The following is a 124,891-nucleotide window of genomic DNA, read 5'->3' on the forward strand; positions in this document are numbered from 1 at the left end:
CAACTCTGTCACTGTTGACTTTAGCACAAAGCAAAGATTTCGCTTCCCCGCTAGTTTAAAAAAATGATTATTTTACAGAGATATCGATCAGTGCTCTATAAAAAATCAGCCTAGCATTATGTCTAAAATGAGGGGGACCGAAATTTAATGTCTGTGTAAATTTACCTAGAAGTGACGTGCTCACATACAGAGTTTACATTCTCGATATTTGGTCGTCCATGTACACATCCCATATATGTATTAATACCATATTTTCATTGTTTACCAGCTTTTGTTTATTCGCAGATTGGGGGGATTTGAAACAGGGCTGCAGGGCTCTAAAATAAAGGGAGCAGGAACGGCCTCTGTCCACACTTCAACCTGGACAGAGTGGGATTCCTCCCTGATCTACAGTTTGTGTGCTAGGTTCTGTGCATGATCTACTTTAGAGGAAGGGTCATTAGATTATACTACAATGTTCACATGTGGAGGGTCTGCCAGCTAACCTGTGCTTTAGGCACTTTTAAAAGCCCAAAAACATTTACTTGACCAAAAATATAATATGTTGTAAAATTGCCAGATTAGATGCATGCTGAGATAGTTATTTACCCCGCCAGAAATTCACTTTTTATACAGTATCATCCTGTATATTTACTAAAGTTGAATGCCTTTGCAAAGGTTCACACAAGAAATGACACAGATGTGAGAGGGGATTTAAGAGGTACAGAATCGATGTTGACCCTGTTTAAATGGTTACTATATAGAGTGCACAATAATAACAGAGTCTACAATAATAATAATAATAATAATAATAATAATAAAAAATAATAATAACAATAATAATAATAATTATTATTATTATTGTTATTATTATTATTATTATTATTATTATTATTATTATTATTATTATCCTCATCATCTTAGTTTTTGAATCTTGTTTTTGTTGGTTTTGGTGTCTTAAATTGTAAATGACTAAATGATAGTGTATGTCTTAATGATAAATAATAATTAATAATAATAATAATAATAGTGGACATCTAGAATAACATATACGGTGCGTGTATAATAAGAAATTTGTATGTGTCTATAAAAATATATTTTCAATACTTATAGGAAGGGGTATTGAAAAATAGATATGGTGTGCAGCTGGATTCAGGGTTTATTTTTTTTATTTAGTTTTTTTTTTACCTTTTTTTTTACAAAACAGGAAGGCTTGGTCGTGAGATTTTATTAAAATCCATTTGCCTGCTTGAAAGATTCACCTCTTTAAACACCCGTTTTGAATCTTAATTTTGAGTGCAGCTTTTGAATACTAATTTTATGCTAGATCCCACTGAAAGCTCTTGAGATACGCGGCTCTGTTTACTGAGGAAGAGGTTCTGGAAAGGAAGAAATCCCAGCAGAGAGGTTTTGCACGCTTATGATCATCTGCGTGTTTGGGTAAAAACAACAGAAACCCATCTTGGTTCTTATATTTCTGTTATACATATTATTATAGTTTTCTAAATTCTCTGAACGATTAAAAAAAACTTTTTTTTTTATTTATTTATTTTTTTTTATTAGTGTTGGAATTAAATACCCATTAAATCCGAGTGAAATATTTTGATAAAAAGACAAATTCACCGTCATCAGTAAAAATTCAAATAACACTTTAATATAGATTCTGTTCTTGTCAACTACAAGAATACACATTTACAAGCCATAAATAAGGTTTGGGATTATTTTTGTTGTTGTTTTTTTATTCACAACATGGACTGTTCTTTGTCCCTTTTGTTGGTGCAAGACTTTCAGTTGTCAGGCGCGATTTTTTGGTCCATTTTGCCTTGAGTTCATGACATTCGTTTCTTCACAATGTTTGTTTTTATTATTTGTTTTTATTATTGTTCCCTTTTTTTTTTTTTACAAAATATTTACTAATAAACTCGACCACTAAATTAACGAGAATAAACGGTAGCAAGAAAAATGTCCAGAGAATACATAATGCACAAAATGCATTTTCTTTACAAATGTACAAAGTTCCTTTTAAGGGTCCGTAAGGCTGTGCGAGAACAGCCTTTAGGATGAGTTCATGATGGGCCTGGAGTACATGCCTTGGTAATAGGACGTGTCTGCAGCCAGCGGCGACGAGTCGAAGCTGGCTTTACTGGCCACAGATCCCATGGAAAGGGCTGCGCCGGCCATGGGAGAGCCGTAGCCGTAGTGCATGACCTGCTCGTAGGCTTTCAAGTCCATTTTATGGTGCGGGTGGTGCTGCTGCTCGGAGGACATGAGGTTGTTTATGGAGAACGGGTGGTTGAACGAGTAGTGGTGCTCAGGTTTAAGGTGGGCGTCGTGCGCAAGGACCGCGTGATGCTGGACTAGGAGTTGCTGCTGCTGTTGCTGTTGCTGCTGCTGGTGTTGGGTGGTCGGCGAATCCGCTGGGTCTGGACTCACACCACGGGCGGACTTCATATCTCCCAGCGCGCGCTTGTGGTCATGGACAGGGGAGTGTGAAGGTGGCGTCTCGTTGCCGTTGCAGCTCTCTGGGCTTCCGTGTGAGCCTCCGTCCCCAGCTTTCCGCCCACCGCCCTCTTTGCCCATCATCTTTTCGCACTTGAAGCGCTTCTGTCTGCGCAGGTAGCAGCCGTTCTCAAACATGTTTCCAGAGTCCGGGTGCAGCGTCCAGAAGGAGCCCTTTCCCGGCTTATCCGGTGATCGCGGTACTTTGACGAAGCAGTCATTGAAGGAGAGTGAGTGGCGAATAGAGTTCTGCCAGCGCTGCTGGTTCTGCCGGTAGAAAGGGAAGAGGTCCATGATCCACTGGTAGATCTCACTCAGCGTCAGCATTTTGCTGGGTGACTGCTGGATGGCCATGGTAATGAGTGAGATATACGAGTAGGGCGGTTTGGCGTGCGTATAGCTCCGGCGGTACGTTTTGGGGTCGCGTGCCCTGTTCATGTTTGACTGGCCATACATAGGGCTCATGGGGTTGACGTTGGGGTAGGCACCGAGCGCGTTCATGGCGGGCGCCTGCGCCGTCATGGGGCTCATGCTGGGGCTCAGGGCCGCGCTCATCCCCGTCATGCTCGCACCCATCCCGGCCATCGCCCCGGCGCCCGGAGACATGCCCGTCATGGACGGACTCATGCCCGTGTTCACGTACGACATGTTCATGGTGTTAGCGGTCATGTTAGCCGTCGTGCTCATTCCTGACATCGTCATGTAAGTGTTCATGGAGTTCATTCCAAGGCCAGTGTTCATGTTGCCAACAGAGGTGTAACACTGAAAAGCATAAAAACAGAGAGAAATGTCATTAATGCTGTTAGAAGGAAAAACAACGTTTCTTTACATCTCTATTTCTTTAAATATTTTAACTTATTCTAAAAGCGCGTCAGCATTTCAGTTTTTTGTCAGATGTCCTACTTCTTCCAAACGCATAAAAATACCAAAAAGAGACAAGCAGGTCTTGTAGACGAATGATGAAATCGCATTTAAGTTTAAAAATTAGCCATTAAACGAAGCAAACGAATCGAAACCAATGTTCCTTAAGTAAAAAAAAAGGTGAAAATTAAATATAAGCTTATAAACGAGTGCACAGTGCTATTGGCATATACCCTTCTTTATACATAAGGGCCTGGAATTGCAAGGGAAGTTTGCATTACATGTCAGACACCAACTTTTGTTAGGATAGTGCAGGGCTTCGAGACAGGGGAGGATTTGGAGGCGCCTCAAGTCAATATTTGATCTCAAAGTTAATATTATCTCAGGGCTAATATTGAGTTATATAAAACGGAATAGGCTTTTTTGACTAGAAGAGAAAAGAAAATATTTATATATATATGTACACAGGCTATATTTAGGCAATACCAACCTCAGGTTCTCCGTAGTAGGTGCTCCAGTCTGCGTGTTCGTGTCCTTCCATTTTGACAGCACCAAGCATCCTGGAAGTTTCGTCCACTTTCTCAAAAAACGCTTTCCCACACACGAGCGTCCTCTGGCAGGCTGTGGCTGTTTGGAACCACGGGCTACTCGTGTCGCCGTGCTCTGCTGCCGTCAGGGGCTGGCGCATGTGTGTGTGTTTGTGTGTGTGTGTATCTGTGTGTGTGGGAGGTAGCCGTGGCCGCTGATGACTGGAGCTCAGTGACGCCCGCTTGCGCCTCTTAACGCTGTGATATAAACTGTGAGCGCCGGGCGAGCCTCCAATCCCTTCAGCACTCGGCCCTATTTGAATAATCTGCTCACACCTAGGCGCGAGACTTTCTCCGTTTGCCCCCCTGTCGAGCACCTGCGCCGCTCCAAAAAAAGAGCAGCCTTCATGTGAAAAGATTCATTATGACCTAATCTTATTGTATTCCAACAGGAGAGAGCGGGAAGGGAGGGGTGTTGAGGGATTTGGGGAATGGAAGGGGGGGCTTTATCATGCACAGTCTGGATGATGGAGAATTTTTGTAATGTATAGAAGGAAGTCTGCATCTGTTTATTGCGTTTTTTACGTTAACTTTCGTTCGTTTTAACTAGCTCAACAAACTAAGCATTATAGCACGATCCCCCTCATATCACTTTATAATTGTAACACTTTCAGCAATAAAGTCAGCAACACTGGGTTCTCTTGAACGATACCACAACAGAATCACTTTTAAATACCCCTCAAATACATACACTTTAGCTTTATTCCTTAAAGAAACATATGCAAGCAGATTTGTACATGTGTGGATCGTTTAAAAGGTTTAGAAAACCTTTAGATCGTTAGATGTCCGTTTTTTTACATTTACTTTTTTTACTTTTTAAGAGTGTGCATTATGAAAAAAAATATTACCCAAAATTTATTTATTTTATAAACTTTAAAAAAAACAAAAACAATGCAGCCTATAAGAGGTTGGCATCACCGTGAAGAACCAATTAATGATACCAAGAAATTTTACTGTTCCGTTTGTTAGACTGTCATTGTTCCTCACAGAGCCATTTGATTTGTTTAATAACCTTTATAGAGGCTTGTTTTAATGGTGCATATAACATACAATCCTATTCTAAATATGAATTATATATTTCAATTTTTACATCGTAAAACGAAAAATCCGACGCAGGATTATATTAACCTTAACACGTGATGTATTGATTTATTGATAATGGACTACAAAAGCTACAGCGCAAGTGAAGAGTCAGAAACAGAGCTATGTGCTAAGGTGTGTTTGAGGTGGCTGCTTTGGCTTGTCTTCCGAGTTTGTTTACGTGTGTGTTAATATATGTAACTAATAGCAGGACGTAGTTTGCTAATATAACAGCTTCACTCTTCGCCGGCAGGTCATCCGTGTTGATTTTGCAGAGCTCAGTGGCCAGATTTGATTGCCTTCACTAAACAAAGTGGCCTAACATTTATCCAATGTGTTTGACTATCCACGAAATAGGGGGACCACGCGGGCGAATGCTGATGGGTTTACGCAGGAGAACGTGTGAAGACCCTTGACTTTAACTAATTTGATGTCACTTTACTTATTCGTAGGTCAGTCAAATCTGTTAAGGTCAGTTTTGCACAATGTGCACTATATATAATTGTACAAAAAATGATGGTATTTTACTTTTTTTGTTCTTGAATATCATTATTAATTATCACGAAGGCATGTCATACAAGCCACTGTTACTTTGCTGTTGTAAGCGCTGTTGAGAGCACCCCCTCTTGGTGGGAGAGCTAAGCCACACAGTGGGATACATTTATGTTTTGACAAATATAGGCTAATAGTTTTATTCATGTTGTCGCTCCATATTATCCACAGCCGTTTCTGCATAAGTTTGTGTATTTTGAGGTCTTCTAGACCAGAGTTTACGCACGTCTTACATTTGATTTATTCATTAATGCGCGCTCCGAAAAGCGCGCATTAATACCTAGGTGTTTGGCACGTGCCTGTCCAGCGGTGTTATCGTGTGCTATCTGTTTGATTACGTATTTGCGCAGCACAGGCACACAAATGTCAATATAATCTCGGAGTTTATTTGGACCTGTGTGTAATGTGTAAACGGGGCTGAGGGCGCGCGCTGCGCTGGACACTCGCGCATGCGGAGCTGCCTGACATCGCGTGATGCGCTCAGGGCACCGGTCTGATTCAACACTTCTGCACCGCTAATTCGCGCTCATGTGCATGCCGTTGGATTTAGTGTAGTAAATCTCGCCAGCTGCACGTGCAGCGTAATAGCACGTATATTTACCCAGCCGGCATTTCACAGTTTATTCACGGTTGAATCAACGTCATATTGAGGTTAAATCAACGTTGAATTAGTTTTTTATTTTGAAAAGACTGATAAGTTTTCTTTTTATTCAACATTGCACACTCGAAGAAGTATGTTTTTAGTAAATATATATAAGTACAAAAATATGAAATAAAACCCCTAAATCATTTACATGCTTAAAAATGTCTTTAGTTTGAGGCAGAACTAAGACAACTTTGTCTGTTAACTTTGTCTCTTACTTTCTAATTTGCTGATTTCTTTTTTTAATGCATGCATTTAGATATTTTAAATTCCCTTTTGATGAAAATATAAGTAACTAACTGTAACCTGTATAAGGAGTGAGTTTTTATTTTGTGAGGGATGTTGAACACTGGCCAGCATAGTCATGCCAAGGCGAGCTACATTTTTGGAGTTTGAGCAAAGCATTTTATTGTGCGCCAGACCGATGTGAAATTTGTGAGGGCATTTAACATTTTTTAATCTGCAGTGTCTCGTGTGTACTGCGAATACATAACAGAAGGCATTAACACCCACAGGGGACAGTGCAGTGGGTGGTAATGATTGTGGTTGACTACATTTGGCTAGCATTGTCCATGTCAGCAGACAAAAGACTTTGTCAGAAATCAAATAAACGTTCAAAGGAGGCCCCACACACATGTGCTGTAGGTCAATGCAGCAACCTAGGTTTTGTGGGAAATGGCAAAAGTCATGGCACTTTTTTTTTCTTGTTTTTTTTTCAACTGGTTCCTGTCCCATGACGTGGTATGTCAGTGTATAGGAGTATTTGTACACTGCTGTCTTTGCACTATGTATGTTTGCAGTTATGTTGTTCTTGTTGGCTTGGATTGATGAAGTTCAAAGGATCAATCCGGCTGAGATATAAATGAAACAGTGGGAAGATTCTCAAATTTTACCTACTAAAAGCAAGTTTACATATGTAGATTTTAGGTCTAGCCTGTAAAATGGCCAGATGTTTTGGTCCAAAGGAAGATGCTTTGTCAGTCATAAAGGAGATAAGTGATGGAGATTGATGGAGTGTGGTGTATAGCTGATATTGAGAAGCACTAACATAAGATCTCTAAGAACAAAGGAAGCAGAGTCAGTTTATTCTTTGGATTGTAGTTTTGGCACCTTAAATAGTTATATATTGACCTTATATATTGAGTTATATATTTATATGTTTTTTTTTTATATGTTATGTTTTTTTTGACCAGACACACCATTTTCACATCCTTAAAATGTCAGTGATACATAGTGATACACCCAGCTGTCAACATGGATACCATAGCAACTATTTGACAGCATCTGGGTAACCACCTGATACAATAGCAGCTGACAAGCGACCACATGGGTACCACAGCAACCACTAAGCAATGTCATAAATCACCTGAATTACCATAGTTATCACCCTTCAGAAAAATACCGTAATACTCATCTAGCAAGCACCTAGTAACTTAGTAACACCATAGCAGCCACCCATTAACCAGTTAACAACACATATAGTGGCAACTGATAACACCATAAGAACCAATAGCAACCTTACCACCACCGCACCACGGCAGCAACTTAGCAACCAACTAGCAGCCACTTTGCAATCACCTGCAACACCAGAGCAACGCCCTACATCTATTGAGCTGCAGCATATCAGCCACCTGGGATAGAACAAAGACTCTTAACAACCACCTCAGCAATCAGGTTGCAACACTATGACAACAACCTGGAATACCATGGCAACCACATCAGCAGCCTAGCAACTGTTTGGAAGGGAAGTCCACTTAAGCTGCTAACTATTGTGTTACCTTCTAACTATTAATATCAAATCAAATCAAATTTATTTGTATAGTGCTTTTTACAACTTGTCACCAAGCAGCTTTACAGAAACATGATATATAATAGAAGGTCTATTATAGTTGTGTATCTTAATTGTGTGGGTGCCCTTTTTATTTTGCTGCTATTACTTTTTGCAGTTGTTTTTTTCTTTCTGGGTAGTAAAAGGTTCTCTCCGTTTCTTTCTCTCTTTTTCTTTCTTTTTTTTCTTTTTGCCATTGTGTCAGTTTTATTTGAGGTAAACTTTTTTTCTTATGGGTTGCTTATATAATACATGAATGTAAGGGAAAATTAACTTTCTTGTAATGTCTGAAATGATGCTTACATTTTAATAAAAAATATATTATAAAATATGTTGACATTTTAGAAGAAAAGTTAAATACCATAAAGTATTTGTGAAGGCCTGAGAGGAACTGTAGGATTCCAAAACTTACACTTTGCTTTAAGTGCCTGTACAGGTTGTCATTATTCTGAATGGAGACTTTTAAATGATTATCATGTATGTTGATTAATTTAATGAGTGCTCATGATTAATCCACTAGAACTCAGGTAATTCACTTAAGTACAAAGACTACTCGTACACTTGACTGTTTTCAAGTGGGCAGGTGTGTAGCACGGCGTTCTTTTGGAATATTTTGTTTAAAGTTAATCATTTATGACTGTGATACAGACTGTGAGCGTGCTCAGTAGCGAAGGTCACTTTTTTTGTATTTGGTAAAAACGCGAAGGACCCTGTCTTTAAACAAACAGAACAGGGAGTATTGGCCTATACTTTGTGCCTGATTTACTCTGAACCTGAGGTAGCATATGGCAGGTGCTTTGTGCATAAATGAGAGCCCACAGTTAGTAGAGGTTTTATTAAACACTTAAGGCATAGGATAATTGGCCAAGTATTTATACAATACATGATATTTAACATTTAGTTTTGCTTAGTTTAAAGAGACAAAAAAGCTCCAGCAGTGCCAAGAAGTGCAGCTGATTTGTTTTCAAAGTTTCATATTGTTGAATATATTATATAAATTCTCCTATTTGTTGGTCACGTCCGTCACTGATGATCCATCATGCACCTTTGAAGGCTTTTTGTGTGTTGCAATGCATCATCACTGTGGGTGGCGCCTAGGTGATCCTACTCAAACTCATACATTAGGGCCTGTATTCTAAGCAAATATTGTCTTGGGATCTCTAAACACTGACCTGCATTCTCTCTTTTGTAGACAGGAATTCACCTTTGAGATCGCTAAGAGGTCAGGCTATTTTTAAGCTTCTAAAATTTTTCGGCATCTTCTCATGGGAGGTCTAAAAAGAGGTTCCCTTTGTTGCAACTGTAGGACACTTACATTTTGTGAACATAGCTGCAATGTAATGTGCAACAAACTGGTTCCAACTCCTTGGCATGTCCTGCTAAATCGCATTTTATTTTTTGTTTATATTTTCTATTATGCATGGGTCCATCCAGTCATGGCCAGCTGGACAAAGGTGAACAAGTTTTGTCAAAATTGGTATTTAATGAAAAACAAACGCAACTCTAGGTGTTTGACCTAGAGTTGCAAACGTGTAAATTGTTCATGGGGACCTAGTTCTGTTGCAAAAATAATATTTTTTTAATCACCTTGATATTCACCACAATAGTAAACAGTTTAGCTTTACTTTACCTAAGTATGGAGACAACATGATAAATATTAGTTGAAATACTACTAACTGCTAAACATGACGTTTCAGTCCTTTGAACAGAAAACAGTAAAAGGTATGGGTGTCTGAATGTCAAATTATTAAAATATTGAAAACATCTGCATTTTTTAATTTTTATTTAACCACTTATAAATAAATATGAATATTGATATTAGATCCTTATTTCGGTTTGGTAGTTCAGACTGCAAATCACAGTGGCTTTAGATCTCTTGACAGATGTCTTAAAATGTTACTACCAAATTACTTAAGCAATTGATGAAGCTAAGGAATGTATCTTGTTTCTCAGTGTTATAAGGTGCATATTTAGACACTGAAGGACAGCTTTTGAAGTAAAGGTTCCAAAAATGGTTAAAATGTTAAATTTACTTGAGGAACATTTTGAGGTTCTTCAAGTTAAAACTATGGAAGAAATCAATAAAGTTACTCAAATAACTATTAACAGTGTATATGTCTTAAATAACTCAATCATCTGTCAAGTTACAAAATATCTGCACAGCTTTAGCAGATTTCTCTCCTTGCCATTGTTCAGATCCATTCTGATTTTATTCTGCCTAAACATCCCTTTACATAGATGCATATCTCACTGTTCATACAAGCTGGGTGGGAGGCACAATTTGAATTCCCTGCTGTTATTTGCAGGAATGTTTTACTCACTTTCAAAGCAGGCTTTTTTAACTGCAAAGAAAAACTTAAGCAAGCTTTTCATTCCCTCTGTAAGGATGATTTTCTCTGTATCTGTGCTTGCTTCTCTGTCTTCCTAAGGCCAATAGGTTAAGCTTGTAATTCGTCAAAATAAAATTAATAACTGGCCGTTCTTTCTTGTGGGCAGTAATGGAGAAGTGTTTGCTGTGCAGGCCTTGTGGTCACTGTAAACATTCCGGAGCAGGGCAAGAGTTTGGCCTAGCTATTATCCACCACAGCTGTGACAACGGCTGTTGGCTGCAGGTTTGCGGCCAGCCAAAGCGTGTTTACCTGAAAATGAATCTCAAAAGTAGTGTGACAGGGAATGCACACATCCCTGGCTGGACAGAAGGAAGGAGAGTGGGGGAAAAAACCTAGGGCAGCCATTGAGGTGTCATTCACAGCCAGAGGGGTGGTACAGAAGATATTGCACAGGGCCCCATTGGGTCCGGGTGCAAACAGTGGCGTAAATGGGCTAAGGATTTCCTCAAATACGCACCTTTTTGATATTGAGAAGTTTTCGCTGGGGAATGCCCTGTATTAGGGTTCTATGTGGTCTGTATCCAGGGGCGGCTGCAATACACTCCCCTTGTCATGCTAAAAAGACCCAAAGCATAGTCATGCATACCTCAAACAAGGTGCCAATCCACATCCAGTCAACATTGCATGAAGGAAGGGGGGGCAAAGGTACAAAATCAAACGGCCTCTAATTTGAGCCTGAATGACCCAAATGGACGGAGGTAATAAACATCCTTAGAAAGCCAAAGAAGAGAACAGGACTAAGCCTCTCAGTAAAGACTTGAGATGCTTGATCTTTTAATTGAAAAGATTAATGCATTATAATGCCCCTCCATGCTTGACAAACTGTTATTGGTTGGGCACAAAACGGTTCGGATTATATCCGCTATTTTAATCTGTCTATTTTAATGTACACCGCAGCAAAAGTGTAATATCATATAACCCTCCATTGTTATGCATCACTGAGAGAAACGCAAAGTCAACACGCGTTTTAATTACAAACCAAAAGCAATTAAACGTGAGGGCAAGCGTCAGTATGCTAATTAAACTGTGTGCTCCCGTGGGAAGAGGACTTCTTAAATATTCCACCATCAATCCAGATCCAGAGGCAGGGACTGCCATCGTTCACACTCTGCCGACACATTTTCACTTCTCTGCTGTCGCCTCTAAAGTAAACTCGGCTCTAACTAAAATTAATTTATTAGGGAAAGTCATTTAACTGGTGGTGACAGGAGTTAAACCTGAAGTTAAAATGCGATTAGTGTTATTCCTTTTTAATGTTACAGAACAGTGGAATGGGGTTTGTATATTATCAGTGTCTAAAATCACAGATAAAAGCAGTATGTGTTTTACATACTTAATTACTGTTATTATATTTCAGTTTTGGTTTATATTTTACAATTCAGCATTCAAACATGTTGATGGCTTATGTTGTCTCCATATTTACCTCGGGTAATGTTTAAGCTCTCCAACCTGCTGTCATAAATCAAGCTAATTTAAATTGTATTAGAAAATTAAAATGTATCATGAATAATTAAAAAAAAATTGTCAACCACATTTTTAACAAATGTTAATTTTCACTAAAGTTCTCCACTCAGTCAATATCCACCCCGTCTTGTAGCTTGCCATGACTGGGTGAATGCATGCATGACAGAAAATATCAATAAAAAGTGATTATGCAGGAAAATATTATTATGTCTGAATTATAAATATAATGAACCTTCAATTAAATTAAAGGGCTAAAATGATGGTTAAAGGGCACATAAGGTTCATTATTCAATAGTTTCCTTTTATCCCTTTAATATTAGTGTTGCCTTGACCTACAGTAATATACACAGACATGCATGTCCCCTTGAATATATGTATATGTTACTTATGTGTATACTGTGACTTTATACTGTATACTGTGTGTTTTCACACATGCTTTATACATTATTCTATACATACAACTATATATGTCTCCAGTGTAGCTAAATTATGAATGAAAATGCACTTTGTTTGTCAGAGTGATGAATAGTTCAATTTGAGACAATCCTAAAAGCATACAAAATTAAACTGTAAATAAAAGACACATAAATTAAGACTGTATTTTAAGTCAGGTATTCATGATATGTAAATACTATATATTTTACTTAAAATTAGCTTAAGAACAATTCAGATAGATAATTGTGATGCATATATCTAAACAAAAGCAATGATATTTGTTTTATGTACCAGTAAAACAGAACTTTACAGGGATACTACACTTGCCTGATGCAGTGCAGGAGCCTGTTTATTTCCTATATCCTGCATCTTAGATGCATGAGGGTGTAGAACCCTTTAAACTGTAAAACTAGATTTTCATCAAGTGAATGTCCTTTATGCCTTTATGTTTTAAAGGTTAAAGAAAGTCAAACATATTTTACAACTTACAATTTCCTAAACAGTTCTTTACAGGAACAAAGGCATTTGCCAAATAAATATTTTTGCATCATTATTTTTAAGAATTTGGGCTTTGCTAAAATGTCACATTTATATATTTGTAATGCTGTAGAATTAAACCAATTATATTAAATGGCATCTCTCCTCATCAAGCTGTATGTCCCCCTCAGGTACATCCCTATTTTCAATAGGTCTTGTGTAAAAATGTTCTTCTGTGCTTCTTTACTGTTCATGTCATTCAGAAGCTGTTAAAAAACTGCTCACGTCTTCAGTTCTGCATTAGTCTGGAGCCATTTGACTGTTTCCATTTTCCATTGTTCCTGTATCTGTTCTTCAGTGCCCTTATCTGTATTCCAGGCTGATAGGGTGATGGCGAGTTTAGGATTACCGCAGCCACGACTGCTGACCCGAGTCTGCTTCAGACAAACATTACCACGAGCTGTCTGCCATCTGCCATTCACTTCCACAAAGACAAAAAATGTCATTTTTGGGAAGGTTTGGTTTTATGTTGTTTAGTCAGTCTGTCTGTTGTATTATTATTGTACCATTGGGGGTTGCTGATATTTACTGGGCTATTGAAGCACTTTTCCCTATTAGAAAATGAACTTGGTGAAAGTACTCAGTAACGTTTCGTAGCGTACAGTTGTCTTATTGCCCGGAATCATCATCAGTGTCTGAGACTAAGTTACATCTCTGTCTGGAATTTCCTTCCTGCCTCACCTGATGACCCATGCATATGTAGATGTCCAGTTTGTTAAGTTTACTGAAAAGCAGCAGGGGAGCACAAGACAGCCCTGGTCTTCGTGTTATCCCGGGTCTGGAATTCCAAAAGATCTCCCAGCCAGTCAGCACATCGGTGCCCAATCTGTGTTTGCTTACCCGTGAAAACCTTTGGCAGGGAAGCCTATGAATTCAGGCTCAGTTTTACAAGCCCTGACAGCTAACAAGCTAGCCCGCTAACAAGGAGGCTCCAGTGACGCGGCCACTCGACAGATTAGCACCTCATCAGCCTCCTGTGGCTAAGGACAAATATAGCCTTCCCACCCATAAAATACAATAGGGACAGTCAGCGATAAACAGCCCCCCGGTATGGGGTCTAACTCCCTCTTGCTAAACTTCCTGGCCCTGCCTCTTCTCTTAGCCACACAACTGCCAAAGCCACCCAGCCCTGCTCCGGCCCAGGCCTTCAATTGCCAAGTCGTGTGTATTTCAGGTGAGCAAATATTGCCACTTGTTTGAGAGTTCAGTGCCTGCCCCCTTCAGAGGTTGCGTATTGCAGTCGCTCACAGGAAGTAGCTGTAAGAACCATGGGAACTCCTCTCAACACAGCTGGAGCTGTTCAATCAGTCCAGTCGTGCACCATGTCCTAAACATCAGTTCCTTTGTCCTGCACATCAGGTCTCTCTTTCTCGAGGTCTTGTCCTCCAGATGGTATGTGCACCCATTCATCTTTAATGATGGTAAAGAAATAACCTCTTATCATAGTAGCCCCTTAACATTCACAACATCTTACCAGATCCTCATTCCTGTTTCATATAAACTAATCATTACGTACATTAGTTTCATGTAGTTGCTGAATGCAACATACAGTAGATACATGCACAGTTACAATAAATGCGTACTTGTTCTGTTTGAGGCAAGTCTATTCTGTTGTGAAGAGAATTCTTTATTTTATGTACGGGTGCACAGTTAGAATCCACAATAGTAGAATCTGATGATTTCCCCCATGCATTTAGGGAACATTGGTTCTGTGTGGACCCATGACAACAAAAATAAATATGAATGATTAAATGGTATGCATATACATATTTATCTGCTCCAAAGAATCCTACTCTGTTAGCAGCATGTCTTTACTGGGACTAGACAAGATACATCTACATCTGTGTTAGCAGTAGGTGCGAATTAATGTTGCTGAATGCATTCCTTTGATGGGGTGTTCATAAACATTTGGCCACATAGAAATACTGCAACTGTGCTAATTAAAGCCTAAGTAAAATCACAAAGAAAATCTGAAATCAGAATTGGAATCAGTTGTACAGACTGATTTTTACTAAAGTTTAATACCGTATGTGACAGTACGTTCATTCATCACTGAAAATTCTATCTCAAAATTTATAGCTGACAGGTGACAGTCATATCAGTGAATAAAGTGTTGCATTTTGAACATGTGACTTTGCCACAGAATCAATGATAGAAATAATGTTTATTTTAATGTGGAAATATGTGGATTGATCTATTTATAGAGCATCACAAGTCTGAGTGTAATTTACCACTAGTTTTAATCAGTTGAGCAATTGACCTTGTCAGACACTTGCCATTTTTGGAGCACTATTGTCTGCAATATACATTTACAGCGGTGTCAACAGCCCATCATGGCTTCAATCTCTCACCTAGGCCTTAATGTGGAGAAAACAATTGAAGGACAAATTGACCGTATGTTCCACATGAGTGCACTTTGATGGATAAATGATGGATCTTAACACCTTAACACTTAACCTTTTTACGGCAGTGAGTGGAAATTTCTAACAAAATCGGGGGCTTTTGGGCAATTCTTTCTGAGATCAGATGTGGACTGAAATATGTCTGCACAATATTGAAAAACACATCTCAATATTCTTAAAATATTAGCAATTCTTAATTTTTAGTTCTTATGTAAAAGCTGAAAAAAGTTTTAATTCTTTTTTTATTTGTAGATGAGCTAAAATAGGAACAAACAGCACCATTTATAGCTGTCAACGATACAAACTATAAGCGCAATAGTGTTTTTTCACCAGCACCTCATTTTAAAATTTTTATTCAGCTTGTATTTTATCCAATGTTTAAAATATAACTTCTAATAGTTTAATTAAAGTACATAGTGTAAAAATCATGGCCTCATAAAATTGTTCTTTTTAGGTTTATTGAAAAACACAAGCCTATTTTCTACTTAGATTCTGTCTAGCAGGTCCTACATGTAACGATTTTAACCATACCATGGCATTAAAACAGTAATTTAATTAATACAATTCATTTATTTAATCTCATCATTAAATGACAGATAAACAAGTTAGTTGATTGTACACCTCCTTTAAACATCATTGGTTCCATCAAAGTGTTTTATTCTGTTCTAGTCTATCTGGGAGAAGATTTTTGGTTGTTTTTTTAAACCCATGTTTGTATTGTAGAATTGAAATGTTTAAACATCCAAGTAATATTTTAAAAGGTAAAAGAAGTAGAATAAATGCATTAATATATATTGTATCTGCTTTAGGGTAATGATGCATTAGAGTAACATCATGCTCAGCATGCCTTTATACAATAGGCTTGTCTCAGGGCTGTCTGTGCTACACATTTCTACCAGACGTTCTGTCAAAGGCCCCCAGCTGCAGCGTGGAAGAACCACGAGAGTCAATCAAAGGAGCCCTTAGGCTCCTCTACTGGGGTTTCTCCATGAAATGGATCCTGCACTTCTGCAAATAGCTCTCACCCATCCCGCATCAATCCGCTCCCTGAGCTCGTTTGCTTTTTGTGTGTTTGCTTGTTTGTTGGCTTGTTTGTTTGCCGTAATTCCTGTCGGTAGAGACCGGCTAGAGGATACGTCACACAGACCACCCCAGTGCTGACTGGGGCTTGCAACCTGATCTGCTGTTCAGGGCTACCCTGGAATCAAACAATACCCCATTATGCACAGACACATACATACCCACTGCTATACTGCAAAAAGGAAATTGTGTATTAGGTAGTGTGAATAGGGAACTCCAGTAGATTAGATATGCAGAATGAAAATTGTAACATTAACAGCTTAATCAGTTCAGTACGACAGAAAAGCATAATAACACCATGTTACTGAAACTATTTAAAACCTGTGTTTGAGGATGAAGTGGTTTTATTTAACTGATGTTGCCCGGGCAATATATGATTCATTTCTAGTCCAATATAAAACTTGTGAGCAGAATGACACCTAGTGGTGCAAAAGAGAAACTCATTAAACTGTGCACCATCACTGGCTTTCAAACAGTAGTAGATCACATTTGACTGAGATACTGAGTATAAATCTAAATTAAATAAATATTTTAACTGAACTATATATAGAAATTTAGGATTTTTTTTTAATGACTGACCATTGACAGTCTGTAAAATGTGCTAGTACACAAAACCAATGATTTAAATAATATATGGCATAACTCAAACAATGTTTAAATCATGTGAAAATCAAAGAAAACACCAGTTAAATCAAATTAGCTAGAATGGGCTTACCATCACATACTTTAAGATGCTTATTTTTTGATGAACCACAACCCAAGGTATCAGTTTAACTAAGCTAAAAATACTATGAAAAACACTGCAGTGACAAAAAAAAGAAATTCATATAGTATGAATGTGGTTCGATATTATTCAAATAGTAAACTTTAATCTGTATTGTACAATTAATAAGTCAAACAAAAGAATATTCTTTTTTTTATATTTAACATATGTAACTAAATGTTCAAAACTGAAAACATGATGAGCTATTTTGTATATGTGAAACATATCTGAAAAAAATCAACTTTGACTCCAAATGTGCAGTAATGTACATAAATTACTTTTTTGTTATTGTTTTCTATCTTTTCACTCATTTCTTCATGTGTGATGATGTTAATTATCTGTTTCTACTGTAGTCCCTGAAGGCTGATGAGCTTCACACTAAACATAATAAAACCAGTTTACTTTTAGAAAAACTACAGTTAAAACCAGCGTTCATCACACTATAAACAAAGTGAATTCAACTGGGCCTGTGCAAAAAGCATCTGCCCATCAGGACTGACCACAGCTGTAGGTAAAGTGATACAGCTTATGAAGAAACAGGGCTGCAGGTTTTTCGGCTGCGGAGCTGTGTTCCCCACAATGGGGCGAACATCTGGACTTCATCATGCATATTTACACAATATGTGCATTATGAAGGTTTTTGATCTCTGCGTTTCGCCTCAATCTCTCCAACTTTTAAAGAACTGCCAAGACTTACATCACAGCTGAGGCTCAGTCCACAGTAGTAAATCTTGGCTCATGACCGCAAGCCGTGGACCGTGCCTCCTCCATTCTTCTGTGTGATCTGCTTAGCCATTCTCCAAGCATTTACACAGCTCACTTTCACTCTTCAGCAGGAATGCTCTTTTACTAATCAGGAAAGGCCTTCAGCTGTGAAGCTGGCAGCTAGCAGCCTTACTGCACTCTGGCGTGTGTAGGCGTGTGGCTTGGATCTTCAGTTTTTTACTTTTATAAAAAAAAGTGTTCGTCCACTCGTAACGATTGTGGAACCTTTTTGCCTCCTTATTAAAGACATTTTAAAGTGTTCTACCATTCCCAAGATACTTTTTTTGTTGTTCTTTAAGTCATTATAATTCTATATAACAGTTTCCCAATCTTGGTCCTAGAGACACACCAGCCTATGCATTTTAGTGTTCCCCCTACTCCCACCTATAGGATAGGTATCACAGGGCATCTTATGATACAATATTATTACGGTACGTTGCCCCTGATAACAATATCTCATTACTGTGATTCTATGATACTCAATATATCGCAAATCAATTTTTACAATATTTCACAGTACTGTTGTTACTGAATATGATAAAATACTCTTAAATAAGCAAATACCAGGAATTATGGATTTATTGGTGATTTTTTTAGACAGATTTTGGCAACCAGTATTCTTAATCGCAGGTTTAACCTATTCCACCCTGCGCAGTAGTGAAGCAGTAACTTTAGTTAAGTGTATTGATAAGGTATTGCAAAGGGAAACAATACAGTATAACACATTGTTAATATTTTGTCCCACTCTTCCCCCCAACATACCTAATCCAACTAATAAAGCCATTAACAATCTCTTTCAGAGTTGTAGTGTGTGAGTTAAATCAGGCACAGTACTTATTATACTATGTTTAGACTGCCAGACCAAATCTGACATTTGATATATTCAGATTGTATCCAGATTGAATGCACACATCTGGTCTGTTCACTTGCAAATCACAGTGTGGACAGTCTCCTCAACAGAAACCTGCAGTCTGAACATAGCCTAACATGCGTATAGCATTAAGCCTCCAGGACCAGGGTTGAAAAACACTGCAAATTAAAGAATCATTTAAGAAGCCTTTAAAGTCTGTAAATGTTCTGTATATTAAGGATATTTAAAACAATTTCTTTTGTTTCCATTTTTTAAGAACTATGCTCTTACTTGACATGGCTCCAAAGAACTATTTTATTCACCTTGGAAAGGATTTGTTGAGCCTGATGGCACAATGTAGATCATCCAGAGAGCCTTCATACTGCTGATCTAGGACCAGTTCAGTCTTAGCCCACTCCTTATCTAAATGGTCCATGATATAAACCAAAGCTCTCCTCACTTCATGAGCTCTGGTAATGGAATGGGGCAGGAGCCAATTTGTCTGCTTTCTTTTTCCTCTCTCCTGAAGATGAACACTTATCAGCAGGCCATGCTGCATGGCTCACATCTTTAAGCCATTTAAAGAAAGAGCAGATAAAGCAGCTCCTTCTGAGCCTCTAGTGGCCCAGGGGATGTGGCTGAGACCCCTCCTCAACCACTTCAGATTCAGTTACACGTCCTTTTATTTTATCCCAATCTGATGGGTGGGTGGACCCCCGTTTCTTGCCACTGTTTTGATGAGACCGGAGTGAAGCTCTACTCAATTGAAAGCAACAGTCATGTTTAGTATGTTGAGAGACTTTGAAATAAATGCTGTTCTTTCTGTGTATTATACTGAACATGATGGAGTCATGCACAGTTTTTGTAGTTCTGCCAAAAAGACCCACTTCCTAAATAAACATACAGTTTACTCTGAGGTTCATACCATTCAGTAACAAAATTCTTCTCTGTTTTCTGTCACAATTTTAGAGCATTTCTGTTGGTTTGTTATTTTATGATTTGTACTACAGTGTAAAGGACAGCAAAAATGGAGATTGAAGGGATTGAAAGAATTTCAGCACAGACTGCTTTTAAAATAAAGAACAATTTATTTCAGCTGATCTCAGTAAATAATATTCATTCACCAATATCTTCCTAAACATTAAAAAATATATATTAAATCCCTGATGTGTAATTTGGACACCCTATGCACCAATAGCTGGAATTTCCTCATTTGGCAGAAAGAACCTCTTATAACTTTCTTATAACTGTCTACTAGGCTTTTTGTCTCACTCCTCCAAGCAGGAATCTTTCATATGTGTGATATTTCAGCTTTAGGCTTTGTACAAATAGTCTTATATTTTCCGTAATGAAGATAATTGTCTCTGTGCTCTTGGTAGTAATTACTAGTGGTTAAAAGCTGTTGCACAAAACATTCACAAAATCAAACATGGCATAAACTTTGAATTCAGATGTTGTCTTTGCCCTGGTGCCAGTCCTTGTAGGTCCTGTAAGGTCATTTTTTGGACTGTTGTGAGATTTCTTTACACATCTTACAGTATGCTCCGTGTGGTGAGCTTGCTTTGTTGGCAGTAGTTTTAAATGTTCTCAACTTGCACAGGCTCAGTAACCAACACAGTCTAATACAGTGCTTTTAATACACAAAACCGCACAAACATGACAAGTGGACCCCAGAAGCTACGACGTAAATTAGAGGAAACATAGAAAATGGGCCTTTTGAGAGTGTGAAAAGGTAGACCTACATTTTTCTCTAGTGGTGTTGCAAGCTTATGTAGCATATCCTTTAACTGCATGTCTGCAGTATGATTTATGAAGTGGTTCTATTCTGTCAATTATTTGAGTTATTACAGTATTGATTGCAGTGTTTTTAATGAAGTAGTCTCTTAGGAAGCTTTTTTTTCTTATGTAAAAAAAAAAACAAAAAAACCTTGACATATATTCATGGCCAGTGGTGAACACTGCGGCAGGCATTCTCCTCTCTCTCATTACTTTTCAGTATTGTGGGGTGAGCCGTGCTGTCTGATGGCCAGTGGTTACACAATTGCCTCCAGCTGCTGCAGACTGCATCTAACGTGTGGTGCCACTATTATGGAGCAGTTAACTTAACCTAGCAGACACAGTGACACGCATGCAGCATACGCTAGCATCATGTACTATACATCAGAAACCCACTCCAGGGGCGGTGTGCTTGTGACCTGATCAGACCTGATGGAAAGCGCTTAATGTCATCACCTTTAGTTTAAAACTGTAATTACACATCCCCAACCAGTAGACTGTTATAATAAATCACTTATAAAGGTAGGACCACTGGTTGCAGGACCTTATTAATGTAACTCTAGGCTGTTAAAATGCCTGTATTAAAGATTAAAGGTGATCTGGCGTTGTACAAATTTGCACCTAACATCAGAACACCAGGCTTTGTGGATGGATCTTTGAGCTGATCACAGTGCCTTCACACACAAATTCACTGTTCTATTAAAAACACTATAAGAAGTAGAAGGAATATCTATCAATAGGATACTGTCATAGATGTCCTGAACTGTGTATTGTTGGATTCCTCCACACTTTGGTTAATGTTTATCATCACCTTCATCTTTGTGTAAATAAGATTAGTGTTCCATGTGTTTATAAGTAAATAAGAAGGTATCATCTTATTATATTAGTATTATAGAGTATTGTCTTTTGCTATATTGAATATTACAGTATTGTGATATCATCGTTTTCATGGCCAATGTCTTGTGATAATATCAGCATGAGATGCCCTGTGATTCCCACCCCTAATAAATACACATTTTCATAATTAAGAGGTTTCTAAATCCTCAAATCCCCCAAATATACAGACCATCACTTTAAGATGAAGCTTGCTGTAGAATCCAGCTTTGTCAAAAACATAACACAAAATCTAATCGAAAAATGATGCCATTATATACAATCAAATTCTGTGAATATTACAGCCCTGTGCATAACAAAAGATTATTTCTCAGACCACGGTCATTAAAATTTAGCACAGTGCTAATATGCTGTTTGTTATTTTAGTGTTCGAATGAGTGTTCTTTTGTAGATTCTGCGTTTATACATATCCATCCGCTGTAGATGTGTAATTAAACATCATAAGACACACATGAAGTAGACCATTTATTTGTTTATGTACTAAAATATACAAAACACTCACACCTGCCAATCCAGCGGCAACATAAAGTAACTGTTATAAGGATACAGAGGTGCAACCATGCCCTCTTCTCCCAGATTACAAAGAACAAAAGTGACAGAAAAAAGCTTCCATCTCATGCAAACTTTTAAAACAGGCTGACTAGCCTGCTTTATATGGCTCCATATTGTGTACTATGGTAAACCTTCATAAGAAAGTGTGACTGTTAAGCTGAATGAACTGGATAAAGACAGAATTCATAAATAGGAAATCTTAACTGTGCCTCACTGCATGCATTTTGTCTCACAGCGCAGAACAAAGGACGATGAGTCTGTATATTTATACTGCCACATCTTATAGTCACATCACGAGGGTGGGTTGCCCGAACAGGGATTGAGCTTTGTCATTACAATTTACACAAGCTCAAGTCACATCACAGTACATGAAATGTTTTGTGCAATGTTATATAACACTTTTTTAAGCTTTTTTGGTTCTTAGTAAAAAAATAAATCCTGTATTTTGTAATATCTGCTAATATTTATTCAATGTACACAAGTACATGTTAATGTCTAGGAAAAAGGCCAATCGAGCATAACAACTGCAGACTGTTTAAACGGCTGAATTCTATTTTGCACTGTAAGCTGTAAAATAAAATAAAAAATTCAGCTCTTGTAGTGAACTATGCTGTTCACTAAAAATTAAAAGTGCTTTTGGGGAAAGTGTACAAGGGCACATAAATCATGCTCTTATTCCACTTTACAGTTCAGACACTCTGGAAAAAATGTCTTAATTAACTTAATAGTGATCTAAAAAATAGGGGGGATATTTCAGTCACAAAATAGATTAAATATTTATCTTAAAAATTTCATCCATGTTTAAAAATAAGTTATGAAACAAAACTTGATTAAAATGAAACCTGTATTTAGGAATCATTGCTAAGCTCTAAACTCTGATTACTTTAACCTGTAACCCTTGTTGGTGCAACCCACCATAAATGGTACTTGTTTGAGTGAAAACAGACCTCTACTGAAGTTAGTTCAGTATTTATGACTGAAATGAAGGCTTCATTCATATTCCAGTTCTGGCATACAGCCCACAGGAAGAGGAAAAGATAGTAGTATAATACTGTTAAACCAGGTTGCATAGCAGTTATTAGCTGTTACACAGATGTGCTTAATTGACATGGTGAAAAATTGGGCTCACAAGTTGTAGTGCTTTTTAAAGGACTGTCCACAGCATGGCTGACACAGATTAGTGCACAACAGAAATCCCCTTTACAGACAGAGACAGTGAGATGGTCTGTTAGCATTTAGTAACAACTTAAACTACTTAAATGACCAATTCAAATTTCTGGGGAATAATGATGATAATGAAATCAGGATGTGGTTTTAAATGACTGAGATTAGTATCATATCTTATTAGTTTTTATCTTGTCGTATTATATCTGAAAGATTGAAAAGACTTTGATCTAACAGTCCACTATAAATGCTTTGTTGGTTTCCACCTTGGCTTTCCCTAAAATTCAAATATAAGATCTATTACATATAACTGAATTTAACAAATTGTATTTGATTTACCTTAAATAAAAGCTTTGCCTTGATGAGAATCAATTGTATTTTTAAGACAAATACTGCATCTGTAGAGGCCGATCAAACAAAAAAATTACATTAACAATTTTTGAATCTTGGTGTAGTATAAAATATTTTTTCAGTGCATTGTAAAATGTAGCCCGCTTAAAATGAAAAAGTATTTGCCCCCTACATATATCTTTTGTTTTTGCTTTTTTTAATCATACTAGATTTTATATATATATATATATATATATATATCCACAGCAAGTTCTGAAGCAGCCTCAGACTATCACACCACCACCATGTTTGACAGTATAATATACTTTTTCTGAATTGTGTGTTAGTTTTATGTCAGATGTAATGGGGGACACACTTTTTTCTTGTCAGTCCACAGAATATATTCATAAAGACCTGGGGATAATCAAGATTTTTGTTGGTAAATGGACCCTTTGTGTTCTTTTTGGTCAGCAGTCTCTTATTATTGAATCATTATTATTGACCTTAACTGATACAAGTTAGGCCTGCAGTTCTTGTAGATGTTGTACTGGGGCCTCCTGGATGAGTTGCCTTTGCCTTTTGAAGTAATTTCAGTAGGCTGGTCACTCCAGGGAAGGTTCAACAATGTTTGAAATTTTCTCCATTTGTGAAAAACTGCTCACACTGGAGTTTGCGTGAGGTCCAAAGCTTTTGCAATTACTTTGTAACCTTTTCCAGACTGATAGATGTCAATTAATTTTCTCAATTTCTTCAAATTGGGCCTTCAGGTTATATTTGTCTGATGTTTTAGGTTAGTTCGATAATCTGAAAAATGTATGACCAAAAAGCAAAAGAAATCTGTAGGAGGCCAATTTTTTTTTTCACAGCACTGCACATTCCAATCAAAATCTATATTATATCTGTATTTTTTAATTTATATATATATATATATATATATATATATATCATGACTAATTTAATTGCAGTTGTGAGAGTAAGGTTTTGAAACATGGAGCCCTTAGAGTTTCAAATATCTGTCCAAATATATTGTGTTGATTTTACTTTCAGAGCATGTGAGTTTACAAGATGAGAACACAAACTGATTGGAAATGTCATTCATTATTTTTAGCTACAATCAAGGGTATCGTTCAGGAGTCTGTGCCACCTCACCAAGATGTCTAGCATGTTGTATTGCCAAACCTGGTGTCTTGACCCTATACTGAGATACATTACTTCTATAAGTTTATCTCTATAAATATTGTCCAAATCAGTCTAAAGTTTTATTTTGTATTGTTCCTCTGAAACTTTTTTCTTTCCTCCGTATAGCATTGTAATCTGCCACTTCCTTCTGGATGCAGCCTTTTTTTAGGACAATGAATGTATTTTCCACAAAATGTTTAAATCAGGGGGCTGATTTTCATTTCAAGGCACTGCATACAAAAGGTTTCTCTTCTGCTTCTCTTAAGCTTAGGTTCTTTTCTCAAATGGACTGTTATATTATTTATGCACTTGCATTCACTGAATTTCACAATCTTTTTAGTGTAAAGCTTACCGTTTGCAGGCAGCTTAGAAAAAAATGCAGCTTCCAGTTGATTACAAAACATTAGGCTATGCCAACATAACCCTTAGATAAGTAAAACTCATTAAAACACCCTTCCTCTTCTCTCCCAGGTCTGTAACGTCACCTGACACCTATCCCCTATTGCATTTCTTCAAATTAAAAACATTACTATGAAAATAACAGAAAGAACAATCTATCTGTAAATATGTAAAGCAGACCTGCACCTTAGGGTATGTAGGGTAGTCAGTGCTAGAGAGCAGAATGCATTCTCATGAAACACTGCCATTTAGAGTCCTTTCTACACCAACCAGGACTGACCTGATGAAAATCCTCAATCATCAACTGAATGCATCCATGATTCAGAATTCCAGTTCTCCAGATTAGTGTGCAGTGCATCATCCTGCCTGGATTTAAATCACTTGCCCCTTCCAGTGGCCCACTTCCATCCTGTCTCTGAAGAGTTCAGATCTCTTTAGCTACAGTTCTTTAAGGGGCGAGCGCCTCCTAGTGAGAGACTGGCAGTGTCCTCAGCACGCGGTCAGGTATGAGAACATAAGGTGACTATGGGTCTTCATCCATGTCGTCTAAGTTTGGAGCCATGATGAAGTGCTTTGGGTAAAGAAGACTGTGCTCATCAGCATATTCCTCCCAGCGTGCATCATCGCTCTCATGTGTGATGTAGCGCTCCCCTCTCCGCGTCTCGAATTCGCGCAGGTCCAGCCACGTCTGATAATCCTGACCAATGCACACACACACACACACACACACAAAGATGCAAGACTTAATAAAGGATTAATGATAATGCATATAATAATGTAGATCTAAATATAATAATGAATATAAGATTGGCTAAATTACATTTTGGTGTTAATTTCTTACAAAATCTTGATTAACTCACAATAATCCTTAATTTTATATTATTAAAATAATCAAATTTATTATCATTATTATAATATTTTATTGCTTTTTAAATTCGAATCTTGCAGCTGTAGAAGAAAAGGAGAAGCAGCTTTGTGTGTAAGTGTGTGAGAGAGTGTTGTGTTTACATTGCTAAATAAAACAGCTAACTCATTACCAGGTTTTAAAAGTTCGGTAAAGTGATTAATTTACATGAAAAAGTGTGAAATAATGATTATGACCAATGACATCAGGATACAATTAACCATGTGAACAGACAAGCTACTCTGGCAGAAATCACATCCATAGTGAATGTTACATATTAGTCGTGTGTGTGTGTGTGTGTTCAGTATATGAAGCATGTACACAGAATGCTGTGCTAACCTGCAGCCATGGGTGACTGAGAGACTTGTCCACACTGTACCGCTTTCTCATCTTCACTTGTAGAAGATTGTTTATGAGATCTGTTGCTGTGGGGTTAAAAAAGGGCACTGGTTATCTTCAGTTGAGATCAAAATGACTAAATGCTAAACCACGAAGAACACTGAAAAATAGCTGTCAGCAGCTCTGACTAAGTGTAGAAATATTAAGATGATGAAGAAATGTCACCTGGTAAATCTGTTCTAAATGTATCAATTAGTCACTCATCAAAACCAAACTGTGTTGAGTGTAAATTTCCATGTTCTCTTTTAATGTCATATTGTAACCCTTCATGACATTAGGAAGGAGAGAAAGTAAAAACGTGTGCATTTTTCTTTGGTGGGGTCCTATGAGGGTGGGCAGAGGGGTGAATTAGTGAGTGACTCATTACAGCTTAAAGGTCTAAGGCTGTGGTGTGCACAGACACGCGGGTGTGCAGCCTAGTTCTTGTCTGACATGCACTTAGCATCTACTGTAGGATTGCCTGTTTCAGAATACACTCAGCACACTGCAATTACCCACTAACCTTAATATTCAAACCAGACATTCTAGACCTTTTGTAGACGTTTACACTGCATTTCTGAGTGTGATATATGAATCACACCAATCTCATCTCTAGCTTATACCCATAGTGGTCAGAATCTCTACTTCATCTGTCCAACATCTTATCCACCTTAATGGTGTGTGTCTCACACCATAATAATAAGTGGCCATATTAAAACAAATGTGTTCTTTACTCAGCAGCTAAAATTTGTGGTAAGCCACATTTTGTATTACAAGGAAAAAGTTAATCCCTTGTCTAGACAAGCACTGGTCTAGACTACTAATAAATTTCAGCTAAACTCACTACAGTGGGAAAACAAAAGACAGTCTCTATTAATGCTATAGAAAGTATATATAAAATACATATATTAGATGAATTACTATAAATCTTACATAATATGTAAAACTGTTTGTACTGTATTGGTTGTATTAGGCCCTGTTTGGACAGTAGTTTGTAGTTTTACAATTAGATATGGTAGTAATGTCACTTTACTACAGGGCATTTGTAAAAATTATGACGAATTGCAATGAATAAGAAATTTCAACACAACATAAATGAGATGGAAGTGGCTTCTCAATTTACACATTGCTGTTATCTTGACAAAATTTCAAGATGCATGACTTATACTATTTATCACTATAAGTAATGATATAAGTAAAATAGTAAAAAAAACTAAAAAAAAAAAAAAACTTAATGACTTAATTTGAAAATTAGTATCTACGTGTTAACACGTATGTGGGCTATAGGCTAATGCTATATACACGGTGATGATTTGCCTAAATCTCCCAGAATCTCTTTTCCCCCCAGGATTTGAAGAATATATGATTAGATGTCAAATCACACAGTATTCATATAACCATATAACCATTCAATAAAATCACTGAGAATGTCCTATAATAATTACATGATTCCACCTCCCCATGTAAAATGGATCTAGTCCAAATAGGGCTTTTATCAGTATAATAGCAAGAAATGTAGTATAAATGTTTTCTGACCTTCTGTAGATATCTCCTTCCAAGGCAATGGTGGGTACATGAAAGCAGCATTCTGGATCTGGTCATTAATATCCTCATCCTCGTTAAAGGGGAATGTTCCACTCAAGCTGACATAGATAATGACTCCCACTGACCACATGTCCAAGGATCGGTTGTAGCCTTTACTGCGTAGAACCTCTGGGGCCAGGTACGCTGGGGTTCCCACCACAGAGCGTCTAAAGGACTTCTCTCCAATGATGCGAGCAAAACCAAAGTCGCACAGTTTCACCTGAACAGGTATGAATGTCCAGATTAGTCTCATGAAAAGGAATGCTCGTCTAATAGTGATTAATAAATACTTCTAAAAATTGTATTTAAAAATTCTTAAAAATCAACAGATGGTCAAAATGATACATATCAATTTCAACTAATATTTTGTTAAAATTTACTTAGCGTACAGGCTGCACCTTAACCACCAATTTTGTAGCTATCAGCAAGCTAGTAGCAGAATATTTACTTATTTCTTTAATCAAGAGTTAAATAAATTTTTCCCCTTACAAGAGAACCTCTCAACACATACAGGTGTTTTCACATGTGGTTCTGATTTACTTGCTGCTACCTTAGACACTTTGGCATGTAAGTATGATGACAAGTATTTGTGAATGATAATGAAGACATGCCTGAGGAAAGGGTTCTGCAGAGGCCAGAAGCACATTCTCTGGTTTAAGATCACAGTGAACAATATTCTTGAAATGCAGATGTCTCAAAGCCACCAGTATCTGTGGGGGGGAAAAAAAGCAACATAAGCCTAAGTGCAACCTAGACAAATGATTATGGCGGTAATCACACTATCAATTTATTGTACAGTTTAAAAAAAAAAAAAGATCTTTTTTGCCTCAGTATTGGCCGTTATGTTTACCTAAATGTATTCTAGTAGAGGCAGTCAGAGACGAAGACTGTGTCTGTGAGCAGAGCGCAACAGCGCAATACAATGAACAAAGCAGCAGTAATGGGGCTAATTTTGTAGCTTGCACACAGAGAAAGCTACTCGGAACTAGCATACTGCTCAAAAGGTGATTGGTCTATATTTGTTTTTTGTGATCCAAATTTTTGACAGTATCCATTTTTTTTAATTTGCAAGCTGAGGAGAATATTGTTAAAAATAAAAATATTTGTTGCTCTGAAACATGGTTATTCGTTGAAAGAGCTTAAGTATTTAGGTAATAAACTTCAATTTATGTTGAATTTAAATGCTGACTCTCTTACAAGATAAAATCAGGTCAACAAAACATTCTGAGGAAATTAAATTCACCATTTGCTGTCATTGAAATATACACCCATCAGTACACAGTCAGGGGGCTCCTACCCACATCAGAGCTGCTCTGTGGCTGCTAATTGGAGGCTGCAGATCCATAGCTAATGGATGAGCTCCTGTTGCTCTATCCCCTGAAGGGCCCCTGAGTTCTAATCAGCCTGCAGTGCTGTAGCAGGGCTGAGCTGAGCTTTAGCTTCCTGATGAGATCCAGACTACTCTAAACACAGCCTCCATCAGAATACTGCCGCAGAATAAACATGCTTCAGGAATTACAATGAGAGTTGAACATCCAAAACAACAAATAATGGAGTAAGAGCTGGATGAGTAAATGGTGAACCTGTGTGACTAGGAACTTGGTGATGCGCTCAGGCAGCCGACTCTTCTCACTGGACAGAATCATCTCCAGCATGTCTCCATGCAGCTTTTCCATCACAACAAACACTCGCTCAGGGGTCTCAAACATGCACTCCAGGTTGACAATGCCAGGATGATGCAGGTTCTATAGAGACGAACATTTTGATCATTGATGTCATTACAACACTAAACAACTGCAAATAAGATAAGAAGCCTTTCAGGAACTATTCTTACATTTGTCATTTACTTAGTACCCATATTCCTTATTCGGTTCTGATCATGCTCACTGTATATATACGTTTTCACCTGATCTTTGCAAAGTATTACCAACTACATACCAATTATATTTTCTGTGTATTGCAAGTTACTAATCATCAGAAGTTCTGATTTTATCTCTAGTTACCCCTTTGTGTTTGTTTGGTTCTACTGGCATTCTGACTCTGATTCGACTCATCTGTTTTAGTTGCCATTGTGTTGTTATCCTGTTTTCTGGTAATCATATTAAATATGATTGTAACTTTTATCTCCTGCAATCATCTGAACAATATTTTGATAATTACAGATTGTTGCCAAATAGCATTGGATATTTCCTTATAATCTTATTGAAATACAATCTTACCTGTAATATAGCTACTTCATTCCTCAGTTGACTCTCCTGTTTGGTAGGGAACCTCATTTTGTCGATCACTTTTATTGCCACATCTCTGCCTGTCTTTCTGTGCTTTCCTTTAAACACAAATCAAATAATCTGTTTTAATCATTCAAATCAAGAACATCTAAATACAATGAAAGTTCCAATTAAAAAGGCCTGTAATCTTACCTCCATATACAATGCCAAACTGGCCTGATCCCAGCACCTCATCAGCAAAAATCTGATAAACAGAGCTGATGTCCTAAAACCAAAGCAAAGACAGTTAAACACCAAAAAAAATTCCATTATCAGTAAATCTGTAGTGAGGTGTCTTGCATAATTCCATCTTCCTCTTTTCAATGATGAGGAAAACCTGTTAATGTTCAATGTGAGGTCTTTCACAGAAAATGTAGAAGTGTGAGGTTGACAGTGAGATAATAATAACTGTACACTGACTGTGGTAAACTGAGCAATAGTAACCGTGAAACACAAACTCACCACGTTCTCCTGGATTTGACTGTTGGATACAGAAATGCTGATGGACAGTTCATCTGTTGAAGTACACAAAAAAGAAGAGAAAAATTCTTTAAAATGATTTTTTCCTGATTTTCCAGAACAAGTATGCAGAATCTCTGCAGTAAACCATCTGACATACTAAAGCAAATAGAAACCCCATTTAAACTAAATCGGCTACTACCTGCAAATAATTAGTGAGATTAGCATCTGTTAAAATTGGTTAAGATTTTGTAACATTTGAAATTAGTACAGTTTTAGTATCAAAAATAAGTTTGCTTCCACGGGTTAATCTCAACATAGACGGTCCTGGCAGCATATGGTCATTTAGAAGTACAATATATTTTATAAAGGATAATAATAGTGCCTTTTTTGACACTAATTGATATGGTAGGTGCCACATCACAGCACCAAAACTTTTTCTTTCCATGGTTTTAAATGAAAACTTTCACCCAGAGTAAGCTGGCCCAAGAAACTCTTGTGGTGATGAATGAGGAGAAGCTACTTCAAACTACAAACTGAACATATTAGATAATTATGTTGTCAGTTTTCTTCACCCTACCATCTTCAGTTTAAAAAAAAAAAAATCAACTGTTCTGCACTCTTACTTAAGCGCTTCATTGTTTGGTGCTGTGCTGTGCAGCATGGCCAGTGCGTGGCTGCTCAGTCTGAAAGTTTTTCTAGACAGGGGGGGCAGTATGTCCATCTGCCAGTGATTATTTTCCCCCCGCTGTTTTAATTTCAGTTCATGCTCTATAAATTTGAGCCTCTTGTCTTAAGTGAAATAAATTGCAAGTGCAGTTTTTCCCCAAAAAGTGTTTCTTATTTAGCACTAACTAACCTATTTAATCGAACACATGTCAGACTGTCAATGCAATTAAAAGGAGGTGCATCAGAGTATTAAAGGCAGTAACAAATCAACCATAAATTTCATTAGAAAATAGAGTAATCCTGTTAATATGGCTTGGAAAAGAGTGCGTAGGGTAGAGCCCAGTCTCCAAATCTGCAATGTCCAGGGTTCATACACTTTTTACTAATACATTTCCATTACTATTCTTTAAAATATAGTTCATAATTTATCAAATGGTCAAAACATTAAAGGGGACTAAACTCCTGAAAGATTTGAGTTCTGTCATCACAAAAAGGAACTACATTATACCATGGATATATGGTTATATAAGGTCATTACTCCTATAGGTACTAGTAGTTAAGGTTATTAGAAGTTTTCTGTGGTGTAATTTAAAACACATTTTAAGCCTAATAAGAGACATAACATTTAAGCATGTTAACATAACTGTACTCACTGTGGTCCTTGCCCTGACCAGCAGCATTGCCTACACTGGGCTGAGGTGTGACTGGGACAGGCATGAGGGCTTGGCGAATGGCCTTCTCCCAGCCTTGGGCCACTTCCAGGCCCACCCCAGAAGCAGCCAGTGTGGGATTGTGTATGTGAAGGTGAGGGCCACCCATGTTCTCCCCCACATAGTAAACCATAGTAGCAGTGATGATCTCAAAGCAGTGTGGATTGCTCCCCAGTGCAAGGCTGCCGAAGTCCTGCGCCACCTCCACCTGCAAGATCTCTGACAAAGGAATCTCCTGCGAATCAACGAGAAAAATAAGGTCCAAAAACATTAGTCAAAATGATGACTTGAAATCATTTCACAAAATCATACACATACCTTATATATCCCTATAGTACTGACTAGTATTAACTTTTTTTTTTAACAAAGTAAATAAAAGGACAAAAAGTAAATATCAATTAAATAAACAGGGATGATTGGCCTAGCTAAATTGAGAGAAAATGGGAATAATTGGGGATTTTTTTTTTATAAAACATTTCAAGTAATCATGTTATGTGCTAAATTATCTGTATATAAAATGGTAATAACTAAAAAAATGTATTAGGATAAATGATGTGATGCCTGTATGACTATTTTCATTTAAAAATGGTTAAAATGCATAAAATGAAGACCTATGTATTCACTAACTTTTCAACTGTAATTTTTCTGTTATTGTTAAAATATTTTTAAAGGTCAAAATATAATGTTATTCACACCATAACAGCAGCAAACTTAATAAAAAAAATCCAAAAATAGTTATCTAATCTCTGTGCATGAAATACTAATTGCTGATAGAGACAGAAATTTAAGTATGGGTAAGAAGGCAACTGTAACATTTTATAATAAAAAAAAAGGATTATAAAACTCTATGTACCGTAATGCAAACAATTTGTTTATAAATATGCTGAAAACTTGCAGAAAAAAGTTAATATTTAGGAAATTAATAAATTAATACATTAATACTCCCTTATTTTTTACAATTTTTCAAACTGGCCTGTTGGAAAAACCTAATGTTTTTGACCCATTAATGTGAAAGTCAGCAATAATTCTTTTTAATTCAATCAGAACCACAGCCTTGTGTTAGTCTAAGACACAAAATTATTTTTAGTTTTGTAGTCAATGTTCACTATATCTGTTATACTACACCAGGAAAGTTACTGGATACGTTTAACTAACCTCCTGAAAAATAAATTAAAGAACATTCTTCAAAGTCCAAATCATACCTTTAGATCCTTAGAGTATAGCACAGACTTTGGGAGCACAGAGTCCAGAATCTTCATTCTATTCAAGCTTGTGCTTCAGCATAGGCTCATGTGCCTTATATGCCTTCTGACATTTCAAAGTCAAATGAGGCTAGATCTGCTTCTGACAGGCTTTTAAACACCGTCCCCCTTTTTCAGCCCACAGCTCTGTCTCAAACGAAAGAGAGAAACGGTAGCTGCAACCAATAGTGGTCTCCTCTGAGCTTCAGATCAAGTGCTTGTGGTTAGAATGTGTACCACATGACCTAGCCCACTGAAGTACTCCATGATTACATGGAGGCAGCACACCAAAAAGCCTGAGTGAGTGTGCACGAGTGTGCGCCTATGCATAAGAGCGTGTGCATGAACCAGGGCAGACTGGAACCAGCAACACACACACACACACCCAGCGACCGCTGTGCTGGGGGTGGTCACTACACACCAGATGGGAGTGGTACAAGCGAGGAGCATTTATCTGGAGACAAGACTGAAGCCCCCATACCCCATAAAAGCGGCAGAGAAACCAAAAATATAGGGCTTACGTCTTCAAAAGAGCATGCTATGACTTCCAAATGTATGAAACAGAGGCAGCCATTCAGCTCGTGACTGACATATGACCACCAGAAAGAATAAAATAAGCACATGAATAAGAATAATAATAATAAAAGAATAGCTGAAATTGTGTCTGAGCCAAAAAATATCCTCAAACATCCTTTTAGTACAATCTACAGTACCACCCTATCCTCGTCTTTCCACATTAAATATTTTCATCCATCTACCATATAACTAATTTTATATTTGACTAAACATTATTAGTAAAAAAATATATATATTTTTCAACTTATATAAAATGTGTTATATATATTTTCAACAGAGCTTTTCACTCACTGGTCTTAACAGTAAATCTGTATCATATTTTATAAAAAGCTAAGTTGGATCATGGTTCATCAAAGTCTATACTAGATCTTTTTATATAATACATTTATTTTTAATTTCACTTATCAGGTAGCACATAACTTTTAGGTGTCACTGATATGTGATTTAATTGCTGGATAATTAAAACTGTCAGAAATTATGACATTTATATCACTGATTTCTAAAGTTGCACAAGGTTTGCAGAGTTCTCAGTTTTTAGCAGAAGGTGAAAAGAATGGGAAGTAACACCAATGACCTGTCATGAATAATCAGAACACAATAAAAACTATATGAAAGTTTGATCAATGTTTCAATAAAAAACACTGGTCAATATTTAACATTCTGGAATGAAAATAAAGAAAATGACTAAGAACATCCACTTAAATCGCCCCTTTAAATGGAGAAACAGGCAGCAAAACAGCAGTACCTCCAGACCTCTACGGGTTAAAGAAGTGGTCTGCATACTCACGCCTGTCTAAAGTGTGGGCTTTCATAATCTTGGTTTTACATGTGAGAAACGCTGTTGGGTGTCTTGAAGAAAGGTTAGGGACTCGCTGGAGTTCCCTCGTAAACACACAGGGGCTGCCCACAACACGGCGTGTGTGCTGCACTCTGAAGCTGTGATGGTTTTAGATATTTCTGTGGGTGTTTACAACTGTCATGTGAAAGGACATATCGCATATAACAGAGCTCTCAATATCATTAATCGAGCATAATCATAAGATAAAATGAGTCCCGTTTTACCCACCACATTCAAACACACACCAAGCTGCCCTGCTTCTAGTAGACTTGCTGTTATGAGGACCAGCCTCATAGACCAGTCTGTCATTTGCTTTTAACAAGGCTCTACAGGGAGATTAAAAATCAGGCAGAAACATGTGTTTAAATGCAACAGTTTACATTTATGAGATTTAAAAGTGTAATTACATATACCCAGCTATATATTAAAAGGTTTAGGACTAATTTGACACAATAGTGCCAGTTTGTTCATTCCTGCCTCTTATATGCTTCCACACACAAGCTTATACTGAGAGCATGATGGTACTTCAGCTGCAAAATCAAAAATATATCTTATTTCATGCTCAACTCTTAGTAACAATCACAAATAAATTGCACTATTATCATAGAAAGCATAGTGAATTGTGGCCTTACTTGTGTTAATATTTAAATGATAAATAATTAATTACGAACATTTACACTAACTAGTCAATGTAAGCCAAAGAATTGGAAATTCTGAAATAATTCTAGACATTTTTTTTTCATTCCTTTAGTCCTGCATCTAAAACTTTAGTCTTTATGGTGGTTTTCAAGGCATTTCAAGTGTTGTGCTAACTGGTTGGGGGGATATCAATCCTAAATATCTAATTTGTAGCAAATTGAAGTCAGTATTACTAGCTGGTAAATATTAATCTTGTTCTGCACTGTGCTTTAGCTAACTAATTTTAGGTCACAAGTGCAGTCGGGTAAGAATATTTTCCGGTCAAGACAACCCTCAAGTTCTTATTAATATTAATTTTAATACAAATATGTTAATAAAAATAGGCAAGGAGAACATAAGCGCGTTTTATTATTGGATTCGTGTTTCCTTGTGGGATGAAAGTAAAGATCACGTTTCTTAGCGATTTTAGTCCTGACCGAATGCTCCATGTCAGACATTTTTACAGACTGCACAATAGTGTTTTTTAACAGAGTGCAAAAACTTTTATAAAAAACTATTTTATCCTGATTTCTAAATATTTTGTGTGTGTGTGTGTTTTGTTTCTAAGAAGATTACTGTGATTGAGCTGGTATGTCAACTTAATTTAAAGTCACATGGGTACAAAGCTGACTGAGGACAGAGTGCGCATGTCTGGAACTGTCCTGCGAAGCCACATGAAACAGAAGTTACAGATGTTCGTGTATCACTTGATTAAATGATTTGAAAGGCTATACTGCTGCTGGCAGCTTTAGGTAAGTCACTGTAGATTTTTCAAATGATTTCTAATTTGTTAAATGTTCAGATTTCTTTTTCTGTATAAAATAGACAAAGTTCTGTAGTAAAATTATATTTCACCACCTCCGCATGTAAACTACTCCATCCAATCAGGAACTGGAATTTGATGAGCATTTTAAGCATATTAGGTTACATTCACTAATTGCTACACAAAACTTTCATACTGCACACTATCCCACAGACCCATAGTAAGAGGAAAACTCCTGAGTAGACAGTTTCTTTTTGACCACAATTTAACTGTAAACTAAGAGTGTATTACTTACAGTACTTGTAAAAAAAAAAAAAAAAAAAAAAAAAAAAAAAAGAAGAAATCTTTAGGTCTATAGCAGATGGACAAAAGACCCTGTGAGTTCCCCACTGTTTACTCAAATAAAAAAACACATTTGTAGCTAAAACACCTTGACAGTTTTTAAGTTAACTGAATGACATTCACTGGTAATAAACTAGGCCTCCAGTGACCTGACATGCACTATGACTAAGACAGTGTTGATGGGTCTTCCACTTTGACTACAGTAAATTTTTCATCACATAATGTGAAACCAGAGCAGTGTAGGAGGGGGCATTCTGTGCCAATTACTCCACTGACCCCACATCTGAACACAAAGCAAGTTAAGATGTATTCTGTCCTTTGAACAGTCTGTTGAACAGTGCATGTCTGACCTATACCAGCAAATTATAATAACGGGTAAATGTCTCTTACCTTGTAGAACTTGGCTCCTGAGTCATTCTGAAACAGGGTCAAGCTTTTGCTGTCCAGCCTCCAGTAATGTCTCTTTCTCTAAAGAAACCAATGACATATGAATGAATATGAATGACTATTTGTAATAATTAATATTAATACAATGTTTCATGTTCACATGGTACATGTTAAAAATTAGAAGTTCCAGGATTTAAATAACACATTTCTGCTTTCATTCTGTGTAAAATTTTGTATTAATTTTAACCCTTTAATGTTCTGTTTAACTTTTTGGAAGAGTATATTTTAAGACATTACATCCTACTGAAAAAGGTGTTAAACTGAACCTGACTTTAATCTCAACCAATCCTGAGAGGTATATTAGGCTAAAAAAGATATATATTAAAGGCCATTGTTATTTTCCATTGTAAATTAAGGGATTTTGGTGAATTTTGTTAAAGGTAAGAACATTAATTTCAAAATATTATAATTTTGAGATTTTCATAATATGTAGCTTTATACAATATACATTTTTCTTTTATGTATTTGTGTTTTATGTTCTGAGTGTACTACAAATTGCCATATCAAACATTTAATAGAGGTGTTAATGTTTAAAATGAAAAACAAATGTTGTTTATATTCCTCTGCTTTTTTTCCTCAGTAAGCATGATAAAGGAATAAGATGTAATTTCTGAAGATAATTTCCCATCTTCTATATACCATTAATGTAGGTGAGAATAAAAGCAATTATTCAGGGGATCTTACCAGGTTGTCTCGACTGGTGTAGTGAACCATCCAGCCCTCTCTCACCACAGTGGAGCTTCTTCTCTTGGTGTGTTTAATAGACTGTACCACACGCATCAGTGGAATATTAGTACTTGTAGATGGGCTAAAGAAAATCAAGACAATAGAGAAAAAGAACATGCGGACTGACTGCAGGTAAGACACAGCAGAAGAATTTAGTGTAATCATTTTTTACCTGTCATTCATTACAACTTTCAGATTAAGTTAATTTAGTCAGAATACATAATTAAGTAAATGCTGTCTAGGATCACATTTTTCACATCAGGAATCAGAATGTCACTGTTTTTTTGTCATTCATGTAACAGCAATGACATATTGTGACTTGTGAATGAGCAGAACACAAAAATGCTAAAATATTCTGATTGAAACTGCACATCTAAAAAGAATAATACAACCAGGAGTGAATGGATGAATAGGTATAAACACCCAAGGTTTCAGAACTGAACATCTGTTTTTAACTGATGTCTCCTAAAAATATTTGTCTATAAAGTTAATCATCTATCAGCATATACGCACCTGATCTGAGGAGTTTTCACAGCTTCCTCGTCTTTCTCCTGGTCTGTGAAGGGGTAGCCTTGAAAGATCTTGTCATCAGGAGTAGTGGGTTCCTCAGAATCATCCAGGAGTCGGCTGTTCTCACTGTTCACATCACTGCTGTCCACTTCCATAGTTGTGTCTGAATCTGGACCTGGACTCGCTGGCTCTGAAAGAACAGATACAGCACACACAGCATTAACAAAGAAAATAAACTCCAAAGCTGAAACCAAAAAAGTGCTGAAAGTCTTAAACAACAATACTGTACCTCCATTGAAGACCACCTCGCCAAGACAGTCTTTTGGTACCTTAGATGCACATCGCTTGTGGCAGTTAAATTTACAGTCTGCAGGGGGAAAAGAAAAAAACTATGTAAGCAAATGATTCCTCATTTATTTATATGTTCTAGGCATACACTATTGGTCCACGTGATATAAATTACATACTTATCCCAGTCCTCATTTGCTCAGAACAGGTATGATATTATTGGTAATTATTTGTCAATTAAAAACTACTTTATTTACTGTTTGTAGTAGCTTCCAATTATTTGTCCAGGGATTCTATGCATAACCACTGAATACATTGTTTTCTTCACTACACGGCTATTTAACAACCATCATTGTTGACAATGTAAATTGGAAATTCACATTTTCCTTTAATGCCATGATTTATTTCTCAATGAACCAGGAGACAAAGGAGGGTCCTAGAAGAGACTTAAACCAATGCTTGTTCCCAGTGATGGAGTTTGGATATATTTTAATAATAGAAGTATGTCTCAGGGCATTTGATTGTTTCTATATATTATCAATTATATTTCGGGACAGATCACTTACAGACATAGTACTAATAATCACAGTAACACCAGTTTTATCATTTTTTTCTTATATTTTAGATTGTCCCTAACTGTGTGTGTACTGAACCTTCATCATTGTCAAATAAAGGGCAAAATAAAAAAAGTTATAAAATAAATACATTTAAACAAATAAATAAAAAAAGTTTCAGTTCAAAATAAATTCTCTCTATTCAGGCTGCAACATCAGCAACTAGTTATTGCTCACATGCTCAACACACACGCACTAGCGTTCATTTCCACCATTAAAACTCAGCACGTTACAATATTCTAGTTTAAAAAGCATCAAAATTTCGATATTATAATACAGCAGAAAAATAGGCTCTAGTTTGCCAGGACTAAACCACACTACAGCATTGTTACTGTCCTACTTCCAAAAAATTAATCAATTTTAAAAATGATTAAAATCAATGATTCACACAATTAATTTAAGCAATTGACACCACCAAAAAAATAACAGAATTATTCTGATTATTTTATTTAAATTTAAATACCCACTATTCAAAGCTTAGTCTAAAGGAGAAAGTGTGATTACCCCCTTCCAAAAATACAGTAAGATACCAGCATTAAAATAAACGAAGGCTCACCCTTGCACTGCATGCCCTGGCGGAACAGGCCTTTGAGCAGGCGTTTGCAGTATTGGCATATAGTGGGGCGAGTGTAGGTGTGGATAACGAAGGTATGGGGCACTTTAACCCTCCCTAGCACCATCTTCTCCATCCAGATGGGCCGGCCACTCCAGGACGGGATCCGTTTCCCCGCCTCCTGGTGAGAGCGCTGCTGCTGAGAGTTCAACAGGGGTAAAGAAGGATTGGAAAAGACATATAATCTTTACAACCTGGAGACAAATTATTATTGCAGGGCCTTAACCATACTGCTCCACAGATGTTCTGAATGGTGTAGTTAAAATGTTTGTCACATACATAAGAAGTTGTGTTAAGTGCTAAAATATCACCAAATACAAACATTCTGTGCTGCTTTATTAATACCTGACTCAGCCTTTTCGAAGTAACGAAAAAAAAATAAAACAGAACAGCAAAGAAAGGAATCCACAAAAGCTTAATTTGATTAAGTTAATTCCATTTCCAATGACCTTTCATAAGGGTGAACACAAAAGCACATACTCTGCACTGGGTTCATTCCAGACAAATAGTTGCACAAGGTTTGACTAATGGACAATTATGAAAGGCTCACTTCTCTTCATTTGTTGCATGTTTTCTTTCTGACATAACTGTGTAACTGAGAAAGGAGGCAGCTGATATGCAATGTCTCAGTGACCTTGTAATTACAAAATAATTCGCTCTAGGAATCCCACATACAGCACTGTGCATATGTAAGTGAAAATCAGTATAAACTCATACAGCACTACAGTATGTGTCCACTAACACTGTAGCGCTCAGCAAAGCTCAACTTTATGCAAATGTATACGGCCACTGCCAATCGGGGAAGAATGCGCTGCAGCGCCACACACATACGAGCACCACACACACAGAACAGGCAAATACAACTGCAGCCGAAAATGGCGGAATATGGATTTCCAGAAATATGGATTACAATGAGGTTGATTAAAAATTAAATATATTAAACCTACTTCTGTGGATTCATTTCAATTCAAAAACATCACAGACTCACCCACATGATTAGCCAAGAGACCCGGCACAGAAAAGTGCTAGTGGACACGTATCGTTTTTATGGCAGATTTTCATGCCCAATTAATTTAATAAAAACAAGCTTTTGTAAAAGAAATAACACATTATCGAAGAATGTTTGAAGCAAATTAAAAAAAGGCCATTTAATAATCTAATACACATATATCTTTTCTTTTTTTAGAATATGTATTTTTTTAAGGATGTGTGTATATCTAAACTAGACATACAAATAGAGGTGTGCAACACAGACAATGGTTTTTCAGCTCTAGGCTGCACTCATTTTTTCCAGAATAATTTATTTGGTGTGTCCATTTACAAATTAAATGACTACCAATATTATCACATAACTTTTACATGTTCATTAATTGAACAACAATGCAGACTTAACTGATTTTAAATGTTTTTTTTTCTCTGAAATATCACTTGGAAAAACCTGGGGCATGATTTCCTCACCTCATCCAGGTTCACCACTGCATGCTCTGCTGGCATGGGGCGAGGGACGGACAGCGAGGGACCCGGCAGAGACACATTAGACAGTCGCCGCTTCCTCACTCCACTACAGTTGTTAGGAATCTTAAAGGCGCATCGTTTGTGATAGTTCAACCCGCAACCTGAGAATACATCAACATGTTAGACACGTACTTTACATAATGAGCTACTCACACGCATGTAGGTGTGGCATCAGGATAAGTCCACAACAGAGTTATTTTCTTGTGATTATGTTTACAGCTGTAAAACAATAAAATACAAAACTGCATGATGTAAATATGTAGCATAATGACTTCAAACTGTTACTCTGGTGCTGATACAACAGAGCGATGCAAAGTCTTTTAGAAGAACACCACTAACCCAAACACCAACTAGTGCTATTTTATGCTTCTAAATATGTTCAGTGTGGAGGTAGAGACTGTAATGTCTGCAACCATTTTAAGGTCCTTTTTAATGTGTATATATATATTTTTTCTTTCTGATAGTTTGGTTCTAACCAAGAGAGCAGGTGTGAAACATCCCATAAACTACAATACACACCAAATGATCCACTGAGTCATGATCCGGTTCAACTGCAGTTCAAAAGCCTCAGACTTTTGGACTATTTGTTGAAAGCTGTTAAATATACAGAGTTAAATAGTAAGTAAATACAGGGTAAACAAAATAGACACAATAGGAATTTGTGAGAAATTGTAGTCAATACACCCAAGTTAAGGCTTCTCCGGGTGTTACTTCATCACAGAACATTAATGTTAACCAGCAGGCTTTTTTTTTACAAGACAATGGGTTCAAAAAGTATAAGTGTGCCTGAAAAAGACATGAAGAAAAAACTAAAAACACTTTATAAGTCATAAAAGGGCAGTGAGTGGACTTGTATATGTCCTTTGTATGTTCAATCTTGTTATCCTAAATGTCCAATAGAGGGCTCCATATCTGCTATCTCAATAAAGACTAAAACATCTGCACTCCAATATCACTCTGTAGAACATAACATTCAAAACCATTTAGATATGGCTTTAGTGAGACTTAAGACTGTATATTAAATATATAGATCAGAAGCTGCTTTGCTGGCATATTCAGGAGAGTGTGCAGGAAGAGAGAAAGTGTGTGATGCAGCAGCCTGTATCTATCAGCCTAACTCATTACAGCGGCAGCAGCAGCAAACGCTCGATTTGCGGCCTTTGGAGGCCACATCCAACACTTGGCATAGACACACTGGGCTCCATTCAAAAAAGCCCCTGATTTCAGCTTCAAAAGCTGGCTGGATGGAGTGGACGCGGGGCCAGTGCAGCACGACAGCGCGTGCCTGAGTATGTGCCGTCTGCCAGAAACACTGAATCAGGGTGTTTAGCATGCAAGCTTTAGGAAACACTTAAGGGTTGCTGCTCTGGTGTGGAAGCAGCCTGTGATCTGATGCATTAATTTAACACTTTGAGAATGGATTGTTTTTATATGTATGTGATATATACACTCATTTATTGTTCCTGGTAACCATTATAATAAAGATTAAGGCTGATGTGGGTATATAACTCTCAGTCATATTTGTTGAGCTACACATACAGACGCCATGTATAATGCATGTGCAACAAAACATGACAGCTCTTGGGAAGGCAGCAGCATGAGGATAAGCATTGATTTGCTGTAGCACACTGATTTGGAATAGCACACTGCAGTATGTGTAATCAGAAAAGTAGTGTAAACGTAATGTAAAAACAGATAGTTGCTTGTGCCGCTGATTACGGTGCCTCCATACACAGATTTGTTTATCTCCAACAAAACATAATTGGGATTTGTCACAGAAGAGGACAGTCTAAAGTGCCAAATATGGGAATAATAAGATGGTGCGGTCTACATGACAACATCAGTGGTTTATTAATTTATAGCTGCTTAAAAAAATAAAAGAACAAATCTAGAACAACACAAATCCAATATATTTGATATTGGGGCTTTGTTTTTTTTTTATACTGGTCGAGAAGGTATATTGCATTTAGCAGTGGTTGTCTATATGTTGGTATCCCAATATATTTGTTAAGTCACAAATATTTACAAAAACAAAGCTTTAGATCAGAAAGTTACCGTGGAAGTTATGGCCAAAATTTATATAACAATACAGTTCTTGACTGTAGTCAGTACAAAATTATTTCCATATCAATATGACGAGAAAAATGTCGCAGAAAAACTATAAAATGTAATGAATATCAGTCAGTGACAGATGCAGTAAATTTTAATTTTATTAAAAACTAGAACATCACTGTTTTTAAAAAACAATATTACTGAATTATTGTCAATTATTGTCAAGTATAATGTTCATAATCAGAGTACCATTTAGTAAGCAACATGCATTACACCCTGCAGTTGCGCAGTCAACTGTACACTGCTGCTGTCTACTGGACACATTTTGAACTGCACTCAAATACTACCATGACTGTTCAATATTAAACATAAATATGCAAAGTTTAAAAATACAGCTTAAAAAAATATGTATCCATTACCTTCACATTTGAGGCCCTGACGGACGAGTCCCCACAGCATCTCCCCGCAGTAGTCACAGAACGTAGGGGCCTTGTACGAGTGCACATAGAGAGCATGAGGCCGGATCTGGAAATCTTCCACTGTAGCTTGAGCTGCAATTAAAATGGAACTTAAAACAGAACGCAACCAAAAGAATGGACTGAAAACTCCAAAAAGATGGAACTAAACAAAACAGCACATGAACGAAAGGAAAAATGACAGACAGAACACAGAAAAAAATGTTTATTGTTTGAGACTACAAATTACAACAGCTATGCTTTTGTTTCTCTTAATGCAGTTTGACTTTATTAACAGTGATTTCAGAGGAAAAAGGTGCAGACACATAAATTCTAACAGTAAAGTAGGCCAGCTCAATGATTCACACAAATCCAGGAAATAACCAACTGAAATGATGGTGTGTGTTTTGGTTTAACAAGCTCAGCCTCAAGTTGTGATCCACCACTTCCGTTTCATGACTTCAATTTCACGCATGTACTGTCTCACACACTATTCTCAACCTAGCAGAGATACTGAAGTGTGCCAAAGATAACCCACACACTGCCACTGTCACTGCTGTCCTGATTATTGTTCATTACCCAAATTATATCTGGTTTGCAGTTATCCTATGGTGGTCTGTTATAGGATTGACCTACATTCAGTAAGTGTGAAAATACATACCCAGCCCAGTCAGAATATTATGATCTAGTATGACTTTCTTCTACATTTTCTACTCTCTCTGCCCAATTGGCAGCACAACTGTAGTTCTATAGAGTAATTAATGGTCAGGACCCCACAGCACCACCACAGAGCAGCTATTAAGTAGAAGTTGTTGGTGTATTTGTCTGTTAGTATATGTTGTGCTGGTATGCATGGACTGCACTTTGAGAACTGAAAAAAGACTAGAGGATTGCCAACACAAACTATTGCGCAGCAACAAATGAGCTTCTGTATCTAATAGCAGAAGTGTCCAATAGTGTGGACACTGAATGGACAAAGTTTTTAAAAACACCAGGAGCACTGCTGTGTCTGATCCACTCAAAACAGGACAACAGGCAAAACATACCACCCACTTGTCAGTGACATAATATTCTGACTGGACTGTATAGTTCCCCAAGTAGGATAGTTGTAGCTTAAAGCCTAATCAACTGGTATAAACATTACAGAATATACTTTTTATAACATTTCTTGACATAACATATTTTTTACACTATAAGGCGGACTTAAAATGTAGTTTATAATTCAGTGTGTCTTATGTATGAAAATACACCAAAAAACACGTTTATTGATGGTGCGCTTTATATTGTGAAAAATATGGTACTTTAAATTGAGGAGTTTCACAGTACTGCAATAAAAAAGGTTCACATGATGCAACAGAACATTTAGAATACATGTTCCTCACCCACCCACTGCTACCTGGAGGCCTTGGCAGGTCTTGACTATGATGATGCATGTGTAACACAGCTGAAGGCTAAACCACTAACAGTACAGTACACCAGTTTCAAAACCTCACTTTATTGAAAGTCAGAGAAAGTGATTCACAGATGTGATTCAGATGTGAGTCAGAAAAAAGGGTCAGTGAACTTTACAGCACTGCAATGATTTCAAAGATATTTCTCAGATACAGATAAAAGTGATCGTATCTGGATGATTCATCTGCTGGACTATAAATCACTGGATGATTAGAGGAAATTCAAAAATCGAGTGTGGCTTCCTGGATGTAGATTTAATCCTTTTTTCCCCCTGCCAGTTTTCTTTGTAGGTTAGGGCCAAGTTTAATCTGAGTCTAATAAATCATCTCAAGCATCTATAATATTTATAAAGTATAAAAAGGACAGGAAAGAATAAAGGTACTTTATGTGAAAAATGTCTAGAAATGATAAATGCTGTTTTTAATGACACAAATACAAGAATACAAATGTGCCACTGACTGATATGAACCCTGACAACAGTCACCTATCTAATGTTCATTGCTATGTCGGTGCACTGGATATTTTTAATGCCAATTTAAGCAATTATCTGCCAACACCAGTATGAGTTTGCTAATAATATTAAGAATAAAAATTAGATTGTTTGTGACTTTTTTTTTTCTAATTCTTCCCATTTTTTATCACATGCTTCCTCCGATACATGTGAAGCCAGCCACCGCTTCTTTTCGAGCTGCTGCTGCTGCTGCTGCAGCACTGCCGAGCAGCCAGTGCTACTTCTACTTCTTTCTTCAGAAGAAAGGAGAAGTGATCTAGACATTCACTCACTACAGCGCAGACCAGCTATAAAGAGGCAGACAGACGGGATTCTATTTGACCTGTAAAGTTTAATGGCAGTGGCCTCTTAGCTCTAATAACTCTGCTTCAGACATGCCACTGTCTCTGATTCTTCCCCTGTCTCCACAAAAAGAGTAGAGGAAGACTGAACAGAGCAGCAGTGTGGGACTGATGGACACCTGTACCTCCCATATCAAAGAGAGAGCTGTATGAGAGTAAGAGATTTTGTAGTGGAAAATGATGATGTCTAATGAAATGTCTTCAGATAAAACTGATCTCATCAGGATGAGTCATTTAGAGAGAAATCATTGACTGATTGGGAGAAATGTAAAAGCTTTCTAAAAATTAGCTGGAAACATCTAATCTTTCATCTGTCTCAAGAGACTCCTCTTCAAAACCAAAGTTTTCTCTGTTTAATGTTTGACTTTCATGGGCAAAGATTGACCAATTTTTTTTATTTAGGGTCACATTAGGCATTTATACTTTTATATAAAATAAGCACCCTGTTCCTTTTTTTGTTGGGTGTGCCACAGTATAATAGCCCTTTGCTAGTGGGCATTATAAGCAACAATTAGGGATGTCTCCAATCCGATCATGTGATCAGAAATCAGGGTCAATCACTTGATTGTCAAAGAAAGGGAATCGGATAAAAAAGATCAAATTTCTGGGAGTGGGTGTTAGGGTTGGGCTGTATGGCGGTATTTCGGTTTACCACGGTATTTAAATATGGTGATCGTATTGTAAAATATATTACCCATGTGACGTGACAAATCTGTACTTTAAAAACCGGGAAATTTAAGACATTCTGCGCATCCACAATAAAAGAGCAGTGAGAGGGGTAAGCAGTTGGAGCTAATTGATTGGTTATGGGGTGGGGATTCTCAATGAGGAGATCATACAGCAAAAACTTTTCACCAAAATGATCAGATTTATCAGTTTATCCTGCCGTGTGGGTGTTGAGTTACTTACAGGTAAAGTTACAGCTGCTTCTCAAATGGACTTATAGCTGAGAGGAGTTTATTCCTCATCTCCTGTTTCTCTACAAAACACGTGCTTTATCTCCCTCACACTCATATTCTAATCCCATACAGAATTCTGCATTACTTCATTATTTCGCGGCTAGCTCGAGCACTATAAAAATAAGTAATTCCGCGGACCACGAGGCGCTGCCCACTGCAGCACGTTGCCGAAATATGACCCCCCGCAGAATCCAGCTCCCCTTCGTGAGCAGAAACGGCACAACACCACCTGCTGTTAAACTGCTTTAGAGGAAACAGCGCTTATAAATAAATTAACAAACACGTAAACGAGGGTATTCAATCTGTAAGCCTGACTGACCCGATGCCCAAATTTGGGCGGCCGAGAATTCTGGCGCTGCCGGATTCGGCAAAAAAAAAAAAAGGTCTGTGACGTGACGTAGAACTAAGTTCAATGTAACAAATCACACTGTTGTCAGCATATAAATCGCATGCGTTTTCCTACAGGACAAACCATTTAAACATGCTGATGAGCTCGCCGCACCTGATTTAAAAAATCACACACAGTGTCTGTCTGGCTTAAAATAGTTATACAGCTATTAAATTAATAAATCAACATTAATTTAAAAGACGTTCTGTATGCTAAATAACAAAGAAGGCAGCAACAAGCTATAAGCTAATAAGCTAATAACATTTAATAAAAACAGAAAATAGATATGAAATAGGAAAATAACTAACTTAACTAAGCTCAAAATGCTAAAAGAAATATAATCCAAACGAATTCTAAAAGATCAAAAAGAAATAAATATAAAAATAAAGTAATATTAAAAAAAAAAAACACGCAAACATCCCAAAGTAAATAAACTGCGTCTGGGCAACGAAACCAAACAAAGAAATAACAACAAAAAAAAATGAACAAAAACAACAATTTAGGAGCCACTAAAGTTGTACTAATCTCAAAGCAGTAGCTTAACAGACAGAATCTAAAGCTTTACCAGCGCTATGAGACGCAACACCTATAGAACAGAAGGAGCAGCGGCAGCATGACGGTTCTTGTGAAATAATTAAAACGTAAAAATACGTCCGACACCGTGGTGGAGCCCTACAACGCCACACTGCTGTCCACCAGCTGGAGAACACAGACCAAACCTACTGTATCGACAACGAAGCTCTGTACGATATCTGCAATTTGATGTTTTTCAAACTGTTTCAATAATAATTACAATTATTTTTAAAAACCTTAACAACACAGAATTTTTTACAGCATTGCTAAAGTATCGAGTCGGGTATTGGCAGATACTCAAAATCAAATGATTGTGACCCCCTCCCCAGTGGTTTTACTCATTTTTTTCACTAACGCTGCTAATAAGCAAACATCTATTGTATTGTAACCATGCATCATCATACCCTGGTAAACCGTGAAACTGGTTACAATAACTAAAGTAAAGCAGAAATCGATGGTGTTTGACAGAAAACAAAACTTATTAGATCACATTCTGTACCCATCGGAATAGATGCAAAAACAGCCCTGAGACACGTTACGGAACAGCAGAAAAGACAGTTTTTTTTTTTACATAGTTATTAAAAGAGTTCATGTTTTATCTAACTTTCTTCTTGGAAAAGAAGGACAAAAAAAATCTTTCAGCAGCCAAAATATGCAGAGAAAGCTTTAGCTCGCTTACACACATGGGACCAGACTCCAAAAGAGAGACAAAGATTCTTTAGCTTGATCAAATCAGAACGGCGCGAGAGAGCGCTCCTCTTCAGAGATCAAAGCCGTAAAGTGGAGCGCTGGAGCTGCCAGCTAGTCACATGCCAGGCAGCAGTACAGAGCGCTGGCACAAACTCATAATGAGGCATTCATGAAAACACCACATAGACTACATTATGTAAAAACCATGTCCCTAATGTCCCATAACTCATCAAATGCTCATGAAGTGCCTAAACACTGCCAGCGCATGTTAATGACGGGTAATGTGGATAACAAGGCAGGCCATATCAAAAGGATGGCCCAGACGCTACAAAACAAACAACAAGATTATGCAACACATGATCGTTCGTTTCTGATGCATTTCTGTGGCCCTTTCTTCAAAAGATGTGTCAAAAAAAGCTTCTCTGATGAAATTTAAGCCTTATGAAAACACAGCGCGTGAACATTTGAAAGCACTTTAAAGGACAGAGACGAGACGGATTCAGCTGCAGAAGCCACTGTAGAAGCGCTACGTGGGATGACCCTGCAGAGGCGCTCTCACATCCCCACGTTTCTCCACAGTAGAACCACTACCGTAGTCACTTACTGCAACAAAAACAAGCTCTCAGCCTTTGAGCCCAGCGCCAAGTCAAAGCTGCCTCCCCTCTCACTCACTGTGTGGCCTGTTTTCTTTCAGACATGTTTTATTACCACAGCCAGCGCGTTCGGGAGACTGTCCGAGCACACTCTGAAAAAACGAGGGTTATGAAGAGAGCACTTCTGCATGTTCAAATCACGTATAACTTGCTATAATCTGCCTGTGCCACAGGTAAATATGTTAAGTATTTAACTTGAACTATGTACAGTGTTGAAGTGGTGTCTGAGTGTGTGAAAATGCTGAAAACATAACATGTTTTTTTTAAACCATATTTAACCCTTTTTGCTCTCACAGATGGCTAATGTGTTGTTTCATGTGCGTTTCTGTCTTTGCTTAAAATATTATCGCAAAGGTAAGCAATGTGAAGACAGAAGTGTTATGAGTTATGGGTTTGTCAATTTCAGCTCTTTTTATACAAAATAAAGAATTAAGCCATTCCAACTTTGTGCTAGCTTGTAGCTTATAAGCTGCATGTGCATCAATACAAACATGGTTAGCATCGCTACTTTGCAATCACATGTAAAAAAGGCCTGCCTGGTTTTCTTGTTTGGTAATATTTAGAATTAAAATTTAGGACAGCTAGAAATGTAAAAGGCAGTCATAGATCAAAATAATAAGTGTGTGTATGTGATTATGTGCAGCATATGTGGGAAAGGTAAGAAAGGATGAGCAGTGGCTCATCATATACAGGAACAGGCCCTCAAACCAGCCGTTGTGAACAGAGCAGTTTAAACAGGATGAGACGCACACTGATGGTGCTAGATCACTGTGGCACTCTGACCACAGCATGTCACAGAGACATCATTAGAACCCCAGGAAAGTGTGTTACTGGGTATAGTGTATAACTTGTATAACTATAGTGTAGAACTATAGTATAACTTGGTAATTGTCAAAATTGGTGCCAAACGTTTTGTGTCAAGAACCACTCAAATGCCTAAACACACTCCCTACGTAACACACATACTCATGCCCACGCTGATACTTCATATAGCTCTTAATTTAAAGAAGTGATAAACCCAACTACCACCTTTTAAAACAGAAATTATGTTGTTCCAACCCAGCCAAAAAAAAAAAAAAAAAATCACTTTTGGTGTTTTGCTAAAGAATCGCAAAGAAATTTATATTGAATAATTTTGTGCTTTGTTGGTATGTTTAGTGTTCAATAAATAAAATGTATTTTTATATTTGCTTTTCCTTTGATACAGTTAAGCTATTTAATTTATTCAATAATAATTATTTAACAAATAAGATGTGAACAAAATATGTGCCGTATTCTTTTATGATTATTTTTCAATTTGTTTATATTGGTTCATCCCTAAATGAAATGGTGAGAATGTTCCTGTACAATGTAGCAGTGGATGACAAACATCCTGATGCGCGCAGTGTTTGCCACTCCCACTAGTTGCTGTAGTGATATACAAAGCAGCTGATTGGCCCTGCTTTTCTTTTACATGCTTTACACCTGTTAGCGTTGGGCTAACATGAATAAAATTTTTTTTTAACTCATTCTGTTCATGTATCTTGCCATCAGTTAATGGAGCCCCGAAGAGCACAACTGATCTTGTTCTCTTTGGGTGGCTAGATGGCATTCTTTCCCCTCATCACTCCACAGGGCGTCTTTGAGCTGATGTATCGGAACCAAGTCGCTGCGCTTTTCTCTGAGCACGCTGTGATGCTACTTGGCAATGCTGCATCAGCAGCAGTTCGGAAAGAGGCGGTGGCCAACTTGTGGCTGACTGACGTGTATTGTAGGAGGCATGCGCTAGTCTTCACCCTCCTGGTGTGTTGGGGCATCACTAGCGATAAAGGGAGTCCTAATGAGTGGGTTGGGTAAATGGTCATGTAATTTAGGGAGAAAATGGGAACAAATTTATTAATACAATTATAAAAAATAAAAAATAAAAAAAAACAATCTCTCAAACCCCTGTGATTACTGGTGGGTATAATATTTAAAATACAAGATGCTGAACACCTTGCAAGTCTCTGGGAGGTTTTATTAAAATATATAAAAATCACAGCAATAATTTAGTGTTACAGGTACAATTATTTTTCAATAACAGTGAGTAAATTCCATTCTTTTGGTTCCATCTCAGATCTCATGTTTTACCACAGGTACAAAACAATCACACTGAAGCCAGTTAGCACCTCTAATGTTAAATGATGATTCTTTCTCTAATGAGAACATATTTGCTGAGCTTTAGGTGGTACTGCACTGGTCTTGGAACAGCACTATGGTGGGCTCTGACTGTGTGAGAAGAATGTGTGCAGCAGGTGTGCTGGATTACTCCCTGTGGAGAAAACTCAGACAGGAAAATCAGCGCTCATGGAGCAGCACACTGTGCAGGATGCAAAAGCCATTCAGGACAGGAACTATGAGGTCCATAACCGCCCTTAACACCAGAAGCCTACTGTAAAGGTAAATGCTGATTTTTACCTACTTTTTTCATTTCCTCCCCCCAAATGCTTCATGACAGTCTAACAGGAGGCTGGAATGTTTTAAAAGTTAACATGTGTAAATTATATTCCCCCTCCTCGTCACATAAACAGGTTAATAACCCCCTGGGTCGACATGTCCGCACCTAAATCTCTCAACACGCGCAGTGCTTTCCATTAACTTGAGGCCTGGTCGAAATTGATTGTGAACGGAGGGCCTTAAGGGATCTAACCTGTCAGTGTTCACAGTTCATCAGAGAGGATAACCCAAGCGTCTACTGACGTTTTACTGACATTGAACATCTGGTGAAAGTGCTGTGTACCATGCTCTTTTAAGTCTAACCATTTAGCATATTTGGTCTGGTAGTCAAATCTAATAATTTTAAATAGAACAGATTTTTTATACCTGGTATAAATTTAAATCCATGAGTACGTTTCACAGACAGGATTTGGGCATTTTACTTTTCTTTCAGTATAAAAAAAATCTTCATTCAGATTGCCAAGTAGTCCAAGACTAGGCTTAATCCCTGTCTGGGAAACTGCCCCTACATGTTTTAATGCGGCTAACAAGTAATGACAGCCTACAAGGCAAACATTTAGCAAGGCATACAGTTAGATATTTGCAAAATAATGCAAATATTTCCTCTTAAAGAGGCTTTTAAAAATAATTAATGATTAATAATATGCAGGCATTGGCATTGTAATACAATTTTAAAATCTTCTAAATAAATAAAACAAAGTAAAGAATAACCACCATTAATGGTAATTCAACCCCTTAACCCCAACAAATCATTAACTGTCATTGTCACAGGCCTACATATTATTAGTAGTCTCATTCCTAGATGCAAATTGAAATTTCAGAATATTTCGCTTACTCCATTGGTAAAAAGTATTGCCCCATTTGACTGACCAGAGGTCCCAGTAGCAAAAGCCATTTCATATTTTCTTAGCTATCTGGGATATAAAATTAATATCACATAGAATAAAAAAAAAATAAGCTGCTTGAAACCATTTCAAACTTCTGTATACTGACATGCCAAAAGTAATGGGATAGCATTACGTAAATTAAATCAGGAAATATTGCCTCAGGGGACCACTTTGAAATGCCCACACCTATACAAGCTGTGAGGTGTTTTCTTGTGGGTCTTCACTGTACAAAAAAAACAAGTGACTGTCAGAACTCCAATCCACATTTAAAGCAGTAGAACCAACACACACATATCCCAAACATCAGTGCTGCATTTGTGAGCGTTTACTGGACATGGCAAAAGTCATGGGACACAATCCTTTTGGTATGTCAGTGTACAGTCAACTACAACAGAGCTAAGAGAGAAATTGTAAAAACTATAGTTCATTCCACATTTCACAGCCATCTCAGGACTCACCCGAGAGGACCACCTCTATCAGATCTCCTTCGTGGATCTCCTCGGCTGATGTAAGCCGCTGTAAGATGTTGTCGGACTGCAAATCATGGCGGAAAAGCAGAATCTTGTCGTACATGCCGAAGAATCCACATTCTGGGAACTGAAGACAGAGAAGAGGAGTTAATAATGTTCTGACAAATTTACATAATGTTCTTTTTTTTTAACTGAACTATTTCATATTGGATGATATACTGACCCAAAAATTACTGCGATAAATCAATAGAATTGTCAATTTAATGCAACTGAAATAATGACAACGCAGTAGCATAACCCATTACCTTTAAAGCACAACTTTTAATTATTAAGAATCATTATACGTTATAATTGGACTTCTGGAATTAAATAAATAAATAAAAGTTAAACCTGCCGATGCAATGTGTATCATAATACAGGGGTTATAATTAGATATATTGCAATACTCTGAACTGCAACTGTTTAAATTGTAAAGAGTTCATATTTCCAATGTCATATGTATAAAAGCTTATTAAAAGAATTCTTTATTTTTATGAAGTCACCACAGTAAGACCTAGAGTGAATCAATACTGTGTTTTTTAAAACAAAAATATTGTGATAATTTGATGATATATGTTTTGCACACCCCTTATAAGCAATATCAGTGTTAATCATTTTTTTTCTAAGATTTTGTCCATATTGTATGATAAGTCAATAAAGTAAATATTATTATAAGACCTGGCTGTTAGTGCTATCAGTAATGTTAAATAGCTGAATTGGTCCAAAATAATAGTCTTCAAAATCACAATTAAGTGGACAGTAGCCCCCACTAGAATGCCCCCCCCCTTTTTTTACCCAAGGAAAGTAAAGAGATCAGAAAAAAGAGAAATAGGACAAAATCAATGAAAGAAATGCATAAACCAGCCACAAGCAAGACAGAAGAAGTGTGACAGGGGAGAAAAGGAACATATTGCAATCTTAGGTCCTAGACCTCACTTTTTCTTCCTTCCCTCTTTTTTCCTTTTCCCATCGCCCCTAGTTGCACCCACCTAATAACCCCAACCCACCCCCAAATATGTTTTTAAATGAGTGGCTTAAATAATAAGTAAATAATTAGAGGAAACAGAAAAAAAGAAAAAATAATAAATTATTAAATTAAGTTATTCAACAATCAGGTCAGTCAGTTGGCATAGTCTGAAGAAAAATGGAGATTCCACTTTAAAAAAAAAGAGCCACAGAATTGCTTCTTAAAGTAAACATTATCTTATCAAGTCTAAGAAAGTGCACAACATTGTAAAGCCACATTTAGTATGAGGGATGTTTTGGGGATTTCCATAACAACGCTTATTAGCTCATCGCTAATAAAAAGGTGAATGCCAAAATATCTGATTCTCCCCTGCTGAGCAAGGGTAAATCCGTAGAAAAAGAAATATTTATAAAGAACAGTTCATTTTAAAGTTCACACCCAGAACTTGACAGTTTTGAAAGTGTGGTATGACATTTACCACATTGCTCATTAGTGGTACTCATGATAAAATTTAGATAGCTGAGATTTGGACCAATGAACTGCAAAATGTTAAACTGTAATGGTGCACAAGGTGCACTTACCTGCACTTTGGAAATAGCTTTAGCTTAGTATTATATAACTAAGTCTGTAAGGGTCATGCCCAGCTACTCTTCCCAAGCCAGTACAATGTTCTAGAATATTTAAACAAACTCCAGGAATTTACACGAAAGAATCAAAAAAGTACCTAAAATGCATCTGCCCTATATCAGCTTTTCCTGGAAATTCTGCAGCATTCTTGATTTAGAACCTACTTAATTTTACTTCCCCAATTTCATGCCACAGTATGAAATCCACATGTACAGCTATCTATTACAATTATAAGTGTCAACATGACAGAAATGGATGTTTGGAGGATGATGGAAGTGACACACACACTCTGCAATGCACGTTTTTGTGGAACAGCTCCCCTCGGAAGGAGATTACCCTAGCTGGGAAGCACGCAGTGCAGAGAGACTGCCGTTAAATACCCAGAATATTCGCCTGGCGAGGACAAGGCCTGAAAACCATCTGTTGAATACGAGCCCACAGCGATGAGTCACTTCACTGTTCACCACTTCCTCACACTACAATTCTCCCTTTTCTTAGCCCACAGTGCACAACTGATAGTCAGCACGTCTGCACCTATACGATCAGACACGGCTCCATATACTGCTTGCATTTACACTCAGAAAGAGTTTATTGGAACTTTTTTAATGGCAAGCTTGGTTAAAATGTTTACAGAAGCAAAGCTGCTTTTGGTAAGCAGTAGCACTGCTTAAATTTAAATACATTACAAAACTTAAATTTAATTTTGTATACGATATGATATTGCACACCTCTAACTGAGATATTAAAAAAATACAAGAATTTTAGCAGATTTGTTACAGAACTCCAAATATCTCCATATATCCAGGATCAAAGTACAATTAATTATACTGGAAAGTCATAATCTGTCTCTAGTAGATATTTAATAGGAAATGAGAAATGTGTGATTTTTTCTTTTGCTTAAAACAGCAAGAAAGTAGAACCCTGATGTGATATTTAGGAGTGAGTGTTATGGCACGATATTTCAAGGTTTAATATCGCTCACGATATTCAAAAATGTTGCCGATATTATCGCGTACGATCCGATATAGCACACCCCTATTAAGCAGTACAAAAAAACTTTTGTACTGCTTGAGTTCTTAGAAAATTAACAGATTGTAATCGCTTTAAATCACATCGAACCAAAACATATTGTGACAATTTAGAGGTATCGAACATTATCATATTGTTGACTAAAATAATCGATATATCGTATCGGAATCAATCCTGTGATTTACACCCCTACTGTACACCATGACACCAGGGCTTTTGGACATGTGACGGCAAACCATTTATCTTTGTGTTCACTACAGTGCCTCCCTACATGGATTCGTTGGACGTGCTTGCCTAGATGGAGATAAAGAATCATGACAACCTCCCATGATCTTTCTTCTGGGTGCAACATTTTTTTTAGTGTGTGTTTATACACATATATTCATATTTGTGTGTGTGAACACCTCTCCAAATGAATACATTCAGCTTCTTCTTAAGTAACATAGATCTACAAATACACATTCAGTGCTTGTCTGGTCTCTGAAGAGAAGTATCGCCAATAAATATTTTTTTGAAACATATAAACATGAACATATTGCCTCCATGCCTAATCCATGTCTAATGCCAGGTTTTGGTTAGACAGCACTAAGCTGGGGCTCAGTGTGTTCTCTAAAATGATGGTGGTGTTCCATCCAATACTTCTAGGAATAGTTGGGGATGAGGTGGGGTGGTGAACATCAAACATCCTGACCTCATTAATGCACCTATAACAAAATACATTACAATCCTTATACTTTAAAGGCCTCACTGGACAGTAAAGACATTTGCTGAAATTATTTTAACACACTTCATTTTGTTAGAGTACAATAAAACTGTATTTGTATCAATGAGGTGCAAAAGACTGTGCACCCACACTTGGATACTTTAAATAGCTAAGCATCTGATTTCCTAACCACATATACTTAATATAATGAGACATTTAAAGCAGGATTAGATTGATCTGCAACATGCCACATGGTCCCCTTCGGCAAGTATCACAGCTTGTACATGCTTTTTATAGATGGCTACGAGCCTTTCAGTTCTTGTTTGGGGGATCGTCACCCTTTTTTCTATGCCAAAGGCTTCTGGTTTCACTAGTTTTAGAGGTTTATTCACAGTCAATATTAAACTGTGAAACTTTGGTTTTGGGCCCAAAAATATTTTTGGTGCATTTCTAGTCTTGTTTCTGAAATGTATAAGGCTTTTTTAGATGATCCCTGGAGTTTCTTCTGAGCCTGATTTTTGTGGTGAGGGCTTACAAATACATTTCTTCTTCCCTAAAAAAAATACACTAAAAATGCTGAATGAAATGTTTGATATTTAACTTTTTAAACTTAACTGGAATTCTTGCCAAGACGTGACCATAACCACCGATACTGAGTCACTTCCTCTTCACAAGAGTCACCAGAGATCCCACCTGTCAGAAGCTACAGACAGGCTTACACAACACACAGAAACTGAAATACCCGCTGAACTATTTTTTTTTCAAGCTCTGCAGTAAGGGACATTTACAAAACATATATAATTAGCTACTGTTCCTTTTCTCTTTTTTAATTTTTCTCTTGCATCTGTACTTCACTAAAGTGTTTATATTTCAGATTCAAACATCTGTGTCCATAAAATAATGTCCAAACAAAAGCTGCAAAAAGCAAGCACCACCAATCAGGGAACAGCGTGCACTCGGTTTTGCACTTGTATTGACTTGTTTGACTTGACTACCCAGAGCAAGCATACACAGTCGAATTGCCAGTGTTAAATTAACAATGTGATTACTCAATTTTATTTAAAAAAATAAGAAAATAGTGGTAAATTCTGGCAAATTTGCGGTTTACGGATCAATGTCCGTTTAATTTTATGCAACAGCATAAACGTTTAAAGGTGCCAATGTTTAAATACATTATTCAATATATGGAATATATAGCTGCAACATTGTAAAGGAAAATATTTTATAATCATGTGTTTAAAACATGTTTTATTAAACTTAAACCAGTAACTAAGTTGCAAATAAATCTTGGACCAAAATTTAGATATTAGATATTAAATGTTTTGTAAATTGTTTGCCCTCAGTGTTTAGGATGATTTTTATAGACATCAGTGTCTAAATAATTAATGACATTCTATTAAAAGATTGGTGAACCAACACGAGGTGAGCCTAGTTACAAAAATGAGGACTATAATTAATCGTAGTGATTTTAATACTTTTTACATTACATTTGAAGGCAAATGTAGTGAAGTGAAGGTCTAAAGGGGGACCTTTACTTTTACTGGAGTATTATCTTTCCTTGAATGTCTCTACTTTAATTACACACATTAAAATGATAAAAATGATATGCTCCGTAGTTTATAGGAGTTTATAGAATAAAACAACAATGTTCATTTTACTTAAGCATATACCTATAAATAACAAAATCAGAGAAACTGATTCAGAAACTGAAGTGGTCTTAAAAAAATTTTCAGAGCTGTATGTGATTGGTCTACGTTGGCCACCACTGGTGAAGGTTAAGACTTTGTACCAACAGCTTGGTCTGACTGGATCTTACCTGCTTTTGCTGGCAAACTACAATAATTTTTAGAGGTTAATAAAGCTGAGAATACCTTACTTGTTTTGTTGATTTGAGGGCGTGCTGTTTGCCGCTAAATCACATCTACAAATCGCATACTCCTGTAGAAAAGAGATGTTTGCTGCTGGTGAGAACACAGGGTAACTGAACTGAACTGTCTGTCAAACAAGCAGTGCTGTGCTAGTATGAGTGTGATATAGCCATTAAGTTTTATATATATATATATATATATATATATATATATATATATATATATATATATATATATATATATATATATATATATATATATATAAATGCACAAGGATGACTTTATTTATGAAATATAAATAATGGGAAATACGTTCATTAATTATAGTGGAGCCAACTGACATGCTTGCTAAAAAGAAACATGTGACAAAAAGTGCTGGTGTTTTACTGTTAAGCAGAAAGCTGAAGCAGATCTTACATTAGTATAGAAAAAAAAATCTTAGAAAACAGTCTTGGAAAAAAACTTCAGAAGGAGAATCACAAAATTGAACACAGCAAAACAACTTAAAACGGATGAGGCCAGCACAATCTTTTAAATAATTAAATTGCTTTCCGCAATCCTAAGCCGCATCTCATTCGCTGATTTTTAAATGCTCAGAAATGTGCTCTTGACTTTCCTAATGTGGTGGAAATCAGCACTGGAACTCCAGCACTGGAATGTTCTGATTGCTAGATCATTGAAACATGAATGAACAGTCAAATAGTCACATTAAACTGACTAATCTGATAACATGACAAGGTTTTAGGTCTAATACAACCCTAGTAGCATGTCATCTTCATGTGTTTCATAGGAAACCTTTGCTTGCCTTCAAGCTTCCAGTGCTTCTAACTATCAGATGAAAAATGGCAGTGACAAAATTGTCAGAGACACCCCCTCCCCCCGAAACCTTGTGTTTAGAGTGTTGAGTTTTACGAAAGTTGGAGATGACTAATTTCCTCCACTGAGAGCTGCTTTTCATGTGCAGTGCTGTATACTGCAGTATAGTGCTCAGGCCCGTGAGCCTGAGCGTTTACAGGGAGGAAGAGAGGCAGAGAGAGGGATGTATGGACGAATGTGTTGATCAAAGCTGGCCACTGATGAAGGCTCCTGACAGGGCACACCACACTGCCAACAAACAGGTCTGGAAAATCCGTCAGCCACAGCTGTTTCCCCGCTGAGTCCCCACACACAATGCACTGTGAACAATACTGCCCACAATGCCAGGGCCAATGAGACTCACGGGCACTAGCGCTGACACCCCCCCAATGTCATCAGCATTGACTGACCACGGCACAGCTGGCCGCTGACATAAGAGCCGGACAAGCCACTAAAGGAACTGCGTGACAATCCACTATTCACCAAACCATGCTGCTAAAATTCAGTAATATGGGAGAGACTAGCATCACAATATTACATTTTGTAGTACTGTACTAATTCTCAAAAAACACGGTATCAAATTGTATTATTAATTTACATGTAAAGATTAAAGTCAGGAAGTGGTTTGTTTTGTCTTGATGTTGTACTCAATGTTGTAATGACACATGCTCATTAACATTTGTTATTTATTTGTATTATTTACTACATTGCAGGTTAATATTAAACACTTAAAATCTATAAAGGAGCACATGTGCAATTAGGTAGCAGACAAAATAACCTAATCCAGGTGGTTTGGGACGAATTAAAGCTGAGAATGAAGGAGAAAAAGTTAAAAAGTTATCAGCACCCTAAACTCCTTTGAGACAGTTGGAGAACCATTCCAGGTTCTACCTCATGAAGCATTGATATTATACCACAGTTAGTTCCGACCCTGCAATGTGATTGGCTGAGAGGCGTTTTATGAATGACATTATTAGCCAGTAATGCAATGTAACCGAAGCTCTCCATGTATTACTCGCCACATTCAAGTAACCTAGCAACGATGCAGCTCTTTATTAGTCAAAAAGCATCTTGTCCTCTTTAACTCAAAATTGTTTAATAAAAACAGCGATAATGGAACTGTGGTATAATTGCAATAATACATACGAGGTTAGCGTTATAATGTGTAGCACTGGCACTGTTGTTCTGCTCTACGACGGTTCTGCAACACAGCTGTACCTATATTTTACGTTAAAGCACGAACTTCGAGTGTATTAGTGCTAAATCTAAAATAAGTCTAAATATTATTTTAGCTTGTTTAACACTTTTATGTTAAGCTCATAACTGCATATGTGTTTCTTTATACCTTTGATGCCCTAAACATTAATCTAATGTAGAAAATCCAGAAAATAATTAAAAAAGAAAAACATTTTATGAGAAGAGGTGTTTCCAAACAGATAACTGGTACTGTAGCTGCAGTCAGGATCCCCTTTATTACTTTCACTAATGAACAAAACGTCAACACATGCATGTGTGTGCCGGCTTACATAACTCTGTCTGTGACAGAACGGCTCTGGGCCTAATCTGCATGACTTGAATCCCATGATCTATAGCACATGAATGTACACCCCCTCCCCCCAGTCTGGCTGAGGCTGCTGCGGCTGCGGAGTAGCTGAGGACGGTGGAGGAGCTGGAGGAGCGGGAGGAACATGCTCACAGCAACAATGGCTCTTCTGTTGGCACCCTGCTCCTGGCTTTCATGTACACATGGAGTTTAGCAGAACAAAGAGATTGAATTCCAGACAGGGAACCCCCAGGGCTGCAATGCTTCTAAAGAGGAGACCCACTTCATGATGCTGAAGCTCCTCTGAACTCGGTGTTCTGGAGTCAGGATTTAGAGATTCATTGCTCTGAACTTGAATAAACACCAGCAGGAGAGAAGAAAATCATATGTGGGCCACAAAATCCAGCGCTCTGTGAATCACTGGAGAAAGCAGCAGGGTTTTTTGTTTCCTACATTGTTTCCTTTTGAGTCTGAGAAAGTGATTTGATTCAAATCAATTCTTGTTTTAATTCTTTGCACATATTCATTAAATAGTAAGGATGTCCCTGATCCAATCACGTGACTGGAAATCAGAGCCAATCACATTTTTCAAAAGGATTGGAATCGGGTGAAAAAGATCCGGATCACTGATTTATCAAAAATGTAACCTTATGCTGTAACTCCACTATAGACTCTGCTATATTATGATGAAAGTGTGAATGTGCTGTGTGTTGTGTAAAGGCTGAATTGGAGAGTGCAGGAACACAGTCTGTTCGAATACTGGATTACTACAGACAAAGGCTTTGTAATTTTTTTTGTAACATTTCCAAAAAAGCATTCTATCAAACAGATTTTTTACAACATGCAATTTTTTTAAAAGCAAAAATAAACAGAAAAAAAGGGGGTGTTCTAAAACTTTTGACTGGTAGTGTATATATTAGGAATGTAAATGGTATTTTTTTTTTGTTGTTTTTTTTATCAAACCACCACAATATGGACACCGCAGTTCAATGAATATGGAGAATTACGGTAAAAATTTGCCAAGCATTGACTCCCACTTCCTCTACCTTCTTTCTCCATTTACTTCTGCACAATGCACAAGCAACTTTTCTTTCATTATTCTTTACTGAATGACAGTAATCACGTTTTGCAGATATTCTGCCCTTCTTTTCTTCCTATTTCAGCTTGTGGATTAAAAGAGGATGGTGCGTCTGTGTTGTTGCACAGCTGAAGACTGTGTGTGGTAACACATCAAACATGCTAACATTTACATTTTACTGCCTAATTCACTACAGGCTGTAGCAGCGACTTCATGAGGAACTACATTTCAATCTGAAACTTGCTTGACTGTCTGTTCAGCACAAATAAAGAGACTGGATTTGTTAAATGTTTTTTTTTTTCTTGGCTTGTTTCCCGTTGAACCAAACTTATATGAACTGAGGTCCAACACTCACAGAGTGAAACGAAAAATGACTTCTGTATAATCCTATCATGAACTGTATAATCCTCTTAAAATATGACATAACATATGGTTTTTAGAAATATATATATTTTTATAAATAGTGATTCCAATTTTCCCCTTAAATTACCTTCATGTTTTTCACTTCAACCCTAGAACACCAATGTTAAAATTGGTAACACCATCACTAATGTTGGGTATACAATGTATGACAAGTTTTGGAACTCTTCTTTAATTTTACAACATACATCCAGTGTTAATTTTGATCTAGTTTCGGTCAAAGTCTTGTGACTAAAATGGCATTTAGTTGTAGTCATAATGTTGTCATCTGAAATGTTTTTAGTTTTAGTCGACTAAGTATCACAAGAATTTAGTCGACTAAAACTACAGTCAATTTACATGGCTCTTGAAAAAACACAGATGAGAGGAGGGAATCAACCATAACATTAATGACATCAATGAGCATCCTGAAGCTCCCCAAAGTCCCATGCAACTCAGACAGCAGCAAGACAAAGAAAATCACATGAAAATTTGTGAGGGTGAAAATCACCCGTCGTTAGCATTTTAGGGTTTAATAGTTCTGAAACTAATACTTTTACACTTTTACTAGAGTACAAAGCCTGAGTTGATACTTTAAATTTTACAGAGTTATTTTAAACCCTAGGTCTATACATTTACCACAGTATCGAATGTCAATACTTTTTTACATCATTGATCGTTACTGTTATTTGTCACCATATTTTTGATAACTGAACACTTCCAACTAATTATATATCAACGATTTTCCCTCTTGGGAGAAATCAGTTACTCTTTCTTTAACTTTGTAACTTTTTTTTTTTTACTTAAATTAAATGAACCCCAGATATCAGATGTGAGGTTTTGTACAGTAAAGCAGAAGGAAGCTGATTCGGCAGCGCTCCACTGACTGATGAAGGTTTCGTGAAGGAAGCAGAGCGAAACCAAAACACAACCCACGAGACCTCAGAATGGCCCAAGCACAGCTGGTTTCAAAGAAGCTAACCTGCTTCCACGCGTTAACCCCGGTCACACTGCAGCAGAGATTTACAGCTGGGGCCTGACACTGCTGGCGTTTGGAAGGCATCCTTCCTGTGTGAGATGTCAGTACAAGGCTTTCCTCTGGCTCTCCTGCCTTTGCCTGGCCCAGACCCTACACTTCCCCAGCGAGCAGGAGGCACCTCCTGTTGGCACTGATCCCACTCTTTCCACTGCACGTTTCCCATACCAGTACAGCGCAGCAGCAGCTGGTGCGCAGAACCGAGGATGAGAGCAGGCCAGAGCCGTGCCATCAGCCATGCCACGACCAGAAAGCATCAGGAAAGCTGTAAATTCTGCCCACATTGAGTCAACAAGGTTTATAGACACCTGAGGATGTGGATGAGCAGCAGGCACTAGTGTAAGTGAAGTAATGGTGTAGAGAGGGTACTGTAGGTTACACTCAGGCTGGACTCCTCTCTAACGTATAAATAAGTGTAATTATGTAGATTAGATGTAGATTAGCACCAATACTATAATGTTGTCATAGTTCAAATGTGTGCACCTACCTAAAACCTATAAATGATAATTGCACATGTGTACATAGCAATATTGATGCTTAAACAATATATTGTGCAGCCCTATCGCATAACAGTTTTCTATGGTAGTTCACTGCATCTGTGTACTGAAGAGGATAAAACATTCCTTAACAAGCAAATACTAGAAATTATGTATTTATTGGTGTCAGTTTCACAGAATCATCTCAGGTTTACCTTATTCATTTGATTATGGCCATCGTGTTGAGTAATGAAGCATTAACTTTAGTAAGTCAAATCGCGGGGCATCTTTTGGAGTGCCTATGTTCCAATATAAATATTGACATTTTATGCCATGTATCGATTAAATATCAAACAAAAACAATACAATATATCACAAAAATCTAAATTTTGTCCCACCTCTACTGTTAAGTATCTAAGTAAATGGGATGGGGACTTTGGGGAACATGGCGTTGTTGATTCTTGGGAGCATCATGTACGAGAACCACACCCCATGACTATGGCTGTTCTTGTGCCCATGTCCGATAAGAGGAGTTCAACATTTCACACAATAAAGGTAAATATCAAAAACATACAGCTAATGCAAGCCAATCGCTTTTTCCATTTCTTCTCTCAATCATCATATCTCTTGAAAACAAACTATAATTCCAACTGAATCTAAACACACTTCAAAAAGATAAGTTGAGCCTACATTTTTCTAACTAAGATTAGAATTTAAAGCCAAACCCAGGAAAGCGAGCAGGTGCAAGACAAAAATCTAACAGACTACTTTTACTGAACTGCTCAGCTTGCTAACAGCACATACCACTACAAGAACTCTACAGGTCATCTCAGTACTCCTCAGTAAGACTAAAGTAGGAATAATTTATGTTATGCTACAATGTGAAAACTATTCTATATTATGTAGATTCTGTGAGCAGTCGGTGGTGTCAAAACTAGGCCCAAAAAAAAAAAAAAAATAAATAAATAAAATTGTGCTTTAAATACATGATTTTAAGTTTGCGCTTTAAATACATTATTTTATTAGCAATATATGTCTTTTTAAGTAGTGTAGAGAAACACTGTATAAACTCCAGCAGAGGGATCAGCTTCACTGATGCTCCTCGGAAAACTAAAACACCCTTTCAAATGTTCTAAAAGTCAGCTGAGGCAATCCTACACATTTCTCTTAAAGGGAACAGCTCTGAAAGGAAAGATGTTTAACACTCTAGTATGATACATGTGTCTGTGAGGGCCACTTATCAAGTCTGTGGCTCATGATGGCCTCTCTATGCCAGAGTACAGAGAGTCTGCCACCTTTAAATACATTAAATACATACATACGCTTTAAATACATTATTTTATTAGCAATATATGTCTTTTTAAGTAGTGTAGAGAAATACTGTATAAACTCCAGCGGAGGGATCAGCTTCACAGATGCTCCTCGGAAAAATAAAACCCCTTTTCAAATGTTCTAAAAGTCAGCTGCGGCAATCCTACACATTTCTCTTAAAGGGAACAGCTCTGAAAGGAAAGATGTTTAACACTCTAGTATGATACATGTGTCTGTGAGGGCCACTTATCAAGTCTGTGGCTCATGATGGCCTCTCTATGCCAGAGTACAGAGAGTCTGCCACCTTTAAATACATTAAATACATACATACGCTTTAAATACATTATTTTATTAGCAAGATATGTCTTTTTAAGTAGTGTAGAGAAATACTGTATAAACTCCAGCGGAGGGATCAGCTTCACAGATGCTCCTCGGAAAAATAAAACCCCTTTTCAAATGTTCTAAAAGTCAGCTGCGGCAATCCTACACATTTCTCTTAAAGGGAACAGCTCTGAAAGGAAAGACGTTTAACACTCTAGTATGATACATGTGTCTGTGAGGGCCACTTATCAAGTCTGTGGCTCAGAGAATAGACATCTGCTGTAATCTCCACTGACTGGCTGACTGAATCCTCTCCAAGTAAGCCACGGAGACCTGAGCAAGTAAGCCAATACCTTATCTGCATGCGGGACGTTTTCTCAAGGAAAATGGTAAAATCAGACAGAAATTTAACATGGAAATTTAATTTAAAATGACACTCACATTCCTCACATAAGAATGGATTGTTACTTAAAGTGAAAATTAAATACACCTCATAGTAGAGTCAATATAGTGTTGTTGTGGTTTAGGCCTGGCAGACTAGATTAAGACTACACTTTTTTTACTGTATTATCATATTTATATTATAATATAGTGAAGTTTGGATGTTTTTAAAATTAATTTTAAATTAATTAATTAAATTGTGTTGAGTTTGAGAAATAAGCATGATGGAACAAGTGCCCACAAACACACTCACAACATAAGGTAATGACTAACAATGTAACGTTATTTATTTATTTATTTTCCGGTCACGTGATTGGATTCCTGAACCCCACTTAAGAATGTAATCATCAGTTAGTGACATCACAATCTTTATAGTGTTTTAAGGGACTGAAGATACTTGCTAGATGTCCAGCAATTCATAATATTAACTTCACTTTAATATTTCTCCCAATATAGATTCCATGTAAAGCTTAAGTTGTCCACCCAAAGTAATTAAAATCATTTTAGAAAATCTAAATGTATCTTTGAAACAGAATAAGAAAACCATGAACAACTCTAGGTGAACTCGAGGTTTCATGAAGCTTGCAGTAATGGGAAGGCTGCATGCATAGCAAGAAAGTAAAAAATAAAAAGTGATTAAGCTGGTAAATATGACTGATTTCTGTGGAGTCTGGTTTCCTATAAATATATGATGCATAGTTAAAAGAATTTAAAACATTTTGGCCCTTACGTTTTGGTCAAAAAGCACAGTATTCTGATAATGAACCAGTATCTTCACACACTGAAAACACTGAATTTGAAATGTGCAACAGAAACACACAGTTAATACCAGATATATGGCACATTACCTCCATCCTGCATCTTTGAGCTTTGTTGACAGTGTATGATACAGAAGTCTGAACTCTAAAAGGCTTTTGAGAATTAAACAGCACTAACGCCTCGCAGCAGTGGACAGCTGTACGGCAGCGCTGTAATCTCTGTGGCTCTCAGCAGCCCAGCCTGAGCCTGCCGGAGGCCGAGGGCTGGTGCAGTGCATTACATAAAACTATTTGCTCACCACTGGCCGGACTGAGCCAAGCAAAACACAGCGCAGCTGGAGCAGAGGGACCAGGAGCGGCCAGCTTCACAACCCATCTGCACCATCATTAGCCTTCATATGGTTCACATTTCACACAAGCTGCCAGTCTACTTATGAGCCCTACCAAACATGCTCTCCCGCCTCTCTGCAGTCCTCAGCCACAAGGCTAATCTCCACTTCAAGAAAAATTCAAGCAGGACATCCATCAAATTAGAACTGTAGGACAAATCTTAATATTTTTTTATTATCATTGTGACATGTTTTTATGATGAGGCTAATGAGGCTGGAGGTAGTGTGAGGCAGAGTGAGGTAGAAGGTTAAAAATAATTAACAACTTCATCTACCTCTTTTTTTAATAATTTTATTTCTAATTTTTTCCCATTTTCTCCCCAATTTACACGGCCAATTACCCAACCCATTCATTAGGACTCCCCCTATCACTAGTGATACCTCAACACACCAGGAGGGTGAAGACTAGCACATGCTTCCTCCGATACATGTGAAGTCAGCCACCGCTTCTTTTCGAGCTGCTGCTGATGCAGCATTACCGAGCAGCCAGCGCGCTTGGAGGAAAGCGCAGCGGCTCGGCTCCAGTACATCAGCTCACAGACGCCCTGTGCTGCAGACATCCCCGTAGGAGTGATGTGGGGAGAGAGCGCCATCTACCCACCCAGAGGGAGCAGGGCCAATTTTGCTCCCTCTGACGCCGGCAGCTTGATGGCAAAGCTGCATGAGCTGGGGTTCGAACCGGCGACCTCCTGCTCATAGTGGCAGCGCTTTAGACCGCTGGACCACTCGGCGCCCCTTCATCTACCTCTTAACCTGGGAAAATGAATGCAGCCAAGCCAAATTGTCCCAAAAAAACAACTTAGGGATGTTTTTTTTTCAGTGTTATTACATTCAGATTTTTTCCAATGTATACACCCCTAATGTACATTAAAAATTTTCTGAGGCCTATTGTTTGAAAGCTGACTGCACATATCCTACATTCATTCTAAAAATGTGCTTTAAAAAACACAAAAAATACTACAATTCAAAAACACCTAAATATCACAAAAAATATTTTTGTGCTTGGATGGGTGGAGAAACAGAGATGAAGTCTTTTGCGTATTAAAAAAGATCTTTGCATGCCGTGAGTATCTTTGATGCATCCTTTATTACAATGCATCGTTTTCTGAGTTTCCTTCTCACTGCTTGACATACAGTATTGAGTATAGACAGCAGTGTGCTGTTATTATGCAAACACTAAAACAATTCTCACTATCCTACCTTATATTCCACACAAGTGTCCAGCTTGTGTAAAGAAACGGTTCTGTTATTGGTTAGCACAGGTAGCTGGTTACTGGAAACAACCGGCCCTGCTGACGGTCGGATCATGACACACAGCTTTTCAAAGGTTGCTTCAGATATTCTGAAATGCTGAACCTAAAGCTTGTATGAAAAATGGCTCTGGCTTTCCCACATCTGTCTGGTGTGTTTGTGTTCCTAAATCCGCAACTTACTTTAAAGATGATTTAGTTAGCAGAGGCAGAGTGAAATATGTCCATTCGGCTTGTTTCAATGCTGCTTCGCATAATTGTACTGGATGGAAACAACTTTTTTTTTTTGCATTTTTTTCCACTAAAATTGTGTAATTGTGCATACGTTTTGTAAACATAAAAATGGAAACATGGCTAGTGTTACCATTAGCTTGCTGAAAAAAGGTTTTCCCCCTCCAATCTCTGTATAATAATATAATTTTCTATATATAATTAAATATAAATATAAATATATTATAATATAGTTTGAGTTTTGTAATACATGTACACCAGTATAGCCAGCATGTGGGACCAGCATGCAGACTTTTCAAAACTATTTATCCAGTTGAAAAAAAAAAAGCCTTATCTTGAATTGTATTACAATCACTCAAACCACATTCGGAGATGGTGACCACATAATTACTGTATTGTAATCACATACAACTTCTCAATGCATCCCGACAGCAAAGCACCGCCCACAATACTCATGTTACTGCCAGAACATGGTTAACAATTCAAAAACACACCTTCTGCACGAGCACTCTATAATAGCAAGCTAATAAATATAGGCGGAGCTCATGACTGGTGCACAAACTAATATAGCTGCATAATCTTGATTTGGGCTGCAAAGAACACGGGAAAGTTTTTTTGATTGCCTAATGCACTTACTTCATTACAGCATTTTTTTTTATTTGAATAACTTGATATAATGCTCAAAAGCTTGTCAGACCACCTCCTGAAGTGATCAGATTTATATCCGTTTTGAATGGATCTTCAATGCGTTTATACTTGAATTATTATGCGGCTTGACCATTTTCAGATATAGTTTTAGGGCTGGGCAGTATGACTAAAAATAACAATATGGTATGAAAAATAACAATTAGAATTTATTTGTAGTCACACACAGATGACAACTGTGTAGCAGGCATGATATTATGATATGATCATGCTTTATTAGTATAAAATAATTTCTGATAGATCAATATTTAAAATGTACTGGATTTTTTAGCCCTACTCTTTAGATACATATGTTCTGCTGATAGATATCGACCCCATACCAATCAATACTGACAGGCTGTATCTCAAATATACACATATATTGTATGTATATATATATATATATATATATATATATATATATATATATATATATATATATATATATATATATATATATATACACACACACACACATACACACATACACACATACACACATACACACACACACACACACACACAGTCAACAACAATATTTAGTACTGAGCAAAGGTTATATATGTTTACAACCAACACTTATAACAAAACCATCCAGTCACCACTGATTTGATTTTTTGGGGGGTTTACTAAGCAACTAGTTCATTGTTTAAAAATGATGGCCTCTCTATGCCAGAGTACAGAGAGTCTGCCACCTCCACCTGGTGATGCACAAGATTTCCATTTCTAGCTTTAGTCACATAGTCTGGCTTGTGAGAGCTGGCCTGTGCTCTTTCTTTAGAGACCCTTTGGAACTTCCTTGCTACAGAGCTATCAGCTCAGCAGATCACTTATGTCAGCGGGCAGACAGGAAAAGCAAGGCTAAGGAAAACACCTCACAACATGGCTTTGTCAATCTGTCCAAACTATGGCGATCGATAGTAGTAGCAGCACAGCTCGGGAGGCTAAGAAAGGCCAGGCCTCCATATGGTTTTCATTGTAATAACCTGCCGCTATTAACATAATGGGAGGAAATCTCTCCATTTTCGAGTGCTAACAGTGGCTCCATTGTTGTGTCTCCGTGACATCTGGGCATTTTTTTTCTGCTGAGGGAGCTTTGTGTCATCTCGAAAACTGTAAAAATGACCTGACAAATGAACCGAGGACGAACTCTTGCTCCTGCTCGTTTTGGACGGCGAGAGGTCAGAACCTGACACGGTGCCAAGCATCTGCATGTGCTTTCAGCATGTGTCACGGAGCAAATCCTTTATGTACGGTCTGTGTATCTGACTGAGAGACTCCTATCGGAAAGATTTACATACAACTCAGAGAACAAGTTGCTGAGTCAACAGAGGGGTCGGCACGGCGACTGCGGCGCTGTGAAATTTACACATGCCTCTGGTGAAAGAGTGTTAATGACATTTCCTACTTAACAAGGAATGATAAGGGTGAGCTCATCACAGCAGCTCGGAGATGTGTTTGGGGTTGTTTTTACTGGGTGTCCTGGAGAGTATGCTACAGAATGTCCTGACCCTGTTTTCCATCCTGTCATCAAGCGTTACTTATGACGAGACACAGTGGGTGATCCTCTTCACTTGAGACTGAGCCCGAGGAACCACTGTGAGGTCCAGCTTAGAGCTCAGGCTGGATATTCAAACAACTGTTAATGAAATGTTCACTGTTCTTAAAAAGGCATTAAACATTCTTGAAATGACAAAACCATCACCTATTACAATTATTTCTAGGACAATGGATCATTCAATAAAAAAAAATCATTAGTCATCACTAGTTCTAAGTCAATAACAGAATCATTAAAAAGCTTTTGGAAAATGTTCTCCATGGTATTTAAAACGTGTCTGTGTTTCGTAACAGCTAAAACAGAACTGTGCTGGGCTGTTTTGAAGTGCAATTCCTGATATGATCAGTCTGATTAAAATCAAGCCAGGAACACAATCTGTTTGTTCACCTGTGATGAAAATGTTTTTGTTGTTTTGTAAATATGATTCAGAAGATAGGGTAGGTGTTGTGTTTAAAAGAGAGATTGCCAAGAGATACAATAATGCTGGTGGTTACTAAATAAAATATTGCATATAATAAAAACACACATTTACTGTTAATTAAAGATAAGGTACTAGTATGCTTATGCTTTAATATAAACTTGAAAAAAACCCAAATGTATTTAAACAAAATCATACTAGCCTTATCAGTTTAGTCCTTCCCACAAATAAAAAACTCTTCACTTTTGTATTTTAATTGTCTTCATAAATGAAGAAATAGAATCAGGTATTTAATGTAAAAAAACATTTTTAGAAAAAATTAAATAGAGAAATTGGTGATATATGGTTATTTATTGAAAGGACTTAATTGTGAAAATAATAATCAGTGGCCGCAGTCTGTTTCAGTAAATTGTATACACTTAAACACACTTTTGAACCTCTGATACCTGCCTGAAGGTAATCCACGGTGATCTGTAACTTACTTGTTTGTTCTTAAAAAAATAAAAAAATAAATACATAAATAAATAATAATAATAATAATAATAATAAATATAATATATTGTAATAATAAATAATATATTATTATAATATATATATATATATATATATATATATATATATATATATATATGTGTGTGTGTGTAAAGTGAGCAGAAAGCCTGTTGGTCTAAAAGTAGGGCACTGTGAGAGAATCTGAGACGGTTTGATAACTAACCTTGACTCTAGCTCTGAATCTCAATCAGTGATAGCTATTTTTTGGGCAATTATTTCATAACAATTTGATTGACGGAGAATGTCAGCAGTGATGTGCCACACTGATAACCAAGGCCAAGAAATGTCAGTGTTTTTCAAACAAAAACTCTGTTTTATTTCATAATTTGATAATGGTTGATACGCAGGAATTGAGTAACTGTCTCTGGTCATATTGTTAGACGTAAATCATGACCTCAATATATAGATTATTTTTGCTGAAGTCAGGAAGCTGCCTTTGTGGATGGAACAATGAGCAGTTTTGTGGAGTGGTTGGAGTGAATGTATCTGGCAGGATTTATAAATTTACAGAAAGCTGTTATTGTATCGCACGGCAGCAGCAGCTCAAAGATAAATAATCCCACACTCTACAGTAAACAATTACAAATATCACCGATTACCACAGCTAACATTTTTAATAACATACATTAAGATCTTTCAGGCATACAATTACTCAAAGTCATTGTTCATTACACAGCAAATCTGCTGGGTAGAACTTGTGTTTTATGCAGTTTTACACCATCAATTCTAACCTCTTGGTATTGTGCCCCATTTAACACTGGGCTAAAACTATTCTTATAACTTTAGTATGAATAGTCATAGGTATAGTCAGCCATCTCTATGTTTGGTAGTTTTGCGTCTTTAAAGTACTAAGTTTAAAATTACCAGTTTATTATTGTGCAAAGACTATATCTAAATCATCTCATCTACTTGCCTCAAACCACACCTGAGCTGTTAAACAAATTTTAAACACACTCGCTTATGTGGTTACTAACACAATATGATATGGTAGAATCTATAAAATGGACAAAAAAAATGAATCAATTTACTATCTCTTTACTAATTGTATTCCAGCTGAAAGACACAAGCTGTACAAAGATTTTAGCTGAGCTAACTTGGCTCTAGAATCTATTTGGTTACCAAATATTTTGTTGCCTTTTACTGTGTATATAACAAAAAAAATTAAAGAAAACAAGTTAATATTCATAAAGTTTTAAGAGATCAGAAATCAATATTTGGTGGAATAACTCTGGTTTTTAATCACAGTTTTCATGCATCTTGGCATGTTTTCCTTCACCAGTCTTACACACTGCTTTTGGATAATTTTATACCACTCCTGGTGCAAGAATTAAAGCAGTTTAGCTTGGTTTGATGGCTTGTGATCATCCATATTCATCTTGATTATATCCCAGAAGTTTATAATTTGGTCAAATCAAAGAAACTCATTATTTTTAAGTGGTCTTTTATTTTCCAGAGCTGTGGAGTAACATTCTTTAAACTACTCAAGGGTACTGTTTGGCTGTATCCACTTTTTTCAGACAGTGTCAAAACAATACCACGGTATACAGCATTACCGGTGACAGGGATTTTACCGACCAATAATGTTAGCCAAAAGGATAGACATCAACAGCACAGCACAGCCTGATAACGCTAGCCAAGAGGATAACCGCTAACAGCACAGGCCATTTTCCAGCGAAACAAGTCGAAAGTCTATTTTGTCCTGTATTAGCGAGACAGAGTAGAAATTTGGTACGTCAGACATGCGATACGTATGAAATACCGTGGTTGTGTGAAAATATCATTACAAAATTTTTAAAACCATGCTATACAAGATTACCGTTATACCGCCCAACTCTAATCAAGAGGTCTATGTTATGGGAAAGACATGATAATATGATTCAGGGGATATGATTCAGTATACTGAGAAATACTGCCATACTGTAAGCAAGAGCAGATAATGTACTGAATTGTACTGGTTTCCACAATGCTAACTGGTGGCCCTAAGCTTCCATTACATGGTAGCTTTATTAGAGATGGATGATGGGATGGAAAATATAGCCATTCAGTAGCATGCTACAGCATATAGTAGTTAGCCTTGTAGCTAGTATAGCAAGGCAGTAAAATGTAAATTGGCTGATCATCTATATGTCAAGAAAAGAGTTTTTTTGTGTTGTTGTTTTTTTAAATGTGTCTACAGTAGATCTACTACAATAGTTTTTAGTCTGCAGCTTCCCTCCATGCATGCAGCCATGTCCCACTTCTGCTGCCAGGGAAGCACACATCCACGTGGCTGTGGTGCAGGCTATGGTTTTTACACACACTCTTCAAAGCAGCAGTGGGCTCTGGCCTGACACAGAGAGTAATCACACAAACACACACACTTACACAAACACACACACACACACACACACACCCACTGCTGCTGGCTTCTGATGACTCACACTGCCGTGATGCACGATTCTGACTTGTAGGAGTGTGTTTTCTCGAACTGCTCCGCCATGCACTCTGGGCAGGAACAACAAAAAGTGAAACTGCAGATGGTAGAGATTAAGCCCCTCTCTTCACAAGAGAGCACTTCCCCTCACTACTCAGCTCTCTCTCTCTCTGTCTCAGCGAAAGAACTGCAGACGAGTGCAGCCTCCACTTAGAAATATTTGCTAATATGTGAAACAAAACTAATCCTGCCCATCACTCACTCTAATAAAATGCTTAGAGGCTTTGATTGAAATGGATTAATACGGAATTCCTGAATAAACAAACTTCTTTACACAGGCTCCAATAAAAAACGTAGTTACGCACGTTGCCTTTGCCGCCACACCAGTATGCAGAACCACTATGTAGAATACTTCATATACTAACTCATAAGATGTTCAGGATGAGTCATCCTAACATCATTTGTAAGGTTTATGCACTGTTTTTCCTCACAGCAATACTTTACCCACTGCCCATTTCCAATTCCCCTTTCCACACCCCGGGTTGGCAGGTATGGAACACAATAGCAGGCAAACACAGCATGCTGCAGCCATGGAAGCAAACAAGCAAACTGGATTAACAGAAACAGCAATAGTTAGATGGTACTCAATCTAAAATGAAAAAGAAAAAAAGAAAAGAAAATGGTCCCCTCCTGAATTAGGAGGGGACAATATATTCCAATTAATGATACCAGTGTTCAGGAACAATCTCTGCAACGCCTGATATATTTATTATAGAAACACAGTGGAAAGGCAAGTTTGTTGGATGTAATTGCCCTCTACATTTTGTCAGCCTTCCAAAAAATAAACTAAACAATATACTCAAAAAACACAGCATTTCACATGGAAATATATTTACATTAATCTGCATTAAAAGTACTCTTCCACATTGCACTGTGCAATTACACAATCTCACCAGAGAGGGCTCTAAATTCTCAAATTCCTAAAACGTACAGACTGTCGCTTTAACTTGCATTTTTTCCTCAAAATAAACAGCTTCAGTATGGACATGGTTTTCTAGAAAATGTCAAGATGTATGTTTTTAGTAAAAGTTTAGAAAACTGGACGCACAAATGAAATACTGTTTCGTCCATATGAGTAAGCAGATGCATGCTATATGGGCCTTTTGGGGTAGGGCTGGGGGAATTTATTTCCTGTTCATTTCACAGTTAGTTTTGGCCGGTAGTATTATAGCACACTCCAAGTTTCATGTTTTCTCTCTCTCTCTCTTTTAATCCACCTCTCTCACTCTCCCCTGACTTATTTGGAGCAAGCGTCCAAGTCGCTCTCTGTCAGTAACCCTAGTAACATTTTAATGTTGACAACTCTCCTCCCGGTGAATCTGTGAGCGAGGAATGCTAAAGTCTCTCTCAGAAAACAGAAGGCAGATTCCCCTCCCCCTTTTTCCTGTTAGCCAGATCAAGCCGATAGCATTCTCCATGGGAATAAAAATGACCAGACGTATTTAAGACTATTAAACACTGGCTCAACATCCCATAGTATGGCGAAAGACCCAACGAAAAGCCTAACATGAGGTTCGTTATTTTTCTGAGAGCGAGCAGCTTAGCTTTATGTAGCTTTGAATAGGCTAACAAATCCTAAGCTAACCCTCCTTCACAAATAGGACAGCAACAGGTTGAGGTGTTCTAGACACCTGAGCACTGGTAAAATGAAACTGAAAAATACAGTCACCATATTAACATAAACAATTAGATTTTATCTTTAGTTTGGTGCAATTAAAAATATATTAACAAAAATAGAGGTTTGATTAGCAAGTGTTCACTAATGAAGCTACTGCTGAGATCATAAACTGAAAAAACAAAAACAGAAATTCAACCTCAAACCTGCCAGCGTATAAGTGCACATGTACCAATAACAATAACTTTCACTCATCATTTCATATTCTATAAATATAAGTACAGTATTAGCTGTCTGTGCAGCCCTTGCCCAGGGAATGAAAGTTCTGCCCCAGTCCTGCAGTGGGAACTGGGAAGGGTTGCTAACTTGCTTCCGACCATAGAGTGTTTCCAGCTGCTTTAGTCTTCCAAGGCCGGGCACTGAGGTTTAATGTTCATAAAAGTGCCTTCTGAGAGATTGGAAGAAGTTTATGCTTTTTTCCAGTCTGTTGGCCAGAAAGGCTACAACATTTCTTCATCTGAGCTAGCTTTATCATACCTCCTGACAGAGAGAGAGTGGAGGAGTACATTCCCTCACATTCCCTCACCATTCAAATTTACACTGAAATACAGCAAAATAGGCAATAGCTACCTTACGTCCACTAGGGCTGCAAGATTATTGAATATAATCGACAATGTTGTTTATAAAAAATGTCAACTAAAAATGTAATTGTTGTCTAATCAGTACGTACATTTGAAAGACTACTTAACTTTTATTTGTATTACTTAGTCATTTTTGTATTTTTATGTTTTAAATGTGACTTTTAAGTTGCCATGGGAGCTTATTTTATGTCAAGGTAGTCAGTGGACAATAGGGATTTTAGATTTAAGACTTGAGCAGGTGAGTTAAAACATGCATTGGAAAAGGAGCCACGTCCACAGGAAACAAAGAGGGAAGGCATGACATAAATAATCTAATCTACTAATCAGAAGATGAATAAACCCTAAATATCAAGTCCAAATAATCCACACAGCTATTACCAATGTAAATTGAACATTATTCCCCAAATCAAATATTTTTTACATACATTGCTGGCAAAACTGATTTTTCTAATGCAAATAGCTGAATGCAGATATTTATATTCAAAAGTTCATAGGCGTTCAATCCCAGATAGCAAAATAACGTTGAATCAACATTTATTTTTGCATCACTAATGCATTGAAACAACATTGAATTTATTTGTGCACATCGATTCAACATAGAGTCATTATTATGGTTATATACTTACGGTTTGTATAAAACTTAAACTTAATTACAATAAATATGTATATAATGTTTGTATTCTATTCTCATAACCTGTGCTGCGGTCTTGCAGTGTAGAAAGGGACCACTCAATCCCATTAAATGATTATTGATTCAATGTCAGAATTTTAACACTAACCAATGCCAGTAACTGAAATCAAAGATAAAATAGGTAATTTAACCAAAAAATAGCTTATATTCAATGTTTTTTGCTATCAAGGATACATTAGCACTGTAAGATCATCATTTCTATGTATATCTATTTATGGATATAGACTTGCAATAGGCTAAATGCTAAAAGCCAACACTATCTTTTGACATTTCTACCCTTCAATGTCTACTCCCTCAAAAACACCACTCTCAGCTGACTACCAAACTTGAGCTAAACACCAACAGAAACATTTATTTTTATACCAGTTAGACTTGAGAAAGCAGAAGCTGGGGAAGCAAGAAGGAGCAAGGCTAAATGCTAACCAGCTACAAGCTGAATGTTTAGCAAAGTCAGCTTTGGCCTGAAGGTTATACAAATGGCCTTGAAGCCAGAAGGTCACCAGTTCAATCCCCCAAATTGACAGTAAACGACTGTCCTCCACATAAGCAAGTTACCTAATCCCAAACTACTTCCCAGTCACTACAGCTATGGCTGCCCTCCACTCCAGCAGCCTCAGTGTGTCCATGTGTGTTAACTGCACGGATGGATGGTGGAGGTCAAATTCCTATGTGCGCAGCACTAATGGTGATTGAGTGGTTCTTCTTAGATAACAGTAGACTTCTATAGGTTAATTTAAAATGTTAACTCAATTTTTTGGCCTTTCGATGTTTGACTTGATAGGACCTCCTCAAACGTCAGCTCTAGGAAATGTAAGGAATGCAGTTTGCATGTCACTATTAGCATGCTGAACTTTTGTCCTGTGACTGCTCCCTCTGTAGCAGCGCAGCAGAGTCGGGGCAACATCAAAACAGGAAGCGCTTCACTATCATATGTTTATTCCCCTCATTATGAACTACAATGTCCATCAAACACCAAGCACAAAACATGAGGAACCTACGCTATGCACTGCAGAGCTCCAGAAAAATTAACTGTAACAGTTACTGTTATAGACATCCTGCTCTTTCCTAGAGACTGGAGGAGTTCTCCACTTCAGTATAAAAAAAAAAAGTGTGGTGGTTTTTTTCTACCTGGATAATAGCTAGAACGGCTGTAGCCATACCGTTTCCATTTCCCAAACGGCAGTGAAGCTAACCCCAGGTCAGGCAACATCCATAAGCAATGTAGCATTTCACCCTTCCATATTCGAGAAGGGCACAGGACTGATGTATGGCCAAGCCGTGTGGTTTCTGCATCCAGCAGAAAGTCCATGAAGCTCTATGTGGTTTGTGTGGAGTGCCCTTCCATTACAGTGAGTGCAGTTCATTTGAAACTATAAACCTAACTGAGAAACAAAAGTTCATCCAGGAGCTGACACCGATGAAACACTGTGGTCAGGCCCAGTTCAACACAAAGTTCTGTCATTTGGAAGCTCTCTAAACATTTTTCTTCCAAAGCAGTATGATCACATTTTTCACTGTTATTGCTTCAGGTTTTGAATTTGTTTGACATGGCTCAGGCTCAGCTCACCATTTAGTAGCTCTTATCACAGACAAGATATTTGCAGAGACCAGAGAAAGGACTTGTAGCTTCAAACAGTATGTGCCTTTGCATTATCTTGCCAAGAAGGGCATTGCTTAAAAGTACAATGTGGAAAAGAGCAAGTACAGTCTATAACAAGTTCAGTCTATTAACTCTCCAAACTGAGAAAGTTTTGGTGGTGAGGGTAGCGATATTGAGAAAATCTTGCCTTACGTCTTTTGTGAGTTTTGTAGCTTGCATGAACAGTTTTCAGGAGAGAAATCTGTGTAGATTAACATCTACTGCTGGCTTGACTTTAAAAATAATGCGCCTTATAATCTAGTCCACCATGTGTATGAAAATAGACCTTATAGTGCGAAAAATACGGTATTACAGAAGCCCTGCACTATGATGCATTAAAAAGATTACATGACAAACAGACCCACCCTGCTGAAAACTGATCAGCAATCAACACCAGCCCTAAGAAAAATGATCTGTCAAACTCTAATGATAAAACATACTTGCTGATTCAGCAACACATTTTTAGTCACAATCACATTTTCACAATACTTGCACTCTGCCCATACTATGCCCTACTGGGGAGCAGCATATTGTAACCACTGGTACTTTTCTAGCTCATTCATGTTACATTACCATATGGATGCTGAGCCAAAACATTCTGATGTTACATGAATATCTATGTCATTAATAAACATCTGGTTCCCAAATGTAGTAGCTGAAACAAATCATGGTAATGGAACAACCAATCAAGTAAGCACTCTGGTGATCTCATCCTTTGCAGGCCAGAAAATATGAATTTTGTTAACTGTAAAGGTCAGGAAGAAGGTTTGTAATATCTGCAGACGGACGTATGGCTTGAAATGTGCTGGTGAATCATTTACTTTTCCTGGCAGTCCTCCAGTCCTGTAAATGTAATGCCCCTAGAGGGGGAAAAAATCACTCAAAGGCATATCTAATGAGATAGCAGAATATAAAACACTTTTCCTGTCTGCGCCCTGTTGACTGGACCAGCGCTGTGCTCAAAAGTCTGTGTGTGTCTGTGAGTGTGTGTGTACATGTGTAAAGATGGCCAAGACGATGGGAGAAGTCAGAGTCATATTTTCCACTGATATCAAAGCCATATGATCCTGCTGCGCTGGATCTCTGCAGATGGGTTTTTCGGCTCATCCCATGGGTTTTTTGGGGAAAGGGATACAGAACAGCTCACAGAAACACGAGTTGGACGCTGCTGCTTGGTTTTGCACGCTTACATCCATTGCAAATGGTACTGCTGCATGCACTGCTGTGTGCACTGAAACCACACTTTTTAGTAAGCTTTAATAGACAACAATATTGCACAATATCATTTCATATGGTCAAACTGTGCTCTACTAACAAGATATGCTGCCTTTCAAAATCACCATCACAACCACAATGTTGGAAATACTAAGCACTTTAAAATATTTAGCATGCCACCAGCTGTAATTAGGAACGGTCATATGAAATAAAAAAAAAAATAAATAAAAAAAATCAAGCTTTAGAATTTCATGGACTCTTGAACTAGGGCTGCACAATATATCGTTTGAGAATCATCAGACAGAGTTAAAACTTTTTCATTTAAAATGAAATTTAACTGAATAATACTCATCATAGCTCCTTGATGCTCGATACAAAAGATAAGAAAACACTGTTCTCACCAGAAGCAGATTATATCTGCCCAATAAAATGTATCAATGGTGAAATAGATAAAAAAAATACAGAAGATATAAGAAGAGACAAGCATTTTTTTGCTTGTGGTTTCTACAATGCAGAATGTGAAATAGCAGGGGATTCAGGAGAACTGTTGAGGTCAAGGTGAGATCTTGATTATTTAAAAAAAAAAAAAACACATTAGTGCTGATCACAGAACCAAATCAACCCCCCACATCTATCCTGCCAAAGAACCTGCATGAAAGTTCAGAGGGTGGTCCACTTTTTTACAAATTCCTATTGGGAGTTAGAGTTAGTTAGTCATAAGAATAACCCTCGAGTGTATTATTGCGATTATACCACAGTTTCATTATTGCTGTTTATTGAAAGATTTTGAGTTAAAGAAGATAAGAAAATACGATGTTTAGTTATAAACACTCTGCGAGTTAAAATAGCTCCATTGCTGCTCTGTTTGTAGCAGAACTGTTTTTTATGTGGCTTTATGTGGCGGAGTAATAGCTATAGTTACAGTGCATTACCAGCTGATAATGGCACTCATGGAACAACTCTCAGCCAATCACATTGCCTGGTCAGAACTAACTGTGGTAGAATACAGAATATCTCGAGAAGCTAGATGACATGTGAAAGCAACTGTTTTGAACTGACAAAGTCAAAACTACAATCAAGAACAATCTGCAAAAACCTGAAGAAACTGCATTTCACGAAAAAGAACATCTTGCCAAATGAAAAGCATGGGCTGAGTTGTTATGCTGCCAGTGACATTGGCAATATTGTGAGAAAGAGCAGACCAGAGAACAGAACATGACTTGCTAAAATCAGCATATCTGCTACAATAGACACAAGTAAACACAACGGGCAATATCAAGGTCATGTTCACTTATTATATTATAAGTCAATAACAAAATTATCATGGCAGGCCCACTACAAACAATACAATTTCACAATGAATATCCTATAAACACACATACAGAAGTAACATACTAATGGCACTGTGTAATGATCTACTGACCCTATTGGAAAACCGGGCCTACAATCTGTTACTCTGTTACTGTTACTAGTGAAATTCCTGCCTTCATGTAACATCGAGAAAATATCAATATTGGATTTTCCCCTGGAGCAAAGTGTAAGATAACGAGCTAGTGAGCAGCGATGGACCTCATAAAGAACAACGGCATTACACTGGCCTGAAGGAATGTGAACTTGACCCAAAATGCACCGGACTAGAAGTACACAAAGCCAGGCACTGCATGATCATAATGCTGTCTGTCTGCTTATGTAGCAGATTAACGTGAAACTGTGGCAAGGTTACAGTGCGTCTCTTATCAGCGAGCAGGAGCGCATCTTGTGCTGTTAACGGGTCATGTCAGCACATGACTGCCAGGCTGTTCTCACTGAGAACAATGGCATGCTTTTGATGGAGCAGTTCAGTGTGATCTAGTTTAAAAGGGTGGAACTGGGTTAGTTCACTGTATTACACAACAAAAGCTATTTAAATGCTTTGCAGCAAAACCTTCTTAATGCTGATTAGTTTGTTTAAGGAAGCTGTAAAAACCTTAAGGAAGTGTGAAACCTGCAGCACCAGTAGGCGTTTTGAAACAAACAGTTAACGAATGATACATAACCATGCCTTTTGGGTTGTTTTCAATTTATGAACGCATCAACACTCACACCTGCACTGCTTTGTTTGTCAGTGGATGTGAACAGGTTTAGAACTGATGGAATGAAAATGTGGTCTTTAATCAGTGGCTAAATCCCCTCGCTGCTTATCCTCCTAAAGCGACTTCCTGATGATTATAGCATAGAGCAGACATTAGGCAATTAGTCTCACGCTTTTACATAAATTAATGTAATGGGAATTACATAGGACACTTACATTTTATTAAAAACAAAACTGATAGAAAACAATATGGAAATACCTTTCAATAGGGTTGTGTATTGAAAAAATTGCCAATTTGATACAAATAAAGAAAAAGAGCCTACATAAAATATTATGATACATCATAACTTAATGTGGTACTGCAAGGAATGCAATTTACTGAGATTGTTTAAAACAAACAGAAATAGTATGAATACTGTGTTTTATTTTAATTGATGCAATTAGAGCTGGGAAATATACTAATATTGTATGGTATCATGATAAATGTTGATAATAAATTGATAATATCATTTAATATGAATATTGAGGATATCACCATTAGAGCTTTATGAACACTGACCTAGCTTTACACTTATTAGAGACTGTAAAACCCTCCTGATTAATTAATGGGTGACATGCAGCAAAAACTAAATAAAAATAACCATACTTTTCATTACAGGGTATTTGAATAGCAGTTTTTTAAGAATTAAAATGCTGATACAAATTGACCACCATTTCCAAATACTTACTAAAAAGGCAAACACAGGTTCACTTGACTTTTAATTGTTTACCATATTTAAAGTGACCTCACACTTTCATTTCCATTTCAACTAAATTGAAAAATAAGACACATTCTGACAGGTATTTTGTTTTCCTCAGATGCCAAACATTCAGCCAGGGTTGTGGTGAGTGTGGATTGTTTAGAGATTGCTACCATATGTGTTAACAACAGATCAACAATCAACAGCTATTTACAGCAATAAAAGCTCATTTTAGAGTTTAGACCCTATCAGCATAATTCCTGACAAGTATTCACAGATTTACAATGTTTAAATGATTTAAAAGCAATATTTGTCTATTATTCCATCCATTGAATTTGCCTCTATAAAGGCATAAATTTGATGGGAGGATTGATAAGTTATTAGTAAAATTCTAAACAATATTAAATTAGATAGGATATGTACGCCAGACCCAAAAAGCTCATACCAGTCTGGCATATGCACAGTTTTTTTTGCTTACAAATATTATCTGCTCTAGAACAATACTTAATGGTTTTGATTTAACTATAGGTCTGAGTTTCTATTATACAGTTAAAATGTATATAAACGCATACATCAGATATGTGGATGAAAATGATCATATATTGATCCATACACGAGCCCACAATTCCTATATTGGTTATATTTACTACACAGTCACAGCTTAACCAGAACTGGAAAAACTTAAACATAAAAATCTGAACTCTTAATACTATAAATAACTTGTTTTCTTTGCAATATTTGAGGTTTGAAAGCACTGCATCCTTTTAGTTATTTCAGCCGTAGTTTATAAAATAAAACAACATTTAACTTAAACAAATACCTATAAACAGTAAAATCAGAGAAACTGATTCAAAAACTGAAGTGGTCTGTTAATTTTTTCCCGTAATACACTTTAAGCATCAATGACGTTGATATAGATTTGTTGGAAGAGTGCACATAGAAGAACATATACTTGGATTCTGACTTCTCCGTGAACTTCATTCACTATATGAATTTGTTCAGTTCCACTACCAGCTCACCTTATTTGCTTAAGTGATTGACTGATTAGGTTAACTAAGTAATGGATACACACATACAGGCTAACAAATCATAAAAATGCTTAGTGTGGAATGTGAGTATTGTGTAATGCTTAATGTAATGCATAGAACAGTACTATGGGCATTAATTAGTTGCTCCTAATTCTAGTGCAAAAGCAAACACCACAGACATCAGAATTTAGCATAAATAGTAATCAAACTATTGAAAGATCTAAGAATTTCTACCTTTTGGTCGATGATGGAGCAGACCAAGTCCTTGACGGAGTTGAGTGACAGATCGTGCGGATCCAGGTTGACCGTCTCTCTGGTGAGTCCAATTTGTAGAAGGAAGGACACTCCATGGAGAGATCCTCTGGAGAGTGTGGGGCTGGGGGCACTGTGGCTGCCGTTGGACAGTCGGCTGTAGAGCCCCACCGGGGGGCTAGGGGACGGAGATGGGGTGGGAGGCGTTGGTGGATGGTGAGAATGGTGGTAGGCTTTTGGTAAGGGCGGCGAAGAAGTTGTGCTGCTGCAGGCAGACATTGGCTTTCCTCCTGCGGGTGAGATGAGCGCTGCGTAAAACTGGAGGTGATGAGCTTGATACCACTGGGTTTCTGACTCAACAAGAGTGGATATGTTTGTTTCTCATTTATGTGGAGGTCAGATCCATGTACAGTACTTCAACAGTGTCTGAACTGCTGCAGGCCTGCAGAGTCTTTAGCATAAGTTTCGAAATCCGCCTCAGCTTCACTTTAGTTTTTTCCTCCACTACAGCATATAGTGATGATGTAATCATACCGCACACTTCAGCTCCTCTGAGGCTCTATGCTGTACAGGCTGGACTGATGAGTGCTCTGTTCATTCCTTAGCAGAGCAAACAGGACCCCAGCTTGAGCCTGGATAGAGTGACGGACATCCTAGGGCTGGATTTTGACTTTGAGTGGTATTCCTGTTTTCAAGCTCTGTTTATATAAAAAAAAAAGAAAGAAAGAGAATTAAAGCTTATGAGAGAGAATTAAAGCTTATGAAAACATAAAAGAAGTTGCATTTGCAATTGATAAACACATAAAACTAAGTAATTTTTACTTTTCTTAAGGGTCAATTACACACCTGCAAGTCCGGGCCAAAGTGTATGTGTTTGTAAGCTACATTGTGTACCCTTTGTTTGGGTAATTGTGGTTCCACACTGCAGCCACTATTGAGCAGATTAAAGAACTTAGCTGCATTCTGTCATAATCACACCCAAGGCAGCTGCATCTCTCTTCTCTATTCTTGACATTTAACAGGTTTGTAGAAGGATGTAGTTTAGACGGCAACTTGTTGTCTATTGTACAAATTGCCTTTCTAGGTGTCGTGCCGAATTCAGCCTTCCTGCCAGAATCCAACTCCTTTCAAGTGCTTTTGAGTCATACAGCAACAGGTTACCCTCAAATTCCTTTTATTTCTGTTTATTAATAAGGACCAAACTACAATACAACTATTGGTGATGCAATGGCTATTACTAATGTGTTTACAGCAGTTCATAAGTAATTGTTTCTCATTATATAGATACTGAGACACCACATAAACTGTACTAGTTCAATGGGACTGTATAAGGGAATACACCACCAAAAGTACACCAATGCCAATGTTAATTTATGTATAATGGCACAGTTAGAGACATTACTACACTGTTAATATGCAACAGTATTGTAAAGATTATACATCTTTGATAATAATAATATGAAAAAAACTACTAAATAAACAAACAATGATATAAAAATATTGTCATGACATTGGACAACTAAAGATTTTGGAGTTTGAGGATGGCTACTATATATTTGATATAATAATGAAACCCTTTCTGGAATATATTGATGTGCCTATATGTGCCATAATGTCTACAGCATACAGAAGAATTGACTGATAAATAATAATGCCTCCTTGAACAGTTAACATTAAACTGCCACATCTGTATAATATCCATACAATAAGATAAGATGTTTGTGTAGTAAATGCCTATTGTGCTGTATTGTATTATATGCCACCGGGGGATCAAATAACTACCAATCTCTCTATAAAACTATGCAAGTCTTTCATAATGCATAACTGATTTGATTGTAACTTCTTAGACATACAGAAGACGTTTGACTATCTGTCTGTCTTCTTTTTCTTTTTTAAAGAATTGATTTTAAATACTTGATATGGCCATGGTATGGTAAATGTCTATTTCCACTGTAGTTCTTTTCTCCAATGTTTAAAACAATAAATATATTTAAAAACAACGGAATATTGTGATAACTGTCGTATTGCTGAAGTGGATCTTACACATTTGTTCTGGTCTTGCCCAGCATTATCAAATTTCTGGCTTACAATTACAAATTGTAATTGGAAAATCAGAAGCATTCCAAATAACAATAATACCGAACTCTTAATCTGGTATATTTGGGTTGGTGAATACCAACACTCAAATACTGAATAGGGTTAAGGGAGCCAGTGCCTTTGCTTCACTTAAGGCAAGAAGAAGGATACTGCTTAATTGGAAATCACCTCACCCCCATCAACCTCACAATGGCTGTGCGATCTAATGATGTTCCTTAAACTGGAGAAGATTAAGTTCTCTTTAAAAAAAATCATATAATAAATTCTAATAAGACTTGGTACCCTGCGATACTGTACTTTGAAAAACTAAAGAGTCTTCCTGACACATAACACTCCTTACTATTAAGTGTACTCTGGGATATCTAAAGACGGCTGGACATTAATGAAAAAGCTTTGGTTACTATACTTACATATTGTAAATTTGATAACAGATGAGCGGAGACGTTTTTCATTCTTCTCCACTTCCTATTTCTCCTGTTGATTAAACCTTTTTGTATGCATGTTTATTTTTGTTTTATTTGATCACTGTGGTAATCATTCAACTATGTATAAAGACCTTAATGTTATGTTTTTTGACAAATAAAAATTCTGTTATAAAAAAAAACAGTGCAGAAAATTGTTGATCTTCACCACTCCTGTGATAAATAATCTAATAAATGACAGCCCCTGTTTTCTATTGCAACAGTTATTCCATACGACTAACATCTGGAACCACAGCCATTCCACATCTGGAGAGGATCCTCCCACTCCTGATCGCAGAGCTGGCAGAGGACCACGAATGCCAGCAAAACAAGTTATACAATGGCTTTGTTTGCGCTCAGTAAAGACTGCATAGTAATATACACTACACTAACGAGCACTGGAGCACTCACCTCACGCAAACACTGCATATTAACAACACACACGAGCTCTACTTGTGTTTAGAAAAGGCGTTTTCTGATCTGTAACAACAAGTGGACTGCAAAACACACGCGCACACGCTTACACACACCCGAAGCTCTCGCGTTCAGTGGAAAAGCTTCCCTGGCTACATAAAAACTCTGCTCTTCTGATTCTAGCTTCAGGAGCAGAGCCTGTGTCTGTGGGTACCTGTGTCTGTGGGCTGATCCCTGCCTCCAGTACCAGTTAGTTTGTGGAAACTTTTCCTCAATGGCTCCAGGTGGAGAACAGCTACTTCACGCGCATCTCTCTCCCTCTCTCTTCTCCGCTGCGGCGACTCCCTCCATCCATCTCCGCGGAGAGAAGAACAGAGGCTCTCTGGGTTCTGCAGGTCGGATAGGAAAGAAACACAGCTCTAAAGCGCGAAAAGTCTAAACTACAGCCCCATAAATGCGCCGCTTTCAGACTTTTCCCTGCCCTCGCGCCCCGCGCATGCCTATCCTGTACGCCGTTTCCGTTATGTGGACGAAGCCTGCAGGCGTTTCAGCGACCTCTACTGGTGGAGAGCGGAATTACAACAAAAGACCTCTTTACTGCTGTGACAGTATCAATCAATTAAAAAATAACGAATAATTTCTCGGTTTTTCCCCTTCTTAACACCTGACTCGTTTTTTAGTTTATGACATATTATAGGCCTGCCACAATACCAATTTTTGTGGACACTGTAACATATTTTAATTAATCAGTAGTTTGGGAAAATATAACGTTACTTTTTCTTCACCTACTGTCTTCTTCTTTACCTGCAGTCCAGTCTGTATGGAGTCTATCAGTTATCTAAGCATTGGCCATTGCATAACTGTATTAATATATTAATTTGTTATGAATTTCATGCTTTTAAGACCTCAACAAATGACTTATAATTTAATGCCCAAAAATTTAGTCATAACATCTTAAGTAGAAAATAATTTATTGTATTAAAAATTAAAACTTAATCTTTTCCCATTTGTTATTAATTTTGTTTTTCAATTTTGTTCAGTTGTGATGCAGAATATGTTAGCATCTTAGATAGCTCACCGCTAATGTAGCTAGCTCTCTGCTAACTCTAGTTTTCTCCCCGGTAACGTTACTTAGCTCGCGGCTAACTTTAACTAGCTCTCCGCCAACCTTAGTTCTCTCCCCGGTAACTAGAGTTGCACGGTGTACCGAAGGTTCGATTCTTTTTCGATACTACGTCATCACAAACGATTCGGTTCTTTAGCGTTCGATGCTTTCGATACTGTATATAGCCCAGTCACTAGCTTCAAATGAGTCAAATTAGTAGGCGCGATTTGATTCAGTTCATAAGAAAACTGATTCACACCGCAGCAGTCGGTGTGGCAGGATTCAGATAAACTTAGTGTTCTGAACAAATGAATCGATTCACGCGCAAGCCAGCAGAGCAGCAGCGAGTGTAGAATGGCGACGGCTAAAATAACAGATGTCTCTCGTCCGCGACTTGTGGACAAAACGGGCGCGAGGAGTGAAGTGTGGGAAAATAGTCTGAGATGTAGGCATCTGTTTTTTATTTATATTTTTATTTTTAAATAAAATAACGAAAATAACGAAAACTGAAAGTGAAACTAAACTACTTTATTTATTAGCGCTGTTTTCACTCCCGCAGTTGTACAGCGGGGGCTGTTGTGCCGATTCTGTCCGCGAAGCGGGAGTCGGATTCAGTAGCGGATTCGGCACAAGCGCGGCGGCACCTCGTGGCGGTGTTAGTTGTAAGCGCTCGCGCTAGCCGCAAAATACGACAGAAAACACTGAGGGAGCTGCAGACTTATGTGTGGGACTAGAATATGAGCACGAAGAGCTAAAAGAGAACCTTTACCTGTGAGTAGCTCACATCAGAACACGCAAATCTCTCTCTCTCTCTCTCACTCTCGCTGTGTCTCTTTCTCTGTCTCTCTCTCTCTCTCTCTCTCTCTCTCTCTCTCTCTCTCTCTCTCTCTCTCTGTGTCTCTCTCTGTCTCTCTCTCTCGCACGTGAACGCCTCCGCGTTTGACCTGCAGCACTGTGTTTAGCTGTTCTTAAAAATCATTTTAATTAAATAATAGTTCTATGCTTCTATGTTACAGTATTATTTAACATAATTCTGATCATATTTCGCTCATTCATTTAGCAGACAAGCACCCTGATCTCTACAAAGAGCTGATAAGTCGACAGGTTAGTGGAGTTAGTCAAGATACACTCTGTCTGTAGCTTTACTAAGATTTACTAGCGACTGCTAGTAAATCACATTAACACGGAGAGGAGTGTGCAGGAGTTTTGTTTTGGACCCATGGTTTTCTCTATTTCTCCATTATCCCATTGGCTGTGAAACATGAACTCAAGATGTTCACGTTTTCGCGTTTCCATTGCAAATCTGTGGTCAGGCACGTAGCCTGCTTGATCGTTACACTGAACATGGGCTTATTAAAAATGGTAAACGGTTGATTAATAAAACGGAGCAGTGAGTGTTAAAATGAACATAACATTGTAATGTTCTTCTGTCTCTTTATTTTCCTTATTCAGAACTTAACTTCTGCCCGCCCGTCAGGTTCACATAGTCAGGCTACCATTACCTCTGGTTTTAGTTTTAGTTTTTAGGAAGTGGAAGTAGATAATTATGTTATAGTTAAGGTTATAATTAAAATGTTTCATTTTAGAATAAAAACGTTTGCACTGATTGTTCAGTGTTCAATCCAGTTCAGTCAAAAATAAACATTTTATGTTCAGATATTTTTATTGTTTTTTTTTTCTTCCAAGTATCGTTTTGGTATCGAGAATCGTGATACTACAGTTGGTATCGGTATCGAAGTCAAAATTTTGGTATCGTGACAACCCTACCGGTAACTCATCGCTAACACACCGTCTGAAAAATATACCTAAAGCAAATTTACAGTCAATTTAAGACAATTTAATTGTTAATTTATTAATTATCCAAATTTTAATTTAAGAAAATTAAGACTTTTTAAGGACCAGCGGGAACCCTGTAGGAAATGCTTTACAGTTTGTAGCTGTTTAAACTGTTTTGTCTTTTCTATCTATATTTTTTAAATATGGATTCTTCTGCTCGACTGCATGATAAATTATCCGCTAAAATCATTGCTCATTTTTAAATAAAAATAATAACCATCATATGCTTTTTGTTTCCTAAAAACTTGGTAACGTTACTGGTTCTGAAGCTCACTTGTTAAAATAGCCTCTAGAATATGATTCACGGAATTACAGAGCTCAGTACTGCTGTTTTTAACTAATAACTAACCTGAGAACTGATGACAAAAGCGGAGAGGGAAGTCTTAATTAGCGTTTGATAACAGACTAACCTCTGAAACGATAGCTAACAAGCAAGCTACGCTAACAGACTAAACACTAACACAACACGATAACGAGGGATAACAGGAGCTAACAGGCCAACCGCTAACAGCACAGCTTGGACGATAACATTAGCTACGAATCTAACGGTCTAATCGCTAACTTTAGCTAGCCCGCTAACAGCACAGCACAGCCGCTAACGTTCTCTAACACATTAACGGGATAACCGCTAACAGCACAGCACAGACAATAACATTAGCTAACACGCTAACCGCCAACGTTAGCAAACGGGCTAACCACTAACAGCACGGCACAGACCGATAACTTTAGCCAACACGCCAACCGCTAACTCTAGCTAAAGGGATTTCCGCTAATAGCACGAACCGATAGTGTTTCAGATAAATTACGCTCAATCACACACATGTAGAACAAAAGCTGCAAACTATGGAACGCCCTTTGGGTCTTTACGTCTACATTGACGTCCGTGTTAACACGTCCAATTTGAACGTCTTAAGACGGCAAATCTTACCGTGTTAACACGTTACTTTTGGACGTCTTAAGACGTTTAGATGATAGTACTTCCATACTATTGGTTGCCTCAAATGTACCCACCCCTTGTTGATGTAGGGTTTGCGTTGTGGTCACGTGGGCTCTACGCTGTGGTCACATGTGCTTTATGTTGTGGTCACATGGGCTCTACGTAGGCTGTTTCTGAGGATACGTATGCATCACATGTCTTATACGCAGCTGTGAAGTTGTAATCGCAATGGTCCATGTGTGCCGGGTGGGTTTATCTGTGAGAGTAATTTGGGGCAAGGTCAGGGTGGGTCTTTGGAGGGGCTTTTTTGCAGTGTTTGGATTCCTCAGATGTGAGTGCAGTGGTAGCACCCAATTTTAAAGTTACGTGTTAACGCGGCACATTTTGCCGTCTTAAGACGTTTGGACGTCTTAAGACGTCCAAAAGTAACGTGTTAACGCGGTAAGATTTGCCGTCTTAAGACGTTCAAATTGGACGTGTTAACACGGACGTCAATGTAGACGTAAAGACCCAAAGGGCGTTCCATAGCAAACCTTCGCAAACCCGTAAGTGACGTTAATGCTTTCCGGAACGTTGAGTTTGAGGCTCATCCTGCAGACACTCTTGGACTTCTTTGCCTAAACAAACAACTTGATTTTTTTTTCCAAACCCGTTTTCAGAGAGCTACGTCAAATTCAGTGAGCGCCCCCATCCTGTGACCACATTAAATGCACATCAATGAATTAGCTATTTTTGGTCTGGATCACCAAGCAGAAATTTGGCACGTCAGATACATTTATGAAATACCGTCTTCGATTAAAAATCACGATAAAATGTTTAATACCGCTTAAGAGAACAATGCTGAGGGGGCTTTATACTACAATATCCCACATCTGGCATTTAGGATGCTTCAAACTGGTTAATTTACACCAGCAGCTGACCTGATTCACTGCAATTAAGGACTGATTAAATAAACGAACAAAGAAATCACAATGAAAGGTTCATTAATTTGTATTAATTCTCATTGTACTCATTTACTACTCAGATGCATTTTAACAAGCAATCTTTTTAAAGCTAGACTAATGGCTCTGGGTATATGAATATGTAAATTACCTAAAATATATGTTGTCTCTGTACTATGAAAAACATGTATCTCCAAAACAGCAACTTTACAGGAAAGAGAAAAAAACTTTTTAATTTTTAACGGAAGTCAATATAAAAAAATAGTTTTTCAGGTAATTGTGAAGTACATCTATTGTACCGTTCTTAAACTAATTTTGGCACAGTGTAAGGGACAGTTAGTGTGTTCAAATTATGTACTAAAAATCGAAACAAAAATTCGACAAAAATGGAGATACTTGTTTTTAATTGGACAGCGACGATATCTGAAATAAGACAAATTATGTAATAGTTTACATTTAAAGAAAAAGACATAAAAAACTGTGATGGATATGTTTAAAAATGTATGCTTTAATTTAAAAAGGGGGGGGTACAAACAATAAATGTCAGTTAATACTGTGGAAAGGAGGGGTCGATCTTGTTAGCCCAGGCCATTAGGCCTCCGCTGATGTCTTTCACAGTGATTTGCTCCACTTCTGATCCAGACATCTCCTCCAGGATCTGCACAGCCTTCTGAGAATCATTCCCTAGTTTACACACCACAAACACTAGCAAACAGTAAAAGAAGAAGACAGAGAAAAAGAGAAATAAATGCTCATTAGCTCAATACTTCTTTCTTACTTAAAAAGGGTGGAGAGGTGGCTCTGAAAGCTATGAAAATATGCTAGTAGAACAGTTTTATAATATCAGGTCATAAACCAGCATCTACTTTATTTTAAGACATGGCATTAAGTAATCTTATCTTAATCTAATCAAAACACTCCAGCTCAAATTGAACTTCTCATCCCTAATAAAAACACACCTCATACAAAAGCTTGATTATGGAACAGGAGGCCAGCTGTTTCTGATGACCAGGCTATTTCTGTGTTGGAAAATGATCGCTTAGCAACGCCATCACCTCCATCCTCATTTGTCATCCAAGAAAAGCAAGTAGTCTGAAAAGGCAGTGCTACTAAAGCCTCAATTTTTAGAGAATTAGATGCTTCCCTTGCAAAAACATATTTGCCTGAGCAGAAAGTGTCGCTGCTGGATGGAAAACAGGGGAGGAGTAAACAGGAGTATTATAAAATACCACTGTGTGTTCATAATTGCTTTTAGGTTTATATGGCTCTAAAATGCAGGTTAATATTTTTTTTAATTCCCCAGTGGACAGTATTACACTAAAACACAGAATTTGACTTGCCTTATGGCTAATTTCTTTCAAAACACATTTTATGATTTGGCAGTACAGTGAAACTGATTTTTTTTCTAGTGCATGCTGACGGTCAAACAGATTAGATCTTTAAAAATAATTTCCCACTACATTAAAAAGTCATTTCTTTTGCTATTTGTGCTTTTCTACCATCTCAAACATGCTTTTAAACTTAGTTTTTTTTTTGTTCATCAAATTACTTAATGTAGGGGTGGGGGATAACAAGGAGGATAATTGGCAAAACAAAATTCTTTCATGAACCTTAAACACACTTTCAACATTTTTGCGACTTATTATATATGCAAAGTTCCAGATTTTACACTTTTATTACAATGATTGTTTTATTTTGCTGGATAAATAGTTTAATAAAGCCCTTTTAATGAAATGTGCAGTTCTTTAACTTTTAATGTTTTGCTTAACTTTTGGTATTTAAAATCCAAAAGTTTTGGCTATTAAAATCCACTAGAGGCCACTGTGTCTGTCAGTAGTATGCCTTTTCAGTTCGAAATCATAAATCACTTCACACAGATTATTTTTGGTGAAATTATGTAAACTTATAAAACACAGTTTGTTATTATTATTATTATTATTATTTATACGTTAACAATTAATAAATAGCTTTACATGTACCAAAGCCTAAGCAGATTTACACTTCAATTATCTTTTAGGTTTTATAAAAATGACTTATTTTGTATGCCTAAATCTTCTTATAACATAGTTCCCCAAACAATAATATGCAATATGTTGCTTTTTATATAATAATATTAAAAAACATGCTGCTCACCAAACAGTTGTAAGATGTATTGCAAAGAAATGCACTGTTAAGCTTTCCCTGTGCTTATTACTGTACCTGGTACTTGTGATTCCGTGTTCATCTGCTGTTTCAGCTCACTGATCTTCTCCTTCAGCATGTAAACCTGATCAGACTTCCGCTCCTCTAAACTGGCAAGTGGAATGTCTGTTGGTAAAACAAGGTAAAATGAATAGAATCTGCAGAGTTATTGTAGATAAATCTGACCAGTATAGTATATTCAACAGAGAGGGTCTGTATTGTACTGAAATATAGTTATGAATGCAATCAGATCAATCATACTGATCGAAGTTGGTAGACAGCAAATGTCCACCTCCACTTTTGGCCGAACATCAAGCAGAAGATGAAGTGTAGCATCGTCCACAATGGATTTATACTCCTGCGGATAAAGAGACAGGGTTCAAATCTGGGCTGGAACTAGAATGGATTAATCCTTTATTATTATTTAGTCCACAGTGTTGCGCCTCTACTTGAAATGCATAAAACAAGTGGGCAGTGCAATGGCTGGTAATGACTGCGACCGACGACGTCTGGCTAGAATTTTCAAATAGACAAGATTCTCTGCCGGAAATCCACTCAACATTCAGTGCAGGAGACCCTGCATGTATGCTGCTGATCAGAACAGTTTTTAGCTTCCATAAAAATTGACAAACAGCAAAATTAGTTCTTGTTCTATAGCATGTGGCACATTATCATGGTTAGTGAATAATATTTACTAATTGGAAAAAAGCTCCTATTTAAATAATTTGCTGAATAACAACTCAAGATTTAAAGGAGCATCCATGAAACTCCATTTCTGAGAGTTCACATAATCAGCCTTCTTGAGCTAAAGTCAGAGTGCCTGAAGAGGGAAGTACAAGTGTGTTATAAGCCTGAACTGCAAGGAATGTAGGCTACATAGGAAAAATCTTGCACAAAAGCTATAATGCAATGCATGACATAACGTTGCAGAAATGTTTCATACCTGAACTGAACATCTCTGTTCTGGGGTGAGAAGATTTAGTCTTCGACACTAAAAGTGGACAACACCAAAAATAATATTACTCGACCCTGAAATGACATTATTACATGGTTGTGTTTGGTTGGATATCAGCTTCAGGCTGCATCTTCTAACTAGTGCTGTCAAAATGAACATGCTAATTGTTTAGATTCATTAAAAATATATAACATCTAAAAAATAATGCAATTAATTTAGCTCATTAGAGCTGGGTATTACCACTTATTTCCCAAACTTCATAGCTTTAGATTCCAATTCACAAGATCCCAATTTGATTACATTTCAGATTACATTTAATATCAAATAATTTAGGGATACATTACAGTTACAATTACTGGTTCTACTTGACATGAAATTAACATTTCTCCTCCAGATCTTCAGATTTTTATCTCCAAAATATAGTCATGTTAGTGTTAAGCCTTAGTGTTAAACTATCAAGCAAATATCCAATCACAATCTGATCCTATCAAATGCTGTTCAAATGCCATTACTCGGTGTTCATAATGTTTGGGGAATGTGGGGGGGGGAAAAGGGCAACAAAAAAAATAGAAAAGGGTTGAGGAACACTGAGACACAAGAACACAGGAACAGATAGTGTCTCCTGTGATGTGACCCTAACCTTATCCGTGGCAGCAGAGCCACAGAACCTCTCATAGTCCTGCAGTTCCGTAACCGTCGGCATCTCTCCACACACAGCACAGCCGCTCTGTTTAGGTCTCAGCTTTATGGAACGGAACCGGCCCTCCTGACCATCAAACATCAGCAACTGCTGCCCGAAGGAAGCTGCATCAGTCGGTCAAAGACAAACCCTTTCACATGCTGCGAGCTGTAGCGTAATGAGACAGTGCAGACACTATGTATATTCTATGTGGTTTCAGTGAAGGATACATCCTTGACCAGAGGCAATCTTCAGAACCTCTAAAGCTTGAAGACAGCCCATGATTCCCGGCACTGCAAGGAGAAGCACATATGTTTTTTTATTGCAGAGGTTAAGCCTTTGGCATGCTAACTCGCACCTATAATTATCTGTGGCAAACTTGGTCAAATGTATGAAAGTAAACATTTTGCATGAGTACAGTTTATATATTCACATATGTATTTACGACACACAAAGGGCCAGTTTTCCAAACACACATTAATCTTAGTCTTGGGTTCTTGTTTCTGATAATACTAAGTAGAAGGCATGCAATTTCTACAATTATCATGGCAAATAATATTAAAAAATAAAAACAGTTTTTTTTGTTTCAAGTCATTTCCATTAGTAAAACAGTCATGTTTTTGCACACGAGCAACACTATACAATATATATATTTTCAACACTATACAATATATATATTTTCTTAACTGCCACAGTTGGGGATGAAGTTAACCACAAACTTACTTTATTTCAGCATAATTGGGTGCAAACAATTAGGTTTGGATTAGTAACATAGATACATTTAAAAAATCATATATGAACAAATAATGTGCAATATTTGGATTAATTATATGAGGGGATCGTTTCACAAGTTGGTTTTACCCCATCATCAGGAATTCTAATCCCAGCAGCAATATTTTACATTTTAAAGAATGAGACAAAATCTCACGTTAGGGCCACTACTATGACATGCTTTCACTAATTTTCATTAAATGATCTGGCACATTATTTCCTTTTCTGTCTTTAGACTCACCCACTCCTAAGACACCTCCATCAGAGCAGTTGGTGACAGTCTCGGGTGGTGGGGGAACAGGATATAAACACCTGTAGCACGGCCCCCCTCTGTAGTTATACACAGTCAGCTACACACAAGCAAGAAACACAGAGAAATAAACTGATGTAAGAACGTAGCCAAACGCTGAAATTTTAACATGGATTAGTTTTTTTGTTTGAATTTTGTTGCTTGCAGTTGCTTTACCTGTCCCTCCATTCTCAAGGCACTAGCCGACACTAAAGGCTTTCCACTAAGAACACACGCGTCGTTGACAAGGTACCGCGTGGGTACGTTATCTGAACAGTCAGCCACAATGTCATACATAAAGAACAAGGAGTTAAGGGCAAAATAAAGATATATTATAAACAGACACGCTAATTATGACTGGAAACTTTATAACTAAACTATTCATATACATCAATAAAACATTGCAGAAAAGGATACTGTTGGATCAGCTGCAGGGCATTATCAGATGAGAGCTGGAGATGATATGGCACACACTGCACAGTAGAATTCAACCTGTCAAAACACTGATGTGAACTCCTAACACATAAACTCAGCATGTTTATTCAGCCTGTTGTCATTCTAGATTATGTTTCGCAAAAGCACCTTATTGTATCAAAGAAGCATTCTGTATTTAGTCTCAGATCTGAAAGTACCTGCTGAGGGCATCTGCTGCAGACTGGGCTTTTGGCAGACCTTGAGTGTGCTCTGTATGCAGCACCTGTCTGTGCAGATTACTCAGCTCCACCTCATCATAGTCCAGCAGCCCCAAACGCCCTGTCACAATGAAATATATTAACCTAGGTTCCCAGCATACCAAAATTACCATGACCAGAACATTTCAATTTATATAATTACAATTCAAAAACAATGGTACAAGTATGCACAATTATAAAAATGTTTTCACTGATGAATTATGTTTAAATAACCCGACTGAGAATTTTTGGGATCTGCTGGATAAGGCTTTGTGCAGCGGTCAGACTCTATCATCATCAATGCAAGATCTTGGTGAAAAATTAATGCAACTATGGAGTGAAATGAATCTTGTGGATTCTTGCAGAAGCTTATTAAAACGATGCCACAGTGAATGTGTGTTGCAATCAAAGCTTTTTTTTGGCCAGGCAGTTTATTTGTATAATTTATTCTATATTATTTTCTAAATAAAAGTATTTATCACAAAACACCCTAGCAAATATATCAATAATACACAACAAAGTGATTCTGCAACATATATTTTGCAGTGGCAGATAAATCTAAAAATATTCTAAACTAAAAAATATATATGTGAACTTTCTGCCTGCTTTTTATTGTTTTATTAATTTTTGTCCGCAGTACACAAATTCAGGTCACAAAGGACAATGAAACCAACCTATTCCTGCAGCAGCAAGATACTGAGCCAGAGGACAGCCTAAACCTCCACATCCCACCACCAGAACAGACGTCTTTGAAAGATTTATCTGACCTGGATAGAGACATGAGACAGGCTGTGAGGTGACAATCTGATCTGACAACTAAAAAGCAAGCTTTAGTAGTTACATGACTAAATGCTGTATTTATTATCTGATTACCTTTAACCCCGAGCTCCGGCAGGAGAAGCTGCCTACTGTATCTCAGTATATCTTCATTACTTAACGAAGTCGTGTTCTTCAGAGGAGGCAGGTCAGATACTTTATCTTGTAAGACTGTTAGTATGGAGTTAGCCTGCTGAAACAAACACAACCATGCTGTGCTTAGAAACACGGTATCTAGTGAAGCATGAGTACAGTAGTTTACAGCACGCGAGCTGAATGGTGTAAGAGGAAAGTTAGTAGACAGGTGAGAGCGGTTCAGACCTTCTGGATTTGATCCAGTTTCTGTTTTAAAGCCGTTATCTCCTTATCTTTCTCCTGAAGCTGTTTCTTCAGGTCTAAAACCTCGTTATCCATAATGAATATGAATCCAGGCTGTTCTCAAACACCTGCAGCACAGACTTCTTCCTGTTTAGCCTACGTCATCAGGACGTGCCTACGTCATCAGGACGTTTGTCCGCGCGTCAAGGCTCACGTGCTTTCACCAACCAATCAAGTGTCAATATTACTTTTTTAATAATAAATCCACATCAAAACAAAACATACAGCTCTGGAAAAAAACAAGAGACCACTTCTTTTTCACAAGGCTGAAGTTAGCTTCTTTTTCGCCATTGTCTTATTCGGATTTTCCGGTCCACCTTAAAAAGTCGAAATACCAATGATTCGCCAGTAGAGAGCAGGATTGGGCCGAGCAAAATGAGTTTGAGACATTTAAGGAATATACATTGAGAATAAGTAGCCTGTTCTGTGCACTTCCAGTTGCCCTTACTCCAGATGATCAAATAGTCTGTTGAATTTCACACCAAATTATGAAAATATAATTATTTCACTGTGAATAACCTAAAGAACTAGAAATATTACTGTACCATTTTTTATTATGACCCTCTAAACTTGGCATTTGAGAAGATTCATTAAAAATGAATAGCCCGTTCTGCCCTAACTCCAGATTATCAAATAGTCAGTTGAAGACAACACCAAATTATGAAAATATAATTAGTCTGTGGATAGCCTAAAGAACAAAGAACATTACGGTACCATGTTTTATTATGACCCTCTTAACTTGACTTTAAAAAAACATTGAAGGAGGATAAATTGCCTGTTCTGCATATTTCCAGTTGCCATGCATTTCTCTGATTTAGCTATTTATAGGTATATGTTTGAGTGTTAAATGTGTTGAGGAGTCTCTGTGTTAGGGAATCTGATTGCCTGTTGGAGAAGGCTGTTGCAGGGTCTGGTGATGGAGACTCAGATGCTCTGTGTGAGGGATGGGTGGGGTCATCTACAATGCTGTTGGCTTTGAGGATGCAGCAAATTGTCGATGTTGGTGATGGAGGGGCGAGAGACCCTCTTGTTATTTATCTCAGTGTCTTTATGAGGTAGAGTCACCTGGGATAGTTCTCTCTGTGTCTTGGAAGAGTTCCTGGAGGTGCTGTACAATAGTTGCTGCTTTCCCTTTATTCCTTCTTTAATATTTATCTATTACTTCTATAAATATTGGGGTTATAAAAAGAAGATAATTACTTTAAATAATATTCCATATCTCTGATAAATTTTAACTAATATTTATCTATATAATACTTTGCCAAGAAAACAACTGGATTACTAAATTTACTGTGTACAGCTATTTTTATTCTAGGACTAAAGAATTTAAGTAATATTCACCTGAATATGTATCATGACCCGCTGTAATTTTATAAGCAGACAGCAGGGGGCGATAAATGCATTCCCCTGGAGTGTACCGCGGTATGTATTTATAAGATGTTGTGCTATTAAATTAATAAGTGAATCTTAATAAGTGAATCAGTGCGATATTGAATGAGTCAGTGCTACATATACAATGCCACGAAAAACTATTCATATTCGTTTAACTTTTCCACATTTGTTACGTTACATATACAAACTTAAATGTATTTTATTGAAATTTAACGTGATCGACCAAAACACACAATAGCAAATAATTGTGAAGTGAAAAGAAAATGATACATACTTGATTCAATCAGTGATGAGCAGCTTTATCAAACCCAGCGACAGAGTCATCTTCCGCTCTGGCAGTGATAATATGGGTTTAGGAAGATTCGTAACATTTTATAATTGTGAGTAAAGGTTAAAGGCAAAATATGTAGTAAAGTGAGGGTGGAAGAAGGAGAAAGAAATAATACTGCAGTAGAATACAGATACAGCATGTTAGTACTTAAAAACAGTAGGGAAGTTGGGTTTCACTCATTCCTGTTACCGTAAAACATTACCCCATCTGAAAAATCTAAAACATTCTACAAGTCACATCTACAACAGGAAGTGACATCAGCTGGTTCTTCTGAAAACCATGTGAAGACCAAAATAAAAAAAAAGAAGACCAAAATTAAGTTCCCCCATTTGTTTTCTGTATATTTGATCTTATTGTAACTGTGACTAAGAAGGTCAATCTCAACACTCTGTCCTGTTAAATTAATTCTTATATCTTTATATTTATTTTAAATTTAAATTTTGATTTATTTAAATGTTGCCACTAAAGATACTAAAACGTGTTCAGTGTCCTCATGCTTTTAGCATAGCTGCAATTAGCTATTTTTCATGGTTTTGCTAATTCTATGCTAAAAACTCATTCCTGTTACTTTTATTCCTGTTACTCAAAACATAAGTTTCAGGAATGAGTGCCAGTAGCAGTAGTGATTTTTTGGGCTTTTAAACATGCTTTTTAAATTGTAACCCTCTTCAGATTAGAAACCTTGTAAAATATTAAGTAAAGCTGCCTGAGATTGACCAGTACATGTTCTGAATAGGTAAATACATGTGTTATTCGATTCAGAGTTGAAAAAGATTAAAAATAAAGTTTAATTTGGAAGAGTTTCAACAAGCATTCGATGAACTATATATAACACTTTCAGTTTGAACGCTTCACAGTATATAAATGCGTAACTGTCAGAAATGTTTAAATTAAATAAACAGCAAGTCTAGAAACAGTCCAGAGCTGTGCCGTGCGTTTTCCAGTCTGATCCCAGGTGGTGTTTAGTGAATGAGAGCAATGCTTGTGCTCGCGGATTACGAGTCCTCCTCCCTCGAGTCCCTCACATGATCCGGAGCTGCTGAGGAGCGGAGCAGCGGAGGAGTGGAGGGCGAGCGGACAGACAGCGCCGTACGGTTATCAGTTTATCACAGCCTGCGGAGACACCACCGCTTCTACACGAGCCACCATGTGCCTGCTTTTAACTTGGCTCGGGGTCTTTTTGGCCTTTACGGGCCCCATTTATGCCCAAATCCCGTGGACTCAGGAGAAGGTAGGCTACAGTTATTTGCTTTACTGTGGTGGAGTGTGGGTGTGAATATAAATGTGTGGGATGAGGGTCCGTTTGGGCTCAGATCACCAACTCACTTTTTTTTAGTGCATTTAGTCTCTGTTTGAGGGGCATATACGTCCAGTTTTAGCCTACAGAAATGATTAAGCTTATAGTCAGCCCGACTATACATTTTCTTAATAATATTAATATAAAGCTAAATAGATACGTCTTTTTTTTCACAGTGCTGTTCTTTCTAACTATTTTTGGGGTTTTGTGTACATTAGGGTGGTCTATGTTTGCTTTATTTTTACATCACCAGCAGTTACTAAATGGTCAGTATCTACCAGTATCTGATTAATTCTCAGCTTTAGTATTGACTATTTATTTAGGCTATTTATTGGTTTGTTTACAGATCTATGTACAGTTTAACATCCATAACTTAGTGCATCATGCCTATATAAATGGACAAGCACCCTCTTAATCAAGCCGTTCCCGCCAAGAGAATACGCTTGATAACATGACTAGATTGTATCAGAGGTGGTTTGGACATCACATCTTCATTCCTAGAGCCCAGTCCACCTTGTTGTCTCTCTCAATCTTCCTCTCTCTCATTCTCTTTCTTTGCCTTGTTGCTATGGCAGCACCCTCCTCTTCATCAGTCCCCCAATGGAGAGGGTGATATTTATAGATCTGGAATAAAATCTCATTCACTCTTTCTCAAATTCCCAGCAGAGCTTCTCTGAATGGCAGTGTGATGTGATTCATCACATCTGATCTTTAATTAAGCGTAAACTGTCTTGAATTTGTGTAAAATAAATGTTGTCACATGAGATCTATGTTTCTCACCTGCTGAAAAAAAAACAGAATGAACAGCTCAATCCAATCAAGCTGGTTAAGTTGGCTGACCAGCTTGTCAAGATTTTGACCAACATTGGGTATGTTTTTGTTTTTATGGTTTTAATGGTTTAGCTGGTCAACAAGCTCAGTAATCAAGATGACCAAGATTGGCCACACCTGACTCGAATGACCAAGTTGTTTGACCAGCAAGACAAATCTGGTTGAGCAGCAAAACCATGCTGGTCCAAAATCATGGCAAAGCATAAACAAAACCAAATAAAAAGCACATAAAGCTCAGGTGGTCCAGCAGGCTAAGCGCTGCCACTATGATTGGGAGATCGATGGTTCGAATCTCGGTCATGCAGCTTGCCATCAGCTGTCAGAGCCCTGAGAGAGCACAATTATCCTTGCACTCTCTCTAAATGAGTAGATGGCGCTCTCTTCCATCATCACTCCAAAGGGTGATATCAATCAGCAGTCGTTTGTGAGCTGATGTATCGAACCAAGTTGCTGCACTTTCCTACAAGCATGTTGACTACTCGGCAATGATGCACCAGCAGCAGTTTGAAAAGAGGCAGTGATTGGTTTCACATGTGTCGGAGGATGTGTGTGCTAGTGTACACCCGTCTTGTGCATCACTAGTACAGGGGGATATAAAGTTGGCTAGCAGCTAAATAGGTGGGACAATTGGCCAGAAGAAAATTTGAAGAAAAAAAAAACTATGCTGATCAAATGCTTGTTAACTAGCAAGCTTACCTAAATAGAGTACCAACATGTTTTAGTCTGGATCACCATCTTTTCAACCATCTTCACAATCACAGACCAGCTGAACCCAGCTATCTACAGTATCGATGTCTGCAAGATATGTCTATCTATGTCTGTTCTTGAACACACTCCCTTCAAGCAACAGGATGTGATTGGATGTTTGCCTATTGAACCGATAATGTCAATTATTATACAGAGTGGACTGCAGCAGCGATCAGCATGACAGACAGGTTTGTTGACTGATCTTGGTTCGAATTAGTGATAATAACAAGAAGCCAACATGAACTTTGAGACCAAATAAAGCTGTCTGATGTCAAACATGATCAATGTTGTGTGAAATGTTGGGTGCCACACATCTATAAGAATAAAGGATCCTAACCTCTATGTTTTTTTTTTTAAATATTATAGTTTCTTCACTTCATTTACATACACTGTAGACAATTTAAGGTTTATCTGGTAAAGACAATGGTTTTATATTGGGGTTGGGAACCAAGAGACTGGGTCCAGCACAGCGGATCTAATACATTTACTGCACTCAGAAACTAAATCAGGTGTCCTTAAGCATTAAAATAACAACATTCAGGATCAAGGGATTAACTTAAATTTAGAACCACTTCAATGCAGAATGGTAAAATACCTGTTAAAAAGGTTCTACATATGTAAATAAAATATTTTGCATTGTTGTTTATTTAACTTGAAAAAAAAATGGTTCCATAAAGTTAGTCAGTTTAATATACTACTACTAAACTACTTTATTGGTGTTCATTTTTTAAAATGGCATTATGTTTGGTAATTTTACTAGGACATGGAAGTTCAGAACTTGGGACCTGAGTGCAAAAATGTAAGACTTGATTCTTACTTGCTACTTAGTGACTTGTCCCCACTTCCAAGTGTATTAAAATGTTCTTTAGGTATACAAGGGTGGTTCTTCTTTGACACATTCAAGCTTCGATGTGTGCAGTATATTCCTAATAGGTGTCATAGATCTACATGGTATATTTCAATAAGGTTCTTCTTCTCAGCTTAGAGCAGTGACTGTTTGCAGAGTGCTAAATGCCTCTTCTACAAATAACCTTCGGCAGCAGCTCCCCTGTACTTAATGTTCTAGAAATTTCTGTTGCTTATGTGGTCACACTGGGCCACATAATTACTCACCAGGCATATGCAATGTGTAATTTTCCCTACAGACAAGAAGCAGCATGCTCTCTCTCTCTTTCAGCACTATAGTTAAGCAACACTATATTTGTCATTTTAGGATTTGCAAGTCAGTTAGTAAATACAGAAAGGGGAAGTGTTAGGGAAGCACTTGTCTCTTCAAATATAGTGTGAAGATTTGCATTTTTTCATTACAGTTAATATAGCTTTCCTGACAGTTGGAAAAAACAGGGCAGATGCGAGGCATGTACCTACATTTAAAACTGTTGCTTAATATTAAAGTATTGTTTATTTACCCTCTAGTCTCACTACTGTTTTACTAAAGTTACACCTCAAATGAGAGCTGAACTACACCCTCTGAAAAATAAAAATGCTTTAAATAGTTCTTTTCACAATTTCCCATTAAGAACCAAGACTGTCAAGTCAAGTCAAGTCATTATCAACCGCTTCATCCATTAAGGGTCGCGGGGGGGTGCTGGAGCCTATCCCAGCCGGCATCGGGCGGAAGGCAGGACACACCCCGGACAGGCCGCCAATCCATCGCAGGGCAGACAGACACAGACAGACACACAGACACATTCACTCACACACTCACACCTAAGGGGCAATTTCAATCAAGTTCCAATCAGCCTGAACGTGCCGTCTTTGGCCTGTGGGAGGAAACCGGAGAACCCGGAGGAAACCCACGCAGACACGGGGAGAACGTGCAAACTCCACACAGAAAGACCAGGGTCGCCCCAGCCGGGAATCGAACCCAGGCCGTCTTGCTGTGAGGCGGAAGTGCTACCCACTGCGCCACCGTGCCGCCCGAACCAAGACTGGTTCCGTAATAATCAAGTCTCATTTACCAGTGTCATCATTCTTAAGAAAAGGAAACCCAGAATTAAGCAGCTTTTTCTTAAGAGCATATTTAAACTAAAACATTTTGATAGTCTTGAATTGGATCAGCTGTTTTTCAAAGCTGCCATACTGTTTTAAAGGAAACAGTGTTGTTTTGTAGCACACTCTCCACTAGCACACTTCCCAGACAACGTTACCAAATAAATCTGCTGTGTTCCCAATCTGGAATTTGAGCTCAAGTCAAATCAAGTCTGATCAACCCCTTTTGTTTGATAAATCAAAGAAGCACTCATCCATTATAGATTTCCTCATCTCCTGTTTACTGTAAGGAACTGTAGGATTGTTGCTCAAGAGAACAGAAGTAGCAGTAACCAGAAAGACATGAGCATCAGGCCTCCGTGTGCGTCATAACCTGTCTGGCACACACAGAATTGTGCTGAATCAAAGGCTTTATTGATATTTTGTTATATGATTCTGATTTTAACAAGCTTTAAATTATATTACTGTCCAATATTGTCAAAATAGACCATGGGAATTTAGTTAAACTGTTTTAAAGCAATTTTAACTCTAAATGATCAAGTTAACAACTTCGAATGTGCTGAATCAAAGACCTTACTGATATTTTGTTATATGATACTGATTTTAACAAGCTTTATATGATTTTACTGGTTTTATCCAATGTGGCTGAAAGTCCAATATTGTCAAAATAGACCTCTCGAATTTAGTTGAACTGTTTTAAAATATCTGTAAATTGTCAAGTGAACAACTTAAAAGTTGTAAAGTGATCACATTATGGACATTGTGGATGATCATTCCTGGATATTGATACAATTAATTTGAATATTTTGTCCCCTCCCCAATTAGGAATTAAATGTAAAAGAAAAGGAATCTTAGAGACTGCCTCTTTAACTCACAGACTTTTCTCTCTCTCTCTTATTGCAGCTGTACCACAAGGCAAGCACCCTGAGTTCAAGTGACCTGACTAGTGTTCTGGCCCACACAAACATCGATCATATGTGGGAGACAGACCTGAAGCCTATGCTGGTGGTGCGATACCCAGGCTCTGCAGGAAGCCAGGCAGTGCAGAAGGTGTGTGAGTGTGTGTTTGTCTGTATCAGTATAAGGAGGAGATGCAGATGTCAGATGAACTAACTTAATCATGTTTGGTGTACTTGTTCTCTCTCCAGCAAATTAAATCTGCCCTGGGTTCACTGAAGGCGGGCTGGGAGGTGACTGAGGATCATTTTCAAGGCAACACACCATACGGACAGATGCCTTTCACTAACATCATCGCCACCCTCAACCCTTCTGCCAAGCGCCAGCTAGTGCTGGCCTGCCACTTCGATTCCAAATACTACCCTCCTCAGTGGCACGGCCGCCAGTTTCTGGGGGCCACCGACTCGGCCGTACCTTGCTCCATGATCCTAGAGCTGGCCCGAGCACTTGACCAAGAACTGAAAAAAATAAAGGTAAGGAAATGATAAAATCTTTAAAATGGTAAATACATACAAAGCCAATCAGTTACAAAGGCCATTCGCCTGTAATGACACAGTCACCTATCACCCGTAATGACACAGTTGTAAAGTCTGTGATGCTCACTATTTCTCAGTGGGTGCTTCCTAAATAAAAAAAACAGACAAAAAGCTTATTGTTATTTAATTTAAGTAGTAGAAAGTTAAATACATAGTTATGTACTCCAACAACTTCGGATACAGCACTCTAAAAAAAAAATTAAAAAAAGTTGTCTTTTTAAAATACACCAATTGATCTATTTTTACAAGATCAGGGTTTGCACTCTTGCAATGCTGCTGCTACAAGTTAGTATATATCTGTTTGCTGTTATGTTTATTGGCCTAGGCAGTGTGAATTTGGCAGGAGTACTGCTTTCTAAATTGTTTCCAAATGAAGCTGCTTAAATGCTCTGCAGCACACATCAAAAATAGATCTTGTGTGTATTTTTTAACAATTAAGCAGTTGTCCTAATACTTTTGATTATATTGTGTGCAAATGACAGTGCCCTTTGCCCTCACAAAGCAAATAACTGTGTATTGGACAGTATGACAGTGAGACAGACTACAACAAGGAAAAATCAACAGAAAGGAAATAGAGAGAAATATAGATGAAGCATGACTATTAGGCATTGCTGTTTACATACCATTATGATATTTATATAATAATATTTACATGCAACAAAATACATGTAAACTAAAGTGTAAAATATCTTCACACTAGCCACTGCATTATTAATGGTATTTAATGCTGAAATATTTTGTTTTAAACAAGTACATTTGTACACTTATAGAGTGCAATCTAAGGGATAAGTTGGATGTCTAATGAATATTAAACATGTTACTGGACTTTGATTTGATTTTCATATATTCACCACTAGATGGCAGTGAGTCATTGGCAGTGATATTGTGACTCTTGTGTCTCTCAGGACTCTGGGTCAGACCTGTCTCTGCAGCTGCTCTTCTTCGATGGAGAGGAGGCTCTGTTTCAGTGGTCCTCCACTGACTCTCTTTACGGCTCCCGCCACCTGGCCCACAAAATGGAGAGCATCGCACATCCCCAGGGAGCAACTGACACCAACCAGCTAGATGGCATTGTAAGTTCCTGTCCCAAATACACAATTTCATGGGTATGAAATTATAAAAATGAAATTGCCCCATTAATTGCACCAATAATACCATTATATGCAAGAAGTATTGGGTAGAAAAAGAGTCTATTAAGTGGAGTAAGTAGACTTAATCTAAGTACAGTTTTGGAAAAAATTAAGCGAACATGATGAGTTTTTTTATTTTACCAAATTGAAACCTCTGGAATAAAATCAAGAGGAAGAATTCTTGCACCAGGAGTGGAATAAGTGTAAGACTGGTGGAGAGGAACTAAATTAAAATATTTTTAGAATAAAACAATGATAATTTTACTCAAACATATACCTATGAATAGCATATTCAGATAAACTGATTCAGAAATTGAAGTGATCTCTTAATTTTTACCAGAGCTGTATGTAACAAGATTTCAGCTATTCTATCAAGTAGTTGTGATTATGCATGTCCAACACTACAGGATAATCGGGACAATTTTGAAGTCGATATGATCTTTACAACAATCACAAAAAGTCCCTCAAATTCAAGGTGATCATGAACGACGATTTCCCAGATTACCCTCTAGTGTGTGATGTCTATAATCCAATAGTCTGCCAATTCTGACCAGACACCGCCAGTCACAATCCCACTGTGGGTGGTAAATCCTTCTATGATGTATTCCTGTTTTCATGTAACACTGTGGATTAAAGGATGTTATGTTGTGATCACACAACTTTGGGATGGAATGTCCATACATATTGCTTACATACTGCTATTTCTAGACTCCTTAAGCATGTCTTCCAGTCTTGCACAACATTTTCTGTTGAAAATTAAAAGCTCGACTCAAAATGCTGTTTTTTTAGGACTAGGCTTTATCCCTGTCTGGGAAATTAATCTTTTAAATGAAAACAGTAATTAGCTGTGGTTTGTAAAGGAAGAAAGAAGGATGATGGGACATTAGGGCTCCATCTTTTTTTTTTTCTTAAAAAAAAACATACCTGTTGTAATCAGTCATAAGATAAGAAGTTTTACATGTTTTTTTATATAGAAAGAAAGAAGGCTCTATAGTCAATGTAGTTCAAACATTACTGTCATATTGGTAAACTGTTAAATTACCCAAATAGAAATAATCCAAGAGTATTTTAATCTCTTAGGTAGTCATTATGAATCATCCAGAAACCAAATATTTAATCTAACTCCCAGTGTTCTCTCAGTATAACTTTTATCATTGTCATTTCCACAAAAAAAAAAAAAAAATTTAAATAGGTAAATTCCAAATTCAGATTTATTTATATGGTGCTTTTTACAACAAATGTGGCAACAAAAAGGCTTTTAAAGAGATTTAAGTCCACCAACAGGCAAAGTAACTTTAGTAATACATATATTTTGTTTTCTTTTTTCACACTGCAGACTGTTGTGCAGTAAACAATGTGTTAATTATAGTTTGCACATACAACAGAAGACTAAGGGGTTTATTGAGAGCACACACACACACAGTCTTAACTGTCTTAGACAGTTGGGCTTTGGTGTGAAGTCTTCAGATGAGGTAGTGCTGCAGACACCGGGCAGCACATGACATCATGTCTTTTCTCAAAGGCCGGCGGGAAGTGGAACCTTTGTAAGCTTATCTTAAAGAGCGAAACACACCAGCGTTGTTTAGGAAAGATTTGCTTTACCCTCTCTCATGCTCTTGCTCTCTGTCTTGCTTTTGTTCCCTTTTTTTCTGTCTTTAAACTTACTTCCTCTGTGTCTCTCCCTTTTCCGTTCCAGGATCTGTTTGTTCTATTGGACCTGATTGGTGGTCCCATGCCTCGTTTTGGTAACCAGTTCTCCAACACTGCCAGGTGGCTCTCTAGGCTCCAAAATATCGGTAAGCCTTTTTCTTTCCGTCTTAATGCTCTCGTCCCTGTTTCTTCTGTCTTCCTCTCCAATCTGGCAAAATGTCCTGCTTTATCTACTTCCCCTCCTCCTGTCCTTCATAGCTGAGCAGATGGTATGGATCAAGGAAGAGGGTTATAGCTTTAGAAGGAGACTGAAACCCTGTGCAGTTCCAAACAAATGTCAGAAATAATTAAATGTGGTAGAATGCAATGGGTCATTTCAGGTTTTTAATCAATGTTAAATGTTTTTAAAAGCCTTTTAATAAATGCTGCTGAACTGTAGCATTGGACCTAGTTTCATATCTTGTCATATTTCACAATTGCATAGTACAATTTACCAAGCAAGACTTGCACTTACAATTAATCAGTTGTTTTTTCCTGATTTATTATCTTAATCTGTGGTTTTGTGTTCTGTTGCTTCCAGAGCGGCGTCTGCATGCACTGGGGCTGCTGAAGGAACACCCAAATGCAGTTCAGTACTTTTGGCCTGGTCTAGCTGTGGGTCCAGTTCAGGATGACCACATGCCCTTCCTCAGCAGAGGTAAAATCAAAATGCCAGTTTTATCAGTGTTGCTTTAACATAATATTTATACACACTATGAATTTGTCTTGTTACATAGTATTTTATGTAAAAATTAATACAAATAATTCATTTAAATGTGATATTTAATTATGACAGTGGAGCAGTGGGTGAAACTGTTCAGAATGACTGCCTGTTCAAAAAGCAGAGCCTTCAGCATGCTAGACTTTTAAATGTTTAATAGAAATTCAAAAGACAATGTTCCTGTAATAAATAAGTATGTAATGGGGGTGGGCAATATTATATTGTATACAATATATCGTGACACAGAAATATCATGATATTTAAAATCCATATTGTGATAATAGGGCTGTTCTTTCTTAAAAGTAGTCTATTATTTACTGTGTTTATTGTATTAATTGTTTTAGTTTGAAGTTTATATGCATGCACTAAATATTCTGCAATATTATTTGCTGCATTATATTATTTTATGTTACCGTATTTTTCGGACTATAAGGCGCACCGTATTATAAGACGCACTATCAAAGAACGCCTATTTTCTGCTATTTTTCCATACATAGGGCGCATCGCATTATAAGGCGCGTTAAGTGACACTAGAAAGGGTGCCTATATCAAAGTGAACAGGGGTGGCGCCATGTTTCCCTTCCCCCACCGGGGGTGGTCGCTTGCCGGTGGAGCGTCTCAGTATACAAATCTAGCTATTTCAAAGTCAAACGAGTGCTGGATATTAATCTACACAGATTCCTCTCCTGAAAACTGTTTATTTGGGTGAGTAACGTGCTTCAGTTTATTTACAGTAAGCTTAGATTTCCAGATGTCCACTAAGGCTTGCTGCACCAGCGTTAGCATAGCTATCCGCTAGCACGCTAGCTAGTCACCTAAACTAGTAAAGTTAACCCAAACTTAAACGACAGCGTTACACTGAGTAATCCTGCGTGTTCTGGTAAGACAGTGAGATATTAGCTAGCGATTCGTCCCCCGTAGCTTGTTTTAACACGGTAAACAAGCAGATTACAGGCTGATAAAACTCACCTCTGAGAGAGTTAGCGCTTAGCATCTAGCTAATGCTAGCCAGGCAAAGCAGCACAGACTTACAGGCCGATAACTCACCTCTGAACGGTGAACGCTTAGCGATTAGCATCTAACTCTAATAATACTGCTCCAGCAGTATTAAAAGTGCTAAATTTAGAAAATACTGATCTCTGAACAGTGAAAAAGCTAGCTAGCTAAGCGGTTAGCATCTAGCTATTGCTGCTCCAGCCTCGGAGCGGCACGGCTCTGCACGGAGTGTGTGTTTACTGCTCCTTACACCTGACGGGTAAAATTTAGATAATACTGATCTCTGAACAGTGAATAAGCTAGCTAATGCTATTTGCTGCTCCAGCCTCGGAGCTGCACGGCTCTGGACTCTGTATAGCACTGAAACTCTGTATAACGCTGCACGGAGTGTGTGTTTACTGCTCCTTACAACCTGACGAGTAAAATTTAGATAATACTGATCTCAGTGAATAAGCTAGCTAGCTTAGCGGTTAGCATCTAGCTAATGCTATTGCTGCTCAGCCTCGGAGCTGCACGGCTCTGGACTCTGTATAGCACTGAAACTCTCTATAACGCTGCACGGAGTGTGTGTTTACTGCTCCTTACAACCTGACGAGTAAAATCCATACAAAAGGCGCACCGTATTATAAGACGCACTGTCAATTTTTGTGAAAATTAAAAGTTTTTAAGTGCGCCTTATAGTCCGAAAAATACGGTATATTATTTATTTTGCCATTATGATTATACTATTATACTATATGCCTGAAATGAATGAATTATTTTAGTTTTCCTATATCGCCAAGTATATCTTTATCACAAAAATACCCTGAAATATCGTGATATTATTTTAGAGCCATATCGCCCACCCACAGTGCGACTGTTGTGAGGCATCAGAGCTATTTGAGTACTAACAGCAGCACCATGTGGACATTATTCAGCCTGCTAAATATGTATAAGTGAGTGAATGAGTTACAAGCCACATATTACACGCTGTATCACAATATTGTCTTATTTTAGAGATTGCTAACAAGCAGAAAAACACAACATACTCCTGGTAAAGAGCCGTGTCAGATTTAACAGTGCTAGGAAAAGATAGGAGTTCAAAAACTGGTTAGATTAAGCCACTTAAGTAAAATTTAAGTAAAAAAATAGTGTAATGTAATTCGGACCAATGAATATCCAATCGGCAACTTGTTATTATCCAGTTTATGCAGATACTGTACACAAATGTTGCTGTTTGCATAATCTCTATAATTGTTCTAAATCTGTATTAATACATATATATTAGTTTGGTGTACTGATCATAATCTTTTCTAAAATCTAAGGACCATTTCTGAGACTTATAAATCTATTTCACTATGTTCTGACAGGGGTGCGGGTCCTCCATCTTATCCCAACTCCATTCCCCTCTGTGTGGCATACTTTTGATGACAATGAGGAGAATTTGGACCGTGCCACGATTGAGAACCTCAACAAGATCCTACAAGTGTTTGTGCTGGAGTACCTCAACAGGCAAAGCGAGGATCTTCTTCCATAATGTTGCTGACTTTCTGCCTAATGCACCACTATCAATTACCCCAGATGTGAAGTTTCCTACCAAAAAGCACCAATCAACATGGTCCTACAAGATTCTTGGTAGTTATTAAAATGAGGCTATATCTATACTTGGGAATCTTATGTACAGTATATTCCATCAAAAGCAGCTTATTGTGTATTTTACTCCGGGACCAAATATAAGCTAAATCATAGCCCTTCATGTTTTCAGTGGTGTATTATGAGATTATTATATGTTTTATATATTATACAATGTTGAACTATGTTTAAAAGTCTTTCTATTATATCTTAAGCTAAATTTGCTTTGAATATTAATTCAATTTTTGTATTCTGCTTTGTACATCAATGTCAAATGTCAAACAGTATATATTTTGTTTCAGCCAAAACATGCTTAAGTCAAGCTATGTGCAGAAATTAAATACAAAACTATACATTCTCTTTGTGCCATGCCTGTATCTAAACCACAAAGAAAGTATTTATTTTTCATGTACACATCAGGTTTGCAAAAGGGAAATTAAAGATTGTATGTCATGAAAAACTGCATTTTCCTCACTTTTTTAAAAAAAAGTTTGATACCAGGTGTAAGTTTAAATATTCACCATTTAAATAAAGTCACCATTCTCTCCACAGCCCATATACAAAAACTAGAATACAAAACTGAAGTGCTGCAGTTTGAAAACTTTTTAAATCTATTGATTCAGTATACAGAAGTTTAGTCCCAAACATTGTATTATTGTGGACTATTGTGTTCTCCCAACAATCAGAAAAAAGTTTTGGAACAAAACAGAACTTATTAAGGATACATTTAAAGATATAATACAATAAACAGCCACTACACACATTAAAATGACATGATTTGAAAAATAAAAACAAAAGTGGGGTTTTAAGGGGGGAACTATTTCAATGCAACCAATCTATAGATTTTATGCCATTTCATTTTTTTAGCAAAATTTAAACATGCAGGACAATGGACAACTGCTTTTACCTTATTAATTAATTCATATTTAATTAATGAGAGTTTAATATAGGTTAATTTCAAACAAAAAGAAAAGGAAACCCAACATAATCAAAACATTGCTAAAAACAAAACTTGTTTTATGTACACCCCCAAAATACATCTAGCCTATTTGTGCAGGTGATAGAGGACAGTTTCAGATACAGCGCTAGTCAAAATTAGCAACACTGTAAAATTCTGGGCACTTTTATATTTATGGTGTTTTTGATGCTTGTAGTAAGTTTTCTGATACTGTCTTTGCCACGATTATTAATTAACACTCACAAAAAACATATCGCTGGTAGACATTGGAAAACATGTTGCTATATGAACCAGGCCCTGTGATTGATCATCTGGAAATGAGCATCCACCCAAATCCCACATTATTACACACTTATACTACAAGGTATACTATATTATAGGATTACTATGCTGCTGCTTACACTATTGGTATATTATATAATAAGCTTAGTTGTATTGGTTATTAACTTACTCATCCATTTCATACTATCAGGAAGTGATGAAATGTTGCAATGCAATCATGCATCATTTCGCCACTGCCATCACCCCAGCAGCGTTCTCTCCCATTACTTCACATTTTTGTGTGGAAAAATGATCATAATTTACTTGGTATTTTATCCTGTATTGGGACTATGTAATATGTAAGTGTTTATAAATGATTAAAGTCTCTAAACTATTTACAAAGCTGCTACATTGTGTTTAAAGTAAAGAGTCCAAGAGCATTCTTGCAGTGACCGATCACAGCAATTTATAAATTACAATTTGGCTGTTTTCACGGACTGGAAGACTGCCATCTCAATATGCACACAAGGAGGATATATGAGGAAGCTGAGTGGGGTCACATTCCAGCATCAGTCTCCACAGTGGACAATTCCTGGAAACTTCTCATTATCTGTCTCAGCACAGAGTCATGCGTTCATACAGTGTTTACATAATATTGAGATTCTAAACTCCCAAAGTCTTTCAAAATGTGTGTTGTGATGGTTGTGCAGGGATTGCAAATTAATTTGTGCATTATATAGATTGTGCTTTAAAAATGACAAATTAAGCATATATGATTAAAGTAATAACTTTGATTAAGATCTGAGTTCTTTTGTTTATTTTCCACAACTGGTTGTTTTTGGTGCTGGCCCATATTTCAGGGTGGACATTGTTGTGCAGGAAGTACATGCAAACAGGAAGCTCTGACAGCGCAGCTATTCTACTTACCATGGTCGAGGACTTGTGCTTTACCAGACCTGCACGTTCCCACCACATAGCAAGATCCACCCTGTTATTGCTTTCTGCAGCCAAAATTCTCATGGTTCACTGAGTTGACCTGCCATGAATTCCACTGTGTCACCCTTATAAAGTCCACTCTTACACAGTAAAACGGAGTCAAGGTTTTCCAGACTCTGGGCCATTACCTATTTCTTATAATCCAGATGTTTGTTTAAATCTTTAATTCAATGGCATCATATCAACTGTTAATTCGCCATTTCACAGCGTGTGATTTTACATTGTCTTGTTTAAAATGCATGGCAATTCTGGACTGTACAGACTGAGCCTTTCATGGATTCTGCTTTTGTACCAAATCACCATGATGATTACCTGTAATGATCATGATTTGGAACAGACGTGTGCTTATACTGGACCTGCACATTCCCACCACACAGCAAGACCCACCCATAAAGTTCATAAGACTTTATGCAGCCGACATTCCTTTGATTCACTGAATTTAATCTACTTCCATGAAGTCCACCCTCAAGAAGTACAGCAGAGTAAAGGTTTCCCAGACTCTAAACCTGACCTGTTTCATTATTCAACTAACTTAGTCATTCTTCAAAGGTGTAATTCAATGGTATTATATCATCTGCTAAATGTAATTTGGTATGTGAAATAGTATAATTTGATCCAGAGGCCTAAGGTTATAGATTTGATCCTCAAATTAGTCACTGCCTATAAGGGTCTCACTGTATCTACATTGGTTTCCTTTCACCTCCAAATAAAACATGCATGGAAGGTGAATTGGATATGCTAACTTGAACCTGGGTGTGTCCCTCGTGCTCCATCCAAGGGATATTCCTGCCATGTGCTCAGTGATGCCAGGTAGGATACTTTAGACTTTGTAATGGTTTAACATGTAAATATTCCAATTTATTACAGTAATAATGCTACAATCCAGGCCGCAAATTAAGGGCATGAGTTCTGTGTGGTCTCAAGGAAATCAATTTTTCTTCCTCAACTGTATGCAAAGATATGTCCTGTATTTAGCACCAAATCTGTCCTAAACACTAGTTGTTGGCTAGTATAGATTAGGAGCATATAAAGTCATCTATAAAGAAACTGAAATGAGTATTGATCCCAATACCCAATTAAATTCTGCTCATGTTTTAGATAGAACCACAATATGTTATATTAAACATAATTAAATTATATCCTTCTATTAAAAGTAAATTTTACTCTGACACTGACTAAATGCAAGATGTCCTTTTTTTAAAATATCTTAAAAGTTGTACTGCACAATGTGTCCTTTTGTTCATTATTACGAGACTCTTTGCAGATTTTATATCACATAATGACAGCAAGCCCTGTAACACCACTAATATTTTTGTTTTTCAGTGTACTGTGTTCTAAGTAAACTTTGATCGGTCTTCAACTTTCCTTCTGGGAAATTACCATTTCACAGACTGTGGATTAAATCCTATTTAACCTTGCCTGTTCCAACTAATTATTTCATGGGGTGTGTTAGGTTTGTGTTGCAGTTGAAACCTGCACTCCTAAAGGGGCAAGAACAGAAAATAGTATCCAAGATAGATATGCAATTTGAATCCAAAATAGATATGTAATTTATTTCTAAAATATTTAAATTAAATTAGTTAATCAACTTATATTGACCATATAAGTCAACCATTTATTGATTAATTCTGCATTATTCTTCTGGGCTTACATGGGGTTACATGCAAACAGATGATGCCAGGAACCAATAAGACAGATATGCATTTTACTCATGACGGATTGCATTAATCCAACAGTTCAGCCAAACCAACGGTAAAGTAGCTTCAACCAGTTTCACATTCTTATCTCACTGACCACAATGGCAACATAGTAAAACTATGCAGTACACTATCTAAACCTCAGTTTTAAACTACACACTAATACTATATGGTATATACTTTATACTTATCTTCATAGTGCAAGTTTGGCAGATTGGTAGCCTCCACAAAATAGTAACGTAGTAGCCCATTTTGTACTAACCAGAGGTGGTCCTAAGCCAACAAACAAAATCACTAGAAGCTCACCAGCCACCATTAACACTGTACTTGCACTATTCTACTATTGTTCCAAATAACTTGTAGAAACATTTATTTCTACTTGAGAATGTGATCAGGGTTTGTTAGACACTAGAGGGCGATCCTGAGCGAGTCCAAAATGAATAGGTTCATATTCACCCCTTCCTAAAACTAATTTTTCAGGTTTTGTCATTTAAAAAATGAGCAACGATTAAAGAGGATAGTATAATATACAGTGAGGCAGTAGAATCAACAGACAATCCTAATAAAAAAAATATTAAAATTTAGATTAAAAAGTGAGAAACGTTGCAGACCCTAAAACTGCTTATGGAAGAAAGGTATTTTATAGCTCACAGTACAAATGCCCAATGCTCTCATCACATGCCAATATTAACTAATAACAGTGTGTTTTAATTTACAGTGTAAAGCAATAACATGAATTCTGTCTACATCTAAGCTCTACCAACCCCCAGTTAACTGTATTAAAAGAAGTATGTAGTAGGTTATGTAGTATGGCGTTCATACTACAGTAAGGCTTTACTGATTTCACACTGGTTTGTGTTCCCCACAAAGCTGTGCCAGAAAAGTAACTTGATTTCTTGTGCACCTGTCCTGGATGTAAAGACTTTCTCAAATTACTGTATGTTTCTGCTGCATGGCTTCTATCAAGCCTGAGCGTTTGCAGGATGTGTAGAACCTGGGGACCATAAAAACAACACACAAACTGGAATATTAATTTTCAGCAGTTCTGCTTAAATGTTTAATCACACTTAAAAAGTAATGCTTTGTTTCAACATCACTTTAACACTGCTTGGAAGTGTGCATCACAATAATACGAAACCCATTGGTCAAAGCTTAACAATAGGCTTCCTCTTTTGTACTTTACACAACATTAGCAGGCTTCAAAGAGCTTTTCAATATACATTTCCTATTAAATATCTAATAGAAACATATTATATCAGTCCAGGATCACTTTTTTTACTGCAATGCTGGCTATATGAAGTGCATTATTAGTATCATGACATGTTGGACAACTGACTTCTATTACAAGCTGGTTAAAATCTCAATTAGGAAAGTGACGCATTATAACATACACAATAATTATTGCCAAATTAAATTTTATATTAATTTTGTTGCAATATTGTATTCATGAAATTCCTTTTTTAAAATAATGCCAAGAATATTACGACAACACTCTGAAATTAGGGATGTAAAAATAATAATAATAATAATCTGGATATTAATAGAATTTATTAAATGTTCAGTTCTTACATAGCTAGTTTAACAACTTGACTTTTTTATTTAAAAACAAACAGCACCATTTAAAGTGATGCACAATCCATTGTTTCCTTTACATTTCATTAGATTTTAAGAAGACCCCTTCAACCTTTAAAATTTAACAGCAGCTTCGCTGAAATAAGCAAAACTTAGGTCTTAGCAGCGGGTTTTCCGCCAAACTGAGCTTGTTCAGTCGCGAGTGAAAATTAAGGGGTGGCAGGGTGCGCTTTTTGGGCTACTTTTAAAGAATACAGCGGCCGCCAAAAACAGAGAGAAAGAAAGAATAAGATAGAGAGAGAGAGAGAGAGAGAGAGAGAGAGAGAGAGAGAGAGAGAGAGAGAGAGAGAGAGAGAGAGAGAGAATCACATTGTAACCAGAAATTACAAGACGATAAAAAGGAGGGGCAAGAAAAGAAAAGAGGAAGTAAAAGTCCGTTTTTTGCTAATTATGTTACTAATTAAGTTAAACGTTATTGACTGGGATATAAAACTGTTACAAATGTACTAATAAAACACTAATGTTACAACATTATTAATGACTAAGTTAAATAGCAACACTGATAATAAATCCCTTAAAACCAATACTAACTCATACACTTCTAGGCGTTTTGCCATTTGCTTCAAACGTGTGAGAGACACATATTTTGGGCTAGTTTAAGCTTTTGAAGAGCGGGTTTTAGACTGACTTTGGGCTGAATATTTTGGTTGCACCTGGCAACCCTAAGGGTCAGAGTAGCTACGTTAGCAAGTTAGCTAATTTCCTTCAGATTAATGAGTTCTCCTTCTCGGGCTTTTTTTCCTGGAACCAGAGGATTTTTAAGTCACTCGTTGACAGCCTCTGTTTCCACCGGGAACACTCAGAATAGAGAGTATTTCTGCTCGTTTATCCAACACAGCAATCTTTAGTTAACTTACCTGAGGCAAAGAGCGCGAGAGAGAGTTAGCATAGCGCAGGCTAACACACGTAGCTAAGGGCTAAGCTAATGAGCTATAATAACTTCGTTTGGAAACTCTTTACAAAACATATACAAAAGCACTTTTACAGTATACATTTCGGCGTCCTTATAACTCCAGGTTTGGCAATCAGGGGTACGTTTCCCAAAAGCGTAGTTGCTAAATACGTTAGCAACTTACATAGTCTGGACGATGCAGCTGCGACGCAGGTGTTTCCCAAAAGCGTAGTTGGAACTATGGAGGTAACCACGTTAGTAACTTACATAGTGCGAACCTTAGTTAAGCTACTCAGGTGTTTCCCAGAACCGTAGTTCCAGCGAATGTTCGCAACTACAGTGGTTCGGCTGTGTCGTTCCAACTACAGCTCTAGACCTGTCGTAGGAGCTTAGTTCCTGGTGATTAGTGCAGACGATGGACGGTAGGATTCAAAAAGCTGATTTATCACATTAATATTGCTGCACGAGGATTTAAGATGTCAAGTGTACCTTTTTTTTAATGTTTGTGTTAATTAAATTAATTGAGCCACTTCACTTTTACCCATGTGGGAAAATAATAAAATTCAGTCCTTAAATGTATTTTGAAAATGTAAGTTAATTGCCCATTTTTTTAATGTTTGTCTTTAACATTTAGCTTTATTTGGCAAACAGGAATTCAGTGTAGTGAAAAAAGTGCACTGAAGTGCTCTTTAGCTAAAATGTATTTCACAGTCTTGGAAAGATGTATGTCAATTATTCAAGCAGGCATCTATTGAGTAAAGATAACTTGTGCTGTGCATATTTATGAATTAGTTATTTTTTTTTTTAAACCCACTGTGCTTTATGCACTCTCCGAATAAGGCTATTAAACTGTCACTGGGGTAATACTCTAAAATGACTTTAACGTAAACACCTGTACCCTAAGGACCTTTGAGGGTATATTTGCATTGTTTGTACCCAGTGAAACAAATGTATCCATACAAGAAAGTGTCTTTTAATAATATATTCATAACAAGAAAAAACTAAGTAAAAAGTGTCTTAAAATAAATAGAGACATGCAATAAGCAGGTGTTTTGAATTACCTAATTATCCTCTGGAGGTAACAGGGCCAGACAGAGAAAAAAAAGTATCAGTGTTTCTAGGCCTATACAAATGTTATCAATTAGTGTTTGTTAAATAATATATTACAGGAAATAAGTAGAAATATGTAGGCTACATTAATATATATGTAAAAAGTAATAACATTAATTGCCATTATGAAAAAAACATTAAGAGAATAAAACCACGACTGGGATTCGAACTAGGCTTCCATCCGATGTTCTGTCGAGTTTTGCTACCCTGTCAAAGCGTACTACCCTAGTGCATATTTAAATTTTAAATATAAAATTGCTAGAAAAAGCCCCATATTTAAACATGCTTTAGGTAGAATATTTGGACAGCCTGAATCAAAATATCAGGAGACAGTTTAGGGTTATTAGGGGTGATTATAACCCTTATTTTTTTTATTATTGCTCACTTATTATTACTTTCATTATTATTAGCTGTCATTTATTTGTAATACTCAGACATAATGTCAAGGGGTTTCTGGTTGTTTAATGCACCAAAAAAAATTACTATAAAAAAAAAACAATAAATAAATAAAAAATGTTTCCACGCATGGGCACTGGTGTTAAGAAGCACATCTCTATGGGTTGCACAATTCGACAGAACGCAGAGCGCTGCACGGTTGTAGGCGCACTGCTGAACCACTGAGTAACACACATTTCTCAGGTCTCATTTTAATAAGACTCATTCAGAATGGTGATTAAAAAAAAAATATTGCAATAGCAAATATGTGTATGTTTTTTTAAGTAACACTGTCTGTTACAATTAATAATTAAGCTATATAATATATAGCAATTATTGTGTAAATTTTACTTGCAGTTCATTGTAATTTTATTAATAGTATTGTTGTCCATTATGTTGTGGTGATAATTACAATATAAATAGCCTAAACATAAGTAACATATTTTTGGCAAAATATTTTAAAGATTGTGAGTTTTGCACGTTTTCTGCTGGGAAAGTCTGGCCGAACACATCTGGAAACACCTTAGTTAAGACCACGGTGGTTCAAACCAACATAGTTCAGACTTCTGTGGTACCAACAAAGTACGATGGTTTCGGGAAACGGTCGTACTTCAGATGTTAGTTAGTTTAACGATGCATCGTACCACGTTAGTTTAATTCTAGGCTCCGTCGTTGTACGGGAAACGCACCCCTGGTTGGATGAACGTTAGAGGGTTTTGTTTACCGAGTAGAAATACGTTTAGCTAGCTAGTTCTCATCTAAGTTACCGTTTAACTGCTGCTTTCGCTCTAGTCGTTTCTCACTCTGGCTTCCTCCCAATCCCAGCTCCTTTCCTTCACCTGCTCACCTTTCCCTGCGTAGCTCCCTTAAAGGAGAACTCCGGTGTAAAATTGACCTTTGGTGTAGTAAAACATGATAAAAATTACTTACCTTTAATGAATATCACACCTCCGTTCTCCCACAGCGTTCTGAGATCCAGACATTTTGACAGTTTGTCCAAACACCATAAATCGCTTTTTACACCGTTATCCAGGCTCAAAGTAGCTCCACACCTCCTTGCTAGAATCCAAAGAGCCCTCACTTTAAATACGAGGCATTAATAACTTTAAAAGTGCACAAGAACCTTATTAAAAAAACTCTGTTTACATCCCGTAACGCTAGCTCCAGCTCCGTGCGCCGCCATATTTGTATTGATAATGTCATAGACATATATACATAGGTTCCGCATAGTAGCAGCCGGTGTCAGGAGGCAAGCTATGCGGAGTCTATGTAAGTATATGTAGTTTACAGAATAAAATAACAATGTTCTACAATGTTCTAATGTGTTTTACTCAAACACATATCTATAAACAGAAAAAAAACAGAGAAACTGATTTAGAAACTGAAGTGACCTCTTAATTTTTTTCCAGAGCTGTATTTACACTGAAGGCCCCAAATCCTCACTCTGGTTCTCTTTTTTTATGTGATCAGGCTTCACCAGACTCCATGGAGGACTGTTTTTCCCTTCTGTTATTGTAATAATTTGCGTCTGCAAGTTGCTGCATGAGCCAGTTAATTCTCAGTCACTTCTTTATCTTTCTTAAAGCTGTTGTGAGCTGTGGGTGTAGTCTGGATTTAATAACGTGATTACCCTATTTACTTGAATGTTGCATGAATCATCTATATGTTCTTGTTCCAGAAGATGAAAAGACTATTTGTGATCTATATTACTTATACTTTTTCTGCAAGTATTATAAACAAGTCTGAAGGGAAGAACATGTTGTTGTTATTTATTCTGGCGTATATTTGGAATATTATATCAGATTTAAACTAAGAGTATTAATAACTTAGTATAAACCTCAGTTATTTCATGATTTTACTATTCAGTACACATTACTTTCCTGCCATTTAAATGCTTCTATCCTTAGCTCCCTGCTTAGCACTTTATCTTTTATACTTCACAAAAGCAGGGCTATGGAAGAGAATACAGATACTAGACAGTCCCGGCCTGTCCCCATTAAAAAATACAACAACAACGACTGCAGTGATGCACACTTTAAGACATTTTTGGTGAAAGAACGTGAAAACATAATACATGAAGCACTTGACTGATTGTAATCCTTGGTGCCAAAATGTAATTCTTAAAAATAAATGAGAACATCCCAGGCTTTTTCAAACTTGTTGCATATCTGAAGTGCAGGAATGTATATATTTTAAACTGAACAATTGAAATTAATTTCATTAAAGGATTTATGAATGCATAAATTAATGCATGAATGAATAAATGGATGAATAAGTGGCAGACTTAAAAGCTCCCTGTTATGAACATCAGCCAGTAACAGATGCTGTAAATACTGTTAATCTCTTAGAACTCTAGGCCAATTCTTATAGTTTGATCCATCTTATTCACCGAACAAATACAAAGAAGTTATAGAAGACAGTCACATATTCCAGAGGTTATTATAAAGAGTAACTACTCTCCAAGACATTTTTTTTACATTAATAGCTGAACTATGTAATAATAAAATATGCCTGCTCTGCTTAAAATGCTTAAAATTATTGTTCCTATTACTAGTATTAACAGAATGTAGATGTTGATATATTTTGCCAAAAAATATAGTAAAGTCCAAATAAAATAAAAAAAGGATGTTTTTTATTGTTTTACTATAAAGCTATATCTTTTCATTAATACAATTTGGTCTGGGGACTTTTATTTTAAAGCCCATAATGGCAGATTAGTCTTAACTTTAGAGATGCTAACTGTTTTCTGAGCATTTCCATGCATTTTAAAAACATATTTGTAAATGGAACAAAAATGAATGCATTTTACAGTCTATTCACTTTCACTAAATAGGTGATAATATTAAATTATAATGTTATTTTCTAATAGTTATTCCATTATCAGGGACTGCTGTCCACAAACCAGCCAACTGACAGAGATGGAATACATAGTATTAGATTTTTAGTTTTATTCTTAGTTTGCTTGATATGAGTGAAGTACACTTTAATTGCCTCTCTAGTCAGTAGACAGGAGTGTGAGTATGAGTTTGAGTATAAACCTATACCTGATCAGGCGTGACTTGTTTGTAAGAGGAAAGAGGCGTGGAACTTACTGCAGTACACCTGTTTGTTATGACTGAACATCTTATAAAATAGACATCTGATTGTCAGTGTGCAGGGTCTGGGCCTGCCCTGACAAGGATAGTACTGTATCTGGGATATGTACTTAGTGGATTTCATCAATAACAATGTGTGTGTGTGTGTGTTTGTGACCTTCACACGGGACCAGCGAGTCAAAACACCAACCAGTAGCCAATGCATCTTTGCTCTCCTTACACTGTAAGACTTTTAATATCAGTGACCTCTCATGCACATCCATGCACATTAGATTCTTGCTTTTGTTTTGTATGCTAGGTATGTTGTTTATAAAAGACAGCACATATTTAAAAATGGTAGACAATTACATTGCATAATGCTCTCAAGACGTCTTGATCAGCTCGTCCAAAGTAACTTAATAACAGTAGCCCCCATGATTTTGAAGCTATTATTTTAAGATGATATTGCTACATAATGTTGCTTTAAAGACTGAGGGCTGCAGTTACACTTATTGTCACAAAGGGAAATTGAGTGAGACCTGCTTTTCTTTTGCATCGTTTTTATTTGCACAAGACAGCAATGGTTAAAAATATAGTGCAGTGGTGACTCAGTGCTAAGTGCAACGGTTCAAATCCCAAATCATGCTGCTTTCCATCAGCTGCTGTCAGAGGATAGTTGTCACTCTCTCCCCACATCACTACCAGTGTGATGATCAGCACAGTCATCTGTTGGCTGATGAATCAGAGCTGGGCTGCTGTACTGCACGTGTTGGAGGAGGCATGTGCTAGGTTTCACCCTCCTAGTGTTAGGGACATGTGGCTAGTGATAGGAGGAGTTTATATGAAGGGGGATTGCCATATGTCATTGTGTGTGTGTGTGTGTGTATTCAGTAGTATATATATGCATATGTCTTCACCGCTTGGGTTAAAGGTGCAGTCCAAATTTCATCTGTGCATCCAGCACAAGTGTGGTAAAAATGGTTGCCTCTAGAAATATGAAAATTTTAAACGTCATAAGTTGTTGTGTTTTGTGAAAATTAACAGCATTGATTTTACCCATTTAGACCCTGCATCCATTACAATTTATATCATGTATTTTCTTAATTTTAGAAGTTTAGTTGTTTGGTTGCACATATCACT

At 37.3% G+C, this 124,891-nt stretch overlaps 4 protein-coding genes across 7 annotated transcripts; 1 reads left to right on the forward strand and 3 right to left on the reverse strand.

Annotated features, from left to right (window-relative positions):
• Nucleotides 1–1,611: 1,611 nt before the first annotated feature.
• On the reverse strand, nt 1,612–4,232 carry foxa2 (forkhead box A2). The gene is made up of 2 exons (XM_049464207.1): nt 3,830–4,232; nt 1,612–3,240 (listed from the first exon to the last, which is right to left on the reverse strand). Exons 1-2 carry the CDS (start codon nt 4,025–4,027, stop codon nt 2,035–2,037), a joined length of 1,404 nt encoding a protein of 467 aa, XP_049320164.1. The 5' UTR covers nt 4,028–4,232; the 3' UTR covers nt 1,612–2,034.
• A 17,605-nt stretch (nt 4,233–21,837) lies between these two features.
• On the reverse strand, nt 21,838–91,478 carry prkd3 (protein kinase D3). Of its 3 annotated transcripts, none has more exons than XM_049463911.1 (20): nt 91,319–91,478; nt 87,122–87,296; nt 83,918–84,633; nt 53,026–53,164; nt 43,603–43,734; nt 41,075–41,232; nt 39,560–39,755; nt 38,391–38,468; nt 38,105–38,291; nt 37,550–37,673; nt 36,809–36,886; nt 31,924–32,215; nt 30,605–30,657; nt 30,296–30,368; nt 30,095–30,201; nt 29,459–29,620; nt 28,487–28,585; nt 27,828–28,095; nt 26,253–26,338; nt 21,838–25,706 (listed from the first exon to the last, which is right to left on the reverse strand). In XM_049463911.1, exons 3-20 carry the CDS (start codon nt 84,212–84,214, stop codon nt 25,533–25,535), a joined length of 2,703 nt encoding a protein of 900 aa, XP_049319868.1. In that variant the 5' UTR covers nt 84,215–84,633; nt 87,122–87,296; nt 91,319–91,478; the 3' UTR covers nt 21,838–25,532. The 3 variants fall into 3 exon arrangements, with proteins under 3 accessions (XP_049319868.1, XP_049319869.1, XP_049319870.1); XM_049463912.1 differs by lacking the exon at nt 91,319–91,478 and adding an exon at nt 90,198–90,605; XM_049463913.1 differs by lacking the exon at nt 91,319–91,478 and having other exon boundaries at nt 39,560–39,752; nt 87,122–87,837.
• A 736-nt stretch (nt 91,479–92,214) lies between these two features.
• On the reverse strand, nt 92,215–98,581 carry mocs3 (molybdenum cofactor synthesis 3). 2 transcript variants are annotated; one of them, XM_049463935.1, is made up of 13 exons: nt 98,410–98,581; nt 98,146–98,278; nt 97,947–98,039; nt 97,234–97,354; nt 97,015–97,093; nt 96,779–96,892; nt 96,554–96,662; nt 95,772–95,834; nt 95,503–95,666; nt 94,851–94,898; nt 94,169–94,265; nt 93,926–94,033; nt 92,215–92,431 (listed from the first exon to the last, which is right to left on the reverse strand). In XM_049463935.1, exons 1-13 carry the CDS (start codon nt 98,500–98,502, stop codon nt 92,274–92,276), a joined length of 1,380 nt encoding a protein of 459 aa, XP_049319892.1. In that variant the 5' UTR covers nt 98,503–98,581; the 3' UTR covers nt 92,215–92,273. The 2 variants fall into 2 exon arrangements, with proteins under 2 accessions (XP_049319892.1, XP_049319891.1); XM_049463934.1 differs by having other exon boundaries at nt 98,146–98,281.
• Nucleotides 98,582–101,163: 2,582 nt separating this feature from the next.
• qpct (glutaminyl-peptide cyclotransferase) lies at nt 101,164–113,156 on the forward strand. Its single transcript, XM_049463936.1, has 7 exons — nt 101,164–101,420; nt 105,960–106,106; nt 106,205–106,486; nt 107,455–107,622; nt 109,376–109,475; nt 109,910–110,026; nt 112,435–113,156. The coding sequence occupies exons 1-7, from the start codon at nt 101,337–101,339 to the stop codon at nt 112,599–112,601; spliced, it is 1,065 nt and encodes a 354-aa protein (XP_049319893.1). The 5' UTR covers nt 101,164–101,336; the 3' UTR covers nt 112,602–113,156.
• The last annotated feature ends 11,735 nt before the right edge of the window (nt 113,157–124,891 follow it).

This window comes from Astyanax mexicanus, chromosome 14, assembly GCF_023375975.1.
Source record: "Astyanax mexicanus isolate ESR-SI-001 chromosome 14, AstMex3_surface, whole genome shotgun sequence".
NCBI classification, from domain to species: Eukaryota; Metazoa; Chordata; class Actinopteri; order Characiformes; family Acestrorhamphidae; genus Astyanax; species Astyanax mexicanus.

Coding starts and splice junctions, on each gene's coding strand:
- prkd3 (XM_049463911.1), bottom strand. CDS start 84,214: ATGTCTGCCTGCAGCAGCACAACTTCTTCGCCGCCCTTACCAAAAGCC. Junction 43,735..53,025: donor GATAGAGGTGGTCCTCTCGG/GTGAGTCCTGAG, acceptor TTTTAATTGCAG/CTCAAGCTACAGTGGAAGAT. Junction 37,674..38,104: donor GTGAAAACTCCTCAGATCAG/GTGCGTATATGC, acceptor GATTTTCTTTAG/CCCATCTACAAGTACTAATA.
- foxa2 (XM_049464207.1), bottom strand. CDS start 4,027: ATGCGCCAGCCCCTGACGGCAGCAGAGCACGGCGACACGAGTAGCCCG. Junction 3,241..3,829: donor CCTACTACGGAGAACCTGAG/GTTGGTATTGCC, acceptor TATGCTTTTCAG/TGTTACACCTCTGTTGGCAA.
- qpct (XM_049463936.1), top strand. CDS start 101,337: ATGTGCCTGCTTTTAACTTGGCTCGGGGTCTTTTTGGCCTTTACGGGC. Junction 106,487..107,454: donor AAGAACTGAAAAAAATAAAG/GTAAGGAAATGA, acceptor TGTGTCTCTCAG/GACTCTGGGTCAGACCTGTC. Junction 109,476..109,909: donor CTCTAGGCTCCAAAATATCG/GTAAGCCTTTTT, acceptor TGTTGCTTCCAG/AGCGGCGTCTGCATGCACTG.
- mocs3 (XM_049463934.1), bottom strand. CDS start 98,502: ATGGATAACGAGGTTTTAGACCTGAAGAAACAGCTTCAGGAGAAAGAT. Junction 95,835..96,553: donor TGGAGGTGTCTTAGGAGTGG/GTGAGTCTAAAG, acceptor TTCTCCTTGCAG/TGCCGGGAATCATGGGCTGT. Junction 94,266..94,850: donor AACAGAGATGTTCAGTTCAG/GTATGAAACATT, acceptor CTTTATCCGCAG/GAGTATAAATCCATTGTGGA.